Below are 137838 nucleotides of genomic sequence, written 5' to 3' on the forward strand. Positions count from 1 at the left end.
ATGCAGACTAACAATATTACGCAAACCTGCAAAAATTAAATATGTTAAATTACACAAATATACTTTATGTAGGCTATTAATCTCACTTTATTAAAGGGATAGTTCACCCAAAAAAATAATAATTCTGTCATCACTTACTTACCCTCAAGTTGTTCCAAACCTGTATGAGTTTCTTTCTTCTGTTGAACACAAAAGAAGATATTTTAAAGAATGTTGATAACCAGACAGTTGACAGTAGCCATTGACTTCCAAAGTAGGGGGAAAAAAATTATAATATGGAAGTCAATGGCTACTGTCAACTGTCTGGTTATCAACATTCTTTAAAATATCTTCTTTTGTGTTCAACAGAAGAAAGAAACTCATACAGGTTTGGAGCAACATGAGGGTTAGTAAGTGATGACAGAATTTAAATTTTTTGGGTGGACTATCCCTTTAACCAATGTCTTTGCTGCTGACCTTCAACAATCCAATTCTACCCTATTAAAGCAAAAATGACTAGATAAACATCACATTTGTTTTTCATTTGTAAAAAAAAAAAAAAAAAGTCCCATTCTTCTTTAATCCAGAATGGCAGCACAGATATTTGTTTGAGCTGCGCCCTCTACTGTATAGGTGTAAATGTGCATTTCCTTCAGCCTGAGGCTTATTCATTTCACTTTTGGTGAATTTTTTTTTTTTTTTTTTTAATTAAAAAACAAACAAGCAATCCCAGCCAAGGTGAGAAAAAGTAATGTAACATAATAATGTAACACAAATTGTTACATTTGTAGCAAATTAGTTACTTTTTTAGGGAGTAACATAATATTGTAATTTGTTGCTTTTAAAAGTAACTTTCCACAACATTGATCAATGGACCGTGCTGGGTAGATTACTTATAAATTGTAGTGGGTTAATGATTCCAAATTACATGACAAAAATTAGTAGTTAGTAACCTTATCAATTACATTACAAAATGAAGGTAATATAGTTGGACTACTTTCTGATTGCTTTTAGATTACTTTTTCCCTAAATCAACCAGGATTGGAGCTGAATTTTGCAGGAAGGTAGATCTCCAGGAACAGGATTGAGTACCCCTGATCTAGGCTATTTATTTTATGATTCGATTGAATGAACAGTTCAGTGACTCAAGCATAACACTCAAAAAGACCAACAGGAGTTTTTTTTGTTTTTGTTTTTTTTGGGCAGATTTAAAAGATTCGACTCACAGGGATGAATCAAAATCCCCAAGCACTATTGTGAAAAGCCCATACGCGTGTGAACCAGTGCACAGAGTCGCCAATCAGAATCGCTGTGGAGGGACGTAATGTCCCTTTAAGTGCAGACGGCAAGTGGAACATCTGCGTCTCCTCCTCCTCTGTGACATCGCGCAGAGGAGCGTCCTATAGACGGACTGACTCCGCCCACCAGTCAGGAAGATACAGAGCTCTCTGATCGTAAGTGGCCGTGTAGAGCGAGAGCTGATACAGACGTTTGTGTTATTAGTCCCTGTTCAGGAGAATCAACATGACTGGCGCTTGAACGGAATGTCAGATTAGCTTTCGTTTGGACACAATCCTCACTCCTTGTTGCTTATCGCGCACACAACTGGGCGAAAGCACAGTTTCCAGACTTATATTAACCATATTTTAGTAGATTCCCAAATCAGGCTTTTCTTTGTAAGACAGTTTACACATACTGAAACAAAGTGGATTTAACAGTGGCTACGTGGTTTACCCGCACTCCAAGATGCTTCTGGTCTCCCAGCGGCTAGACTCACCTCGCATGGACCCATTAGTGAGTTTCTGAGTTTCATATTATTGGATTGCTTTGAATGGTGGTTCGCAATAATGTTACGATCATTTGGTGTTTAAACCCCGCTTATTTATGTATGTCACTTTGTCAGTACGCGCACCTTGTACACATCCACACTGCCTTTTTACGCAGTAGTGCTTTTTAAACTGTAACACTCCTACTGTTATACTTGAGGTCCACAGTGAAGTTTGGAAACTTGAGTGGAGAAATCCCATGGTTTTGTGTGTGTAAGATAAGGCAGACAGAGATTAGATGACATGCTTGAAGGCTGCATCAAGATTAACTGACGCTGTCTCACGCATTTACGCACACACTCCGAGGAAGTTCCATTTAGCTATATTGATTTTGCTAGTATTTTTTGATGAATTATAAAGTAGCCATTCTGACTAGTCATGACAAGTAACATGAAAGCTATTTTAACAAAAGAGATAGCAATTGAGCTAGATAGGAGACTGTCTTTTAAATAAGTAGGCTAGTAAATATGCAATATACTAATAATAACTACTACTAATAAAACTACTATGTTTTAGACGGTGCAGTTTGCCACTGTTAGCAATGGAATGGTTATTATTTGTCACGACTGGGATAGGCTAGTGACTAGCAGAGGAAGTAGCTACTGGTGACTAATTGAATAGATTCTAGTCACTATAGGAATAAGAGGGCTACTTAGCTAATGAATAGGTCAATTTTGATTACTTTAAAAAAAATATGCACCCGTAAAATAATAGATACAAGTTAGTTGAAATGCTTTCCATAACTGCTATGAAAAACTGATTCAGAAAAATAGCAGGTTAAGAAAGACTAGAGGATCCTATCAGCGCAGTCATTTAAACGGGTAGCACCATTGCTTGCTTTATCGATGCTTGCAAGGCAACTTGACGATTGATAAAACCTTTGTTTTCATACATACGGCTGAAGGCAATGTAGAGTCAGAGAGGTAAAAGCCCCACACTGTTTAAGCAGCATGTGGTCTGCTTGTTGGAATGAAATGGCATTTATCAGACACTCAGCAGGGCTGCGCTCGCTAACAAAAGACTGAGAACTGGGGACTTGGACGAGAGCGCGGCTCCGGGGCTGCAGACTCTTTGTACTAAATCATCTCAAAATGAGCGATAATGTGAGTTTGCACTGTCGGAATTGCGGCTGCGTTTAAGCCTAGTGTTTAACAGTTCATGTGGATTGCTGAGAGATGAGAGATAAGAGAGACAGACGGTGGATGAAATGCGGGACAGGACTGCCAGTGTGTCCAGGATTAAGCCGAGCTATAGCAGAATACGTAATGGGATTATAAAGGTGGCGGATGGTTTATAAGAAATAAGAAAGACTATAAGGCAGGCAGCATATCACCGTTTATCATATAAATAACCGCAAAGTGTCTATATGTCTGTCTGTTTTAGAACACGCTTGAGATCCCTCGTAATTCCGTTTCTTGTCGATCAATAAACTATAAAGGAGATCGTTCAATGACGAGTCTGATTTACGCGCTGCTCCCTTTCGCCTTCGCTTTGTCATGGATTTGCCCAAACACATTTCCGAAAGCTATTATTGTATTTCCACAGATACAGCATGTTTACCCCCGCTGGACAGTCCCAGATTCTCAGTAGGCTATCATAAGTTTCCCTTTAGTTCAACAGGGAGTTTCCTCGGTAGTATAGGATCGTTTTCTCTAACATTTAACAAGCATGCGCCTCAATTGTCATAAAGAATAAAATTGCAAATGGTTAGGCTATTAATAAAATATTCCAATGCAGTTGTGGGTTAGGCTACAATTGGCCTATATCAATCATTTTCGGAGAATGTTTCTTGACATGAGAGTCATTTATAGCCTATACATTTTCTAGCAGGTCCCGCCCACGTAACCCCGCTGTCCTCTTTATCCCAGGTTATGGGTTTCAATATTTTGAAGTGGGTCATTGATCGTCGCCTGCTCATTAATCATTTGCCTATATAATATAATTCAATATAAATTATTAAAATAATATATAATACTTTAAAATAAAAGTATTTTATACAATAGCCTAAATATTTTTATATCATATTAAACGTGCAAGTAGCCTATTTATGCTAAAATTCTGAGCTCTTCTGAGTAAAGCTAATTTGTTTATCTGGAAACAAATATAACAGTTGTAGATTTCCCGCACCGGATCTTTCTGCTCCACTCGATTTGAACTGATCTGTGGCCAAATGAGTCAGTGCGCTTTGAAGCTGCTGTTGACGGATGAATAAAAGAGCCGGAGTGGAATGCGCGCGCTAGTCTTCAGATCTCGTGCACGCACAGAGCGGTTCACTGTAATGCGAGCAGCGCTCGTGAATACACTTGGATCTCACCTCAAAGTTAGGCGAAAGTTTAAAACAACACATCCAACTTTTATCTTACCGACGTTTCTAGGATGAGATCACTGAGTCAGGGCTTGTGCGAAGGAATTTAACTCTGAGGGTTTTTTTTCTTTGTAGAGAGATGGTGTTTGTGAGTTCAAAAGCAGTCTTCAAAGAGCGAGACTCAGCACACCCTCACACCACAAACAATCGGCTCTGTCATTTTCCCGCGCTAACTAAGAATCGTTCTCAGTGCATCACCTTGAGTGACTCGAGTCGTTTTTCCTTCGTGAGGAGACAAGGATGAAATTGTGCTGATTTGCAGAGGGAGCCATATGGTGGATCGAGGAGATAGATAAGGATGGGAGGGAGGGAGAGATAGAGATAGCAGGGTGTTGAAGTGATTCTGATCTAGACAAAGAAGAAGGGAGAAAGGTTGGACTGTCCTAGGCCAGGTGTTTTGTAGTGGTTGATGGACATTTCTTCCTCATTGTCTTGAGTGTTTATGCCCAGGATGTGCATGAGTCCTTGGAAGTTAAATCAATAATTAATCATAAAAATGCTTTAATTGTGGTTGCCCAACTCAATCTCATGAGAAAACAACTATTTTAAGAGGTGGCGATGAATTTGTATGATGTGAATTGTACGAAAACTTGCACCTTTTTAGAAAAAAAAAGTAAGCATGAAGACCGACCGATAAACTTAACTGTCAGTGTATATGAAAACGTACAATTGAAATGAATTCATACAAATTATCCACCAAATTGCCATAAGAGTTCTTTTCTCAGCTTCAAAGCATCTGATTAAAGTCTGGGAGCATCTTCTTCCAGGATGCATTTAGCCACTATATATGCACACCTAGTTTGTGGTCTATAAACATACACCTTTTCATAAGTAGATACATATCTAATCAATCAAAGTGTCCACATCATGAATAAAAGACTAACATCTTAGATTCATTCATAGAGTTTCTTTTTAGTCTGTTTACCCTTGTACATTCTATGCTTTTTTTTAGACATATTCAGAGAAACGCAGTCAGTTCCAGAGCAGTTCGTTGGTATTGACTCCTTATAAAGAAAAGGAACTGAGAAAACGAGAACGAGAGGAAAAACTCATGGGCCGTTGACCCGTGAAGGGAAACCCTCATGTGTTTCTGCTATCTCTCTGGCTTCCTGATTCAACGTCAGTTAGTGAGAAGGACAGAGAGAGAGCAAGTTAAGGTGAGGAGAGGAGAGAAAAACTGCGTCACTGTGATCAGGCAAGACCTCACCAGGAAATAACAGTGTTGCCTAGGGATGGAAAACAAACAGGAGCACTTACAGAATATTTGGTTGAGTAATTCCTTTTCCTCTCTCCAACACTTTGCACAAAAACAAAAAGTTGAAGAACACTCACCTCAGAGTTTTGCCAGCTTTAAGTGACTCTCTCCGGAAACCTCTGACACATGGAAGACAGCTTGCAAGCACCTGATTCTTGTAAGATGTGAATGCGAAATCAGTGGCACAGCTGTGAATGAGAAGATGAAGTCTTTAATGTGTAAGCCCAAATTATTGAATGAATCAGAGAAGCAGAGCTTAGCAACAAAGAAACATATGCTGCCTCTGGAGAAAATGTCAGAGGACGTGAGGGCTATAAAGATAGAGACTGCTTACTTTATCTCTGACAATCAACTACTGTAAAGCCCCCTGTGAACCCGGCATCTGTTATGGCTCGAGAGCCCAAAGCAACATCATTCATTTGGAGCTTCATTTTAGCTGCATCAGCAGCTAAATTGCTTTAAAAAGTTGCTTACTCTCCACACACCGATTTGGAAACAACTGCCGCCAAGTTTCTGTGCATGTATATGTGGGAAATTTATGACTGATTCCAGACCTCTAAGTGGAGTTGTTCTCCTTCACAAGTTATTGCTTATTCATTGAGGGTGAATTAGGCTAAAGTGTTTTAAATATTGAAAATAAAAAGTTCCCAAATTCAGTTCTTAATGCTGCTTTTACTTGGCACTAGGAAAAGGGGTTATTTGAACTTGTGCCATCTTTGGAGCAAATCAGTGACTTCTTTTCATTTGTAAGATTGAAGTTAAACTAGCATACCCTAAAAAACATCTGAAATCAACCTAAGCTGGTTTGCTGGTGTTGCATCTTAAGTTGGTATAAGTGTTTTGATCTTTTTTCTAACTGCATGTAATTGAGCTAAAATAATGCTTCACGGAAAATAAAGTGAAGATGACGAATCAACAGCAAGGAAGAAGAACAAATTAACATGGAGTACGCAAGAGTATACAAGCAAGAGTTCGTTGTTAGTCGCCAGCAGCACACCAACATTACAGAAACAGCAAAAAACAATTTTACTTGATCATACCTTATCATAAACCTTCTTTTTCCATAACCCTTTCTCTTTTGTAATGTCTCTCAGCCATCTCTCTTTCTACAGTCTTCAAATCTCCCACTTGCCCACTCTCTCTCTCCTGGACACGCCCCCTACTGCTGATTGGCTACAAGTGTGTCATGGTGCTCGGTCCGATCCACTTTCAGCAGCAGATTTCAAAAATCGCTTACTGCACTTTTAAGTTCAGTAGTGTTTTGTTTGTAGCTCATGCAATGCATTCTCAAGAGTGAAAAAGGGAAGGTCACGTGAAAAATATTGGGGAAAAAGCAAAACAAAACAATGAGAAATGGAAATCTCCACGCACCCACTAAATGACATCATGCCTACAAAACTGCTTGGATACTGTTTGTTCTGATTATTTGTATTGCTCTAGGGGAACAAGACAGTTGCCGTGGTTAGGCTGTGTTGGTGTGGATGTTTAGCATTCCGTTTTGTCTCTCTCCCTTTCTTTGTGCTTATCTCTTAGTTTCATAGACCTCAGCACATCTGATTTGCATGGCTAATTTAATAGTTAACATAGAAGATCATTCAAGACCACCTGATTCCCTCTTCTCTCCTCTCATAATTAGACTATGTTGCAACACTGTCTGTCTATAGTCTCACCACACGGAATACAGGTCTTTGTTCGGCACCAGCAGTGGCCTCCCGCTTGCATCATCATTACACACTCAGACAGTAATGAACCTGTGGCTGCTTTTGGAGAATGTAGGCATGTGCTCGGGGTAGATGAGAAACAGTTTGTTTTACCTTCCACTATAAGCCCTATAAGTCGCTAACAGTGATGAAATAAACTGCAACCGTTCTTTGATCAGATAGACAAGCGAGAATATTGAACATTCCAGAAAGCATTCTCAGAATATCATCGCAGAAAGTGTGTGTACTGTTGAAGGGCAATGAGACAGTGATTGAATGAGTGACATAAAGAGCAGATCCAATTGTCTGTAATGTGTTTGAGTATGTTCACTGCTCAGCACTTGGTTGATTAGCCTATTCTTTATAGGGATTGGTAACACAAAGCGTCCCTTCAAAGCCTGCTATACACTATATATTTCTTTTTTATATAATTCTTTGAGATAATGCAATGTCAAGATTGTTCAATGTGATCTCAAAGGGTTAGGCAATGTTTACAGTGCTTCATGCCTGTATGATAAATTGTAGCCAAGATATTTAGCCATGATTCAGCACTGACAAAGCCGGTCGAGAAACTGCAATGCAAGACAACTCATCGTATCACACACCGGGCGAGTCATTCTGTACTTGCATTCTCAGGTTCAAGATGGCAGTTCAAAACATTGAATATAATCACCAAACAGGCAAAGGCATAGACATTATTTAAGCACCAAAAAGATATTAAATGCACAACATGCAATCTTTCAGCCTAGGGTGAAAGATTTTTGCTCGCAGGTTTCTCTATAGAGCTCCCCCTACAGCTTCGGAATAGATATTTAACAACACTGTCGTCAAAACTCATTGGCGACTCACCCCCCTCCCATCTTCTCCCTCTGGTCATGTGCATTTGTTTTCAAAGAAGCCGATGAACGCACAGAGCCATGTCCACTGAGGTATGTATGATACACTGAAGGCTAGCATATAAATGTTTAGATAGTGTATGTGTGCAGTGCCGTAAAGCAATTCGTTACATCGCAAGACCTGATATGACGCGATACTTCCTGACGCTGAGGCTGGCGGCCCAAAGTTGCAAGGATGGTTTTTCCGCTCACATGTGCTGGGGGGGGTGCGAGAAGACCACCATTTAACCCGAAAAAAGTAATATAACCATTCCAATGACTCCGAAGCTGTTCAGTTAAGGTAAATTAAGCTAAAAAAAACTGCATAGTTCCCCTTTAACAATAATTTGGGACAAATATTTAGTGGAAAACTCGAAGCAGGACTTTGAACAGCCGGTGTGTATGCGTACACTAATAGAAAACTGTGCAAAATATGAATCAGCCCTATTGGTCCTTCATTGCACATGAGCTGTATGAGGGGAGCTGTAGGAGTGCAACCCAAATTTTCAGACTTTGTCAGAGGCTAAGATTCATGAAAAGACCATTAATTGGCCATTGATGAATATGTCACTCTAGGCGATCAAAGGCTATGTTCAGACAACAGGTAAATGTGACCAGAATCCGATTCTTTTTGCTATTATGTGACTCAGATCCGTTTTTGTTATGACAGTGTGAACCGCTCAAACCACATGAAATCTGATCATTTCAATTCCGATTTGGGCCACTTCCATATGTGGTCCTAAATCCGAAACAGGTCCGATGTTTTGCAATGCCACCTCAGTCCGAACAGTCATATCGGAATTCATGCGACTTACGTCACTCTAGAGCAACATTCGCCACAATTCTTCGCTCATGGGAGTCACTTCAAAGATTTTACATACCTGAAGTTATCAATGGTAGTCAGTGGAAGGACAGTGTTGCATATTTCAGTGACAGCTCTAGCAAATCCTGAGGGCTTGTATCATAAGTTTTTAAAAACTCTTTTATATTATATTAAAAACTTTTTATATTGCCTGCGCATACATTTGCTGGCTTCCCTGGCAGATCATGCTGTAAATAAGTGCATAATCGCTTACTTTAATGTCCTTTGTGTTTACTTCTGTATGACTTTGCTGTGTGTCATATTTTTATCGTTCTTTTGTGCATGCGGGTCAGTTCAGGAAGGTGATCTGTTCACACTGGAATCTGATATTGGCCACATTTAAAACAACAATGTGAACAGCTATAATCGGAATTGAGCACTAAGACTCGCAGTGTGGAAGTAGCCAAGGATACATTTTTGCCCTACGACAATAGAAATAATTTTCTCCCCTACGTCAAAATCACTGCCGATATCGTACTGTGTACATCGGGCCCAAGTCAACATGACACTACAAATGCAATCCATGTTACTTCACATAATGTGAAATATTTCTGAGTGAAACAGGATATTCAATGAGCTAAAAATGTAAGGTTGGATTTGTGCTTGAAGAAGAGGGGTAGAAAAATACGAGAGCGTGGTCATCACCTTTTCATCTGAAAAGGAAAGACCAGAAACATAAAAAAAAGAAAGGAAAAGAGATTAACAGTCCATTTTGATTCCATGCTGACTTTTAGATACATTTTAAACTTTAAAAAACTGATGGTTGTTCAAAGTTTTTCCAAGAGTGCAGCTGAACACAGATTAATCAGTACTGCAACTCACACAATACTTCAAAGAAACCATGTTGCAACAAAAGGACAAGTAAATGTTTCTCGTTTGAACGTGTCACTACGATACACCGTGATGAATGGTCCTGAAAAACAGTGCTCATGCCCACTAGAACGCACGCGAACGGCTGCGCTTTCATCTGCGGTCCAAAGTAAAAATACCCAGAATTCCTGGCACTTCACTCATTCCCAGAAGCAGTTGTCGTAGTAACCTTGGCAGTTTTACACAAGTCCGATCTTTTTCCTACGTCTTTCTAAGGGATACAAATGGAATAGGGTGTAAATTATTAATTATTGGAGATGGTAGGGGAAGGATTTTATTTATTCATACACAAAGACATTTTTATCTATGTGTGTTCTCGATGAAAGAAACAAAGTAATATATGTGGAATTAAAATGATCTATGACTGTGCGATTGTGGTAACGATCTATCTGGTAACTGCATAAATTTAGTGAGTATTATGGGCTGTCTTCTGCATTGTTTCGTTATTGTCTTGTCTGCAAGTGGTATTCTAGGTCACTCCCTCCTCCCTTGTGTCATCCATTAACAGAGCGTGTGTGTGTGTGTGTGTGTGTCTGCGCGCATGTCTACGTTTGATCACAAGTGTGTGCTTGCCACTTTCATGTACTTGCTTTCTGTGAAGATGGATAGACACCTACCTTTTCTAGGTTTTTTTCATTGTTCCTCTAGCCTTCATCAAATACTCCCACATATATTTTCTCTTTTTTATTTCATCCATCATTTTTTGTCTGTATGTGCATGTAAGTGGTGAGGTCAGTGAGAGTGCCACTATGGCAGTAATGGGCCCATTCTGAAACACAGGTGTCCATTTGCAAGCCCATAGTAACAGATTGTGGTGAAGGGTTCATTGAGTAACTTGATCCGGACATAATGTTTTACCACGGTAGGCTGTGGTTTGCCCAGTGACTCGGATTACATACACATACAAGTGTCTCCAGCCATTTCATCCACAGAGCATGATCTTTTTGACCCTGGTGGTGACCCCAGCCAGTAGAAGGGTGGACTCTCCATAATTGATATAAGTGATTAATAACAGCTCTTCATACACTCTGATCAATTTAAACATAATTGCCTTTTCATTTTAGTTTCAGCTTGAAGCCTCTCAGAAGGCTAAACTTAGGGATAAAGGCCTGTCCTTTCTGTGTCACACCTTTCCATCGCATCTCAGTGTAATTAAGTAAAGAGGTGTTTTTGAGGTTTTTGTGCATGTGTTTTGTTTTCTGCCTCCTCCATTTGTGAGGACGAGGAGTCATCGGAGGGCTGGGGCACTGGATAGACTTAAAGGAGCCGTATGTAAGATTGTGGCCAAAACTGGTACTGCAATCACTTTCAAATTACTGTAGAGCGGTGTATCCCCTCCCCCTCCCCCCTGACTCGAGGTTGAGGTTGCCAGATAGGCTGCAGGATCCAGCAGGAACGTAGGCTGCTACAAGGAGCTTTCAACTAGAGCAGAGCTGGCAACCCGGATGCCGAAACACTACTGACTTCGTGATTGGTAGATAGGTGGAGGGTGGCGCTTCAGGCCAAAACACAAGATGACAACATCAACATCAGTTGAGGGCTGCAACTTCACTTTTTAAATGACAATATCCTGGCCGTACTACTGTTGTCAGTGATATAAGTATTTGAAATGAACATGATTTCTTAATGTCTAGTGACATATCAGGGCCATTTTATGATTAATTGAAATACATTTCTTACATACAGCTCCTTTAAACATTATAAACCTGTTATCAGGAATTAGAGAAAAAACATTAGCATAGCCTCAGGAAGTGTGGGGAAAAAAAACAACAAGTGCGCCTTTATTATTATTCACAATAAACGGTCCACATTAAACCATAAAAAAATGTCAACTCTAATATAGGCCTGAATTATTTAGAAGAACATAAAATGGTTTGGGAGTATGTATGACGTCGTGAATAATGGCATTCCAATTCTGTGGAAATCTGCGCTTTCTGCAGAGTTGTGCAGTTTCCAAAAAAATTGATTGCCTGTGTCAAGAAAGACCACTAGAGTTTTGGCCACATTATACTTTGAATTAGCTTAAATTGCTACAAATGTGTCTACACAACAAATGTGCCTATACAAAGCCACTGGAAATCCTAGATATAGACAACAAAAGGATAAACTGTTTATTGTTGGAATCATTTAGAGAAACTCTACACACATCAATGTCTCTGTGGCTCTTGTGGGGTTTTTTTTGTTTCTTCTTCTTTTTTCTCCACTGTTTAGTTATTTTTAGAGAACATGGGAATTGAAAGCGTGAGATGCTCATTTTGGTGGAGGGGCAAGCTCATGTCGCACTGTGATTGCATGCCAGTGACAGTCTCTTTATGAAAGGAAATTTGAAGTGAGGTAGAGAAAGAAAGAACATGTGTGTGTGTGTGTGAGAGAGAGAGAGAGAGAGAGAGAGAGAGAGAGAGAGAGAGAGAGAGAGAGAGAGAGAGAGATAATGAATCATTCACTACAAAAACCATTTAAAAATCAGTCATACTTGTCTGACTCTCTTCCCTCTCCTGCATTCTTCAGACATTACCAGAATATTAAAACATTTGTTTCCAGAAGCAAACTGAGAATTCCTACACAGACTTATAAAAGGACTGTAAATCTGATTGCGTTTGTAGAAGTCTGTATAGGCTACTGCAGGTGGTGGTTAGAAGGGTTTTATAAGTATCTTAACCTCTTGTCCCATGAGCCCTACAAACAGATGATGATGATGTAATTGAGAGCCGGGTCATTAGGTAAAGCTGGGTTTGCCAATGCTCTGAATTTTATGTGCACAAACACATACTGCATGTTTTCTATTACATGCTTTATTGAATATGCTAGGAGTTCATCAATGTGACAATCCAAATAAACGTCTAACAAATCACCTTTTGGTTAAAGGGGTCAGACTGTTTGAGTAGAGGACAGTAAGTCATTCATGCTCTTTGTCCCTTATTTTCCCTTCCTTTACTTCATCTCATGTAATCATGCACACCCTGAAGTATTTTTGAAGGGGTTGCTCTAATGGCTTCAATCACTGTTTGGCCCAGATTTCCTAAACCCCGGAGAGCTCTGAGATGAATTAAATCGCTAAAGACCCTGCCGAAACCATAAAATAGGGCGAGACATCAAAGTGGAGGATTTCTTGTGCGTTTGTTATCGTGCTGACTTCAGAAATTAGTGTAGCCAAAAGTCAGTGGTGGTGTTTTGCACGTTTTTTAGGAATGAGGCAGCACTTGGTTTTATCTGCTATCAATTTGACGTGTTGCTCATAAAGAGTTTATTCATTTGCGTTACGGTAAACATTACCATAATTTGTGCCAAAACCGAATGCACAAAGAAAAACGCACCCGCAGACGACTTTCACTTCAGCTACTTGCTGTCAAATCAAATGTAAGATCAATATCTGTCTTGATGCAGGTGAAATTTCCTCGTTGGAAACAAAAAGCTTATCTCGCACTTATCTCCTCATAGTCGGCTTTATTCTCCGCGAGTAATTGGCTTTAAGTCGAGCCGTATCCGTGTTTACAGCGTGTCTGTGCAAACGCGACGCTCTCTGAAGTGGCATGGCGGCTGTCTCGCGGTGCGTTTCAGTGTGCCGCGCGGGGTTGTTTGCTGTTGCGACAGAGCTGTAGGTGGAAAGGACTGGAGGAACATATTTCTACCTCACTCAGACGTCCAAAACAAACAGCGCTATGAAAGCTGGAGCTACTCTCCGCTAGGACCAAAATTCCACAGCTACCACGCAGCCAGGGAATCTTATTGCTCTCTTTCTCTCTCTCACTCTCACTGAGATTTAAATAGTTTTTTCCAATGGGTTTTGAAAGGATTCTGCGGCCAACATTGTTGTTCTGCACTAGCAGTAGATATTGCTTTATCTGTTCAATAGGACAACCGCTAACAATCATCGGTCAGTGAAAGGAGAGCATAGGGAAAACATTATGGGAAAAGGTGGTAAATTATATTTGCTCTGTACAACTCCCACTACATCTGCTTGACAGGGCATCACTAATCCTAACTAAACAGCTGTCTGGACATAGGGCTTTATTGACAGCTATTTTCCAGAAATTCAGTCAAGGTAGGGAAATATTCTGAAAGAAATGGAGGGATAAAAAGTTTTAGGTGAGTTCATGAGTCAGTAAGGCCTGTCTTGTCTACCACAACCTTTTTGAGGATTCCAATTTAAATTGGCATGATAAACAAAAACAAGTGTGTATGTGACCCTGGACCACAAAACAAGTCACGAGTCATTTTTAAAAAAAATTGAAATGTATACACCATATAAAGCTGAATAAATAAGCTTTCCATTGATGTATGGGTTGTTAGAATAGGACAATGTTTGGCCGAGATACAACTATTTGAAAATCTGGAATCTGAGGGTGCAAAAAAATCTTAACATTGAGAAAATCACGTTTAAAGTTGTCCATTTATGTTTGCGATTTTGCTGCATTAAAACTGTAAATATTAATTCAGTGACTGCAAATGAGATGTATTCAAACTTGCTGAAATAAAATTCACAAAAAATGAAAACAGAAATGCTTGCTTTCTAGATACTGACAACTGCATTTATAAACCAAATCAGTTGACCTATTCAAGGTATAGCCTGTATAAGCCCGTATCAGGATTGTTTTACAAGGTGGTTACTCTGCCATTAGTTGGACAAGCCCCCTAATTTATATAATTTCTGCTGAATGCCTTAAGTATTTCCTTCTAATAGTATGTGTTGTAATAGTTTCATTTAGTTTCAGTTTGATGTGGGAACACAGGACTATAGCTGGCTGAGGTTATGGGTCTTCTCCATGTCTCTATAGGTTAGATCTTTCTGGATTTTTCTCACTCACACTGCTTTCTATTATAACAGCTGGGCTGGGCTTCTCTGTGCTGCCACATCAGGACCTAATAAATGTGCCATACGCTCATTGATTTCCCTGTGTATGTTTGTGCAGCTGCTGGTAATGACATCACTTTCTGAGTACATGTGGTTGTGTAGGAGTCAATGAGTAAGACAGCTGCACGTGTTGCTCTTCAGTAGGAACAAAACGACGCAGGGTAGATGCCTTCATTGCCTCTTCAAGCACCCAGCGAGCAGTAACAGTAGCATCATCTCTCAGTCTCTGTTATACAACAATACTAAATGCCACTCAAGCAATAGAGGCACTTTCTCCCATAATGCTCCCTGTTCTCTGACCTACTGACACAACAAAATATTGGCAGCAGCGCAGTGGTGCAGTCGTTGTGTGTGCGTTTGTGCTGATACAAAGCATTTTTGTTTTTCGCCCCCCCCCCCCCCCCCAATACATTCTTCCTCTTTTTATCTGTCAGAACTCCCCTCCTCCCTCTCTTCACCTCCTCCTTTTTCCCACTATGTTAAATTGTTGTGACACTGTAGCACTTGAGCGTCTGGTGTTAAAATATTCCTTCTTAATGACAAATGAACATGTGGATAGATTCCTCTCCCTGGCAGGTCATTAACATTTGACACATTGGAAGCGGCGCTGATGCCGTGGCGCGGGCACAGTTCTCTCTGCATTGCAATAGGGTGATTGCGACGCTAAGCGCCTGGAGTATTAATGCATTTATTCATTCCATCAAATCCCTCTTCATACAGATTATCAGACCTCTCTTTAACCAAGAAGATGATTTTGTTTTATCCCACAAGTTAACAACTGTGTGTGGCTGTCTCTAGTATGTGCTCATACTCGAGTGGTTCTTATTTCTCTTGTATTGCCTTGTGATTTCGGTGATGGTTTCAGGCTTTCAAACATAAATGTCAAACTATCATTGCTGTCAGATAAGTGCGTAGCTATCCATAAATATTCCAACATATGGAAATAAGGTCATTATAATTAGTAATGAGCTTTGATAGACAGATATATCAGCTTAGGCCGATTAAGGTCAGTATTTTGGCATTTTGAGGGTATTGACTGAAAATAGTGTCCACTATACAAATATGAACATTTTAATCAGCCTCTCTGCTGTCTAAATACTATTGATTGACCAACATTTTGGCATGCTGGTGTTTTAAAGACCATTGGTATTGGAGAAAGTCAATGGGGTGTCATCAACTTTTTGGTCACCGACATTCAAAATATCTTCTTTTGTAGAATATTTTCTTTTGTTTTATTCAGAACAAAGAAATTCATACAGGTTTGGAACAACTTGAGGATGAGTAAATAATGACAGAATTTTCATTTTTGATTGAACTATCCCTTTAATGGCTATTTTTTTTGTATTCAGATTTTTTGTTTTTGTTAATTGAGTTAATATTTTAGCATATGTGTACATCTAATTATATTAGCCTTTACCAGCTACATTGAGATAATATCCGCCATTGGTCACCTGGCTGTTGCTGTTACATCTGTCAGCTGCAGGTGCCATCATGTGCCAACTGATGGCAGCCTAGTCCCTCACCGTTTCCATAGACTAAATAGACAGGGTGATGATCAAATGAAACAAGACACAGCTGAAACAGATAAACTAATAATGAGCAGAGGCTTCTGGGAGATGAAGTCCGGGAATAACAGAGTCTATGGAAACGGTGAGGGACTAGGCTGCCATCAGTTGGCACATGGTGGCACCTGCAGCTGACAGATGTAACAATTGCTATCAGCATTGGCCTTTGAAAAAAAATCTATATTCATCACCCCATAATAGGAACCATCTTGATACCTGTTTGTCACGTGAAAATTCAGAATGCTGCATGATGAAAGCTCTTCTTTATTGCTGTTTTAATAAGCGTTGGCCCCACACTACATCTGGTGTGAGACATATGTACATCCTGGCTGGCTGCTGTAAAGGAAAAAAGTCTTTGGCAGCTTTTATTAACAAATGTTACTTCCAGTTGACATATGCGGTGCACAGTTCTTTAAACAATTTTACTTAACCTGCATTGTTACTTTACATCAGCATTGTATAACAAAATATCAAGTGCAATTTATTGGACGTCAACATGAATGATTTCGAAAATGCATGTTATAGATCTTATCCATGCATTTCTTTTACCTCATAATGTTTAATCAAAATATTAATCTAGAGAAAGCGACAGATTTCTCTGTAGTGACATAGGACTTCTCCAATTAAATCTGCGTAAACCCTGGCCCTCCACAATCATCTGCATTCATTGTTGAGTGCAATACCAACATCTCAAAATCCAATCAACAACTGATGGATAGAACCAAGTCCCCACCCTAGGTTTTTTTTTTGTTGATAATTTATTACATTCAGATGTACATCACCATATGGCAGAAAATACCTGTCACTTCTGTTTCATTGCAACTTTAAAGGCATTGTCACAAAAAGAGATTTGGTTTCGATTCAAATACTTTACTATCCCATCAGGAAAGAAGTTGTTATAATGTTATAATTGTTAATTGCTGCAAAAAGTATAGACATGACAATACATGACAGTGCTAACATGGTGGATGTAGTATTGGTAAACGTTGCTACGGAAATCGCTATTTGCTTTTATCTTTGTATCTAATGCAGTGACATTTTGACACATTTTTAAGTGTCAAAATACCAAAAGCAGGTGTGGTGTGTCCTCATGCTATTGTGAAAGTATTGACTCTAAATTACACTCAGAACTTACATAGCTGGTGCTTAGATTGGTTTTTCATGCAATCTAATGTGACTGTAGAAACAGTCACGAGTGTGTCATTCATTGTGATGGTGTAGGTGAGCACCAGTCAATAGTCCACTCTATTTGACTTTGTAGAATACTGTTTTGAGGACAAGGCAGAAGCAGTGCTCTACAAGAGAAATCAAAAGCCTATGTGTCGTACAGGGACCTCCAATCAATAACCAGCTCTTCTCTTGCCCCCCTCAAGGACGTTATCTCACACACACACACACACACAAACACAGGATCTAGGTCTATATGGCGCCGTTTTATGAGTGCTGTAATTGCTATGACGCGTTTAAGGGAGAGCTACTGAGAGAGAACCATTCATGAGATTTATTAGAAAGGGGGTCCACCAAAAGAGAGAGAGAGATGGAAAGGTTGAGGACAGAAGGCAGAAAGAACAGATGAACACATTCAGTCCAAAAGGAAGAGATAAAGAAAGGAGGAATGAAGCTTCAGAGAATGAAATTGAGCAGTGGCCTCTGTCCGTTTGGCAGACATTGATCAGAGTGATCTCTGCTCTATAGCAGACCGACCCAACTAATGCAAGTCCATTATTTAGGCTGCAGAGATAAAGAGACAGGAGGCTTCTGAGATGGCAAGTGAGGAATAGAGGGATACACCTTAACCGCAGAGGGCAAGTGTATGCTCAAGTGCGTGTGTGTAGGTTGAATGAGAAAAAAACGAGCTTTGTGCAACTGTCACTCTGTCTGGACTGTTATCCATTTAGAGACTGTTTCTGCTTTGGCTCAAAGTCTCTCTCTCTCTCACACACACACACACACACACAAGCACAGTGACCCAAGCCTGACCTAAACACACACACACACCAGTGTAGCCTGTTTGGAGTCAGGAAGATTTTGTTTAAAGACATTAATACTTTGATTCAGCAAAGAAACAGTCAACTGTCTGCATCTGCGGTCAAGTTTATCGACTGTCATTGCAAAGAGAATCTTGTTAGGTAAATTAGATCTTATAAAACATATTTAGATAAAGCCACCCCAGATAATAACATAATGGGACCAAGTCCTGTGTTTGTTTATGTTTGTCGCTTTTCACATTCAGGTTGTTTCGATTGTTTCGAAGTGGGTTTTTTGTTCTTTTTTCTCAATATCAAGTTTAAAAATGTATCACACCCACCTCATCAACCAAAACTGAGAGAGAGAGAGAGAGAGAGAGAGAGAGAGAGAGAGAGAGATCAAGGTAATCTGAATCCCTCTGTGGCTCTTTCTGAACAGCCATCTTTATCAAGGCAGATCCATTCTTGTCTGTGAGCAAAATCAAACAAGAGATTGGAGACACGCACACACACCAGCTCCAAGTCTGCATAATCAGGAAAGAAGGGGTGAAAGGGGGAGAGGTTAGGAGATGGAAAAAATTGAGGAAAAGTGTGCGTTAAGAGAAAGAAAAAGAACGAGAGAGAGAGAGAGGGAGGCCTTGAAGTCACATTCTTGTATTGGATAAGGAGAGACCCCATGGATTGGATCAAGGTCGGAGTCTTCATTTAAAACTGCCTCACTGACAGCAGCAGCCCTCGACATGAATATTAATACTGCTTTAACAACTAGCACAGGATGGCTGAGACCAGCAAGACAGCCTGCGTGTGTGTGTGTGTATGTGTGTGTTCGTTCCAGCACTAACTCTGGCAATTTGAACTGCTTTTATTCCCTTCGCTCTCTCGTTGGCTGGACTTGGAATTAGTGAACCTTGGGTGCAAAATTCCTGCTAGTTCTCTTTCTTCTCACTCACTCACACACACACACACACACATTCACTTTTCTTTGGTCAGCTCATTTGTTTGTTTATATGTGGGCAAGTTTTTTTTTTTCTGCTGAAGTCTTTAGAATAACCTCTTCCTGGTCTAAAAATGAAACCGATTTGTCTAATAAGATTGTTTCACCGCAGCAGTTTAACAGAATATGTTTTTCTTCTGATCACAAGAGGGACTCGTAACCTGAAGACTTTCTTTCTTCCATATGAACACAAGTTAGGATATTTTGCAGAAAGCTCACTACTATTCCACAGTTAAAGTAAATGGGGATAGAATCACCTACGTGGACAGAGGCACTTTATTTTATTTTATTTTACTATTATTTTATTTTTTGGGTTAGAGTTTGTGCTCCATTCTTTTATTAAAAACGCTTTTAAAAATGCACCAAATAAAAAGATGTACATCATAAAATTATCTCTATTATTTAAATTTTCTGCTTGTATTTCAGTGTGTTCCTAATACAAAGGAATCACATCATTCAGAAGAACTGGAATACAGTGAACAGGTTATTTCAGGTTGCTTTTATGTCATTTTTGAAACTTGACAGCATCTGTATACATTCACTTATATTATATGGAAGAGAGCAGAGTGAACATTCTTCAAAACATCTCCTTCTGTGTTCCACAAAAGAAAGAAAAATTTATTTGGATGTTTGCGACGAACATGTGGTTTAGTAAATGATAAAAATTTTGAATTTTAATTATTAGGTGAACTATCTCTTTAAGTGGTTTTGTTTGCTTGGACAAAAGTCATTTTCTTCAAGAAAGGGTTAAATTTGTGTAATGTACTTTGGTTACCAAACCTCACACCCACCTTCTCTTTCTCTCTCTCTTTCTCTCCTTTGTTTGACTCTGAGTGTGTTTGAGTCGTTCCATTGGGAGTTCCCTTTAGTAATGGTCTAAGGGCAGCCGGTACAACAGACACAAGCACTTCCTCTTTTTCTCTCCATCCTTCACTACTTCCCTTCATTTATCATCTCTCTATCTGTTCATCTGCTCATCTTTACATTCTATCCTCACAGTCTAAAGCTCTAAAAGGCTCTCGCACGCAGTGTGTTTTCTTCTTTGGATTATATGTGGTTACTTAGGTTAATGTTTGTAGGAATAAATATTTATGATGTTTAGCGTGCATGTGTGTGCTCACTAATGTGTTTTATGATTGTCTGTATAACCATCCTGTTGATTTATAGTTATGTGTTTGAGTTATGGGCATAAGCGTGTGCGATGGCAGACAGCAGGTTGTGTTGATGTCACAGTGAGGTGAAGCTCATTAGTGTTACTTTCCTCACAATCTGAAGACTAGCCATGCACTGGTAATTAGAGAGCTTGTGTGTTTGTGTACATTTGAATCTTGTGTTTAAACCATCACAGTGTAACTGAGATCAGAGCTGCTTCAGCGTTCAATAGTATAGAACAAAATCATTATAATTAATTAAACAGCCATTGTAAATTGTTCATTGTACATTTTTTTCTCTTTTGATGAAAATTTCTTTTAAATTGTCAATATTTTGTCATCATAATTTTGGTGTCATTTGGTCGACTAATGCAATGTCATCTAATTATAGTCAATAAAATGATCATGACAAAATTATACCAAATATTTAAAAAAAATTATATTTTATATATTCATTTCATTCCCCAACTTTATTGGATATATGATTATTTAAAATAAAAAAATCTGTGAAAATATTGTAAGTGCTTTGTTGATACCTTTCAGTTCATTATTGACAAAAAATGAAAATGGTTTAATATCATCAATGATGTAGGCTACATTTTTGTCTCGTTTTATTGATTAAAAAAAAAGATTTGTCAGTAGCTTGAATTGGCGAGATTAACACTGAACAGCCTTTAGCATGTGAAATCCATTATTTATTTGTGTGTATATGTTGGATCTGCATTTTCTTTTGAATTCTTTTGTGTAGATGGTGGAATATGCCTGTTCGTCTTTGTCTTTTCTAGCAGGGAGGTGTGTGTGTGTGTGCGTGTGTATATGTACACATGCATCTGTGTGTGTTTGAGCCCCAGGGCTCTTCTCTGCTTGAGCTGGGCCTAGTGCCACTAAACCCAGCCTAAGCTGACCTATTTCCAAAGCACCACACAAACACACACTCGCATACATATGTGCACATGGTTGCTACCTCTCGTCTCTCCTGCCTGTCGGAAACAATCAGACATGCACACACATGCGTTCACACACACACACCCACAGTGCTACTGCATGTCGCTGATCAGGACACATGTGTGTTTGTTTAGCGGTTGTGTTCTCTTTGAATATGCTCGTGTATCTGTTAATGTGTATCCAGGTTCCTGTAAGAGGCATTGAGTGGGCGCTCGTGTGTGTGTGTGTGTGTGTGTGTGTGTGTGTGTGTGTGTTTGTGTTTGATCTGTCTCCCAGTGGAAGTGCCCCCTGAGCTGTGCTTTAACCTTGTGCACCTGCATTCTAACTGTAGGGTGTGTGTGAATGTGTATCTGTGATGAATATACATATCAGAATTTATCAGTATCTGCCAATATTGGATATTTATTAGCCCGATATTGAATTGTTTCTGCCTAATTAAATTTTTAGACTCCTTTTGCAATCATCTAGCATTAATGTAAAAGAATAGCGATAGACTATGGCAAAGATTTAAGGAGCACTCTTCTTTTTTTTAATGTGTTTTAATTGTTTTTCATTATACAAACATGTATAGCTTTTAATATTGATTATTGTAGTTATTATACTTAATAACGACAATAATAATGTGATTATTGTAATATTGAAATAATTTTACTATCGATGCATCCCTAATGCAGTTATTACAAGAAGCAAATTCACAATTAGCAAAAATAAAAGCAGTTGCATGAAATAGTCGCAATTATGATATAATAAAGCCACAATTAGAAGAAGCAAAGTCGTTATTTCAAGAAATAAAGGCACAGTTGCATGAAAACTTCATTTGCAAAAAAGTAACGTTGTTTCATTGCATTGCAAATTTATTTCTCATAATTACTAGACATTTTTTATATTGGATATTTATTGGCCGATATTTAATTGTTTCTGCTTAATTTAGACTACTTTTGCCATCATCTAGCATTCATTTAAAGGGAGTGTGATTATGGCAAAGATTTAACCCTTTTAGAGCTCTTTCCATTTAAGAGTGCTTGTTTCACTTGTAGCATACAAACGTTTAAAAGTAACGATTCATCCCTACTGCAGTTATACTCATGTAGGTTTATTAGAGTAACTCAGTCCAAACGATTTGAACATAGACATGTCAGTATTTGTCAGTTTTAATACATCAATACACTCACAAATATAAACTAAGGCTGACTAAGAAGGCTTACGTTGGAGGCTGTGAGCTCTGACATCATGAATGACGAGAATCCAGTGAAGGTCAGAACAGACGGGAACATGGTGTGTGTGTGTGTGTGTGTGTCCATGTGCACTTTTGACAGTCTCTTTAAGTGAGGTCAGGACAGTGTGCCTGCTAGTACTGCAATGTTCTCTATTCCGCCACGGCCACTTTCTCTCTTTCTCTCTCTCTCGTTCTCTTTAAATACACACAGACATTTGCAGAGAACAGCATAATCCATTGAAAACAGACTCCAGGTCCTTGCACTGATGTAAAGGAGTCTGCTGATAGTCCTGGCACACTTGACGCACAAAAGCAAGCTTGCGACAGCCGCTGTCCTCAGTGTGGTCCTCGGAGACAGTAAACAGATCCAAACTTGTCAAGACGTAACCCCAGGTTACTTTTGTTTAACATTACAAATTCTATTGTAGTGTATCGATTTCTTATTCTCACAGGGATTCAGTTGCTTTTTGGAGAAGTGAATTCGGAAAAAAATATTCAATTGATTATTTAGAAAAAAGTTACTGGCTTCATTAGGCTGGCCACACACTTGAAGATTTTAAGCCAGATTTTGGGCCCGATTTGCAACCCCTAATGGTCTGGGGGATGTGGCCTGATTCGAGGCTTCTCAAAACTGACTTTCTGTCCAAAAATATCCTCAATTGTGTGATGTCATTACGATTATTTTAATGCTCCCGATCTCGTCGGAGCCTGCCCGATCGCAAATATCCAACATGTTTGATGTTTACGACTCTTGATTGGGCTGCCTCTGACGTGATACACACGATAGCCAATAAGAGATGAGCGAGCTTCACTAACCGGATGTTGCGTGCTTCTATACCTGAAACTGGGCAGCCACAAACATGCCACGAAAGTAGAGTATTGAGAAAGAAGATCACCCATATTCTTTTTTTCTCCTTTGTTTTTCTTCCTGTAAAGTGTAAAACAAAACTCACGCCAGGAGAACCAGCTGACGACGTTGATCGTCCTCCATTTATTTACTTTTTCTCTCAAGTCACGTTTGATCTCATGAGTCTCCGTGAGATTTAGTCTCACTGTAAAATATGTTACTACAATCGATAAGTGTCTGGTCTTGCGGTCCGGACGAATCTTCTTATGTGTGCATTCGGAGGATTCTAAAAATCGGTTGAAACTGCCCTTGTGTCTGTGGTCGCCCACTGTTTAAAAATCGGTTAAGGTTTTGAAAATCGTCTATTGTGTCCCAGGTCTTAGGTAACAGAAAAGTATGGAAAGCCAAAAATAGCCAGATAAAATTAAGTTAAAATTTACGAAAAATTCACAATTGCTGGAAATAAAGCCATTATTACGAGAAATAAATTTGCTGTTACAAGGAGCAACGTCGCAATTACAAGAATTTGTAATTCTTTCCCAATCGCAATTGGGATATATTTAAGGTACGTTTACATGACAACGATGTACTAAAATGAAAAAGTTTTTCCTTCGTGTTTTTTGCGTACAGACGACAACGTTGTCCAAACGATCCCCCGTTCACACGGATCTGCGAAAAACCACTAAAAACGCTGTCTTATGCTGCCAGGCCAGTAGCTGGCGATGTCACTTTGTAAAAAAAAAACACATAAAAAGTTTTTTTTTTTTATCTAAATACGGTGTTGTTTAAAAAGCCCCTTAGTTGCAATTAAGAGAAAGAAATGCGAAACTACTTCACATGAGGTTGCGTTTCCACTGTCCCGCATTCGCATGCATACGAATGGAAGTCAGTCGAACGAAAAGTGTAGTGTGACTGCCCCTTTAGGGCTACAATCCCAGAAACTGAAAATAATAAGAATAGGGAACGCAGAGGGGATCAATAAGCAGAGGAAGAGCCTGGGATGATGGACAGAAACAAAGAGAGGAAGAGGGAAAGGAGAGCAGCTGCATCTCTGTGGCCGTAATGCTGCAGGTGGGACTTCAAACAAAAGACGCTCAGTCTGAGCGTCTCTGTCTTTCTTGCTCACCCCTGGCTTTTCACTTCTTGGCAATATCGCCGTCCGTTTTCCAGCCATGCAGCAAATGAGTTTGTGCTCAAGCTTGTCTGAGTGAGAGAAAGAAAAGATTTTTGTTTAACCCTTATTTCAATGGTGTCTTTTGATCATGGTGTGATACTGGCTTCAACTGCACAGGAGATTAAGCCACAAGTACACCTGTTCTGGACACACACGCACACACTGACACATACATGCTACTGTAATTGGCTCAGTGCAGGTTAGTTCAGGTTAGTGTGTTTATGCAACAGTAGAGAGGAGTGGCTGCATTGTTCCACCTAGATGCTGTTAGCCACTAAACACGGGACACTTTCATAACACCTCTGATACGTCTCCTCCTGTCCCAGATGATTAGCAGCTTGACACCCGAGCACAATACGATCGCAGATCAAAAGACAGGTGTTTAAAATAAACGATTGAGTAAAAAAATAATAATAAAAAAAAAATAATAATAAAAATAAATAAATAAATAAATAAATATATATATATATATATATATATATATATATATATATATATATATATATATATATATATATATATATATAGGTCACCTGTCTCACTCTTCTTTTATTTGAACTTCTCATCCCCCCCTCCTTAAAAGTCCCTCAAGGTGATTAAAGTGTGAATATGCATCTGTTTTCAGTGTCTGTATGTGTACTGTTTGTGCATGTGTTGGTGTGAGCACTTTTGTTGGCTGTGAAGGATATAACACACACGCAACCACCCGGCGCTAGTGTTTCATGGACATGAATGAGGTCTTTATGAAAGGGAGTTTCCTCCAGTCAAGCCGATCCGCACTGCTAATATCCTGACATCTGGAACAAACCATATGAGTTTTCTAAACAGACTCTCACTTTTCCCCATTCTTCCAATAAGTGAGTAAATAATGGGAGTTAATAAATAAATATAGATAGATAAATATAAGGAAAATTGTTTTTTAAAAAGTCAAATATTTAAACAAATGCTTCAACACATATTATTATTGCTTGCTTAATTTTCTTTCCAAACTTCCTTTTATAATGAGGCTTTTTTCTTCAATATGATTTTTTTTGTCCCCAAAATATCAAAATAAATTTCAATTAGAAATTTAAAATGATGTTAAACATACACGGTGTATTTAACGTTGAGGTGTATTTAAGTTGTTGTACATATGAATTGCATGTGCGTGTGAATAAATTATTAGATCTGGACCAAAAAATGTTGCTGACCCCATAAGACATTATCTATGTTCCAATGTTGACCATTTGTTGACCACTTTAGAACAATGGCCCGCTTGAGTTTACTCAGTCAGTTCAGTTTGCGATTGTGACTTTTATGTTTAGAAATGATAAAGATCCACCAGGTGTTGAAGCAACTGAACTAAATATTTATGAAGCAAATCCCTGTTAGCCTATTGCAAGAATTTGAGCGTCTTTAATCAACAAGCATTTCATACTGTGTTTTTTTGTAACTTACAGAATGGTAAAGGTATATATATATATCATTCCTGAATAAATACCATATTCATATTCCATGTTTTTTTAATGGCTCTTCAAAGACCAGCACCAAAAACATAGCATACATTTTTGATATATTTTAGTGCATTTCTGGTAGCATACAGGCTGAAAATAATTGAATTTCTAAGGCTGAGAGCTGGTGGACAGTTGGTGGATTATGAAAATGGATCCGGAAGTGCAATAAGAACTGATAAATGAGACATAAAAGATATTAACAGGCCTATCCATTTGAATGAGTTTCAAAGAAAAAGAGGCATATGTGTTTGTGTGCTTATCTGCAGAGGTTTGTAGATATTGGGCAGTCCTGCAGGGATCCTCGAGACTGTCGAGTTCAGCGATGGTCTGCTCTCTGTGGGGGAAGGGCCCTTACAAAGCCATTCATTTTATTACTCTTCCATTCAGCCCTCAGAGGCTCTGTAATCTGCCATTAAACCATTACTGCAGGAAGAGAGAGAGAGAGAGAGAGAGAGAGAGGGATAGAGATAGAGACTGAGGTAGGGGTGAGTAGTCACACTCAAGGGGCCTTCCCAGAGGGCCGGGCTTACAGTAAAGCAGCTGGGCATAGGCACACACTCGCTCGCTAAAATCGCTATGTTGTGCCTGAATACACTGACTACCATTTGTGAATGAGAGCATTTGGTGTAGTAGCTCATTATGGAGTTTAAAAGGTCATGACCTTTGACCTTTTATGTTTGGTTTCGCATGCGGTTCTGTGTTCACATATTTGATGAATAAGGATAGCTGAGGGAAAATTTTCATAATGTAATGTGTTTATTTGCAATGTGATGTGCCATTTATTCAATCCCATTTCACATTCGCTGCCATTGTAAAGTTTGTGGTCATTTTGAATACTTTTATTCAGCAAGGATTAACTAAATTGATCAAAAGTGAAAGACATTTATGTTCCAAAAATATCTCCATCTCAAATAAATCCTGTTCTCTTGAACTTTCTATTCATCAAAGAATCATGACAAAAAGTCAGTTTCCACAAAAATATTAAGCATCAGTTTTCAACACAGATAATAATAATAAGAAATGTTTCTTGAACACCAAATCAGAACTGAAGACACTGAAGACTGGTGTAATGGCTGCTGATATACCAGTCTTTGCCATACCAGATTTTTTTTTTTTTTTAATACAGTAACATTGTGAAATTGTGAAATTTTGTTTATTGGGAATTTGCTTGGATCGTTGGATGGTTGTGGTTTGCTATTGATGTCATGTGAGTGACAGGTTGTCCCGCCCTCGTGCTGGTAAACGCATCATCAGAGAAGAGGAGAGATGATGATGAGAAGAGGGAAGGGAAGTCATTTTGATTAAAGATTATGAGGACAGATAAATTTAAAAATAATAATGATGTGCACAGATAAATCATTTATAATAAATATTGCGATATTCCATTTAAAAAATGGTCAAGTTTGATGTCATGAAACATTAAAGGCACAGCAGCAAAAAACAAAACCAACGGCCAAAAATGGCCCATTTAATTCTCAGGGTCAAAGAGACAAATTTTTTTTGCTTTAAAAAACACCTAAAGACCTAAAGGGAAAAAATACAATGATAAAAAATGGAAAATATTAAACTATGGCTTTGGTTACCTGCTGATTATGAATGGTAGGTTGCTTATTATTTTGGAAGAGTGTGTTCTTTTTTTCTCCAGCAGGATCAGCGGTTTCCCCTCCCTTCCCATCCTCTGTCTCTCTCTCTCTCTCTCTCTATCTCTCTCTCTCTCTCTCTCTCTCTCTCTCTCTCTCTCTCTCTCTCTCTCTCTCTCTCTCTCTCTCTCTTACTGCTTTCAGATTGTCTGTCATTCTTCATTCAGCCTTGTATTCATTTTGATTCTGCTCTCGCAGCTGACAAGTGTGAAATGAATACAGTATCTGTTCACTCCCTCTGTTCCTCCCTCTCTCTCACTCTCTCCATCTCTCTCTCTCTCTCCTTTGTGTGTTTTGGAGACTAGATTCTGAAGATTTAGCGAGTTGATTCTCTTTAAGCCTTTTCTTATCTGAGGAAGACATACAAAACTGAGTGTCTTCCTTTAAGTCTATTTGCTCTTTCTCTCCTGCTCAGGGGGATAAAGTGTAAGTGTGAGAGTGAGAGAGAGAGAGAGAGAGAGACTATGAAACTACTGTAAAGGCAAGGATGAAAGAGATTCATGAGGTCAGCATGTCAGAGGGTTAATGCCCTTACTGATAGGGTGAGGAAGAAATAGATTGATATTTTCTTAAGTATTGATTCCTTCAGATTTACTGTACATATTGTGCGCTGGTGGCACCTGTTAGGTATTTCCTTCACACATGTTCATCCAAATTTACACAAAATGCACACGATCTCATGCACACCAGTGTTCAGGAGTTAATCACTTACAAGTTGCAACACTACTAGTTTAACTAGTATGTTTTCAAAATGTCCTGTAACAACACAGACAGAAGAACCAAACACAATCCAGTGTCATATGGGAAAGGTCGTTTCATTTTAGTAAATCTATTTGCTTGAATGGTTCATGTCCAAAAAAAGACTCATTTGACTGTGATTACAGAAACACTCTCTGTGTCTGACCACCCACAATTAGGCTACACCTCAAAAACACCCATTCATTGTTCAGAACTGAGTTGTGAATGTTGCCATTTTACAGTCAATAGACGGTAAACTGACAGTATTGATGCAGTGAGCCAAATGACTCTTATGAGCGAGTTATTTTAGTGAATCAAAAACGTGCAGCATGACTAGTGTAATCCGACACTTATGAGTCAATTACTTTTTGTGAATCAAAAACATACAGTGCGACCAGTGTAGAAAATTTACAGAAATGAATGAGCTGGATCTTTAAATGAATAGTTTGAATAATCTGTTTGAATTCACACCTACTTTTATGTATTTGGCAGACGCTTTTATCCACGTGTGTGTGTGGCACACATAATAACTGAATACATAACAGAACTGATAAGACTGTAAATGTGTACCTTGAAATGCAATGTAAGTCGCTTTGGATAAAAGCGTCTGCCAAATGCATAAGTGTGTGTGTGTGTGTGTGTGTGTGTGTGTGTGTGTCGTTGCTTTGACGCAGCTGGAGTGTCCAGTGAGACTAGCAGAGCTGCTAAATTAGCCCTACCCTGCAGCTGCTCTTATATATAGCCACACACACACACTTTCTCACGCACACTCTATCTCTCTCCTGTTTTATTAATAAAAGTGCTCGGATGGACGTTAAAACGGGCTGAGGAAGACAACGGGGATCGCTGTGCGTTTGGTCAAGATGACTAACAAATGCAGCAACACAAAAAAAACAACCACACACACACACTGAATGAACACTTCCTATCTGCGTGAACACAGATGTGCCTACATGCACGCATATCCAAACAAAGACGGGTTGTCTTGCATTTCTTTTCTCTCTCGTTTCCTTTTGTCTTTGTCCTACGTTTATCTTTCACTATGAAAAGGCTGTGCATCTGTCTCTCTCCTCTCACTCGCTCGTTCCTCGCAAGTTCATTGACATTCATTGAACACAGCAATGAGCGCTCAGACCTTCCGGCACTCAGAGACTGTTTGTGTGTGTGTGTGTGTGTGTGTGTGTGTGTTTATCGCTCTAGCTCTGTGATTAGGATTGTTATTCTGTATCAATAAGTAAATTAGTAAATAAGTAAACAGTCATGCTTTTATTAGAGAAAAATAACAGATGGAACGGCTTGGTTTGGTGTCAATGTGTTTAAACTGCAAAATTTTCATTTTAATGAGTATTTTTGTCTTGTTTTTCAGTGAAAACATCTTTTTTTACACATTAAACAAGATAAATTCACCTAATAAACAAAACTGTGCAAGATATTAAGACTTTAGAGATTGCATTGCTTGAGGTGGCAGATTTTTTTTCCTATTGTTTTTCACTTTCTTACGCTTAATTTATAAAAATAAAAATAAACGAGCCTTAATATTTTATGCTGTGTTGCTTATCAGGTAGCCTAAATTTAACTTTATCTTCTAAAAAGATGATTTTCCTAAAAAGCATGCCAGAGAAATTCTAATATTTTTTGCTGGAAAACGCCACTGATATTCTTTATTATTAATATATTACAAGGTGTTGCTTATCAGGTGAATTTACCTTTTTGTATCTTCTCAAAAGATGATTTTACTGAAAAACACTTTTTTTGTTGTTGCATTTTTTTACATCTTTATGCAGTGTTAGCTTTTTTGCAGTAGTGTCGCTTATCAGGTGAATAAATCTTGTTTTATGATTGTTTCGATATTTTTACTGGAAAGCAGGACAAAGATTCTCATTACGACAGTGTAGAGAAAGTGAGCGGAAAGAGCGTTTAGGGTATTCCCTCAGTCTGATCTCTCTGTCACTTGTTGCTCGTCATTTACTGAAATCATAACCGGAAAAACATCCTAAAGGCGCACAAACAAACATTGACACGTACGAGAGTGGTTTGAGAGTGATTATCGAGAAAGGAAAGAAAAACAAGCGGTGACTCAGAGTAAAAGTGCCCCAGTTATCTAAATCTCACTCTCTCTCTCTCTCTCTCTCTCTCCCTCCTGATGAGAATTCAAGGACGACTTCTCACACATGAGCTTGTATGTGTCGCCCTACTGCTGCATGCTCATTTCAAGCCTGTAATATATAGACATCGACTTTTTATTCTGAATGGTGGGAGTGAACGAGAAATGAACCCAATGAGCAGAGTGTGATTTGGTCATATGGTCAATAAGACCTGTAGGCTGACTAGTGTCTTGACTAATCAATATCAAGGATGTGGGATTGTATTATTTTAAGGTGATATACAAGTGTAAGAGGGATGAACATGTCTTTATTTATGCCGATTAGTTCACTTGTTGGACATTTTTTGAGTGTGATCTACATGGTAGACAGAACAAAAAATAATTGAGTTTGTCTTTCTTTGTTTTAATGGGGATTTCCTCTCTTTCTCGCTCTCTGGGGTGTTGGGGAAGGGCTCACTCCCTGCTCTCCTAATCCCCTTTATCCTGTCTGAAACCTACCTCACCTGTCGTTACACATCTGGACACACACACACACATTATCAATGACTGTGTTAACATACATTTCAGCTACTGACGTACATACTACACTTGTAGACGATGTATGTACAAACCTGTTTATATAAAACAGGCTGTTATATTTATACATATAGATTCTACACTGTCATACATAGGTACGATTTAGAGATGTAATATACATAGTTGTCATATGGTAGTAGGAATAAATACAAGCTGATTGCAAATAGGCTACAAAAACATGAAATGCTTGAGACAGTTTTCCTAATATGGTGTAATATTCAATCATATGGTAAGACAGTTGCTAAATCAGTCACACTATAGTGTTTAGATTAGATTCAAGATAAATGACTGCACAGAAATTGTAATCAGTTTATCTCCTTATTCAATTATCCACACAATTATCGCTTTCTAATTAAGATTTGAACAGCATTGCAGGTTTCTGTGTGTTATGGGGGTGGTGGTAGCTTAGAGATTGAAGATCAGGGTTAGTAATCTGTCGGTTAGTGGTTCATGAACTGCAGAATTACTGGCATCCCCCATCACCAGTGTGCCCTTGAGCGAGGGCACTTAACCCTGGGCTGCTCTGGAGGGAAGAATCCCTGCAATAAATGTGCTGTTAGTCACTTTGGGTAAGAAAATGTCTGCTAAAATGATAGTATTAATAAGTGATTGTTAGGTATTTCCCTTTATATTGATGCATGATATATCGCCCACCATATTGGTATTGACCGATATTTGATCATTTTTTATGTTATCGTTATCGGCCCGATAAGAAAATTTGGCAGATATATTAAAGCCAATAAATAATGGATTGTATCCTTCAGCTGAGACACTTCAGATCTACACTGTTCTCCATTATGTTTTTGAATTGCTTGAAATATGATTCCCTTCAAAAAGAAAATACCGTTAAGTGCAACATGTGCAGCGCAAGTCTGTCATATAGGCTACATAAAATTATGTTTTGAACATTATAATTGTGCGCTTGGGACATGGATTTTAATGGTGAGACTTTTGTTTTTGTAATCAGGCTCTTACAAATTATATAAAAATTTGGATTTAGATTGATCGGCCAATATATCGGTTATCGGGTTTCAAATATAAAGAGTTATCGGTTATTGGTATCGGCCAAAATGTTCATATCGGTGCATCCTTATCCCTTTAGAAACGTACTTTGGCAATACAGAGTTTATATACATACATTTTTTAAATGCAAATTTGGCAGTTACACTACAGGTCAATAGTTTTGGGTCAGTAAGATTTATTTATTTTTTTGGAAGAAATGAAATAGCCTACTATTATACAGCAAGGATGCATTAAATTGATCAAAAGTGTCAGTAAAAACTTTTGTAACATTACAATTTATTTTATTATTTTTTTAAACGTTCTATTCATCAAAGAATCCTGCAAATAAAATTTTCTCGGTTCCATTATGATTTTCATATTATGTTTGCTGAGATTTATTTATTATTTACAGTGTAGAACAAAATGACATTTTACTAATTTTGCCCCATTTTTAAAAAGCTTCCACGAAATCAGTGTGATCCTTTTTATGTGAAATCTCCGTTTATTTGTGGAGAGTTGGATTTATTTCTCCTTGTTGAGATGAATTACTAATCAAGCTGTATTATATTTCCAGCTTCATGTGTCAAAATATAATAGAGAAACTCTACTTTTCATTACGTCTATTGTAGCTGACTAGTTTTATTGATTGGAAGATATTAGCATTTCAAGTTTATGTAGACTACTTTAACTCAGGCAGTGGCGCTAGCAATGCTAACATTACAAGTTCAGTTTTGATCAAATGTACATCTTGATTGTCGCTTTGGACAATAGCATCTGCTGAATGCATAAATGTAAACGAATGTAACGTTTAACTCTTTATTTGGCAAACCATCATTAATATAGTAACAAAAATAGTTAGTTCTAAGTTAACATTTATCTAACTAGACATGTCACATCTGAACAAATGCTTATTTGCAAGGTCATCTTGTTTGTGTGTGGACAAGATGAGTGTTTATGTTTGTGCTGCAAAAGACAAAGTTGGAGGCAGAAACCATCACCAGAGCTGAGCAGAAGACACAAACACACGCATACACACGGCGCACGCTCACACTAGCGCAGTGGCGCATGGCTGGCGGGCTATTCTTTGTTTATTAGCATATCTAGATGACAGTGGCATCGCAGAGGCAGCGGTAATTAAGGGCACAACAATGGAAACAGTAATGATGATTGGCATACCATTACATGCCACAGGGAAGGAGGGAGGGAGAAAGAGAAAAAGAGTGCAGAGGGAAAAGAGATAAATGAAGAAAGCTTGCTCTTTTAATCTCAGCAGGGCTACTACCTCTGTGTGCATGCGGGTCTGTGCGTAGGTATGCACGTGTAAGTTTGCTCTCTTGTTCGCATGTGTGTAAATATATGCACAAACTCGTTTACTTGCGCTGGGAAGTCGCTTGTTTTCCTTTCCCCTCCCTGTCACACAAGCACACTGATTTCTTTGAGATGGCTTATTCAGAAAGGAGGGGTTTTCTTTCACCCTGTTTCACCTCTCTTCCCTTTAAAACGCTTGTTAAATTGCATGCAAAAAGTCTGCTTTTGCTCCCTGAGTATTCGTGACTTTTCCTTTAAGTGCAAAACAGTGCTAGCATGAAATGTCAAAGTTCCAAATTGAAATCCTCTCATTTGAAGTGTTGTGATATAAAGGTGCAATAAGCGATTTTTGAGAAACACTGTTGATATTTGAAGTCAGCCCAAACAAACACACCCTTTCATTGCTCCGCCCTCAAAATAACCAAACACTCAATGCAAGAGTGGGTGTCTCTTTATCATAGCTGAAGCAAAGCAAAAGAATCGCGGAAAAAAGCGAAGATGACAAACAAATCTAAATGAACATACGGTACACAAGAGTATGAGTACAAGCAAGAGTTGGTTGTTAGTCGCCAGCAGCAACTTTCATTCAAGGACATATTAAAAACATAAAAATTTCTATTTTAAATAAATGCTGTTTTTGTTAAAAAGTTTTTTTTAAAAATCAACATATTGTAATGATTTCTGAAGAATCATGCGACACTGAAGACTGGAGTAATGATGTTGAAAATTCACATTTATTTTAGTTTTAAAATGTATTATTTAATAAATGTATTTATTAAATAAAACATTTTGAAATATATTTACTATATTTTACATTGTAATAATATTTCACAATATTACTGTTTTTACTGTGTTTTTGATCAAATAAATGGAACCTTTGTGAGCATAGTAAACGTCTTTTAAAAATATATTTTTTAAAAATTTTACCAACCGCAAATTTTTGAATAGTAGTGTAAATAATAGAAATGAATGAGAACTGGGGCTTTTAAGCTACAAAATGACACAAAAAAAAGAACATCAACGTTTGCTTTAAGTGATCCATATCTATGTTTCAAGTCATGTGATAGGAGTTTGGTGAGGAACATATTGAGATTTAATTCGTTTTTTTAGAATATTCACAGATAATCGTCCTCTCCATTAAGCTGTTAACCACTATGGCCGGATCATTGAGTCAGTGAGTCCAACTCAAGAACCAGATCAGTTTGGTTCATAAATGCCTCTTTCAGATCATGACTGTGATGTGAACTGCATCAAATGATTCATTGAAAATATCTGACTCAGAATAACAATTTGGTCACAAATCTGATATCACTGCTTCTCTCATGAAATCTCAATGAAGTGCAAAGATAACAAACAAGTGCAGATAACAAGATTTTCAGTGAAAAACAACTTAAAGTCTGTCTGAACCGGAAGTTGCAAATGACTTCTCTCCAGTGTTGTGACATATTTCCAAGTGAAACAGAATATTGAACAGAGGGCAGGGTTTCACTTTAGCGCTCCTCCTCTCCATTTCTCGCTCATAGCAGACTAACGGTTTGAGGGGAGTGGTTAAGCGTTTTCAACCCAAGCCGTCAAACTGACATCATCAGAAAAGGAACGCCATTCTAGACTGGAAGTAACTTTTCAGATTTTGATTAAAGATTACCACGGCAAACAATTTTTTAATTGTTCACCACAAGACTAATATGCGCTAACAAAGTAAATAGGGTCAATTTTGATTTCATGTCGACTTTAAACGTCAGTCTGTTTGAAGTCGTATGGACTACTTTTATGGGGCTTTTTTTTATCATTTTTGAGCCTTCAGCCCCAGTCCACATTCACTTTTTTATATTGAAATGAATTATCAGGATATTCATCAAAAAGTCATCTTGTGTGTTCCACAGAAGAAATAAAGTTGACTAAACAATGACATTTTGGGGTTTAATTTCCCCACGGGGATCTGTACCTCTGCCTATCTCAGCACCTCTTCAAGGGTGTTTGTCTTGGTGAGCGTATGAGAGGTTCACTGTGTTTTCCGGCACACACACACATACACACATACACACACACACATTAGGCGTGTTTATGTTGGTCTATGAGATGAAACTCTGTTCATGTGCAAAAAGTGTCTCCAGACCCCTCCCATTTTGTTTCTCTTGGCACAAACCCTCTCCTTTCCCTACTCTGTATCTCTATCTTTCTTTCTCACACACACACTCATCCTGTTTCTGTGTTCTCTAACAAGAGGGACTGTCCTTAATTACCTTTGTTGTGCAGTGAAACGTACGGGTAGCAGTAGCTTTTCTCAAAATCTTCCTCTTAATCATTGCTCAGATAACCTTCTGCACCCTCAAACTAAAAGTGGATATTTTTGGAGCCAGCAATGTTCATTGAGTCGAATACATTTTTTTCTAATTAGTCACTGCATATTCAGTAATGATGAATGTTATAAAATAACATAACATCAATTTAGAATTTCGGTCTGTGAAATCTGGTTAGTTGATTAATGGTCGTGGCTGAAGCTGTTGGTTAAACTAACTTTTTATAAATCAATCATTTTGTCTCTGTATGAATTACTGAGTGAATCATTTAAAATAATAACGTGTCAAAGATTCCATAACTTTGTCTTGGCATCTGTGAAGAGGCCAAAAGCTTCTGAATCATTGATTCGTTTCAGATGACTGCACAGACAGGGACACCATGGTTGAATAATCAGCAGTTGCAGAGGTTGATCGATAGCAGCCGTCATGGAAAGCTGTGTGTGTGGACATGACAGCCAGGTCTAGACACAAGAGGAATGAACGGTGAAGAGACAGATATCATAGTACAGCATCGAAGGACATGCAGAACTGGGTATACTGAGTAGTTGGAGTATAAGAAGATCATTAAGTAGTAGTGCCAATAATAATTTCACATAGACTTTTTAATTAGAAGCAGCATATATATACAAAATATTGTGTATGTATGAAATTTCATTCTGTCGTTAAGTTTGTCAAGAGAATGAAAGAGCCGTTTTTGAAGTGTGCGCAAGTGCTCAAGAACCCCGGGAGAATATTAGAAAGGATCCGCAATTAAATCAAAATCTGATAATAAAGCAAAACAATGGAGAACAAAATAGTGATTCTATATTATTGAATGACGGATGTGTGACAGTTACTACAGTTCTGGGAAATATTTGTGACTAGTTAATTTCTCCAAAAATTCCTTGTACTGTGGTAGTTAAGCAACGAGTTATGTTGTTTGGTTGTGCTGTATGTGTTGGATTTGCTAAAAAGAACCAACTGCTTATTAGCCATTTGTTTGGGAATCAGACTAAATTGGTTGAGCTGTATGTCATTGATTCACTACAGAACAAATTACTCTACTGAACTGATTCTTTTTGGTGAATCAAAATTAATCAATTCTTTTAAATTGAACTAAACTGGTCGTGCTGTAGGTTCTGTTGTGGTGTTGCCGTGCTTCTGAATAAGTAAATCAGGGAACTCTGTTAGAATTTGTACAGTATGCATTGACGGAAGAATGCACATGCAAGAATTGCTAACGGAACCAAATGTCATTCATATCACCTGATCTCAATCATGTTTTTGACATGGTATCATGTCCAATAAACATACCAGTGTGCATTTTTGTGTTTTTGTTGGTGTTTATTGGTTACGTGGTAGTAGTGGTGGTCCGTTGTGTCGTGTAATCCTAAAATGTAAATTCTCCTAGTTTTGGTGGTGGTAGCGGTAGTATTTGTTCTGGGCATTGTGCTAATTGACACTTTGGTCTCGGGTACTATTTGATGACTTTTATTTTAATCTCAATACCCAACAAATCCATCATCCCAATTATTGACATCTACCATTACACACACTCAGACTGCACTAATTTATTAATCCCCTCTCATCATTGTACCATTCTGTTTGTTTAGCTTCCTGTTTGAATGTATGTGTGATTGTGTATTCATTGTGTGTGTTGTGTATGCAGTGTAGCTTTAATGAGAATCAGAACAATGCAATCAGATGTGTATGCCTTACCAGCCATAATTATGAGGAATATGCACAGCAGTGTGGATGATAGGTCTGCTCCCTCTCTCTCTCTTTTGCCAGCGCTCTCTGTGCTGACAGATGGTTGTGTCAGTCATAATGGGACAAATCCGATCGCTACCGAATGAAAGGCGTCCCTCCAGCAGAGAGAGAGAGAGAGAGAGGGAGAGAGACAGTCGATGTGTCTGTATTGATGTGTTTACTCAGGGTGAAATTGGCATCCATTAGAGAGAGGATTGTGTGTGCGTGTGTGTCAGTGAGAATACAGGCTCTAAAATGAAGGCTGCATTAATTCATATTCTGTTACACATGCACAGACACTCTTCCTTTACGTCACGTGTTCACACTGTCTCTTTTTCAAACACAGACACACATACGCATGGCAGGGTGGACTGCGCAGACAGCTTGGCGATGCCGGGGAAGGTGTGTCTCCAGAGTTCCATTGTTCTAGATGGAGAGGAATCTATGTGGGAAAACCTCCTAGATAAAAGGGGGGTGGGGAATGGGGGGATGAAGGAAGAGAAAGGAGGAAAGGGTGCTTTTGTAGGAAGTGGACTAGCAGTGTCCACAAGCCAGCTTCTTGGGAAGGGCGTGAGGTGTAGTGTTTATTTATTCTTGCATCGTATCTAAGCGGATACAATGTAGGGAGCTGTCAAGAATGTTTTTTCTATATATGATATGTACAAGACAATATTCTGTAATGGTTTTTCCAATGGCTTTTACAAGTCTAAAAAAGAGCTTTAAAATGGATAATGGTGTCAAAATCCACATAAAATAGAGAGAATGCAGAAGTTCTGCACAAAAAATACTGCACATTCTTCTGCAGCTGGAATGTTACAGTAAATTATTCATCCCGTCAAGAATCTGTTTCTTAGGAGGTCTCTCTTTATTCGTCTCTCTCTCTTTCTCAATCTTCTATAAGGTTAAAAGTAGCATGGAACACACAGGATTTCTAGCTGCACTGGGACTAAAATCCACTACACTCATTCCAGCTACCCAACCCAACTCTCTCTCTCTTTCTAAGTCTTTTTGTCCCTCTATTGTGGTAGTCTACTAGTCTCTTAGACAATAAAGTGGTTTTCTTTAAAAAAAAATCAAAAAATGTGTTGCTCTCATGAACTGAAACAGCTATTACCTGCGTTTTCTGGTTTATTTTGTAAGACCAGAATGAACACTCTTTATTTGAGCTTACCAGCATTCTATTTTTAGTTTTATTCAATGCTTTGCTTTGATAATAGGAATTTCTTGGAGGCCACACTCCTAAAAAAAAAATTCTGATTCTGTCTCTTTTATATTATGTGATTTGCGAGTTTGCAGACATCTTCATTCTGAATGTGAATGAGGTGCTTTTGATTGGTGGCTCTTTAGTCTTAATCTGCTAAGAGGCCTCTCCAGAGGGCATTGGAATTGGGAGGATGGGGTAAGAGAGAAGGCGTTCAGGGTTTTGACCCACGCACTAATGGAAACGGTCTGCTGAATGATCCCACTTCTGGCACCATAGGACAACAGCTGGGCCCTTGGAAGGCTCAGACCCAAAAAAGCCAATTTTGGAAACAGGCATTCATACTGGTAATGTTTGAAAGATAGAGCCCTGAGATCCCTACAGACCATTTGTGGGCAGTAACAGACCAGTCAGCTCATAGTAACATCATTAAGTTGTTGCCAAAAAACCTAAATATATACTTGAGAAATATGAGCGAATGTCCAGATTTAGACTATTAGTATATGTTGTCACATACCATCAGCCGATGTTACACAATTCTGGTTGATTGGCAATCCTTTGTTGATGTTTTTTTATTATGACGTTCATCATTCTGTTCTCCTTGAAGCAACTTGCAGTGATAACAAGCCTGTGTCTTTCTGTTTCTCCACAGCTGCCAGGATCCCTGAAGAGGAAATTGACTGGGGCCGTCGAGAGTTCTGCATCGCTAAACGGGGTCTCTGACACGTCTATGACCCAGGGAGGTGGCAAACGACTATGTCTGGAGGATGTCACCCTGGCAATGGGACCCAGCTACCCTCAGCCCCCGTTCCCCTCTGGGATGGGCAACCAGGGGGGTGTTCTGGAAGCTAACCGACTGAACAGTAACAACAACAATTTGGGCTCTCCGTATTCTGTACCCCCGAACACTAGTCCTGGATCAACTCCGGGGACTGGGGGAGGCTCAGGGGGCTTCAACCCAAATGGGAGTTCTGCCACACCTTCAGTGGAACAGGAACTGCAGGAGATTTTAGATGAACTAACAAAGAATCCTGATCCCTCTTTACCAGAGCTTGACATTGACAAGATCTTAGGAAAAGAAAGTGATGACCAGGCAAGTAGTGCTGGAGGTTTTGTCCACCCGGAAGGTAACGGCACCCCTAAACGATCCCCACAGAGACAGTCGCACCTGGAGGCCCACCTCACTCAATCCCCTGGTTTCTCTCAAGCTGGTTCCCCTCAAGTGGGTCCAAGTCCTGCTGGGGCACCATATACGCTACCACACCCTTCCAAACCAGTTCCGTCTCCACTCTCAGCATCACCCCTATCGTCGTCCTCCTCACAAGGGCAAAATCAAGCACGATCACCCATGCTTTCTGCCGCCCTATCAAGCCGTGCTGGGTCCAACTGGCATGAGATGTCCCGGGCCCAACAGCTTCAGCAGATGGCGTCAAATAGTAAGCACCATTCTAACAACAGTGCTGGTCCCCCACCTACACAGTCAGGGTTGTCTGGATTGGGCCCACAGAGTACTTCCTGGGCTGGTCCCTCTCCACCCTACCGACCAGGGGATAAACTGCCTAACTCATCACCTCATCAGCAGCCCTTCAGCCCAGCAGGTAATATTCAGAGCCCCCAGAGCTCTCTAATCTCTAGCATGGCTCCAGCCCCATCCACCGGACCTTCGCCACCCTACAGGCCAGAAAAGCTTGCCAGCCCAGCAATTGCTCAGCCCCCTTTTAGCCCGCAGAACAGCCTTCTGTCTGGAAATGCCCCACCAGGAGTTTCAGGCACTGCAATCCAAGGTTCTCAGGCAAGTTATCTTCCTGGCGTGGCCCCAACATCAAACAACACTCGACCATCACCTCCTTACAGACCAGATAAACATCCGAGCCCAGCTGGGCAATGTCAACCAGGAACACAACCTCCCACACAAGGACATCTTTTCAACTCACAAAATAATCAAGCACCTGCAATGTCTAGTCAGCTGTTCAAGGCCATCACATCCAACCAGCCACCACCCAGTAGCCTCAAGCTCCTCATGCAGGCGCAGGGTAAACCCTCACAGCTGCAACTAAACAAGACCTCCACAGCCGGTATGGGTACAGAACCCTACTCCTTCAATAACACCAAGCCATTACGACATTTTGACCCCGATCCCTCTGTGGGCAAACTGGGTCCTCTAGCTGTGGGAGGATACCGCAATGCTAGCATGCAACCCACAACGGCCACATCGGCCACAGGACATGGACATCTTCTGCCACAGCGCATGCAAAGGGGGATGCCGACTGGTGGTATCGTGCCTCACTGCAGAGATGTGAGTACCATCACTTGCTTGTTAAAATGATGTGTGGACTGTCATATATTTCAAAACATATTTCGCAAATAATATCAGACAGGTTGTATTAAAGTCAACTCTTAGTATGAGCTTTAGGAGTTTTGTAACCTTGAGGATTAGTGTTTTCCCAATGTGTAATTTAAGGTGTTTTTAAAAATTGGGGGAAAAACATTGAATAAAGAACAGTCTCTGGTAGTTTATACAAGTTGCAGTATAGTGTATAGGTGGGGCAGGTACATTTTTCACTGTTAAAATATCTTCTCTTTCTATCCCAGGTTAATGTACAGAAACAAATGAAATTAAGTTGTTCTTGAGTTGACCTTCCAAACTGTAACCTTTTAGCTCTTAGATGATTTCAAAACATTACTCTTTTTGTACGAGTTATCCACCATGTCATTTTCTGGCTGTTGTGTCAGTTTAGGGCAAAATTACAGGAGCAGACAGGAGCAAGGGTGTAAGGAGACTATTTTTGCGCCTCTAACAGTGCAGAACTGACACACTTTACCTTTAAGTGCAGGCAATAGATGACTTCTGTAGTTGTTATTTTCACAGACTGCAATGTGTCTAAAATTTTCAATAGATGATTTAGAGACAAAAGTTGTTTTAGTCAGGGCTTCTAGAATTACATTATTAAAAATCCCAAGATATAAGATGGGGGATGTACAGTCCTGTGTTTTTCCATTAGCTTGTGGAGCTTTGGGTATGCTCACTTTATAGACTGTTTCTAAAAGGTGGAGTGGAGTGGGCACCCTGTGGTGTGTACCATGGGAAGGGAGGGGAGTGGGTGTTCCAATTCTGATGTGTGTATAAGGGGGCAGTTAGGAAGCTCCAAAGGTTAATTGAATGGACAGCTGAACATAGAGTGAAGGAATGTGAGTCTTTGTATACGAGTAGCATTCATGCTAAGAGGCTGAACATGCTCAGCCCATCTCTGTTAATTAGGATAGGGCTGAAATTACTGTTTTTATACTTGTCTTGTTAGTGTTTGATGTCTGATGATTTCAGTTTTTGTATTTTGGTGGAAAGAAAGAAGAAAAAGAGGCACACTTTAAGTTTTGTTTTGTGCTAACTGAGAGAAAACTATTTGTTTGCTCTGAAGTGAGAGTTTGTGTGAGTTTGTTTACGCAGTGAAGAGAAAAGACTTTGGGACTGTGTGTGTGTGTGTGTGTGTGTGTGTGTGTGTGTGTGTGTGTGTGTGTGTGTGTGTGTGTGTGTGTGTGTGTGTGTGTGTGTGTGTGTGTGTGTGTGTGTGTGTGTGTGTCCACGCTAAAGAGAAAACTATAGAGTTTCAAAGTACTGCTGTGCATTCTGTCTCCCTGCGTGGCGGTCTGTTTGAAGACAGAGTTCCCCTCTTTGAGCCCAGTAGTCCTCTTTCATCACACCAATAAAAGATAATGAATTTTAGAGGAGAGGGAGATTTGAGGAAGAAAGAGAAAAGGGGGCCAGTTTCTTTAGTGTCTTGGCATGCATGGTTGCAAACTAAAGAGGGACTCAAACCATTCTATCCCCCAAACTGACTAGCTCTTTCTCTCTCTCACACACACACAGGTTGGGTTTTTATGTTTTATGGGGACATTTTATAGACATGATTTTTAAACTGTACAAACTGTACATTATATCCCCTAAACCTACCTTTCACAAAAAACTTTCAGCAAAAAACATCACTTATATAATTTATAAGCGGTTTTCCTCATGGGGACCCAAAAATGTCCCACAAGTTCAAGGATTTTATATATTGCTGTCTTTGTGGTGACATTTTGTCCCCATAGCGTAGGGTTTACCAGGACCACACACACACTCTCACACAGTTTGATTCAAACTACTCAACTCACAGTCTTTTTTGTTTATTAGATTAGATTTGTGTACATACTTTAGTCATTTTTAATAGTGGGCATTCTGAATTAAATGTTGTATAGTTTGCTTTTATAATTGATTTAATTTCATTTATTTATATAACTGTAACATTTGAGACAGGCAAAGAAGCAGGCTGGGAAGCGGATCCACGTGCAGGTTAGATTTATTAAAGTGTGAACACAAAGTAACTGGTGAAAACAAATGAAAACACGGAACAGGAGGAAACACACTAAACCAGGGAATGTCCATTCAACGACTGACAGAACAAGAGAAAACAAAGGGCTATATAACACAGGCAGACAAGCTTAACAAGATAACAAGGGGGCGTGGCTAATAAGAAACACCTGGGGAGACTGATCAACATTAAACGTAACAAGGAACTGCAAAACATGGAGCAAGACAGGTAATAACATAAGTCCAGGAACACACAAGACAGGAGAACACAAGTTGGAATCATAACAATAACAAATATTCAATTATTTGTTTATTTAGCTTATTTTATGTGGGTGTATATATTGATATAATGTAATAAACGAGTTATATATATATATATATAGAGAGAGAGAGAGAGAGAGAGAGAGAGAGAGAGAGAGAGAGAGAGAGAGAGAGAGAGAGAGAGAGAGAGAGAGAGAGAGAGAGAGAGAGAGAGAGAGAGAGAGAGAATATTAAGAAATGCTTAATAGGAAAGTGTTGGGTAATGGTTTGGTTTGGTAAAACTTTGTGACGCTTCTTATTATGAACTGAACACGTACCTCTATTTCCTTTAGGAGCACAAACAAGTAGAAAACAAAAGTTTGATTATTATCAAGACTCATGATTCACAAGAACCCAACAGCAACACAGGTATTTTCCCAGCAGGAGTAGCTTTCTCATATAGTCATTGACTCAAGTGGGGATTCCCTCCTCCTACGGAACATCTCTCTCTCTCTCTCTCTCTCTCTCTCTCTCTCTCTCTCTCTCTCTCTCTCTCTCTCTCTCTCTCTCTCTCTCTCTCTCTCTCTCTCTCTCTCTCTCTCTCTCTCTCTCTCTATGTTTACAGTTTGTGGAGGAAGTCTGTTTGCCTGTGTGTTCAAAAGCAGAAGTGAGATTGTCTTTTTTATCTTTGTAACCTCACTGACACTCCTCAATTAGAGAAAGTAAGAAAGAAACTTCAGAGCGATTAGTTTATTGTAAAAAGCCCAGAAATAATAATTGTAAACCAGGAAGAAGCGATAGAGAGAGTGGAGAGTGGCAGGGGCGGTTAAATATCGAGAAATTACATATCTGTGTGAGATTACAGAACAAACATTTTCTCCTCATCTTAACGTCTGTTTGTAGTCAGTTCCAGTTATCTAGACGTAGAAAAAAAACTCTTATCCCTCTCTCTACTTGCCTTTTTGACATCAGTGACAAATTCTTTGTTTCAGTCTATCTCTTTGTGCTTCTTTTCTCCCCCCTTTTTGCTCTCCTCTGTGACTTGGTGTGACAGATTGGATAACCCTAGAGGTGTGTGTGTGTGCGTGTGCGCGTGCGCGTGTGTGTGCGTGTGTGCGCGTGTGCGTGTGTGTGTGTGTGCGTGTGCATATGATTTATGAGGACACAAATTTGTATAATAACATGGGTATTACACTGGTGTTACAACGTAAACGTTGTTTATGAGGACATTTACTGTGTCCTTGTAATGAAAAAGGCTTTAAAGACATGCTAAACATTCGAAAGTTTTCTGTGATGTGTAGGTTTAGGGGTAGGGTTAGTATAGGGGGATAGAATATTCAGTTTGTACAGTTTAAAAACCATTACAACTATGGAGAATCCTCTTAATGATGAAGTGTGTGTGTGTGTGTCTGATTTGTGTCTGTGGTGTGTGCTGTCATGTCATCGGCCTCTCTGGGTGTTTAAGTGTTTCTGGAGAAGCCCAGGTGTAGCTTTGAGCTGAATGGTTCATATGACTTGAGACTTTTGATGCCATTTCCCTAGTGCCAGATTGATGTTGAAGTGACTCAGTAAATCTGAGGTCAGATGGAGGCGCGGTGGAGACGTGGTTTTCTGAAGAGTTGAATTAATGAGGGTTCAGTTAGGAACTGTGCTGTCTACACTGTTACTGTATCAACTTTGATGTATCCTAAAAGTCCTTAGGAGAAATTAAAAATAGAAACAAATGAGGTAGTTGTTGACAGTCAGATTATTTGGTTTTTGAAGAATTTAATGTTGAATGTTGAGACTTTTTGTTTATGAAAAGTTCATGTTGAGACTTTTGATTGCGGACTTTGGTATCTGACCACAAATAAGTACTTTTACATGCATAATGGCACTACAGCAGGGTTTTGCATGCTTAAGCTAAAGTGTTTATCTCTCTGTGCAAGTACATGGCGTAATGCATAATTAAAGTTTATAAGAATAAATATACATCTTTCAGAGCAAGCGCACAGCACTGAAGTCAGTTGTGGTCTGATTAACGTGTAAACATGCTGCAAAGCAGTGGTACAATTGTGTTATCTAGGTCTGTTAGTTCGACAAGTCTTTAGTTAGTTCATAAAAACCAGGCTGGTATGATTTCAGTCGGGCTAGAGTGTTTGTATGACAAATTGCTATTTTAGTCTGACCAAAAGTGTGTTTAAATGCACATATTGTTGGTATGAAATGCCTTGCAAAAACAAGCATTTGCTCTCCATTTAATCTCATTGTTATGTGAGAAACAATTGAGAAGATGAGTGCATGGGGCAGTTTTTAAGGGTTATGTTAGGACTGGGTATTGATTGTAACCTCTTTATAGCATGTATTCATGAACATAGACAGCTTCTCTTCCATCATTACAACAGTCAATTATTCAATTAATTCATTAATTTGATCTCAACTTTATTTCAGTTAGCGAAAATGAATTTTAATATTTTTAGTTTCAGTAAACAATAACAACACTGCTCGCCACTCAGCCCTGTTGGTATGTAAGAATCGCTGTCTTCACTCTCTTGTTTGTCTGTGTGTTCATGTCCTTCCTTCAAGGCTGAAGTGGTGGGGGGGTTGGCTACATACACAGGAGAGAATATTTCATGCCAGTACCACACACACACACACACACACACACATCCACAGCGATCTTCCCAGCAGGGTGTGGAGAGTCTAACCTTGTTTTGCGCCTCTCTTCTGCTTGGGCACGTTCACTGATTTTAACCATTTTTAAAAGCTCTAAGTGGGTCAGCTGTACATAAATGTGTCTGAGAGAAATACGAGACAGATAGACAAAGGGAGAACAGGTCACTGCTGCCACAAGAACACATTTACCCACATTTTATCAATAGGAGGTCGTGCCATGCTTGTGTTTGTGTTTGTTCTTAGGTAGTTTACATTTAACTACTTTTAGAAAGTTGTCATTCGGTGTGATGTAGTAGTCCATGTAAAACTACGATTTGTGAACTAATGACTCTTCTGAACCAATTCTTTTAAAAAAGTTGGTCAAAAAGATTAATGAAAATTCTCACTCTCCCTCACTAAACCATGAGTATTTTAGTTTTTTTACTCTGATTCGAAATGAACCAGGAAACATTTATGTGCTAGGTAGTTTCATACACTTTAGAGTTTTGGTGGTGTATAAATGAATTATTATGTTTTATTATAAACAATAGTGTTCTAAAGGAATAGTGAAATGATTTACTAAAACATTAGGCCTGTTGGTTATTGTTTAACAATAAGGTGGTAATAAGCTATAATGACATTTTTTTCGAGTTATATTTAAATGGTACAAAAACACAATCAGGATGACTAGAGTGACAACATCAAATTGGAGCTAATTTATACTAAATGCAACTAGAAAACCACGCTATAGTTAATAACTTAAAACATGTAGTTTATACCAAAGCATCACCTCATCATCATAGTACTCCGTAGTGACTGTTGTTAAAAGCTAAAGTAAGAAAATGTGAGCTGACTGAAGCAAAAGTTTAATTTTTGGATCTAATGGCTCACATTTTATTTTATTTTATTTTATTTTAGACTAGTCTCCTGATGCATCAACTACCGTTATGTCTTACAGCCCAGCCCTTACTGAAGAGTTCATATTAAGGACACAAATGATATCTTGATTTATTGTAATGAAACTGACAAGGAGGTCTTAGACTAAATGCCTCCTTTAATTTTATTCAGTGTGTGCAAGAAAGAAGCCTTGTTGTGTCAGCTTCTGTGCTTTGTGCCCAGAGGAGACAGAAAAGAGAGACAGAGATAGAGAGGACATTCAGCAATCCAACCCCTCATCAGTATTTTATTAAGAGAACGAAAGGGTTTTGCAGCCGAGACCTGCTTTCCACACATACAAATGCATATTCCTGCTTTTCATACTCACATTTCCAGCTGCCAGAATCTACAGACGTACACTCAGTCAATGTCAAACACATTTACCTATCCTCTCTGATTCTGTTTTTTGCGTGTGTGTGTGTGTGTGTGTGTGTGTGTGTGTGTGTGTGTGTGTGTGTGTTCATGTTGTGTTGCTGTTTTAGCAAGAACAGCAACGATTAAATCCATCTGCACCAAATGCTCACTCTCTGTCTGTTCAAAGGCAGCTCATGTTTAATTCTCTCATTTTTTCAACTTACTGTGGAGGGAGGGGGGGATGCTAGAGAGAGAGAGAGAGAGAGAGAGAGAGAGGAGATTGTCAGCATAGAGACACTGAGAGAGTCTGACTCCAGACAGGAGAATGAGGCAGACGTACAGAAAAAGCATAGTGAGTGAGCGTCGCTGGGAAAGAGAGTGTATGCGAGTTTAGTGGTGAGGGAAGAAGAGAGAGAGAGAAAGAAGGAGGGAGGGAGAAAGTGGAGGCGGAAAGGGAGAGACAGACAGGAGGCAGACAGAGTGAGACAGACTTGGCGACTGAATTCTGGGAGCTGCTCTGCACACACACAAACACACACACACACACGCTCTAAAAGTATCTAAATAATATACACACTCTCTAAATAAATCCACCTACACAAGAACTCTTGATTGTTTAATATCAATGGACTAGCTCAGATTTATTCAGGACTGAGGCAAAAACAGCGTCTCTGTTCTTGTTAGTAATTTTCTTCCATTTAGGATGTGTTCAGTTACAGTATGAAGGTTTGTCCAAGCAAATTACGTTTATCTTAAAGAAAGCCAGCATGAGCACACTTTTCAAGCGTTTAGTAAATTAAGTCTTAAATGTAAAGACAATAGACACATACTGTATACTATCTGGTGGTCAGTCTGTGCTAGGATTAAAAGCCAAAATGAGAGCATGTAATGTATGGTAGCCTGTTTCTACCACATATGATCATCAATTATGACATAAAAAGATGAAATTCTGAGATACTAAGTCATAATTCTGAGATAAAAAGTCATAATTATGACATACATAATTGACATAATTGTCGAAATTGAGATAAAAATCATAATTGACAAGCCGAAATTGACCAGAAAATTACCTTTTTTGTCTTTTTACTTAATTTAGAATTTTAAGTGTCATACTTTTTATTCCTTAATTGACTGTGTATGTTATAATTTCAGCTTGTCATAATTATGACTTTTTTGAGTTATAATTATGACTTTTCATGTCATGATTTACCAAAGCAAAAAAATGTTTTTACAGTATGTGGTGGAAATGAGCTTCCATAGTAATGCAATGCCATTCACTAAAAAAATTAGTTTAGGTGCCCTTTCTTGCAAGTTACATGATTGTACCAGTAGGTGGCGACGACAAGTGTCTGTTTGAGTGCTTTTAGCCAGTGAAACATTTTCTCATTGATACAAGTCAATCATTGTTCACTACCGAAAACAAGTATTATTATCCTTTGTATCATTTGCGTTGCAAATCTACTAGGAGTCATCTCCTCGTTCATGAATGAGATGCTCCATTCGGCCCTGATTCGAGTCTGTAAATTCACATTTAAAAAATGACTCGTTCAGTGAAGGGTGTGTTCATTCAGTATTTCCAACCAATGAAATGCTGGTTCAAATCCCATGCTCAAATGCTATTGACTTCAAACGGGAAAGACCGTTTTACTCTGTATCGTTATACTGTAAATTCCTGTTTAGTCTATAATTCCGGGCTGAAGTTGCTACACTGCTTTCTTTGTATATTTAGCATCAGTTTATACAAACTAGGCTACATGACCAGCCGCGTGTGTGATGACTTTTGGATTTGGTTAGACACTGTGTTTGTGTTAAAGCGGGTTATATAAATGTCAGATTGAGTCTAACGCGGCCTTGTGCTGACAGTGATGAAGCCATGTGCTGACAGTGATGACTGGCTGTTTGACAGCTCTAGTGTATCTGCTTGCCAGATATGGCACACGTATATAGCCTAGATGGTGCTTTTTGTTTGTTCACGTGTTTGTTCATATCTCCGTAATGTCAAACCTATGTAACTTTAATAGTGACCATGTTAGCTCTGTTTCATGTCAGTGCCTCTGTATGTGATGGTACAAATGTGTATTTGTATCTTGAAAGACAAAACAGCATTCAAAAATGCATCTAACTAGAGATAATGTGATATATCTATAATTGGAACAGGACAGAACTTGATTTGACCCATTGGGATTTGCTTGGATCATTAAAAGTTATGCTTTGATATTGTAAACTACCAACTGGTGGCAACGTTTGCAGAAAAGAAACATCGTTTTATGAGGCACTGAAAGTACATTCTGAGTAGCAAAACCTTTAGTTTATGTCTGTTCTTTTTTTATTTCCATGTTCAAATATTTTTTATCATAGATGGATGTTGAAGGATCTTGAGTCCATATTTAAATAGACTGACATCCTCATCCTCATCCTCAGAAATCATAAACAAAACCACACAAGCTAAAAGAAAATATGACCCAGACAACGTTAAATACTGGTACGGGTTCACTTTCAGTGAGGATGTGCTTTGTTTAGGGAATTATTGTCTGCTGAGAGCATGAAAGTCAAAAGTTTAGAGTGCCATCAAAGTTCAAGAGACATTTAGAAACCAAACACTCAAAACTATAAAGACAAGCCTGTTTGTATATTAGAATGCTAATCTGAATATATTACGGCAAATTATCCATTTGTAGTTAAGATTAATACCAGTTAATGTTGTATTTCAGGACATTTTTGTTTACTTGTGCGCAATTTTGGTTCTGTGTTGGGTCACCACTTCTGTGTTCGAATATAAAATCTGAGCCTGAAGCCAAAGCAGTTGAGAAGCAGTGATCTAGACAGCAGCTCTTGCTGTGGTGGATGCTGATTCAGTCTTTTCTCCTCTCAGCGCCTTCCTGCTCCTGTTTGGGTGTTTCTCTCTCTCTCTCTTTCTCTTCTACCATTCATTCTGTCTGACATGCAGTCATTTGTTGTTGTCTTTTCCTCGCCCTCTTCCAGACACCCTGTGGAGAGAGTGATGAAGGAGAATACAGGAGAATACAGAAGAGGGAGAAAATGACGAGGAGGGAGAGGAAAAAAAAGAGAGTGATGGCGTAAAACTAGCGTTGAGCGTTTGAGCCTTTGTTCTACTTTTATGTTAAGCAGGAATGAAAAATGCTGCGGTGCGGTTAGAGAATTACCAGATCTGAGTCTGATTTGTGCATTTAAATGTGTGCTGTAGCTTTAATAAGGACGTGTTGTCTTGAGCAGGTTAAAGATATCAGTCAAGTTGAAGTGTGTCACTGTTTCCACATAATTGATTCTCTCGCTCTCTCTTTTTTTCTCTCGTCCTCTTCTCTCAGCCTTCCCCATCCATCTCATCTGCCCCAGTAATGCACTCCCAGCTATAAATATATTATTATAAGCGTGTAGAATACAACAATCACAAAGCATCTATAAAATTGAGAACATTTACTGGTGGTAGTACGAAACAAATGTTTGAGTGGCTAATATCAGAGCATCATATCATGGTGGAGCATTGTGAATGTCAACGTATATCCTTCTTTTAGATCGAAAAAGCAATTTCAGGCTATTTTGGAGGTAGCTGGGAATTTAAAATAGTTTTTTCAACCATGCAAAAGAGTAAAAAGCAATGGAATGTCATGGAAATTTCTGTAGTGAAGATGCATTTTGTAGTTGCGCTCTGCTCTAAATATTTAATCAGCTAGATATTAGTCTTCTGTAGAGTAAAACGTGTTTGCATAGTGATGTCTGAACATTACAAACCATTGCTTTGAGTAATTCTTTTGAACGAATCAGTCAAAGTGGTTCACAGTTTGATCATGATGATTCATTAACAAATGTATCTAAATTAAAATGATTTTTTATTATTTTTTATATCTTCTAACCACAGATAACTGAAAAGGTCATTGTAAATCCACTGGTCGTTAACATAAGCAGACTGTCACCGTCTAAAAGATTTGCATAGCTGATTTATTGCATCTTTTCAAACAATCCAACCTATCAACACCCACATTATATACAAACATCCTCACAACTAGAATTTATTCTAACATGCATACTGTTGAGCACAAAGTGAATTCTTTCAGATTGTGCCATGCTTAAGGTTCTGTCATAACACTGGTTTATTTTGTGAAATCTTCTCTATTCATGCCACAAACTGTAGACACACCCAATCCTTTACTCCCATTGGCTGAGGAACACACTGAGGGGTGTGGCTAGGGTCAACTAAGCTAACAAGTCGACCACTTGTAGACATTACGCCCACATATGTGTTTGTTCCTGTCTGTGACGTGTGTGTGTGTGTGTGTGTGTGTGTGTGTGTGTGTGTGTGTGTGTGTGTGTGTGTGTGTGTGTGTGTGTGTGTGTGTGTTTATATGATTTATGAGGACACATTTGTATAATGACATGGGTATTACACTGGTGTGTGTGTGTGTGTGTGTGTGTGTGTGAGTGAGAGAGAGAGAGAGAGAGAGAGAGAGAGAGAGAGTATCAGTAGTTAGACTGACGTTACTTAACAACCTCTCTCGGCTTGACTTATGTAAAATAAATATTCATTATACAGTATGTGGGTAAAAAAAAAAAAAAAAACCTGTGTAGTTGTAGATACTTAGACTTTCTTAAAGATACACCAACCAGCAATAGATTATTTTAAATAGTTAGTTTATACACTACCATTCAAAAGTTTGAAAGAAGTCTCTAGGCTGCATTTATTTGATCAAAATACAGTAATAACAGCAATATTGTGAAATATTATTACAATTTAAAATAACTTTTTCAATTTAAATTTAATAAGCCATCACTCCAGTCTTCAGTGTCACATGATCCTTCAGAAATCATTCTAATATGCGGATTTGCTGCTCAAAAAAACATTTCTGATTATTATCAATATTGAAAACAGTTGTTCAGTTGTTTTGGTGGAAACCATGATACTGGTTTTATTTTCAGTATTCTTTGATATATAGAAAGTTAAAAACAACAGCATTTCTATGAAATAACGTTTTGTAACATTGCGAAAGTAATTTTGATCAATTTAATTCATCCTTGCTATATTAATTACTAATTAATAAATTAATTACTGACTCCAAACTTTTAAATGGTAGTGTATGTCTATTTTTTTCTAAAACTGGTATGGTGGATGAATCTACATGTCAAATATTACAGTGTAACACTAACATTTTGCAATAACATACTTTACAGAATAATTTAGACAAGATTAAAACCCGGATTAAAGTTGGCAGTCCAGCAAATGTTCCGAAAGTGAATCCATCTCCTACATTCTATCCCTTTTTATTCCCTCCCAACAGGGGATCATCACACACGTTCTTCATTCCTGTCTCCTCTGTCGCACTCTTGCAGAGGAACATATGGGCGAGAATGTGGCATGCATAATTAAACAGATCCACCGATAACATGTTGACACCGATTTGTTTAAAAAAAAACTCATTTATTTTTTCCAGCATGATTTGTTCTCATAACTTTAAGAAATGCTCATCGAGAGTTTCCCTTGAATCATTAAATTGTTGTACATGAGTCAAGTACTCTGTATAATGCCTTTTAAATTGCACATGAGATACTTGGCTGTGTTTCGGCTCTTAATACAAGTAGCTAATGACGGAGTAAGAGGTTGAATAAAGAAGCTTCGTTCAAGTTTCCTTCTTTAAAAAGCAATAAATAAACGTAATGCTATGCCACTGTGGCCCCTTAGCGTGTGATTGGTGTTTGCGTGTTTGACATCTGTCAGTTTTAATAGTGGCGGCTCCTCCACTCATCCCATGGGGCTTTATCTTCCACTCAGCACACAAATCTCCCAATCAATTTACCAAATGAAACCGGGTGTGCAGTGCTTAAAAGAACAGTCCATGCTTACTGAGCATGAGAGTGAGATGGAGAGAGAGAGAGAGAGAGAGAATATTGTTTATGTGACCTGTTCCCCAGCATTAACCTAATTCATTCATCCAGGATTAGGATGCTTTATTAAAGGAACAACGGAGGGTAAAAGAGAGTGAAAACAAGAGAAGAGGCTCAAGAAACCAAGACAGAATAAGAGATTGAGAATGAGTTGAAGAGAGGTGGGCAGATCGATCTTGAAACATCTGTACATCTGCGGTTGATTCTGCATTTAAAATGTGGTTTAACACAATAACCTACTATTTATTAAGTAAGAACGTTAATGTATATTATAAGCTTTAAAGTGAAAAAATGAACTTGGCAAGAAAGGCTTCATTTTATTTCATATACATCAATAAAAACCAAGCTAAATATTCATATTTATTAGGTTATTAGGTTTTTGCAGCATTTACAATAGCAACTCTACACTATAGAATTTGTTAAAGGATTGATATTTAATGTTAAAGTTTTTGTTTTATTGTTAAACAACTGAGTACCCGTTTTATCCTCAGAAATCACAAAGATGTAAATGTATCGCTATTGATATTGATATCTGATTGATCAAAAATATCATACTATTATACTAACCACTATTATAGTTTTTGATGTTTTGATTGTTTAGTGGATTTAGGGTCGGTTCACACATAGTGCATTTTACCATTCCACCGTGCTACTTTTCCATTGATTTCACAGACACTAGATGGACGTGTTTGACCTTTCACGTCTCACATCTTTTGCAGCGTCTCAAACATGACACTGCATTCGAAAAATGCGGCGCACAAGTTAAAAGAAGTTCAACTTGTAAAAAATATCCCCATTCCACTATCTGCGTTTTCAAAGCAAAAGCTCATTCTGTGTGAATGGCCCCTTGAAGGATCTCCACATTTTTCGGGTGACTCCTCCCCTTCCTGATCAAACTGAAGCTCTGGTTGTCATAAGAGGAAAAAGGAGTAGAAAGAGCAGCCACATAAAAACACGTTTTATATATAGAAAGAAAGTGCTCAAGGACATGTTGTGTGTGTGTGTCTTTTTTTGCACATGTTATCAGTGGATTTAAATTGCTAAGCTTGCACAAGGAAAGCCAAGAATCGGTGGATCCCAAGGTCTCTCTCCAGTAAGGATGACAGAATACCTTGAACTGGCTGCAGGCGTCATGAAACACACACACACACACCTCACATATTATTATTATTATTATTATTATTATTATGATTACACATATCTTTGAAATACTTGATTCTGATCGATCAATCTTAACATGCTAGTGTCAGTTTCCATGTAATGATAAACTGGAATTGTGTATTTGAAAGGTTCTTCAAAGTAATAATATGTTTATTATTGTCATACAGTACTATTCAAAAGTTTCGGGTCAGTAAGATTTTTTTAAAGATTGTTATAAAGAAATTAATACTTTTATATAGGATTCATTATGATTCATTAAATTGACATTCAAAAGTGACAGTAAAGACATTAATAATGTTACAAAATGTTTATTTTTATCCTGAATTCTGAATAAAAATAAAAGTATCATGATTTCCACAAACAAATTTGCAGAACATTTTCAACACTGATAATAATAAGAAATGTTAGTTAAGCACCAAATCAGAATATTAGAAAGATCTGAAGGATCATGTGACACTGAAGACTGGAGTAATGATGTTGAAAATTCAACTTTACCATTACAGGAATAAAATACACTTTAAAACATATTCAAAGTGAAAACAGTTATTTTAAGTTATACATTTTTGCAGCCTTGGTGAATTTCGTTATCTTTTTTATTCATGAAAAGATAAAGTAAACAGTCCTGACCACCCTGTCAGGGTTTGTACCATGTTTCATGAGGTTTTAGCCAAAATACAGGGTTTATGGTTCAGCTTTATGCTAAATCAACTCAAAGATTGTTACTTTCTATTACAGAATTTCTTGCATGCGTGTTTCACCATTCTGTTCTGAAATGGAAACCAAAGCTTAAGTACATTACAAAAACATTTGTGTGCTTAGAAGAAGATAAAGCCCTACAGAATGAGTGTTATTTTTGGGGCGACAACCTGTCATGGTAGCTTTGTGGAGTGTCTTAGAGGCTAATAAGCTACGATTACAGGTTTAGAAAGAGTGTCTGAGGTGTTTATAAAGTGTTTGTAAGGGATTGCCTGTTTCATGTAGCTTCTACCACTCTGATTTAGACAAGGTTGAGTGGTCTAAGCAGCTGATCTATCCTGACAGCAGTAATCCCCCCACGATCCCTCTCAGACTGTGTGTGCTAGCATAACAGCGGAATGGAGCAGATTGAATGGGGATGGAGTGAGAGAGAGTTAAATTATAAAAGAGTCTCATAATGACCGGGGTATGAAGGAAGTGTGTGTGTCTGCGTGAATAACCTCTAGGGAAGGTGTTATTCTGGTGCTCAGAGAGAAATAGCACTGCCTGATATTCATCCCTCTTTGCACACACACACACTTGTGGTCTACAGGAAGGAAGTTCTGGTGTGCTGTTGACTGTTCTTGCAAAGTGAAAGCCAGAGGAGAAGCAGCATGTTCGCTGAGATCTCTCAGACCACTGTGATATTGCAAACAACTCTCTTTCGGCCTCTAAACTGGGGATGAATTATTAAAAACTCAGCTAAGTTCACTAATAAATGCACATATACGCTGTTTGATGTGCTGCTGAAGAAGTGCTCGTTTAAAACGTGTTTTTGTGCTTCAGTGCTTTTTAAACTAAAATGTGGAGATTTAGCATTATCATGTATATCCCAGAGGATACGGACTGAACCTGCTGGAAAGTTTTGTTGCTTAATATTGTGTATTTTTTGATGTGGGGAAGGCTCATAGGGAGATTGCATCCTCACATATCTGTTTTATCGAGCGAGTTAACAACTGTTCCCAATTAATTTCTTACTTGCTTTTTGCAGTCTAGCCAGCAGTTCATATGAGTTAACAGCTGAAGAAATATACAAAATAAAGCGTTAAAGGGTTAGCTCAGCCAAAAATCTGTCGTATCTGTCAGATATTTTGAACAATGCTGTAGCAGTTTTGGTTACCATTGAGTTTCATTGTAGATTCTCAGAAAAGATGGGCAAAATGTGTACCTTTAAGCTGTTGTACCCAAAAATGTACAATTTTTACACGCTTTTTTCCTTAGAGTGTATGGACAAAAAATATATTTCACAAAATATCTTATTTTATGTTCCACAGAAGAAAGAAAGGCATTCAGGTTTAGAAAGACGTGAGGGTGTGTAAAAGATGACAGAATATACATTTTTTGATTTTGGGTAACATTTTACTAACAAGGTTTCGTTTGTTAACATTAGTTACAAAAAACCTTTATTAATCTCAGTTAATGTTAATTTCAATGTTTATTAATGCATTGTTAAAATCAATAGTATTTAATTGAAATAAAATGAACTAACAGTGAACAACAAACTAATAATAAAGAATAATAATTACTGTAGCAAATGTATTGCTCATTGTTACTCTATAATAGTTGATGCATCAGATAATGTTCACTAATGGGACCTTATTGTAAAACGATACTGATCATTAAAGAAAATCTAAAAATCAGAAAGGTTTTTGTGAGAGTTATTTTTAGTGGTAGGGCATTGAAAATATAATTAGCTCAGTTTAAAACAATAGAAGTCAATGAAAAGTCTATGATATAAAAATAACATGTGTGTGTTTTAATTGAAGAAAATGTCTTCAAATAGGTGAGGGATAATGGTACATTGTAGCAACACACACTGCTCTTCATTTCTTTGTTTCCAATAATCTCTCCCTCATTATTAGATATGAGCCGGCAGACCTGTGTGTGCTTGGTATTCTGCACCGCACTCATACATATACACCTGCAAGGTATCGGGATCTCAGGAGAACTACATGGGAATCAAACTTTCTCTCCCCCTGTAAACAGTTCACATCGGAAACAAAGCCCTACTGTCTGTGTAGTCAAACAGACAGTGTGTTTGCCCAGTAGATGAGAAACGCAAAGGCAGAACATGTGAGCAGATCAAAAAAGAAGAAATGCCAGAGGTCTGTCCGCCATCAGGGACCGTAAGACATCAGGGCAGCGAGCAGACAGTTACGGGAGCCTGTGTTTTTCATGGAGCAGAGAAAGTGGAAGACACTTTGTAAATGCATCATGTGAACAAGTAGTCAACCATTGTTACATTTTCAGCTCACTTACCGATAACTAGAGAGGTGGGTGGCCTGCTTTCTGGTGTAATGCAGATGCTTTTTTTATTTCTTTGTTTTGCTATTTATATATATAGGCTATACTGTACATTTTCATTACATTGTACTAACCTCTATTATCTTTAAAAAATATATTAATAATAATTATACTTCTATTTAAATATTTTTTAAATGCAATAATTATTAAACGTATCTAAATTAATAATTTATTACTTTAATTTAAAAATATTCAAATAGAATTTCACACAAAATACACGATTAGTTAGTATAATAATATGCAAATATATATAAGTAGTTAAATAAGCAATTTATTTTACTTGTCTGTATTTTTGTAATGTTGAATTAAATTGTTCTAACCTCTATCATTTGTTTTATATATTAATTTAAATTATATTTAAATATTTGTCATTAAATGAATGAACTTAGTGTAGTATTTAAAAATGTTTAAATTGAATCTTAAATAAATGAATTAATATAGATAAGACATTTGAAAATATGCATTATCCATTGAGCAAATACATAAGTTGGCCAACCAATATAAAAATGATTAGATTATGATTCATCCTCCTGGTTGATATATTGGTCTATAACTCATGCATTGAGAATTTTGATTGATTATGTTTATAGAGCTGCTTTTTGTGCTAGATGTCAATAATTAGAATAATTGTCTATTCAGTTAACATTATTATTCAGCGTTCGGTAAGAGATTTAAACAGTGTGGAGGGTATTCACGCTAACAGTGTAAGACACAATAACAGTAAAATGGCTTAATAAAACAGTCAGATGCAGTTGAACCGCGTTGTCAAACGCCGACCGCGTTGTCTTTGTGTTGTAGTGTATCGGCTAAGCAGAGCCCGTCCCGAGTGACCTTGCCCTGAGGTGGAATGGATGGAGGAGGGTGGACAGAAGTGGGGTTGGGTGGGGGGTGTACACAGATGGTGGAGTATATGGTTCCAGGGTATTTCGGAGGGGCCTAGCTTGGACAAACGCAAATAAATAAGCCTCTTCACCCAGCACAGAGAAAGAGAGCCGCATTGTTACAGAACTGCTGAGATGGATCTTTGAAGACAGCCAAGGTAAAGTAAAGCAATTCAAGAATTTACTAAGTAATAATTAGAACGGTCCGCCAGGGCCAAAGGTGTGGAGAGCTGTGCAGACGATATCGGATGGGAAGGTTTTGACGTAGCCCCATGCGGTTCTGTGGTTCTGCGTTCTGCAAGGTTGAGGACACAGAGCCCAGCTGCGGCAGGAATGAATGCTGAATAAATTAAGCATTCTGCCAAGTTAACACTAGCCTGGCAGAGGCTCTTTCCCTCCAAGCCCAGGTGTGTGTGAATGTGTGCACTGTACGTGTGAGAACATTTTTATTGTGTAAATATGTTTTGTGCGAATGCAGTATGTGTGCATGCTTTATCACACAAGTGTGTGTGTGTGTGTGCACATCTTACTCTTTCCAGTGTCTGGCACTGGTAGGGGGATGGGTGAGTGTGTGTGTGTGTGCGTGTGCGTGTGTGTGTGCAGAAGTGCGTGCCAGGAACAGTTCGGGAATTTGAGGCGGTGTTTCAAAGGGTCCCAGGATAGTTAGCAGGCTTCAAAGCAGCAAGACTGGAGCTTGTTCTCTCCTTCACATCCATCCACCCACACACCTACAATCTTTATTCGCTTTCCCCCCTCAGTAACAGGATTTATTTATTTTTTTTACCTAAAATTTACATGTCTGAACAAAACGTGGATATCCTCAGCGCCCCAAGGATTTTTTTGTGATGGGGTGTATATGGTAGGCATGGCACAATGTGGTTAACCAGGCTGGCATGAAGGCTGGCTCTTGTCTCCGAGCCACACAAATAGAGAGGGAGAGACAGAAAGAGAGAGCTGATATGTGTTGTTGTGGAAGTAGGTCAGGCGTCACATTCATTAACATCCTCCTCTCATGCCCAATGATGTGAGCCGCTCCCACTATCACACACACATGTACATGTACATCTCGCTGTGTGTGCACGCGCATAAATCAGGGCACGCATAACTTGCATATTAAATATTATCAGAGCTTATCAATTCAATGCAGACGCTTATATTAAGCATGAATTTGTAAAAAAATAAAATAAATGTTGGGACATTGTTTCGGTCATCATTTCATAGCGCTTTAACCCCACCATCAAGGCAATAGACGTAAACAAACTTGGTTACCGTGGAGATAAAAGCAGTACTTAGTGTCTGCCTGCTCTCTGGACGACTGGACTTCTGCCAGAACGGCACAGCGGAGCGCTCTACACAACTCTGTCCCACTTTCTTTCGCACGCTTTCCTCGCATGCACTCTCTATCTCGCTCCCTCTTCCATTATCCACTCCACTTTCTAATTCTACCTGCTTTGCAAAAGTTGTGTGCCTGAGTCAGTCCCTTTCTCTCCTCTCATGTCGTCTCCTTCCTTCCTTTCTGCCCACTCCATTCATCCTTGTCTCATTCTTTCCTAACTCTTGCAGTCATCATAAGCTTTCCCTTTTTCTCTGTCCCTCCCCCTCTCTACTCTTAGCAAGGTCACTTGGAGTTGCATGACAAAGCGACTTCACTGACATTCAGCAACAACCTCTCTCTCTCTCTCTCTCTCTCTCTCTCCCTCTCTCTCTCCCTTCCTGTAGTCCTGCACTGCTGCTTCTCAGTCATTTTCCCATGACAATTAGCTAAAGCCTGGAAAATGGACCTAAATATAGATATATTTGACTTTTCACTTGTTTTTTGGCAAATAAAACCTTACTTGGTCTTTAATATGGGATCTCAATCTAAGGATGTAACCAGAAGTCCAAGACTGGTGGAACAGTATATGAATGAGTATCAATGGTAAATTGCTTCAACCCAACACTACATCACAACTTCTCCATTTGAGTTAGGTTTGTAAACCATAACTCCGTCCAGGACAGCCAGGAACCTTGGAGTTGTGATTGATGACCAGTTAAACTTCACAGAACTGCCCGGTCCTGCAGATTTGCCCGTTTACACAACATTAGGAAGATCAGGCCCTTCCTATTGGAGCATGCTACGCAACTCCTTGCCCAAGCTGTTGTTACATCCAGTCTGGACTATTGTAATGCTCTCTTGGCAAGCCTTCCAGCATCAACTGTCAAACCTCTGCAACTGATCCAGAATACGGCAGCAATAGTGGTCTTTAATGAGCCAAAGAGAGCGCATGTCACACCTCTCCTCATAAAATTGCTCTGGTTGCCAATTGCCACTCGCATCAAATTCAAGGCACTGATAATTGCCTGCAGAACAACCACTGGCTCTGTACCCCTGTACCTTAACTGTTGTGTTCTGCAAGTGAACGGCGCCTTGTGGTGCCATCCCATAAAATCACTTTCACAAGCCTTTACCTTGTACTGTTCCAGAATGACCTGCTTATCTCAACCCGAGCTGTTGAGTCTTTAGCTCTTTTCAAGAAACGGCTGAAACGGCTGTTGATCTTTATCGTCAACACTTGACCCACTAACACTTACTATTCTATATATCTAGGCTATTTAAAAAAAAAACTGTGCTAGACAAACTGGGGACTAGTGACAGCACTTATATTGTTGCCCTATTGTTGGTTTGATTGATTGGCTCTCCTAATTTGTAAGTCACTTTGGATAAAAGTCTGCTAAATGATTAAATGTAAAATGGCAAAACAACCAACCATAGTTCACTTTATGTGAGGTTTTGGAGCAGGTATGAAATTGGAACACCTATATATTATATATTTAAAAATAGTTAAGTTTTAACTATAATAACCCTTGTTTAGAAGACAAAAACAAGGTCAAACATGCATGCTCTGGGTTAAGTGATAGAACACCCTTTCATGCTCTGCCGCACGCAAATGCATAATTGGTTTTTATTTCTCTTGTTAGTTTGATATGGGTAATTATGTCTCTTTTATGCGGTTTAGGGCATATTTAGTGCTGTTTTTCATTGGCATCCTTTAAAATACCTTGTAATTAATGCCTTCATCTTTTTGCCTACATTTACACGGCCTAAATTATATTTAGCATTTCTAATTATATTCTTCTGTTTTATTTGATACTTTTGCTTAATTTTATTTATCAATTCTATTACTTCACTCTATGCTATTGTACTTATTTTGCAATGCGAATTGGCTACAATACTGCAAAACCGAGAGAGAGAGAGAGAGAGAGAGAGTCCAAATTTACATCTTTCTTTCCACCCCGATGGATTTGACAGGGTTAAACATATCTCTCTTTCTTTGTTACCGTCTTGTACGCACAGGAACGGTTGCATTCTGTTCGACAACAAAGGCAGCGGATTGCTTTGATAACCTCTGCTGCTGTGATATCTAATCTATTAAATGCACGCTTAAATGCGAGTTGCATGAAAAGCTGAGTGAGCGCCAGCGCGCGGAACGGAAAGGGGAAGCGGCTTGATGGACTGCTTTACTTGAAACGTGTGTGTGTGTGGCTGGATGCTCTGGAAAGCTTGTGAGGTGCTGGGGTGTAGATCAGGACATTAGAAAAAAAGAAAGAAAGACTTATCGAGGGCACAATCGGAAACGCTGTTTAACTTGGCGAGCTCTGCCGGATAGAGCGCAAGCTGCGTCCTGACAGACTAAAACGTGTCGTCACTACTTCTAATGAGCACACTAATAATTTATATGTATCAATACACTAGGCTGATTGGATAGAGAGCAGACTGGTTTGTTTTTTCAATAAGGGAATCGATAAAGACAGGCGACAGAGAAGCTCAGCGTAAACTCTTGAGGAGGATCAGACAAGCGGTTAAACGCACCGAGCTGTTTTTGTTTAGGACTGTGAGAGTGCGCATGCGCCATCTAGCGTTGGCTTAGTGAAAAATCCATTTGTGAAAGAGTCGCTGATTATCATAGTAATCAACTTACTGTTTTCTTGCCTTGTTTTTTGCAGGTATTTGAGCGGCTGATGAAACAGAAATTGTTTAAATCATGTTTAACCATTACTCATAAGATTTTAAGGAACAGCTCGTCCAGAAAGAACATTCTGGCATCATTTACTCACCTTTTATTGTTCCAAACCCATATATGAACTTGAGTGAATGGTGAACAAAGCTGAGTAAATGATAAGAATGTTCATTTTTGGGTGAACTGTCACTTTAAGAAGTAACAGATGCGAGTGTTCTTAATAATCATTAGACGTTTTAGCTCTTAATGGCAAACAGAATCATGCATGGACAATTCAGAGGCACATCCCTAACACAGCCCAACCTACAAAAGCATCTAAACCAGCTTTTAATTCCTGCTGCACATACCCAAGTGCTGGATCAATATCCATTACCAGCACTAGTGCTGCAGACAAGCCATTCATTTCCACTGCAAAGCACCACGATATTCCCCTTGGGAAGCCGTTTCATCACTCTGCCTGCTACAAGCAAAGATGATTACACCAGATTCATGCTAGGCGTGTCTGTTAGTGCCTCAGATTACCTCTGCTTGTTCTCCAGCTTGATATTAGCTATGTGTGATGCTAAGCATATGTAGTTTAAGATTTAATTTAATTCACACAACATAATAAACCCAGTAATTTCATTTTGTGTTTATGTGTGTGTCTTTATGACGTGAAGCAGATCATTTTGTTCTGTCATGGACGGTTTGTAGTTATCTCTCAACGTCTTCATAATAGTCTATGATTAATGTTCTACTCCGGTTACGCATGAGTGCGAGGTGTTTTCAGGATTCGGATGGGAGTAGGGAGGGAAAAGGGTGGGGAGCATTTCTTCTGTGGGAATAGGAATATGGGAATGCCTAGCTGAACTGTTCGGGCGGAGGGGTGCATTTAGACAAAGCCAACAAAAACAAACGTCCATGGCTCTGGGAAGGCAGGGTCTGGTCTGAATTCTCTGTGGTTATTTACAGATGTTTACGACTTTGCTAAGGAAAGAAGCCCTGTTAGAACATGTGGGCTTGGTTGAGATGACCTTTTTAGTGGTGTTGAGTTACGCTGAATGGCTTCATGTCTTTGATCACGGTGAGATTATGTGTAGTTAGTTACAGTTGTTTGTGTGGGTCAAGTGAAGGTGAGATCATGTCTGTGTGGATATGATGGCCATTGTTTTGAGACGTTTTCATTTGAAAAGTTTTCATTTCATTTCATTCATTCGTTTTCATTTGAAACTGAATGCAGGTTTAATAGTGATTAAATAGATTAAAGTGTTAATAGTGATCTTTCTTTATCTGTCTGTCTTAGGATCAAGGTGCAGGAATGGTGCCTCATCTTCAGGACGCCCCGTCAGCAGTGCCACGGCAGCCCCAGAGCAGCAGTTACAACATGATGCTTAAGAATCAGCTAATAAACAAACAGCTTCAACAAGTCAGTGTTCAAACTCCTTGTTAAATGTATCATTCTCTTAGAGTGCATTTTTGGTTTCTGAATACCTTTTCATTTGCACTACTTTAGAGGTAGAATTTATTTGCTTTAAAAATGTTCATAAATGATTGTCTATTTATTCAAGGAAAAGCAAAGGCAAATGGAGCAAATGAATGGAGGGCATATCACAGACTGCCATCAGGTGGCACCATTTCAAGGTACAGTAACATCACCACACCACCTACAAGAAGTCATTTTCCATTAATATCGGTAAACATCGGGTCTCATTCAGTTTTGAATGCATACATATATTTTCATAGAGAAATCATAATTTATCAGTAAGTTTGCACAAAAATTTGAGTCTAAATTTATGATAGAATTTACAACCAATGGAAATCACTCATTCAAAAATCACATACTCCCAGGGGCAAAAATGATTGTTGGTTTAACAAAAAAAAGTAAGTTACCTGGTTGCCTTAACATTTTGAGTTCATTGAAATTAAACAATTGAGTTAATTTCAATGAAGGAGATTGGTTTAATCAATATAAACTCAAAATATTATGTTATCTGAACCACGTTGATTTGACAAAAGATAAAAAGTTGTGATTACAAATAGTCTAGAAACAACTAATTTATTTATAAGACAGTTTATTTAATATATATTATTAGAAATTAACTAATTGACTCTAGAAATAAATAACATATAATATATATATTTTTAAATACAGAAGCCCTTATGTGGATTAAGTTTGGGCATGTTTTATGCAAATTACTAGCTGTGTTCCCACTTATTAGTGGAAAATGTGGTGCATTTTATTGATACAAAAGGCCCATTGTTTACTCAGTGACAAATTTTTGCTATATCCAGTATCATTCAAAAGTTTGGGGTTAGCAAGATTTTTTATTTTTTTTAAAGAAAATTATATTTTTATTGAGAAACGATGTATTAAAATGATTAAAAGTAACAGTAATGTTTTTTTACATTGTTACAAAATATTTCTATGAACTTTCAATTTATTAAAAATCCTGAAAATAACATATCATGGTTTCCACAAAAATATTAAGCAGCACAACTGTTTTTTTAGCAATGATATAAGTATATGTTAAGCATAAGATATATGTTTGTTTTTTTTGAGCAGCAAATCAGCATAATAAAATGATAGAAGGATCATGTGACACTGTAAGTGAGTAATGGCTGCTAAAAAAAATCAGTTTTACCATCACAAGAATAAATGATATTTTAAAATATATTAAAATAGAAAACAGTTATTTTAAATTGTAATAATATTTAGCTTTTTTTAACAAATAAATGCAGCCTTGGTGAGCATAAGAGACTTCGTACCCACCACAAACTTTTGAACAGTAGAATGCCCAAAGGCGTGCTCAAAGTCACTTTATTTTTGCTTTCTGTCTTGCAGGTCCAGGTCGACCTCTCCCTCCGGAGTGTGGTGGTTATCCTATGGGGGCTTCTCAACAGTCGAATTCCACAATGCTCTCTCATAGCAGCCCTTTACCCACAAACCGAATGGGTCTTTCCTCCAGCTCGGTCTCTCAGATGGGCCCGTCGGTCGGAGGATACATGTGCAACAAAGGTTCTAAACAAACACTCTGCCACCCATCGCAAGACTTCGGAATGGCGATGCAGCCGGGCCAGAGCATGATGGGAATGGGCGGCCCTCCACGTCAACCGCTACACCCGGCTCATGGTGTGACGCGACCAGGAATGCCGTGTCCCAACCTAACCGGTGTTCCCGTGCCGACCCACCACCTGCGGCAGGCGCTGCACCAAGCCGGAGCTCTTCCGTCACGTATGATGTTCCCTTCCCAGCAGCAGCCCACGTCACAGTCCCAGCTCTGGCAGCACCAGCAAGGGGTGCAACCGCATATGGACCCTGCGAACCACCAACATCCCTTCCCCGCCGGAGGAGCCCCACCTGGATGCGGGGGTCCTCAGTTTCCGCAGCGAATGACCGGTATGCCAGCTAACTTCCCTGGTTCCCGTCCACCTCCTAATCAAATACCCCCTGTTTTGGTTGGCAGACCGGACCAGAAGATTCCCACCGCCCAGCCTCTCTCCTCCATGCCCCAACAGAGCCTCAGAATGCGAGGTCCACTTTCCGCTCTAGCTGTTATGAAACCAGGAGGTCCATCCATGATGCACCCAGCTCATGGCATGGCTCCTCCTAGCTACCAGACTGCTTCCGCAGGGAAACACTGTTCACCACAGGGCTACAACCCCGGACATAAGCTGCCCTCCTATGACTACACGTCACAGCATCAGAGCAATGGGGCAATAACTGGAGGGCTGCAAGGACCAGGTGGAGGTGGCGGTGCGGAGGTGGACTTCATTGACACTCTGGTGGGAAACAACGAAGACTGGCTGAACAATCTCACCATGATTGATGAATACCTTGAGCAAAACTCATAGGGACTGACTGAAAGCTTCCTAGGTTTGAAAATCACTACACACAGCACCAGAACGAGGGCGTGGGTCCATCATTCTGGAAAGGCGCGTTCACACCAAGAACGATAACTGTAACGACAAATATATTGTCCACACCAATGGAAGATAACATTCTGTTTTTATAAATGTGCACGCAGGAAACAACGCTCCAAGAGTGATTCCAACCATATTGCTCTTCTGTGTCGTTATCGTTATAGTTGTGGTGTGGACTTCCCTATGCTCAAATAATTCGAACAATTATTTAAACTTCATAGTTATGGTCTTTGGTGTGAACAGGCCTTAAGGTCATAAAGCATTTTTCCGTGGCTAGCTTAAGTGAGAATGTATCGCACTGCTGAAATGATGCACTGCTGAGCCCCCTGAAATGGCTTTTGGCGGCCAATAAAACGTGCTTATATTATAAGATGCCCCATCCTTTTCTCAAAGGTTGCTCTTCCAGTGCTCTTGCACTGTATTTCAATATGGAGTGAAACACTGCTTTATGAAAACATGGGCTTTCCCCAGCAGTGTCAAAAAAGTTCTCATTCAGTTAAAGGGAAAGTTCACCCAAAAATGACAATTCTGTCTTTCCAAATCTTCTGTTAAACAAAATATATATATATATTTTAAGACTATTTTTGTCCCTGCAATGAAAGTGAATGGGGTCTAAAACAACACCAACAATTATTGTATTGAATACTTTACATGGGGTTTGAATAAAATGATGACAGAATTGTAATTTTTGGTTGAACCATCCCTTTAAATGCAGCGTGATAACAGTATTGTTGGCAGTCTCATGCCAGATCAAGCAAATATGCGCAGCTTTTCATTCTCGCTATTTGAAAAGTATATGAAATCATTTCTGTGACGAACTATTTGAGGGTATTTCAAAAGGGGCTTGTCCTGTACATAAAGTATTTTGTAAAATATGGTTTCTTAAACTGTAACATACAAAAGAGAAGTACACATATTTATGCTTCTTTTCTGCTGATGAATTCTTCAGAATTTCTTTGTAAATAATTATCAAAAGAATAAATAAAACGAAAATGCAATGATGTAAAGAAATGAGTGTCACATTAAAATTGCAAATGAAATATTTTACACTAGGAAACTCTATTGTAATTTGTATTATGCAAGACGGTATGGTTAGTTTTGGAGTAATACTATGTATTACAATGGTGAAAAATTTGTTATGTTTTTGACATAACTGGACTTCTGGTACTCCAGTCTGGCTTAAGAGGGTTATTTGTTTTGTGTTTTTAAATTGTGAGGTTTGGAGTATAATGTTTCTCACAGCATTTCATTCTGACATCAATTGCACAGTCTAGAGGTTCTCTAAATTGTGTCATATTGCCATAGCATAATACATTTTACACTAGACACTAGTGTCTTTGTAATAATCTGTTCCAGCTAATAAAATGAGGATGTTGACGTTTTCAAGGACACTTTTCAGCATTTCTAGGAATGTCTTTTTGTAAGTGCACACCAGCTACACTGAAACAGCAGCCTCAGAGTAGCAGAGGGACAACAATATATGATCACACCACCTATTATCTAATACAACAGCAACACCTGTCACAGTAAGTGCATAAAACCCACAGTCCTTTGTGCCAGAGTCTTGGGTTTCCAGTAGTTCATGACCATGTAGTTAATGCCATGAACTTTAAGACATTCTGATTTGTGATTAATTGTGATTTATTATATTTTGTCTTCATATTTTTAGATTGGAAAATAAACTGTATAAAATCAAACACGTCTCCTTTTTTTCTGTTCTCCTTACAGTCCTACTTCCATTTCCACTTGTGGTGTGACTCAAATGTATGACTACAGAAAAAATATTAGCACCACACCTCATGTCCAGATGCCTGATAACTACTGTTCTAGACTGATCTATGGGTACACAAGAACAACAGGGCTTATAAAAACAAGGCATGAATAAAGTAAAAAATATTTGGGACATTGATTCAAGCAAGGAAGAATTGCTCTTAAACTTTCACTACTGCTCACTTCCATTTCTGTTTTGAACAATCATTAAAAAAAAAGTCTTTATTGGGGCTGAAGTTATTATTATTTATTTATGTTTTGATTATTATGGTAAAGAGGTTCATTTACATCTTTGGCTTAAGCTTAGAAGAAAGAGAATTATTTCACTCTCCTGTCGTGATTTTATGATTCCTCGTATGGTGGTGTTTTCCACAACACAGCTGAACTGATTTCTGTATCATTTTCTTCAGTGTTGGTCTCTAGTGTAGGACATGAAATCACTATTTTCTTATCTAGAGAAAGTTCATATAAAAAAATGACAATAAATTTGCTCCAAAATTTTGGAAAGCATAATTTTCTTACAGTTATCGTCTTGTTAAAACTTTATCTTTTTCACACTTGTATTAGAGGTATACAAAACAGATATATTTACCATGCAGGGAGAAGACACACATTAATGTTCTCTATATAAAACACTTGTTTCAAATATTTGATTTCTGGTAGGTTAAAGATACATATATGTTTCTGTTGTTTTGAATTCCTTACAAATAGGTAAATTGGCATTTGCTTTGGTACAGTTCCTCTTAATGGTCTGTTATGGTTGTGCCTGTTTCATTTTTAGATCAGCAGTTTTGCTTCTGCATATAAAAAGGATGTTTTTGCACCAGCAGCTGGTGGTTTAACAAATTTACCTCCACTACTGCAGGTTCATGTATCATGTTATGGATCAGAGCTATTGCTACACAACAGAAGTCTAAGTAAAATCAAACTTGATAATCCAACGCTCTAAAAGTCACAACTTGAGTAATGCGAAATAATACAAAAAAACCTTGTGTGTAACTGTGTGTTCCATCCCAGAGCCATTAATTCCCACAAAATGCTGTGTGTACAGGCTCTAATGAAGTACAGACAGTTAACTGTTATCTGTAAGAACTGGTGGAATCATTGGTATGACTATGACACTGCAGAAAGCAGATTGCACGGCATTCAGCTATAGACCTCTCTAGGCAAGACTCTTTAATTTGCATTTTTATGATAGGCACTACCAGTTTAGTGCCGTTAATGAATACAGAGAGATTAATATGCAAAAGAATGACTTCATTAATTATGTGTCAAATATTAATGACTGGTAATAGAAAAGAAAATTTGTGAAAAGAGTAAAACACTTGTGGGTGATCTGGCATTATTTAGGAAAATAAAATCTCTAGGCCTGCGTTTTTCTGCGCTGTTTTTTTAAGAGATAAACTGAAGTGATGGTGTGGGGCAGCACTGTTAGGCAGCTTTGACAGAAATGGGCAACAAGATTGAACACACTAAAAAAAGTTGTTTGTTCATCAGGCAGCAATGGAAACAGACGTAGGCTGTTTGACCAAATACCCTATTTCTGGTTCTTTCCAAGCAATGTTGACTGACAACATAGCTGAGACACTAGTGTATTTTTCTAGCTGCTTTACAGCAGAATTGGAATTGGTCTCATATTTGAGATTAGATAGATAGATAGATAGATAGATAGATAGATAGATAGATAGATAGATAGATAGATAGATAGATAGATAGATAGATAGATAGATAGATAGATAGATAGATAGATAGATAGATAGATAGATAGATAGATAGATAGATAGACAGATATTTGTGAATCTCACAGTAATCACTTCTTTCTCTAAACTTTGACATAGAAGAACTTTTCCTCAACTTTACCCAAGGCATTGAAAATTCTAATAACATAAAATAAAGGGACACATTTAATATATATATATATATATATAAATTAACTTAGGCTACATTTTTAAAACTTTTTAAATTATTTATAATATGAATTATTCATTTTGTTTTGCTTTTACACTATGTAGATCCTGGACAAATACATAAAATGTACTGTGACCAGTGATTATCAGGCAAATTCAAACAATAATAAAAAAATATTCAAAAGTAATAGCCTATTTAATAGGCCTGTTAGCCTATTTACATTTAGAATCAAAATGTAATATAAAAATACATTTTGTGTAATGAAATAATCAAGAAAGAAGCTTTGTTTCTTCAATATTTAAAATCAATATTTAACATTTTCATGACAAAATCGTCAAGGAAAATGTTTGACAGTATGTTTTCAGAATGGCCCTCTTTTCTTACGGCTCTTGTCAAAAATACAACTCCCCAAATTCCTTGCAGTAGCTACATGATTTGACAAGTAGCCAATGAGCGCCGTGACCGCTGTCACGTGAGTCGGGCTGAGCGCTTCCTGCGGCGGTGCAAAACAGACTGGCGATCTGAGGAACGGAGAATTGCTAGTTTCTGGGTAAGTAAACACATTTGCAAACCCAATATTGCTCGGGTTGCACGTTATGACTTTTCGACGAGGGTCTGGTCTGTATTTAGGGCTGCTTGGAGCGGACTCCGGGGTAAATGTAGCACTTGAGAGCTGCCGTAGAGATAGGCCCGAGCTGTTTCCTGGTCACAGTCCTGTGCTGGAATACATTCACAGAGTAAGTGCTCACTCGAAAGCGCTAGAAGTTATGAAAGTGCAGTTTTTAGACACTTGCGAACCTTATGTCGATGTGTATGTCCTTATCTGACACTGTTTTGACACTATGAATGGAAGTGGATATGTATACATATGGGCCAGATTAATACTGATCATGATTTTCCATCACATCATCACACAAGTTAGTGAAAGTGTGTAGCTACTTGTTTCATGTTTGATCCGGGCACGAAACGCCGCAGGCTGAGTTTATGTAGGTGTAAGTGAAACTGCCTTGGACAGATTGTTTTCATTATCTCTTATCTCGAAGTTCAAATTTATAGGCTAATCAACTTTGTCTACGACTTTAAGGCTATGGGATTTTGTGTTATGTGTGCTGAATATTGAAGTGCATGATGAATGAAGGGTGTAAATGTGTCCCGTCATGTCAGAGCCACATCAGTCCTTCCTGTCATCGTTATAAATATCTCTCTCTCTTTCTCTCTTTATCTCTCTCTCTTTCTCTCTCTCTCTCTCTCTCTCTCTCTCTCTCTCTCTCTCTCTCTCTCTCTCTCTTTCTCTCTCTCTCTCTCTCTCTCTCTCTCTCTCTCCCTCTCCCTCTCCATACTGGTGCTATAATCATTTACATCGCTATCTCTGACCGCTAACCTCATGTGTCATGCCCTCAGGTGTTCATTTGAACCTCCGAGCTTGATTTTTGCCCCACAAATGACTCAAAGATCTGGTTTGTTCTGTTTTCTACATCATTGTTCATTGCAAATGTGTAAATTTAGCCCAAATAGTGACTTCATGCTCTGAGGTCCGGATGTGGTCAGATATTGTTGAAGGGTTTTTGATGTGAACACTAAAAAGCTTGCGGCATGATTGTGTTTTTGGGTTGCTTTTATAAAACAAAAATGTTTTGTATTTGTATTTTAAAAACGTCTATTAAACAAATAATTCACATTATTTAATTTATATTAATATAACTTACATTTCAGACAAAAAAGGCCAATTGAAAGAATTTATGCCCAAAGGATCGTGGTTCAAAATGTTCAAAAATCAATTTAATCAAGTAAACTCTTTGTCAACATATCTGTCCCTCAATGCATCAAATGACAGGATGTTCTTGCTCTCTGAGTGAATTAATAGCTCATTTTAATGCTGTCGATCAAATGTGTTTCATGTTTTCTCTCACTTCCGCTTGCTGACACGTCTGTGGTAGTTTCTGCTAAAAATATAAGAAGACGACTGTAGAAACAGCAACTGTGCTTCTTGAGAACATCAGGGTTCATAAAAAAATACAAGGTTTTATTGACGTTTAGTTGATTGATTTATTTAGTTTCCAGCCATATTCCCCTTCTCTCTCCCTTTTCTTTGCTGCCTTTCGTACTGATTCATCATTTCAACAAGTCAAAAAGTCTATACAAAGCTCAACAATACAGCTCTCTTACTTTATTTGATCATACATGTGTTTTTAGACTTTTTTTTTTAGACTTAAATATTTGGATGTCTGTGATGTAGGGCTGTGACAGTGTCAAGTATTGTTAAATTCGTGGAAAATCGGGTGATCAGACTGGAAAACCGGAAACAAAAATGACAAGTGGCTTAAATTTACCTCTCTCATTTGACATGAATCCAAATGTTTCCATGGTTGAGATGTAACATTTAATTGCTAATCTATTATTTCTTTTGTATGTAAACAAAGCTTTGTTCTTCCCTTTTGTCGTAAAATTCATGTAAAACAGCATTCACATACAACAACAACAACAAAAAAAAAACGTGTTTTTTGCGTGCCACTGCCAGTGGGGGAGTAGTCAAGTTGACAAGCACAGCCTTACTGTGATGGATTGAACATTGGTGTTGTGAATTATGCTATTTTAATTGTTGCCATGGTAAAGTTATTCATTGGCTTACACACACTACTGTTCAAAAGTTTAGGGTCATAGATTTGTTTTTGATAGAAATCAAGTCTTTGACTTGGCAAGGACGCATTAAATTGTTCTTAAGTGACAGTAAAGACATTTATAATGTTAAATTATAATTTTCAAATAAATGCTGTTCTTTTGAACTTTATATTCATTAAAGAATCTGAAGTAACATAAAGTTTTCCACAAAAATATTAAGCAGCACAACTGTTTTCAACATTGATAATAATAAGAAATATTTCTTGAGCATCAAATCAGCATATTAGAATGATTTCTGGAGGATCATGTGACACTGAAGACTGGAGTAATGATGCTGAAAATTCAGATTTGACATCACAGGGACATTTTAAAATATATTAAAATAGGGAAATTATTTTATATTGTCAAATTATTTTACAGTATTACTGTTTCTATTGTATATCTGATCAAATAAATGCAGTCTTGGTGAGCATAAGAGACTTCTTTAAAAAAAAACATTTTTAAATTTGAATTGAAGAGAAAAAAAATGATTTGTGATAGTCTTTGAAGCACTGTATACCATTATTTGTTTCATTATTGCTGTGTAATTTCAAGTCATAATTAAAAACCTAATACAAATTGTTTAATCTATTTATTTATTTATTTATTTTTAAGAAAATTTGAAAATGAATTTAAAATATATGTGTATTTATTATATTTATTTACATCTAAACTTTGGAAAATGTTTAGGCTAAATATTGTTTTTTTTAGGGTGAGTCTAGTGTAGACGTAGACACAACAAGAGTCTACACATCTGAACTACCAGCCAGCAGAAAAAAGTCCTGATTGTTGAGCTGAAAAGAAAAATGACATTTCTCTTGTGTCTTTCAGTAGTGGTGGAAGAAGCAAACCCAGTGATGGCCTCGGCTCCTTACAACTCCAGTCCCCTGGGGAACAGCTCCAGCCAAAACGTGAGTGAAGCCTGTGTGCAGATGTGCTATAATTGCGCTGTCCTCATGTCCTACGACTGTAACAGAATGTTTCTCATTTTCCCCTCTTTGCTTTCAAACTACAAGTGTGCAATGCTGTTGTAGGAGGGTTAGACTTTCAGCTTCTGCATGAATAAATAATACATTTCACTGGTGTCAATAGAGCTGCCCTTTGCTCTGCTCTCCTATAGAATTAAGCAACCATATAGATGCTATAGAGAACATAGAGACATTGATGGCATTCATATGCTTTATTAATAGCTTTATCTTTGTAAAGCGACCTTGGGTGTTGGAAAGGCGCTATATAAATACAATTATTATTATTATTATATGCTGCCTTATTCTTTTTTATTTACATCTCTCATTTTACATTTAAACTCTGCATTTATATACACTAATATTAGCATTTAAAAATAATAATTTGTCAAACACAAGACTATTTCCGTGAACTGCAAAAAAGAAAATTGTGGGGGGATAAAAAAATATGTGTATATTATATGTATGTATATTGTGTGTGTGTGTGTGTATATATATGTATATGTATATATTTATATATGTATGGAAAATATGTAATTAAAAAATTATATATATATATATATATATATATATATAATTTTTTATATAAAATGTCAAAAAAGAAAGTTGATGTCGAAGTTAGGTATCCAACTGAACTATTTTAAGATCAGAAAGTGCATTCAGTCCAGCATAGCTATTAAGTACATTTATAGAGTGATAATAATACGCATATTGCATAGGGCTATGACAGAGGCAGTTTTTATTTCTTTATTTTTATACCATGGACCAACTACCAGCGGTGGAGCAGTGGTTTGGGATGTGGTCCGTGGTTTAAATAAAACACCATACCTTACCAAGTCTTAACAAGCACAAACAGTGTTAAATAGAATTTGATAAGTGAAGTAAAAAGGTATCTGTCCTGCAGCTTTTTTCTTTTTTTACCACAGTAAAGGATGCGAATATAGGAATTAAAAGCAAATTAAAGGAAAAAACATGTATAATACCCTGTGAAAATGGCTGAGACAAGAGTGAAGGTATGAGAAAAGAAACGAGATTCCAGGTCCAGTGGAATAACTCGTGTAATATTGTTAAATTCGTGGAAAATCTGGTGACCTGATCGCCAAATGGAATTCAAAGACTTTATATGTATATATGAATTTAAATGTATGGGCTCATGTACCCGTCTCATTCACTCTCATTTTGTAAACAAAGCTTTGTGCTTCATCACTCTTGTCGTAATATTCACATAAAACAGCATTCACAAGCAAACCACCGCGGTGGGGCGGCGGGGCGGCTGTCAAGTTGACAAGCACAGCTCAAATATTGCATGCTGCTATGTGTAAAAACCTTGTAATTCAAATGGGAACTTGTAATAGTGGTTTAAACAAAATAGATTGTTTCCTTTAAAAGCAGAGTGCCCCTCCCTACATGAACACATGCATATGCAGTGTCTGGTTTGGCACATGTAACCTCTCTGGGCAGGGGGGATTCCAGGCAGACAGGGAGTTGGCACTTCGCTGGGGCTTAAGCCAGGAGACTGCTGCTCCATACATATGTTAACGGAGCTGTAACACCTGGCAGGTGATAGGCAGCAGAACCCGACTCTCCGGTTTTTTCCAGGGTCCCTGAGGACAGCTAGAGAGATTTTGTACAAAGGACCGTCCATCTGTCTCTGTGATTGCCTCTGTTTGTCTCTTTTATCTTAGTCTTTCTTTCTTTCTTTCTTTCTTTCCTTCTTTCCTTCTTTCCTTCTTTCTTTCCTTCCTTCCTTCCTTCCTTCCCAGAAAATAACTATAACTAATTCATTTGGGCTTGATTTACCAGAAGACTGTGAACAATTGCTGATGAATGTTTGGCGAAAATAAACACTGTACCTTTAAGATGTCTTTAACAGTGTTTCTTTTAATCCTCTTACTAGTTGGTTGTTTTCATCTCTCCCCCTTCCTCGTCTGTCATCTCTGTTTACCCAACTACCACTTATTTGTGTAAACCAGGTTAGTTTCCCAGCTAGGATCACTGTATTTGTGTGTGTTTTGGCTGCTCCATTTGTCATCTCGAGAACACGGACTAGACCATTACCCAGAAGCCCTTGCTTCAATTTGCCCGTAGGTGTTGCGACGTGCAAAACACTGAACAGCAGCAAAAGGCCGACTGAATAAACGACTACACGCAGCGAATGGCACTCTTAGCTCGCATTCCAGTTCACTAACCTTCAACTGGCAGCAGGAAAATAGCCCAGGGAAAGACAATCTGGATCCCTGATCTCACACACACACACACACACACACACATAAAGCATCAGACTGGTGTTCACAGGCAGAGGGTGAAAGAGGACAGTGACTCTTTATTTTCCTCTCTTCACTACTTCCTCTTCCATTACTTCCTGTCACTTTCAGATTTTTCTCTGCAGTTATTTTTTCCTCCTATCAGATGCCACAGAGTACAGTTCTGTCTGCTCAGACATGTAGTGTATTAATGTTGAAGCAGTTGTGATCATCCTTATATGAGAGCGTTTGTGTATGTGTGAGGGATGCACCCGTGTCAACTCAATGTTCCTGCATGTGTTGACAGGCGTCCAGAGAGAGCCTGAAGATGGAGCCGTTGGCAGATGTTGCCGTGCTGCCGGGAGAAGAGCGAGTGATCGGTGAGTGAGAGCGTGTGTGTGTGATTGTGTGTGTTTGTGGGCTCTCACTGACTAAAAATGAATATGATTCATATCTTCATAAGCCTTTTGGTCATCTTTTTGTGTTGTAAAATGCACTATTTTAATATTGGCACTTTAAAATGTAATGTTGCCAGAACTCGATTCAGTATGGCTGTTAAAGTAGTATATCTATTTTTTAATATAGTAAAGTTGTTACATTGCAGATTTGTTTCTCATTGCTTTGTTGTTCATTTGGGAAACATCCATTGCTTCACACTCCAGACCAGTAAGTGGCGGAAATGTGGCCAACATATTGGCAATAATGCCGCATCACACAGTTGTATTTAATAATAATAGATAATAGGGAGCTATAAAATTAAAGTACTATGCTGGTCATGTGATCTGAAAATGGCAGCCCCCATGAGGGAGGACCACTCTTTTGTTATATAGCTTTGACTTGTCCACTGATATTACTGTCTGCATCTCATGTGAGTTTACAACATTTTGTCTTTCCCTCTCTATTTTACTCTTCAGATAAAGAGATCATCTATATCTGCCCCTTTAATTCTGCAGTCAAAGGAAAGGTGTCCATCACCAACTACAGACTCTACTTCAAGAACACTGACTCAGTAAGAGAAACCTTCATTTTCATTTTTCAAAAGCAACGCATTAGTTCTCTAAGTGTTCAGGCACAGTAATTCTGAGACCATGCCAGGAGCTCCTCTGTTTAAAACCTCATTTTGTCCTTTTTAAAGGCTTGTTTCTGCTTTCATTATTTTGAATACAATTTTAGTGTGTACCTTAGTTATAGCACATATCTATTAGTCTGTGTTACCAGAGAGAAGAGTGGGATATGAGAGGACAGGAAGGAGGGATTTTGTATCACATCATATCAGAGAAAGGCTTTCATCTGGTTTCTGGCTCTGTTCTTGTTTGGCACATGGTAGCGGGCACCTGCAGCCCTGTTTTGTGGACGTTTTGACCGTTGCTGGGGTCCGTTGCCATGATCTGTCAGCTTGGCAAAGTGAGGGCAAGGAAGATATAAGATATGTTGATATAATTTGCATATTCATGGATCCACATACTAAATGAAGCAAGAGTGTAGTTACATTCAAGCTATTTTAAGGCATGAATTAAAAAAAATCACAGGAAAAAACGTTTAAATATGTCATTTTGGTGATCAAAGAGCTTTAAGGGATAAAGTTATTGACTACAAGGGTACCTTGCTATTCTTGTTATGGTGGAGCCGTTGCTTACACATTACATCAGCACTTTACTAGAGCACCCTCATCAAATTCAGACTCAGTGATTTGATTCTTTTACTATAATTGTGTGGAATGGAAAGCGTTATTTCTGAGGTGTTTATAGTACATACATGTGTGTAAGATTGTTGATATTTTGTCTTTCTGTCACTTCCTGTCTTAAGGAGACACCAGTTACCCTGAACGTGCCCTTAGGTGTTATAAGTCGCGTAGAGAAGATGGGCGGAGCCTCCAGTCGAGGAGAGAACTCTTATGGGTTAGAAATCACCTGCAAGGTAACTCTCACACAAGGCCTAAGAAATCCACATTCATAACAGCTAATGTTAAAGTAAACATTTAAAAGGTTTAAGGTTTATTACCACACTACTGCTTAAAAGTTTGGGGTCAGTAAGATTGTTTTTTAAAGAAATAAGTTTTATTCAGCAAGGATGCATTAAATTGATCAAAAGTTAAAGACATTTCGGTAACACTTTACAATGAGGTTCATTAACATTAGTTAACTACATTAGTTAGCATGAACTAATAATGAACTGCACTTATACTGCATTTATTAATGTTAATTTCAGCATTTACTAATACTTTATTAAAATCTTGTATTAAAAAATGCACTGTGAACTAACACGAACAAACAATGAACAGCTTTATTTTTATTAACAAAGATTAACGAATACGGTAACAAATGTATTGCTCATAGTTCATGTTAGTTAATAAGTTCATGTTAGTTAATTAGTTAAACTAATGTTAACTAATGAACCTTATTGTAAAGTGTTACCGACATTTCTAATGAAATAAAGATTTATATAGTTAAAAGTAAATGCTGTTCTTTTGAACTTTCTATTTATCAAAGAATCCTGAAAAAAAACATGTATCTGGGTTTCCACAAAAATATTAAAATGAATATGAAATGTGACCGGTTTGCCTAGAGCAGGACAAGCACCCCCTTTTTGAAAGTATGACATTTGACATTCTCAAATCATTTTGTGTGTGTGTTTATCAGGACATGAGGAACCTGCGATTTGCACTGAAGCAAGAAGGCCACAGTCGAAGAGACATATTTGAGATTCTTTTCAAATATGCTTTCCCACTGTCTCATGGAATGGTCAGTGTTTAACTTGATTCTCAAATGCTACATTTCACACTCATTTAAAATGATTTGAAACAACATTAATCTTTGCATTTTATACAGTGCTATTAAGTGTTGTGTCAATGTTTCAGCATTTCACAACTGGCTTTCATCAGTAGCTGAATGTATGAAATACTGGTGTAACTGACTCTTTCACTTTTCTTCTGTTTCTTTGACTCTCACAGCAACTCTTTGCCTTTCTGAGTCAGGAAAAGTATGAGGAGAATGGCTGGAACGTTTATGTGCCTTTGGAAGAGTACAGGAGGCAGGTGAGGACCAGATGCCAGGACTTGTGCTGGTTTAGAAAGGGTTGTGCTGCCCTTGTGCATCCCGCTCACACTCACCATTCACTTACAATTGCGATTGATATGATATTATATGATATATGTTGCTAAGGTAATTGCATAAGACAATACATGGTGCACAATCTACTTGCATTAAAGATTATGTGTTGTTGCTGTTGTTCTGTTTGTCAGGGTCTACCCAATAGTGAGTGGAGGGTCACTTTCATCAATAAGAACTACGAGCTGTGTGACACTTATCCCACAATTCTTGTTGTTCCATACAAGGCCACAGACGAAGATCTTAGAAGAGTCGCTACCTTCCGTTCCCGCTGCCGCATTCCGGTGAGCTCTTTTACAGATGAGCAGTATGAAAGGTCAGAATAATGGTGTGATTTTTGTTGGAAGGTCAAATTCAAGCTTCTGTTGCATAAGGAAAAGGCTGTATAGTGGAGAATGTTAGCTTTTTGCGCGTAAAAAATAAAGCAGGGCTTTTCAGATTTATACATTTGAAGGCAAATACATTTACCTTCATGTACAGTATGTGGTTGGATATTTATATATCTCCGTATGATGAACATCATAGATGCACTAATATTACACGTCTGGCTGATACAATAAGCCAATAATTATTTTCATGTTATGACTGATAACCAATAAATGGCCGATATTAAAATTCTATGCTATTTTGTCTAAATAAATCTAAAAATAAAACACTAAAAGCTGCAGTCAGTAATTTTAAATGCTACAAGTGAATTTACGCATTACAACATTTACATGAAAAATGTTAAATATATAAATTCAATGTTAAAATTGCGAAGTAAGCATACACAATTAAATATTAAATATGGACATTATACAATATTGACAGATACCAATAAGTAAAATGTTTTATATTGGCAAATAAACCGATATGGTTGTTAACGTTCTTTTTAGAGATTCTTACAAAAAAAAATGTATTATGTTCGATGATGACCTTACCATCTGTGATGATGATGATGATGATGGGTTTCCTTTCACTCTCAGGTGTTGTCGTGGTTCCATAAAGAGAACCATGCTGTGATCACGCGGTGTAGCCAGCCTTTGGTGGGCATGAGCGGCAAGCGCAACAAAGATGATGAAAGATATTTGGACATCATCCGTGAGGCCAATGGCACTATTAAACTCACCATCTATGACGCCAGGCCTAACGTCAACGCTGTGGCAAACAAGGTTAGGTTCCAGAAGGTCACTAATAAATGGGGATCATTGGCAGACCTAAGATATTCAAATTCATCTCCAAGAAGTTCTTGAGAGTTTTTGAATATGAAAAAACACTTTTTGTTTACCTCATTTCTAACATATGCCCTTATCCACTGAAGGTATGGGCTGGTTACTGTTTCCCAGTCAGACTTGGACCCTTGGTTTGTATTAAATAAACAAAACGGTGTGCTTGCATGAGTATGTTTTCAGTTTTTGTGTGTTGCCAGACTAATTAAAATCAAAAAGTGGACCACTACAGAGGTGCTTTGCCAAGCTGAACACCGCTTACAGAGCATTTTGAAATGGCATTATTGATCCAATAATTTCTCTTGCAGAATGTGTTTTGGTACATGAAGTGTGAATGCAAGTGTGCAGAATTTCTCGTTTACGTGATCACATATCATAACCGGTAGACCTCTCTACCTTTACCCTCCAGGCCACGGGTGGGGGTTACGAGGGCGACGATGCCTATCAGAACGCTGAGCTGGTCTTTCTAGACATCCATAATATCCATGTCATGAGAGAGTCACTGAAGAAGCTAAAGGACATTGTCTACCCCAATGTGGAGGAATCTCATTGGCTCTCCAGCCTGGAGTCCACCCATTGGCTAGAACACATTAAGGTTTGTTTTTTCATGCATACCAATATATATTATAAAACTTAATATCATCTAATGTAGCTATCTACCTTCCTGCTCTAGTTGGTGCTATCAGGGGCCATCCAGGTGGCTGATAAGGTGTCTTCTGGGAGCTCTGTGGTGGTGCACTGCAGTGATGGCTGGGACCGCACAGCTCAGCTCACCTCTTTGTCCATGCTGATGCTGGACTCCTACTACAGGACTCTCGGTGGCTTCCAGGTGCTGCTGGAGAAGGAATGGATCGGCTTCGGACACAAGTTCGCCTCAGTGAGTTTTACTGAGTTTACAACGTCTTGCATCTGCAAAACCACACAATTTAGTGATGGAGTTTGAGTTCTATCAGCCATGTTATCAGGGTGATTGCTTTGATAGAGTTGATAGAGTGTAATTAAGGGTGAACTACAACCTCTGTGTTAGATTTTGTATTGTGTAAAAGAAAGAAAGAATCATTATCAGTTGGTATTTATGTCATACTTTGTGTGTTTGTGTGTGTGTAGAGAATCGGCCATGGAGACAAAAACCATGCAGATCAGGACAGGTCACCTATCTTTTTGCAATTCATCGACTGCGTGTGGCAAATGACTAAACAGGTATGGATCTAATTGTCTAACCATGTCATGTCATGTCATATGCTGCTGCGAACCTTGTTTTTCTTTTCTTTTCTGTGGAACACAAAACGAGGTATTTTTCATAATGTCTGAGCTGCTGTTTTTCATCTAACCAATGTGGATACTGATGCTAAGACCCCAATATATGCACAGCAACGTGTTTTTTTTGTTCTTCAAACATATGTGCCTATTAAAATGACTAGATTTCACCCCTGCAAAAATCCTTGAAAACAATGGTAAATGTGACCGCACTTTAACACATGAGAACCTGCGGCAGTCAGCATCATTGACATCAAGCCTGGTGCAATCCATTTTTATGCGGCATAGTTTAATATATGTAACATTTAATGAGATTTAACTGAGTAATTACTTTAATTTCACACAAAGCTATTATATGTCGCCAGCAGTAAGATTAAGTACTTGTATGGCACTGTTTTTTCATTCATGGAAAACAGCATCTTAAGTGACAGCTATTCTATTCTAAATATCTCTTTTTGTGTACAGCAAAAGAAACCAAATCATACAGATTTGGAATAGATTTTCTATGTGTTTTGTTCTTCAGAGTTTACAGCTATTTAGAGTTTAATGCAAGTAAATCTGTTTAACTTTTATCCCTCTCCCACATCTGCAGTTCCCAACAGCGTTTGAGTTTAATGAACGTCTCCTGGTAGTAATCTTGGATCACCTGTACAGCTGCCGCTTTGGCACATTCCTCTACAACTGTGAGAGCGCTCGTGAAAGCAATGTAAGAAATAACAAACACACATCGATATACAAGCCCTGAACTTCCCTTATCTTTAATACAAACTAGACCATAATGTGTAGAGCTGCACGATTAATCGTTAAAAGATCGCAATCTTGATTCAAACACACTTCTGATCTCATTCCTAAATGACAGTGATTCGCCTGTCTGTTAAACCTTTGAAAAATCACACCAGAACATTCATATCTATGTTGGCGCTGCCTCTGACCCAGACAAAGCATTTATCATGTGTAGGTATGAAACTATGGAAAGCTATGGGTCTATGGAAGCTATAAAAATAGAGCAAATAAAACATTTATTTGTCATTGAATCATCATTCAAGAGATTCGTTCAAAAATGCTGATTCATCCAGTAATGAAAGAAGGGAAGTATTTTTGAGTGAGTTGTTGAATCAATCATTCAAACCAAGGATTCGCAAACCGCTTGCTCTTGAAAGATGGTGTTCAAAATCCTTAGTTTTAAGTTTTATATTGTGTAGGTCTCCTGCTAACTGGTTAACTCACATTATTACTGTCTTATTGAAATACTTGTGCTGATCAGTTGTGGGCCACTATTACCTAAAACTGTGTCTATTAATGCAGATTTTCTGTCGTTGTTACTACTTTGAGGAAAGATTAAGCATGGAGCAAGATTTGTTTTACCAACGTTTACCAACGAGCTCGGCTAATATATGCACTGTTATTGATACAGTTTCCACATGTTCATCGCCATAAATTAGAAAAATACTCCGTAAATAAATTAGTACAAGTAAAATAATCGGTTTGTTTGATGTTTTTTTTACCTTTGATTCATGCAAACCTGTTGTAGGAGACTCCAAAACCACATTAAGAAACTTTAAAATAGCATAATAGGGGCACTTTAAATAAACTGCAGCAATTAACATTTTGTCAGAACCTCTAGTTGTCTGTTCAGAATTGTGGGAGAATCTTGATCTCTGTTTGAAAACAAAAACAAATTTATCTAGTCATGCAGCTCTAATCTGTCGTAGACAAAAAACAAAACAAAATATATAATATTTATTTTTTACTGATCATATATAGTGCCTAGTGAATGATGTATCAGACGATGTTAGCAAAATACTGATTAATCGGCCATGAAGATACAGTAGCATCTAAAGATGTAAGACCACTTGTGAAAATGCTTTCATTTTTATATACATAAAAGTACATAAAAAGTGAGTGAAAAGTCAGATTTAAGAAGTTAAAGGCACACTGTGAAGGAATTGTGTTTTTGTCAAACAGCGACCCCTAGAGTCGCTATGGAATACTTGCACTGTCGTAAATACCCCTCCATCCCCCCACCTCCCACCCTGTACACCGGTACCTGCATCGGGCATGGAATAGGCACAGATAGACTCTGAAGACATGATTATTGCAATTTATCATAATAGTTTGCAAATTGTACTTGTTTACACTATTTACAACCTCTACGTTAGGCTTATTTATGTCCTGATAATTATGTGAGATATTAAAAACTGTTCTCATGATAATCGCAAGAATCAAAGTCAACAGCGTCGTCTGATATCCCTCAGGACTACGTGATAAATACACCTCACAACACCTGAGTTCAGCTGGCAAACTAGTTCGTGAGGCAAGCTATAAAACATAACGCAAAAAACACGTAAGAGAAACGAGTGTTTTTTTAGCAAGTCTGTTAACAGTTCTGATAATCGAAAGCTAGCTAGACATATGTGGAAATTATTGGACTGGTCTAATTATCAGCAATAAATGAATGAACAGCATATAAAAAAACATACTACAAGCAAGCGCAACAACATACAACATAGAATGCAAACAAGTTTACAAATAAGAGATTTATTTACTGGCCACTTCATGCGTTTTCTCAGATCGGATAGCTATCAGATTTATCAAAACAATTCCATTTACACCTGGTCACATAAATGTGTTTTTGCGAAACGGATTTAAATCCGATCTTCAATTCCCGCGCTATATGCAGATTTAATGGAGTGCACGTCACCGAAAGCAACAGATATGAACAGCATTTTATTGATCATCAGTTAAAATTTCAAAATCAAAGACCGCAATAAGAGAGAGCAGTAACAGCCCTGGTAAGATCATTTCATTTCTTTACTTTTAATGATGATGATTGTGTGTTAAGCGTCTGTGACTTACTTTCACTTTGATTTGCGATAGTTTGCACGTTCTCTTGATGACTATGCTCAGTTGCTCATCTGCGGTGATGTGTGTTCCAGTAGCGTCGTCATATCTGGCTATAACATATAGCCTATAACACGCTCTCACACGTTTTTATTTTTAGCATTTTTGAGAGGAGTACAATTTACATGTGGTTTCAACAACCAGATGCATTTACACTTGTCCAGTTTCGTCAGGAATGCGCCCCAGACCTCCTCCTGAAGTGGTTTGAGTGATCGGATTCAAATCCGCCTCGAATGCGTTTCGGAGGGCATTTACACCTGGTCTTTTCACGATCAGATAGCTATCCCATCTGAGAAAACGCATGAAGTGGCCAGGTGTAAACAGCCCCCATGACAAAAACATACGCACGAAAGCCGAAAACAAACGCTGGTTGGCCTCTCACGTCCAAATTTGAGGAAGTGGTGGGGGAAGTGACGTATGCCGTAAAGCAGTCGAATTTTGTAGTTCTTTTTGTACTTGGGTTACTACCCGAACCCCGAAGTTACATAGTGCCAGTAAAAGCGATACAGACCCCGTCAGGCTATGGCAGACGTGTCATTCAACCTATTGTAAGTCGATGTACCATCACAAGGGTCTTGGAAATATATTTTGAAGGTTGAAAAGTTTCACAGTGTGCCTTTAATATATTTGACTATTTAATATCATGATATAGACTTTTTTTTTTTTCTGGTTTAAATTATATTTTCAATGTGGTCTCACTTTTGAACCTCACTCTATATTGATCCATCACTGATACATACATTGTGGAAATATAGCCTAGATCTATTAAATTGTGCTTCATTGTACTATTCTTTCTTAAACTTAATCACACCTTTGTCTGTTAATCTCTAAAATGCCTATTGGAGGCCACTTGTCATCAGTAGGATAGTATTGGCCTTTGCTTTCTTTCTCCTGCATGCACACATTGCCTTTTATTTCTCCCAGTGCTCATTGTGTGAAGTAGAGCATGAGTAAAAGGGATGCTTGACTGACTCTCAGTCGGAGTAGGACACACTTTGGGGAGATGAAGCGTTCATTCTGGTGGCCATCTAGAGCCGTCCACCGCAACAACAATGTTAGGGTGCACAGTCCCACTTTACTGCTAACCAAAGGATTTGACACCTTACCATTGGTATTACTAATATATTCAACAGCTTAACAGCTGATCCTTAGTTACCAGTGTATTAAATCACCTGTACTTTAATGTGGGTATGTGTATATATTATATATAATCCTTAAGATTTACTTTAAATAATAGAATAGTGTTTATTCAAAATACCAACTTTCTGATTTTTCTTTTGTCTGTATTGTTTCACTAGAATGTTCGGGTGAAGACGGTGTCTCTGTGGTCTTTGATCAACAGTGACACATCCTTGTATATAAACCCCTTCTACACACCAGAGTCAAGTCGCGTGCTTTACCCTGTAGCCAGCATGCGCCACCTAGAGCTGTGGGTGACCTATTACATCCGGTGGAACCCTCGCATACAGCACCAGGTATGGACATACATTTCACAATCAGGTTGTAGTTTCTTTAGCTTTTGTATGATGGTAAGCATTATTTAAGCTGACATATTTGGAGTATATATATTTATACAAGCTGATCTTGGAAAGGGGAAAAAAGCATGTGCATATTTTTTATAGTGGGTGTTTTTGCCTCTGGGTGGGATTGAGTGTTTATCTGTGTGTGCGCGCACCCGATTCAGCGGTGCAGAAAATCCTCTCTCTCCAGTTTAATTACGTTCTGGCACTGCAGTGAACTGTCACTCAAACTGTCCTTATCACCACACACACACACACGCATTCTATCACAGTGGTTTTGCAGAAGCCACTTCAGCATTGGCATGCATAAGAATTTTGCCACATTAGTCATAACATTGATAAATGCTGTTTACCAGTATACAAATTAAATGCGACCAATGAAAACGTACAAATGTTATGTGTACAGACCAAAGTGCCTTTTTTGCATATTTTTATCATAATTATTATCCAGCAAATTATAGATTAATACAAAAATGCTTGTCTGAGAACTAGTATTCCAACATCTTGTTAGCATCAAAAATGTTTTGTGATGCAGATGTGATTCCTTATTTGAAGTCAAAGAGTGTTTTTGCTGCCCTCTGGTGGATGTCACTTCACATGTATGAATGTTTGTGTTTATTTGTGCCTGTCAGCAACAGAGTCCAGTGGAGCAGCGCTATAAGGAGCTACTGGCGTTGAGGGATCAGTACCTGAAGAAACTGGAGGAGCTACAGCTCTCAGACTCCGCCCCTTCCTCCACCCACTTGTCAAACAGCTCCACCCCCAATGCTGCCACGCCCAATCAGCACATCACACACTTACAGACACCGTTTTGATCACACTCGCAACCTGTTACAGACATTGGACATTTGTACATAGCAATAGTGATAATTATGGTAACACGATTAGTAGTGATGTCGACGATAACGAGTAACAAACCAATTATGCAATAAACCACAGTACGGCCTTCATTGCGAAAAAAAAAAAAAAAGTTAAACGAAAAGAGAAGCCTTAAAGTGACAGTGCTGTTTTTTCGTGCCGCATGGACAAAAGTGAGTCAAATAGTGTGTGTGTGTGTGTGTGTGTGTGCCAGAAACCACTTGGATACTGTTTGGAATGGTTATGTGACGAATGAAAGCGATCAAGTCAGACGGACGTATGTGATTTATGTGTTGCATTATGTGTGTTATTAGGGTTCTAAAGTGTCTAGATCTGAGTGGAGAACATTTCTGAATGTTGAGCAGTGGTAAGATTCTGTTTAAAAGATATTCAAAGAGTGCTAGTCTTGTTTACGGAGTTGTAAACTTTAGTCTACATTGTGTCCAGTCAATCTAGTATCAAGCAGGGTCTTCAACCTTTGGTAGAGCAATCATTTCATTAGTCACTATGCGAGGTTTAACTGCTTGACTCAAATGGCTGACCTCATAAGGTAAAGGAAGCAAGCATGTTGTCTAAACGTCTCATTTTTGCTCTCCGTAAAGGTCATTCGCTGCTGATGTGAGTGCATTACATTGAACTGAAGTGATTAACATTAGTTTAACATTAATAACAGAACCAGGGTTTTTTTAAGCGAGCGACACAGATACCTTTTCGGTGCCTTTACTCATATTTGAGGTTTTCAGGTGTATATTTTATAGAGAAACCTTGTTTTTTTTCCTTTATGGCAGCATCATCCACTGTGCGTTCGAGCGACCGGTTGTTTCCTCCCCTGCTGAGGTTTGGGAGTTAAACAGTTTTAGGCCCTACATGTTAGTGGCTTTGGGTTATACCCCTTAAAACGGCATGCAGTTGCCACGGAAAGCTAATATTTTGTTTCTGATGGAGCTGACAGTATTGCTCCCAACGAGACGTAGCGTAGTCTGCGAAGTCTTTCGGGAAAGACGGAGTGGCTGTGATATAAATGAGTGTGTTTGTGCTGTTCCAAATTCAGTCTTTTCTTGAGGAAGAGAGTTGTGACTGACATGGGGGGAATAGAGGAGAGTCGTTGATTATGCTGCCTCGGAAAACTGAACTTCTAAAGACTTTGACCTCAATGAGGATATGAAGTTTAAACCATAGTGTGCAAAGAAGACAAAAGTTCAATAAACAAACAAACCATTTGCGGTTGGTTGTTTTTAGGGGGGGAATAAGACAGAAATCTATTTTTTATTTTGTACAAGTACCAGAACTATGTAATTACCTCAAACAAAAACCTATTTTACTGTTGAAAGTTCTATTGTTGTAAAATATAATTATTTTATTCAGTGTAAAATTTGACAGTTTTATAAAAAGGAAAGTAATTAGAAGAAAAAAAAAACGTTTTGGTTGGTTTTGGTAATTGTAGGTAATTTGTTGAACATCCTCTCATATATATATTTTCTTTTTTTAATGGGCATTTAATTTTGCTTTGTAACATTTTAAAGATCTGAAAACGATCTGATTCTGTAGTAGGGAAATCTTTTTTTCTCAGTCGTATTGCTCAGTGCATGTGATTGGGTGAAGGAAAGCTGCACTCTGATTTTTTTGTCCTGACATTATCTTAAGTTAGACATAATAGTTTAAAGGGATCTATTTGTGTTTTGTATTCCCACATGTATCCTTTATTTGTTGCCCAGCTATTGTTCTGTACATAATGCTGATTAAATTAATTTAAAGAGTTCACATGGAAAAGACTGTATGCTGATTATTGTACTCCCAGGCATTCTGATTGTGACACAGCGGCCTGTTTAAAGGTTGCTTACAGTGCTATAAAACGCAATACTTCATTTGTATAAACCACCCCTTGCTATTTATTTATTTTTCCTAGTGTGAATCTGATAACATTTAAAAAGGTTATTCAAGACCTGCAAGCGTGCAGTGACTGCAATGAAAATGCAATCATCATATCTACTATGGCAGTGATCTGAATACAGTATAGTTATAAAGATGGTTTTATAAAGACGAGCCTGAGCTAAAAAGTAAACGGATGTTTACTGGGTTATATTAATGACGTACATGCCACAAATCATCTGTTCCAATGTTCTTTTTTTAATTTAAAATCACAGAAATGCACAAGAAGTGAGTTGTCTGTGTTTTTAACCGACGATGCAATACCATATCAGCAAGGAAATGTTCTTCAGTAGTTTTTGTGTTTCAAACTCACACCAGTTTAATAGCTAATATCAGTTTTCATAAAAAAAAAGTTCAGGCCTTTCCTCAAGACCTCAAGTCATATCAGTCCAGAATATAGATAGATAGATAGATAGATAGATAGATAGATAGATAGATAGATAGATCCATATTCCAGGATGACGATGTCAAGATTCATCAGGCTCAAGTTGTAAAAGAATGGTTGGGAGGGAATTCTTTGGGATGTGTTAGAGAAGACTACAGAGAACAGAGTGCTCAATCAATACAAGATCTTGACCAAAAATTGATGCACCTCTTGATGGAAATAACATCACAACATATTGCCATCAAGAGGTGCATATATTTTTGCCTATTCAAATGCACACACACACTTGTTACTTATGTCCATTACCCTTAGGCCTACTTACGTCATGTTTTCCAGACTAGGGTTCGTGAGTTTAATAAAAAGCTATTAATTCAATCACACGCGCACACATTTTTTTTAAATAATTTTGAAATAAAAACAATCAAAATAAACCACTTAGCCTACTAAAAAAGATAATAATAATAAAAAAAATTGTTTACCTGCATGTGACCATTAACCGACATCAGAGAACTGTGAACTAATTTTTATTGACATAACTTGTTAAAATAAAATCTCAGGGGGTAACGTTACTTCAAGTATATATTAGGCAAAGAGTTTCAGATGAAAAAAGTTGGAGAATTCCTGCTTTGCATGTAAATATAAAATGATGTGAATTTGTACATTTTAATGTGTTTAAAAGACAAAAGCCTTCCAAAGACAGTAGGCTAATACATGGTATGACTCACTGAGTGATCATTAAAATAATAATGAATGTGTTTGTCTGGAGTTGATTAAATATGAAATGTTGAGAAAACACTTCCTAAAAGTGAATGTTTTCGGTAAATGCAGTGATCCAATGCTGTGGCTCGTGGCTGTTCTGAATGTAGGCATACAATGCTTTTTTAGAAAGAAATTTTAAATTGACTGCCATTGTGAGAATAACATTAATTATGTAATCAATAAAAAGTAACTGCGATTACGAGTATTTTAAAAATGTAATATCTAATGAAGATATGTTAATTTTTGGAATCTGATTACGTAATCCATTCCAGATTACAAGTAATCCGTTCCTACCCAGCAGCAGCAGCACATACAGTGTATATGCGCCGATATGCTTGCGATCTAATTATGGGTTATGGCGGGAGGGGGTTTTCGTCATGGCTGCTTCCTTGACATAAATAAAGAGAAACGCTATTTGTCAGCGAGCGGCAGCAGAGACAGAGCAGGAAGCAGAGAGACAACCACAGACTTCTGCACACGTACAGCCACATAGAGATGACTTCCTAAACACAGAAATTCAGCTCTCGGACCGGAGGAAGCTTAAAGACCGTCACATCTTACTAGACGGAGCTCGGGAAGCTGGGAAATGGAGAAACAGCAGCATTCGTCGGGTTCGGACAGTCCGGTGCTGCCGCCGGTGCCGAGAAAACCTCAAATGCTCGGAGGAGGAATCCCTGCATCTCGACAAGACAGCGAGGATTCATTAGACAGGTGCATGTCGTCCTTTTATCCCCAAATGTGCGATTTTATGTGAACTTCTAGTTAAAAAAGCGATTTACGGTGTCCACGCGCGTTATACAGGCACGCCTGTTGTGATGGGCAGATTATGCCATTATGCCTATTGTTAAAATATTGCCCTATATACTGTAGTACATTATAGTTTATTTCTGCTCAAATAATACTAGAATCAAAACAATATATTCATTAAAACTGAATGCTTTATATTCATCCGAAACAGCCTGCATCTTCCCATCATCGTTGCTTTTGCTACCAAGAAGTGATACATTAACTAAAACACATAGGAAGCAAAAAAATAAATAAAAATGTAAGGCTTGGATGGAAGAAGTGCAATATATGTTGTTTAATTATTCAGCTTTAAAAGATCAGACTGTTTCTCTGACCTCATATCACCATCTGTCATCTTTAGTCTACAGACCACAGGATGTCAGCACTGCACATTAATGCATCTAACTATGCCAGTATGGAGTCAGTAGTTTCTCATCATCAGTCAGATAATGACAGATGCATTGACTGAAGTGCTTGCTTAAGTGTGTTATGTGTTACTTGTTTTTCTCATACAGTCCATCTGGATCTCATGTGGAATGGTGTAAACAGCTGATAGCGGCCACTATCTCCAGCCAGATCTCTGGCGGTGTCCCTCCAGAAGCCATTACCCGTGAATGCAAGGTGTGTTTTTCACTTTAGGGTGTTTTAATGAAGTTTCTCACTTTAAATTTCAAACTGGGTTCCCCCAGGGGGGCCACAAGGAAGTGTTGGGGGAAAACAGTGTAAAATTAAATAAATAATAAGAGTGTTTCAATTCATTTTTTGACTGTTTTTATGACAGGCGATACAACCAAATAGATGTATGTATATATACTGTAGTTGTACCACCTGACATGGAAAATGTACAAACCTACCCACACTTAAAATTACCAGTATCTGAGAGAGCTCTACAAACCTTTTCACTCTGTTTACTGTAATTACCTTGTCAATTCATAATGAAAGAGCCATGTTTGCCACCCTGCCATTTGAGAATATACAAATTGCTGGACAAAAGTTTTTCAGTTATCTCAACAGCTTTAAAACTACTGATATTTATTAAAATATATGAAATTATAAACTTATATGAAAAGTTTCAAACCTAAACTGATGCCATAGTAGTTAGTTTTTAATTTCTTATTATTAAGACACCATTTTAAATAGTTTTCTTAGTCTGCACATTTGTTTGGACAGTTGCACCACCTGACATTTTGGGGGTTTAAAATAACAAAACAAAACAATATGTATTATTTAAATGTACTTAAAATGAATTCAAACTAAATAGGTTTTATAGAATAAAGTGACATACTGTATGTCATGATTTTATCAAATTATTTTAAAAGGAAATAATGCACTCGGACACAAAAATATGCATGTCATGTCATTTATATATATATATATATATATATATATATATATATATTTTTTTTTTTTTTTTTTTTTTTAATAAATAAAATAAATAATACAAAATAGATAAAAATTAATAAGAGTTAAATTAAAATATTGAAATAAAATTATATAATAAATATAATTTTGTTAAATGATATCAACATTTACTAATACATTTTTAAGATCAAAGGTTGTATCTGTTAACAGTAGTCAATGCACTGTGAACTAACAACAAAGGTTAAACAAAGGTTAACAAATGCTGTAAGAATATTTGCTCATTGTTAGTTCATGTTAACTAATGTTAACAAATGAGACATTATTGTAAAGTTAAATAAACAAATAATAAACAAATAAATAATGCTCTATAGTAAGTAGAAAAAACATAAACTAAATATTTTCCAAATAATATTTTACACATAATTTATAATTATTATTTTTCACAGTATAATTGAGTCTTAAGTTATATATACATAAGTTATATAGCTGCCTTTTAAATGTTCTTATCACACAGTAGAGGTTTATTTTGTGTTAATAAGGAACCATGAATGGGTTTGTGATAATGACCAGCTGACTACATGATCTCACTTATTACACTGTTGCTTACTAAATAAACGTATGGATTGGAAGTGAAATTTTGAGTTGCGTTAAAATGAAAAAGATTCGATTTTATTGTCTTACTGTGTAGTAGATTAATTTTCAGATTGGAAACATGGTATTCAGAATGAATGTGGACCAGTTGTATTAAGTGTTTTGTCTCAGAGTGAGCCATTATGATATTGTGTTTTTGATTGACAGGTTGGGAAGAAGATAGATTTCAGGGTAAGGGTGATGGTAGTGGGGTGTTTGTCCGTTTGCTTTAACAGGACCACTGCTCTGCCCTGCTTTGAATTACAAATTCGAGATTATACATAACACCACAAATATATAACTACTGTTTGTGCGCACTTGCTGTAGTTTTAGTATGTTTGCCTTATCATGTTTTGCACACTGTCTTTTTGTACAGTTACGTGTTTGTCCTCTGTTCATAAGCCCTTGTTTATGCTTCATCCAGCTGTTAAATGAAGAAATGTCTCGGTCATATTTCACACCATATTCAAAAGAAAAAAAACGAATAATTTGCATACAAAATGAAGCCTGTTTTTAGGATACAACTGTTGCCGCCTCCATAGACAAGCTTTTGCTCTTTTCTAATTTAAATCTGTTTTTATCAAATGTAAGACTAATATGCATGCAATTAATATTGCTGCTCACAAAAAATAGCTGCTCACATTTTGTAACAATGTAAAAGTCTTTACTGTCACTTTTGAATCAATTTAATGCATCATTGAATAAAAGTATTATTCTTTTAAAAAGTTCAATGCTTTTATACAGTAATACATGTATAGCTACTTAACATTGTTCTTTACAAATGCACTTGACAATTAAAAAATATATGATTTTTAACACATTACTTTGATTTTTTTACATTATATATATATATATAGGTTACTCAATACATATTAATGGTCCTAAAAATAAGTTTAATTTTCTTTTTCTTGCAAAATCACATTTTTTACTTCTGATTTTGGAGTAAAATATGACATTTTCGCTAAGATTAAGTCTAATGTGTGTTAAGTCTGCGTGCTTTTGTGCTTACATGTTCATGAAAGTGCGTGAGTTTGTAACTCATTTTTGTCTGATGTCTATGTGTGATCTCCAGGTGTCAAGGAGGACAAACTTAAGGGTAAGGCTCAAGATCAAGAGTCTGAGATCTGCACAGAAACACATCAGAACATACATTTGAATTATTTAGTTTGCATTAGCACAGATGTACTAGTGTAGCAGTGATGGCTGAGCAGCTGTATTTCTTTCTGTGTTCTCTGTCTCCTCAAATCACACTTCCTGTCTCTGTGTGAGGATGTGACCTATCAACCCTAAAGAGCAACTATTATCTCTGCTGCATTCTTTCTCTTTCTGTTTCTCATATTCTTTATAAACTGCAGGAACTTTTAAACAAACTTTTTTCTCTTCGTCACATATTCTGTATTTCTCCTGCGGCCATTGCTCAGTCTCAGGACTCTGGTGAAGATGGCTGTCAGTTTGACAGCGACATTGAACTGCCGTCTCACACTACGGCAAGTTTCTCTCGCTTCAGCTCTACTTGCTTACTCTCACCCTCCTCCTTCTCTCTTCTGTCAAGCCCTTACTTCAGCCTAGACTTTATGGTATCAGCTATTTTAATGTGATAAAACACATTAAAACACTACCGTTCAAAAATTAATTAAATAAGGATGTATTAAATTGATCAAAAGTCGCATTATTTGTAACCATGTAAAAATATTGACTATTTCAAATAAATACTGTTTGTTTGAAGTTTTTCCACAAAAATATTAAGCAGTACAACCGTTTTCAACTGTGATAATAATGTTTCATGAGTACCAAATCAGCATATTGGAATGATATCTGAAGGATCATGTGACACTAAAGACTGATGTTATTAACGGAGGTTTGCCAACACAGTTATAAATGACATTTTGAAGTATTTTAAAATAGAAAAACAGTTATTTTAAATTGTAATAATATTTCACAATTTTACTGTTGAACTGTATTTTTGACATTTTTTTTTTTACATTTAAAAAATCTTGCTAACCACAACCTTTTGATTGGTTATGTATGAACCTAATATTTAGCGTGATAAAATGAGGGCTATTTGTGTTTTGAGACGTTTTGGTGTCATTTTACCCTGTAGCAAGTATTCATGGATGTACGAAAACAAGCGCCCATGGATGAAGTCCCACTTGTCCCTGGAGAGACAATCAAAACCACTGGTATGTCGGATCATTCATGTTGACTCTTGTTTCCTGTATCTGCTCGTGTCGGGTAACATTTGTTTTCTTCTGTCTCTGCAGTTAAAGACGTGATGTATATCTGTCCTTTTACTGGAGCTGTGACCGGCACACTCACAGTCACAGACTACAAACTCTACTTTGCCAGTCTAGAACGGGTGCGTTTCAAAAGAGTGGAACAGAATTTTTTTTGTCCATTTCAAGATCGATGTAGTGTCTTGATATTTTGTAATATGGCCACACAATGAAATTAAACATTCAAGTTAAGCAGATGTCTTGTTCCATTCATGCAGAACGCTCCTTTCATATTGGATGTGAACCTGGGTGCCATCAGCAGGTTGGAGAATATCGGTGTACAGAGTCATGGGGAGAATAGTGGCATGGAGATCGTCTGTAAGGTCAGATGCACCACCATCCACCCAAATGCTGGTCTGTTCCATAGTAAACATCCACCCACAGTGTTTGGATTAAACACAGAGACGGTCTATAGGGGTAATTATTGTCTTAGCTGATTCATGGTAGGGCTGTCGCAATAACCTCAGTATTGTAATTCCGCGATACTGACAAGCCAACAGCAGAGGAATACAAGCCGTAACCACCAAAAATAGATCTGATTTGTAATTTAGTCTGATTTCACTCTCCAAAACTGTAATTTCTCCATGCTAATGATCTGTGATCTGTCTTAATAGGATATGAGGAATCCCAGGTTTGCTTATAAAAAGGAGGAACAGAATAATGTGGAGATTTTAGAAGCGTTGACCAAGCATGCCTTCCCCCTGACCAATGAGCTGGTACGTCATGGCTCCTGTCGAAGCAGTGATTGGTTCCAGTGCTGTTGGTTCATGTCTCCACAAATCTATTTGCTCCTTTTTCTCTTCCAGTCCCTATTCGCCTTCCAATACAAAGAGCAATTTCCAGAGGATGGATGGAAGGTTTATGATCCAGTGGCAGAGTATAAAAGAATGGTGAGATTTGCACATTGTTTAAAAAAAAAGTAGAGTGGTTTGACTGAAAACTTGAAGTCAGAATAATACTGCTTCATTCAGCCTTAGTGTAGTTCTTTTTTCTCATTTTTCTGTCCCCACACTGTCTGCAGGGTTTGCCTAATGAGAGCTGGACGATCAGTAAGATCAACAGTAATTATGAAGTGTGTGACACTTACCCTGCTCTGCTTGTTACCCCAACCAGTATTAAAGAGGATGAAATCAAACGAGTGGCCTCTTTCAGAATGAAACATCGTATACCGGTAAGTGAGCGTGTGTGTCTGTGGGCTGTGTCAGCAAGACATTTAAAGACATTTATAATGTTACAAAATATTTTAACTTCAAATAAATGCTGTTCTTTTGAGCTTTCTATTCATTAAATCCTGAAAATATACTGTACATATAACTGTTTTCAAAAAAATTAGAATAAGCACAAGAAGAAATGTTTCTTGAGCATCAAATCAACATATTAGAATGATTTCTGAAGGATCATGTGACACTGAAGACTGGAGTGATGATGCTGAAAACTCAGCTTTGCCATCACAGGAATAAATTACATTTTAAAATATATTAAAATTGAAAAAAAGTTATTTTAAACTGTAATAATATTTCAATATTAATGATTTACTGTATTTTTGATCAAATAAATGTAGCCTTGGAGAGCATAAGAGACTTCTTTAAAAAACATTTTTTTTAAATCTTACCGATTACCAATCTTACCGGTCACTGTGGCAGTATGAGGACCTGTGGGGCATTTTTCTTCACTTTCGTAGCATTTTTGCCCTGAGCCCTGGTTAATTTCTGATGCCGGTCGATATTAATACAGGTGAAATTTTCTCAGCAATTATTCAAGTGGTCAATAGTAACATGAAGAACAAAGAAGCTAAGTGCAAGCAGAAAAACAAACAACAGTAGAACAAAGACCTAAATGAAGTCAACAATGCTGGTAGTTTCTTCAGATATCTTAACTGGGGAGAAAAAACACCAAAATAGAAGAAGAAGCCTAAAAACGATTTAAATTATCGGCACTTGAGCATTTATAAGCATTCTGGACTTCTGTACCTCATGTCCTCTTTCAGGTCCTGTCATGGATCCACCCAGAAACCCAGGCCACGATAGTGCGCTGTAGTCAGCCCATGGTGGGCCCGACAGACCGCCGGTGTAAGGAGGATGAGCATTACCTCCAGACCATTATGGATGCCAATGCACAGTCCCATAAACTCACCATATTTGATGCTCGGCAGAACACCGTGGCTGATAATCACAAGGTAAAAGTGATTTCCTTGACTGATGTTTTTTCAGTTCAGTTCATCAATGTTGCAGAGGGAAGGGAAATGCAGGAAAACGATTTTTAAGTGTCTCTATCACACATAACGCACATGTTGTTTTCCACAAATGTAATTTGAATTATTCAGTAGCCATCTGTGCTAGTCAGGAGATGAAAATGGAAGCCAGGAATCTTCTCTACCTACAGTATTTTCTGCTCTTTTATTCCTCAGGCTAAAGATGGAGGTTATGAGAATAAAAATTTCTACCCCAGCATGGAGCTGATTTTCCTGGAGATCCCAAACATTCATGTTATGAGAGAGTCTCTGCGTAAGCTGAAGGAGGTGGTCTACCCCACCATCGATGAACTTCGCTGGCATTCGGCCATAGATTCTACACACTGGCTGGAGTACATACGGGTAAACAGCATATCTGATATTTAGCAAACAAATGATGCAAGACCTTTCTGACACAGTTTCTACACCACAATTCTCGCCACAACAGCTAGAAAATGTCCACACTGAACACGACAAAGCGACCGTTGCAAATCCATTTGTTCTTTGTGTCAGAAGAAGCACAAGCACTTGAAGTACATCAGAAATAGAACCGGGCGCATCCAGTGTAGACAGCATTACTGATTATAATGAATTCTGTTCGCTTTTGTCGTAGCCGCTCGCATCTGGTGTAGACACAGTGTGAGAACTTTTCTGAGCCCTTCCATTTTTACAGAGTGGATTTAGCAGATGTATAGAGTCAGAATCAGAAAGCAAGACAATTAGATGCTTTTAAAGCAGTTGACTCTCTCTCTCTCTCTCTGTAGCTTTTGCTTGCGGGTGCAGTGCGGATTGCGGATAAGCTTGAGTCGAGTAAGAGCTCTGTGGTGGTGCACTGCAGTGATGGCTGGGACCGCACAGCTCAGCTCACCTCTTTATCCATGCTGATGCTGGACTCCTACTACAGGACTCTCAGGGGCTTCCAGGTGCTGCTGGAGAAGGAATGGATCAGCTTCGGACACAAGTTTGCTGCGGTGAGGGATGCTGAGTGTGTAGTGAAATAGAACTTAATGTATGGGGCAAAAAATAAAATTTTGCTAATCAGATCTGTGATATGTAAACTGTGTCTGAGTGTGTAAGGATTTCTAGGCCTGATATAAAATATTGTATTTATATAATATAATGTAATTGAAAGATTTTTTAATGTTCTTGACATAAGTATCTTATGCTTACTCATTTATTCATTTATTCAACTCATTTATTTGATCAAAAATACAGTAAAAACAGTAATATTGTGAAATATTATTACTACTAAAAATAACTGTTTTCTGTTTTAATATTTTTTAAAATGTAATTTATTCCTGTGATGGCAAAGCTGAGTTTTCATCATCATTACTCCAGTCTTGGTGTCACGTGATCCTTCAGAAATAATTGTAATATGCTGATTTGGTGTTCAATAACATTATTATTATCAATGATGAAAGCCTTGCACTACTTAATATTTTGTGGAAACCTTGATACACTAAATAGAAAGTTCAAAAGAACAACATTAATTTGAAATAGAAATATTTAGTTACAAATGTTTTTACTGGCACTTATGATCAATTTAATATGTCCTTGCTGAATAGAAATACTGATTTCTTAAAAAATAAAAATCTTACTCTCATCTCTATATCACAGCGTGTTGGACATGGAGATGAAAATCATGCAAACTCTGAGCGCTCGCCTCTATTTGTGCAGTTCATAGACTGTGTTTGGCAAATTATGAGACAGGTAAGCTGTACCTTTATTGCTATCTAATCACTATCTATTTTAATTTATAATGAAATATTATTTACAATGTTATGTGTGTGATTTATCATTGAGCCAAATTCCTATGAACTCACATGAAATGGATATGGATGTTTTTGAACTGACCGTGGCTGTCTTTATGATATGTTCTCAGTTTCCCACTGCCTTTGAGTTTAATGAGCTCTTCCTCGTCACCATCCTGGATCACCTCTACAGCTGCCTTTTTGGTACATTCCTTTACAACAGTGAACAGGAGCGAGTGGAAAAGGCATGTACCATTGTGCCAATCCAGGGGGAGGGTGTTTTGGTGACGTACAGGTTTCATAGCTGAATTTTTTTTAATTGTTCTATATTTTTTCAGGAAGTGAACAGTAAGACGGTGTCTTTGTGGTCCTACATCAATAGCCAGCCAGAGGACTTCACCAACCCCTTCTATGTGGACTATGAAAACCATGTGCTGTACCCCTTGGCGAGTCTAAGACATTTGGAGCTGTGGGCTGGATACTACGTTCGCTGGAACCCCCGCATGAGACCACAGGTGCAAAACACTTTAGCAAATATAAGGGTTACTTTGAGTGTATGTTTATACTAAAAACGGAAAAGTTTTTCCTTTGCGTTTTTCGCATACAGAAGACAACGTTGTCAAAACAATCTCCGTTCATACAGAACCACGGAAATATTAAAAACGCTGTATTATGACAGCCAGGCCACTAGTTGGCGACGTCACTTTGTAAAGAAACACTATGCGCCTATAGACCTTATGCGCCAGAGAAACGAGGGTGCAGCCATCTTTAGAATGTTGTCTTTTAACTTCCGTTTTTGCGGTCACTCTGTATATTTCTATGGCGCTGCTGTCCAGGAGTAATTAGCTTTTGAAGTGGATTTACTTAATGTAAAGTTAACGAAAGTTATCATGAGGACTGTAATGTTTAAAGCAGATGTCTTAACAAATGTCAGTCGACCGGGAAGATTTTAAAACGAGCCGTTCATTCATAAATACGCAAGATCGCTGTTAAAATACAGACCGGAAGACAAAAGACAACGAGCGCAGCGTTGAAAAGGGGCGGGGCTACATAAGGTCTATAGACTGAACACGTAATACGCATGAACAAATATCAACAATTGGATATAAAATAATCAAATTAGAATCATCAATACAAATATGCAGCTGGTTCTAACTGAACTGTAATTTGTGTGACCAGTATGGAACATGAATCAGTCTGTGTCTGTGGCTCAGCCCCCAATGAGGGTATGATAAAAAAATAAAATAAAAAAGGTAACACTTTAGTTTAGGGTCTAATGCTCACTATTAACTAGTTTCATTAACATGCAGATGACAGGGTTTTATCATCACTGAGGTCCCGAATGTGAGGTAGGCTAGTTAGGGGGGTTCGGGGAAAATTTTGATTTCTCTGATCTACATATGTGCATTTTAAGATGTTTTAAAGGCCAAAAAATTTTGATAACAATAGCTTTAAAACCATGTCACACAGCTGATTATTTTTCTCTCCTCGTCAGCATCACACTATTTTTCTCTCCTCGTCAGCATCACACTCTTTTTCTCTTTGTTTTTCTCTTGCTCTGTCTCTTCCCCTCCTAAAGCTGAGCTTTGACTGATATAGGCTTTTCATTTTTGTGTGTCAGTGAAGAAAGTAAACATAGGGTCAACTGATTGGTTGATTTATGAATCATTTTCTCAGACGCGTTCATTTACTGAAAGCTGCTAGGAAAGCTAGGTAGCCTAACTAAGTTTATTAAATTCATTCACAATATGTACACATTCATTATTGATCTTATTCCTAATACAGGGCCGTAGACAGGGCTTTATAGTCAAAGAGGTCCTAAATTTAAGGTTGTTAGGGAGTTCAATTTTTTTATTTCTCTGATATGTGCATTCCAAGACGTTTAAAGGCCAAAAAAAGGATAAGAAATAGCTTTAAAACCATGTCAGCGGGCAGTAGATTATTTGTCAATACCTCCTCATCTTGCCCTGTCTCTTCCCCTCCTAAAGCTGAACTTTTTTAATTTACTGAAGGCTACAAATTGTATTATATTAATTCTCAACATGCACACATTAATTATTAATCTTGTGCCTAACATGATGAAAACGTGATGAAAATGTTTCTTGTCCCCTCACAATGACAGTAAACTCTACAGATAATTCATTAGACACTAGGCTACATCAAGAAATGGAGAACACAGCATCCTGATTGTTAAAATTATATTGTATACAGTAAAAAAAATTGCAATTACATAAAAAAGAATAGTAATTGCAACTGAGTAAGGTGAATATATTGTAAGTATAGTATTGTACTGAATATTGAATAGTAGGCCTATTGAATGTATGTACAGTGAGCTATTTTGCAAGTTCTCCCACTTAGAGAGGGGTCTGAAATTGTCATCGTAGGTGCATGTCCACTGTGAGAGACATAATCTAAAAAAAAAAATCCAGAAATCACAATGTATGATTTTTTAACTATTTATTTGTATGATACAGCTGCAAATAAGTATTTGAACACCTGAGAAAATCAATGTTAATATTTGGTACAGTAGCCTTTGTTTGCAATTACAGAGGTCAAACGTTTCCTGTAGTTTTTCACCAGGTTTGCACACACTGCAGGAGGGATTTTGGCCCAGTCCTCCACACAGATCTTCTCTAGATCAGTCAGGTTTCTGGGCTGTCGCTGAGAAACACAGAGTTTGAGCTCCCTCCAAAGATTCTCTATTGGGTTTAGGTCTGGAGACTGGCTAGGCCACGCCAGAACCTTGATATGCTTCTTACAGAGCCACTCCTTGGTTATCCTGGCTGTGTGCTTCGGGTCATTGTCATGTTGGAAGACCCAGCCTCGACCCATCTTCAATGCTCTAACTGAGGGAAGGAGGTTGTTCCCCAAAATCTCGCAATACATGGCCCCGGTCATCCTCATCCTCTCCCATGTGCAGAAAAACACCCCCAAAGCATGGTGCTACCACCCCCATGCTTCACAGTAGGGATGGTGTTCTTGGGATGGTACTCATCATTCTTCTTCCTCCAAACACGTTTAGTGGAATTATGACCAAAAAGTTCTATTTTGGTCTCATCTGACCACATGACTTTCTCCCATGACTCCTCTGGATCATCCAAATGGTCATTGGCAAACTTAAGACGGGCCTTGACATGTGCTGGTTTAAGCAGGGGAACCTTCCGTGCCATGCATGATTTCAAACCATGACGTCTTAGTGTATTACCAACAGTAACCTTGGAAACGGTGGTCCCAGCTCTTTTCAGGTCATTGACCAGCTCCTCCCGTGGGGTTCTGGGCTGATTTCTCACCTTTCTTAGGATCATTGAGACCCCACGAGGTGAGATCTTGCATGGAGCCCCAGTCCGAGGGAGATTGACAGTCATGTTTAGCTTCTTCCATTTTCTAATGATTGCTCCAACAGTGGACCTTTTTTCACCAAGCTGCTTGGCAATTTCCCCGTAGCCCTTTCCAGCCTTGTGGAGGTGTACCATTTTGTCTCTAGTGTCTTTGGACAGCTCTTTGGTCTTGGCCATGTTAGTAGTTGGATTCTTACTGATTGTATGGGGTGGACAGGTGTCTTTATGCAGCTAACAACCTCAAACAGGTGCATCTAATTTAGGATAATAAATGGAGTGGAGGTGGACATTTTAAAGGCAGACTAACAGGTCTTTGAGGGTCAGAATTCTAGCTGATAGACAGGTGTTCAAATACTTATTTGCAGCTGTATCATACAAATAAATAGTTAAAAAATCATACATTGTGATTTCTGGATTTTTTTTTTTAGATTATGTCTCTCACAGTGGACATGCACCTACGATGACAATTTCAGACCCCTCCATGATTTCCAAGTGGGAGAACTTGCAAAATAGCAGGGTGTTCAAATACTTATTTTCCTCACTGTACATTACGAGTCACGTTACATAGGCCTATTCTCAGTTCGAAATTCGACAAAAGTATATTCGTTTGCCTGATTATTTTTGTCATTCGTTTCACATTTATGACCTAAAAAAACTGTCAAATGTGAAATGTTTAGTTTAGCTACTTACATCTTATCTCGCACTTGACCGTAAACTGAAGCGTCAGTCGCAGTGCTCAAATTCGCGGGCAGGCCGGTTATGCATTTTGGTAGCCCGACTGGAAAACACATTAGCCCCGGGACGTCGGGCTATCGATTTTGCGAGCCCTGAATGAAATGGCTTCTTTTCAACCACACAGTATCATTATTTCTGTCTTACAGTAATTCAAATTGTCACAGAAGTACTGGGATAAAAGTTTATAGTTCGTATATAAACATGTCTACAGTAGCGATCAAAATTGAGCAAATCACCATTTGAAAGTAACATTGCGCTTAAAATAACGATTGTACCGATTACATTGTTGCACAGGTGGTGAAAAGTGACTTGATTATTATTTGTCATTGAATTATTCACTCAAGAGATTCATTCAAAAAACATTGATTCATCCAGTAATGAAACAATGAAGTACCCTATTTATGAGTCATTGAATCATCAAACATTTTAAATAGACTGCACCGATTAACATTTGTCAGAACCTCTAGTAAATTACAAGTTATTTTGTCTGTTCAGAATCATGATCTATTTTAAACAAAAAATCATAATTCTGTTTATCCAGAATCGTGCAGCTCTATATTGTCAGGTTTTTGTTCTGTCATCTGGACCCTTATTTTGACATTCTGTTCTGTTTCCTTTAGTTCCTGTTTCCCTATTGTGTTTAGTTTCGGTGTCATTGTTTACTCGTTTGTTGCAATAGTTGTCTTTTAGTTTCACTTCTAGTTTACTTTCCTTTTGTTCTACCCGTTTATATAACCATGTGTTTCAGTTGTTTTTGGTCAGTTCTCATTTATGCATTGTGTGGTTTGTGTTATTCTCCTGCATTTTCATTCAGAGTAGTATTTAGATTATTAATAAAACCTGTTTTGTTTTGGAATCTCCTTTGTCCTTGTGCCTGCTGACCACATCATAACACTTATTTATATAGCAAAATAATAATAATAATAATAAATTAAAAAAAGGCAGTAAAATCACCACAAGGAAAATTCCTTCACCGCAACAGCCGTATTTTGCATTTTCAAACCCCCAAAATGCTGTTGTCGTGTAAATGAATGGCCAAAACTTCAGTTTTCAATTTTTAGTTGAAAACGGTGTCATGTAAACACCCCCTAAGATTGGGTTCCTTGCCATTGTTGCCTTTGGCTTGCTTAGTTGGGGTTTAAAAGTCTTAATATTCAGCGATATTATTGATTTGACTGCACTGACACTATATGATGAGAACAAAACATCAACTGAATTGAGCTGGATGATGACATCACTGTTTTCTGTAGAGCTGCTTTATAGCTGATTCAACTTTTTTATATAATTGACGAGTTTTGCGGCATCAACACTTATTGAACTGAATTAAATCAACACTAAACTGACTTGAACTGAATAAAGACACTATTGTCTTCAGTAGAGCTGATGTACAGCAGAATTGGTTTCATTTTTGATTACGTTTGCATCATTGACCGTTACTTTCCTGTCTATTACCATGAAGCTGCTATGAAAACAACCTGGACTGTATAAAGCGCTAAATAAATAATAAATAAAGGTCATTTGACTTATTCTTTCTGAACCAAAATTTTTGGCCCTCAATTATTTATTCTGTTCCAAGTAATAGCCAGAAAACAAACTTAATATGGGCAACCACTACATAAATCAGGCATTTAAACAATAAGTACGGTCATGTGATGCCTGTTGACTAAAAACCAACTAGAGCTTTTATAACTGACACTGAGGGAACTGAAAGGTTGTGTGTTGACTTGTGTTCAGGTGCCTGTACACCAGAACCTGAAGGAGTTGCTGTATCTGCGTGCAGAGCTACAGAAGAAGGTGGACGAGTTACAGAAAGAAGCATCTTCATCACGCTCAATCTCCTCTTCATCAGAGCATGCGTATTCTCCCACACATGGCGGTACACCACTACACTCCTCCGTGTAACATACATGCAATGCTCAAATTAGAGAAGATTCATTATTAACAGAATGTGTGGCAGGAATCTATAGGTTACAGTAAACATGATAATGTGATATTTAAATCTATCTGTCATTTCTCACTGGATAATGCTTTTAGCAGGATGTATAGAGAGCCAGCGTATATACATGTGAAAATTAGCATGAACATCTAAAAGGAGGACAGTCTCCCACACAATTTAGTTTCATTTCGGTTGTGTTTTATAAAGTGTAGACTTCCTTCAAAACAGAGAACCTTTTGATTGTGATTCAGTTTCTGGAAAAAAAAAAAAATAGGCCAGTATTTTAACTTTTGTTTAACTTGACTTGTAAATATACTTTTTAATAATTTATAATCAGTGTTTTTTTCTATTTTAATCGATGTTTCTTTGTGACTGTACTTTTTCTGTTTTTGTCAAATAGTTTTTCTTTACTGCCTCAGCTTTGCCTGCCTTTGTGCCAATACCTCTGCAACCTTTAACATCACTTTAGTTATTTAAAAAAATCTTACATAACATTTATTTCCCTGCCTATGAACTCATTTTATGTCTTGTGTTCATGTTTTAATATTATTTTATTAGGTTTTACTAATTCATTTTGGGTTCTTGAATTCTGCTGTTGTGATACTGCCATTTTGGAACCACATATTGCATTGGTCTTTGTTTTCCATTACTATGAAAGTTTTTATGTGCACATCCTAATATTGCACTACTATTGTACTTCCTGTACTACTGAAATGTACGTTTACAAGGTAAATAAGGACCATCTGATATTAACCCACTGTTGATTCTTTGTAATATACTCATGTTTGGTGATATGAGTGCAAAAAATGTTTTTGTCTGTGAGTAGATCATTTCCACCAATGGTCTTTAAACAGCCCTGATCATTTGAACAGATGATGCCATATAATGTTTAAAAAGCCAATTACATGTAATATTTAAAAAACTGAATTTATTATGTATTTTTGTATTTGTGCAGCCCTGGTTATTCTTTCTACACGTAAAAAACGACTCCAAAAAACTTGCAACCTGAATTTAAAAAAAATAAATAACCAAAGGAATCAAAGACGAGATAAACTGTTTATTATTGGGTTTCTTTATGCTGATCTTTTACCACCAAGTATAACCAGTGAAATACAGAGTGAATTATTATTAAATTTGAATATTACAATGTTTAGAATAGGATTGCCAGTTGATATCTGTGTAATTTGTGTTTTCATCAGATTCTGTACTTAAGTAGGCACTGATGAAAACTGTGACGAAGGTCAATATTTCTGGTTCACATTAAAGCCGAGCATTACAATCTGATCAGTGGCAGTATCGCGGTGCAAGAACTAAACTGGCAGTGCAAATCAAGACACTTCAGAAACTTCATTTCCAATTTCTCCAATTTCACATTTCTCAAGTTCATAAATAAACCCAGTACACAAGAAAAAACCTTTAATATCTACAGCTAGAATCCAAAACATGCATATCTGTACAGTTCAGCACATACACCCTTGTTTTGACAAAATTGCAACTATACTGGCCAAACGACACCAGAGAGCCCAGAGATCCTTACAAACTAAACATCCACCATATAGTACCCAGAAATGTAGATTCAATAGATTTAGGTCAATTGAAAGAATCAGGGAGGTTTTAACAGTCACACCATGTGTCCAAGCAACAAATCTGGTAGCAGTTCAACACAAATGAATGTTGACGAAAATGTTCAAGACACTTGTGAATTTCTTGCCTTAACGAGACTGTTGCATCTTTTACTCCGCTGTTTCAAATTCATTCCACAAGACTCACACCAAAGTCAAAGAACATGCAAAAAGGCAAAACCATCACATTTCATCTTTGGTGTTCTTCATTTCTGACAAGTGTAGCACCAAAAAAGCTACATTGTTCTGGTAGCCAAAGCAGTAAAAAGTTACATTCAGCTAACATTCTGTTTTCACCCTAGATACTGTACAAAAGCCTTAAAGGAAAGTACCAGGGAACATTCTGCGCAGCTGGGTTTCTGACATCACCATTTGCAAGACTTGTTAATCTACTTCATTTTGGGCATGTGAGTTAACAATATTTCAGATGTGTTCAAACTGCAGTAGTGTTAAGGTACGGTCACATTTACCGCTGTTCGGCAAATTTTTGTGGGCGAAATCCGGCCATTGTAATAGGAATCAAAAGATTTCTGTCACACAAATACACCATGTTGACCAACAGAAAGCCATGTGGTTTCTCACTGACTTCAATGTGAGCAGTGCTTCATGCTTCTTTCGGAGCTCAGCAAATGTGACCACACCTTTGAATTAGAAACAACGTACTTAACCTGGTACGTCTGGTTTGTAGACATTCAAGTGAGGCAGCCCTTCTAATGGTCGTGACTGTTAGTGCCGTGTAAGTAAGCTAGCGTGTCTTCCCTAATGTTAGTGTGGTAAGGCATTGGGAAGGAAAGCACTATTGGCGAGGGCTTAGGTTGGGAGTAACAAAGGTGCACCTGAATTCACAGTGTAAAACAACAGCTACAGGAAAATCTGGAGGATCTCGAGTTGGGATGGTAAGGACTGAGCTGCTTTCCAATCCAGTTTTGCTAACTCTGCTTGCTAGTTCCAGATGGTGGCCTTCCAAATGAGAAGAAATTAAGGGTCTGGTCAAGCTCTGTGCCACAAACGCCAGACCCAAACTGGGTGGGAAAATTTGCAAAACGGGAAAGCAGCTATAGGGACTCATTAAGGCAATAGCAAAACTAGGAAGGGTGCAACAATTCTCTAAAAAGTCTCAAAGCTAACGCTCAAACATGCTAGAAACGATACAAACACTAAGCTTGGGCGAAAAACTACTCCCCATAATTCAAAAGACTGGGGGGCACAAACATTTATGTACATTTACTGCTACAAGTGTAAATAGAGATACACTGACACAACGGTTTGAGTACAAACTTGGAAACAGTACGTGATTTACAAGCACATTAATCCCTTAAAATCCCCAAAAAAGGCAATCGATCAGAATTAACGATGCGAGAGTTACTACACTGCTTAAGTATTGCGCTAACATAAAAACACTACTTTTTGGTTACTTTGACCCACAAGTTACTTCACGCTAATGTATCTAGTCATTTTGATCATGCCGAAATGATCTATTCCTCAAAAGGAATCGCAACCACTGACAACCAACTAACACGCACAAAAGCAGTTTCTTCATCAACACACGTCACATCTTCACAGTTATACCCATTTTAGTCATTACAAAAAAAAAAGAAGAAGCAATTTAGAAGGAAGCAGCTGTCGGTTAGTTTCTGACTTAAGCGTCAATTCTTTTCCTCAAAAAGTCACTCTAGTAAAAAGTTAGCTAAGACACAAAAACCTGCATATATATGTGTAACAATCTTTTCACATTGCTTTGTGAAAGCAAGGCAAATATATACAGATCATGTTAAAACAAACAAAAGAACCCTTCACAAATCCTTCATCGTCTTGCAGATTCCATAACAACCAATCTGATAAGCCTGTCTTGCTGTGAAAACAAAAGAAAAACACATTATGACCTATAAAAGCATAATTCTATGATTATCCAATCAGCCGTTTTTGTAAACCTTGGATTAATCAGTTGTCTCACTGTTTAATATGCATTTCTGCACAATAGGAATTATGAGCTGATTTGACAAACAATAAGACTGTAGCGCAGTATGTGTGGGACTTTTTGTATGGGCTCCATAAAAAGACCCAAGTTTGATTTCTCGGGTCTCAGCAGATCATGCTAAAAAAATCATTTTTGGGTGTTTTCCATTTCATAGCAATATTATTGCAAACAGGCTTACTAGCATTGTTGCACGTGAACAGATGGAATATACTTAATTAAAAGACATTACACTATGTTTAAGGTTGATTTCAACAGTCACATTGGTACTTAAAAAAGGGCGTTGTGGTGCAAATGTGCTCTGCTGGGAAATACAGTGGCATTCAAATAGGAGAACAACGATTTAGAACTGCGCCCTCTTCGGTTTGGACAGATTACACCACATTTTCCTCTGTCGGCGGCTCAGCGTTGGGAGGCTGGAGAAGAGTTTGTTGAACTGGAGTAGGAAGAAAAAATAACAAATATAATTTTTGCATGTAATAGAATATAGAATAGAATAGAATAAAATAGAATAGAAGTATTTTCCAACAATTAATTATGCAGACTAGAAAAAAAAGTTACTAATAAACTGATAAAACACCTTTAAAGCTAATTAAAGCCATTTGGGTACCATCAAATAATTTATTATTATTATGCATTATGTTATTTTCTTCTACACTCATCATGTATTTGATAAAGAGAGTATTCACCAATAGTAAGTTTTAAAGTAAAGTGACTGAATTTTTATTAACACGCATGCTCCTACAAGTCTTGTCCTTATCCTTTAAAAAGAAAAGAAAAGTAAAATAAAAACATTAGCCTTACAAACAAGAGTCAGTACCTTGTGGCTCCTGTGCGACAACAGCATCTGGGGCATCTGCCTTCACCATATCTGCATTCAGACTCTCTGTGGACAGATCGAGCACATGATAAATGTGCAAAAGCTGTGTGGTACAGTTAAGAAGGAAAAGTGTTTCCTTACGCTGTATGCTGAAGCAAAACTTCTTCTTCTGGTAGGAGATGTAGCCGCTCACTGCACCAACCAGAGCCATTCCAACAGCGCTCACAATACCAGCGATGGTTCCGGTCTCAGCCATGGTGTCTAGGGATTAATACATAGGCCTCTATTAAAAGATCCATGTAAAATGTTCTTCTAATATCCTTAAATACTATTTAACTCAATCATACCATAGTTATTTTCATCAGCAGGATCCACATCACCAGCAATACTGGCACTTCCACCTTTTCCACCTGTAGAAATGGCACTTCTGTAGTTGGCCAGTCATTGTTTCTTATATTATATGTGAGGATCTGTCAGGAGGTTTAAGTTACCTTTGCCTTTTTCGGGGTTGTAGGTTTTATCGTTGGCCACATCAATAAGGTCATCGTCTGATAATTGACTACCTGAGATATTAGAAAAGACCATTAGCTTGGGAACAACACGATGAGTACTCGTGCATGGGTCCGTCTTGAGGTTTACAAATTCTATTAGTTTTCCATTACAGACCCAAAGATCTAAAGGTGAAGCTTTTGTTACCCCAAAAGAGGAAAAGCCCAGCACCCTGCATGAAACAGAAAGCTGAGCTGTCGATTAGGGCTGGGCAAAAAAATAAAAAAATAAATGCTAGATTAAAAATTTGCTAGATTCAGTATCGATCATCAAAATGGATCAATCATTTTCTGTTTAATATTCAATCCTATTATTTCCAGTCTTCTCCTCTAGATGGCGATCTCTTATACCTTGTGCGAAGCGAACGCTTTTTTTTAATGCAGTTCGACGGCAGCAGCACGAGCGAAACCGATCGTCTCTTCCTCTTTAAACTACTAAGTTATAGCACAAAGGTATGTTGAAAGATACAGTACAACATACTGAAATATATCATGTCTCATGTAATTGCTTAATCAGTGTTTCAAGACGTCAGTGAAACAGCTTGACAAAGTCACGGAACAGTCATTTACATCAAGGAAAGCCATTCAAGGCCCATAGCACGTTAATTATCTTAAAATAAAACTCTAATGAGGAGCATTTTGCTAAATATATACAAGTCAAGATATTACATATTCATTTTATTTTTACATTCATGATGTCATTTTACATTCATGATGTCATTACATTCATTTTATTTTTTACATTCATGATGTCGCAAAAATGTATAGTATGTTTGAATAATTTTTTTAAATTGTACAATTTCGACAACGAAATTTAAAAACAGAGACATTTCTTTTTTGACCCAATAAAACAAACAAAAAAAATCAAGGCAAAGTCAAAATAATAAAGCAGGGTTTTTTTTTTTTTTTTTTTTTGTCATCTAAAATCATCTAAAAATAAATAGCAATTGAATAATAATTTAGGCTCTGTTGTTAAATGTAACCTTAAATTTTATGGTAAGTAACTAACAGGGTTCCCCTTGTAGTTCACAGCATAAGTTGAGATGTACCTAAAATATTTCTGAATGAATCAAATTGAATCAAGATTGGAATCAAGTGTTATCCAATTTGTGAAATCTGTATCAATATACCCCAGCCCTACTGCCACATACAATCCAGAGAAAGCAAAGGAACTAGCAATCTGATTGATTGAACTCAAAATCCATGCAAAGTTAAGATGCAAGAGATAAAGAAGCCATGGTGGTCACTAGGTTAATGCTTCAATCCCTAAAAGCTCGTGCTGAAATCAGAAAGCCGATTAGATTTTAATAATGGTGAGATCAGCTTTGATTTGTGGGTACAAAATGTGATTCTTCCAGCCAAGAAGATAAAGATAGGAAGCGGGTGGTAGAAGTATGTTACTCTATTTCTTACCACCTCTGCTATTGGGTTTGCCGTCATCACGGCCCCTTTCTCCGAGGTCTTTATCTGCCAGGGATAGGAGATGACATCAAGCCTGGCTAGCTTGGGTTAATCCACGCTGACTAGCAACATGGTAGCCTGAGTTTCACAGTGATATGATAGATTATGAGATTATCCGTCATAAAAATATGGCCGCCATTTTTAATTTTCCGAAAAAGCTACTTTTTCGAACTCGTCCTAGACGGTTTGTCCGATTTGCACGAAAATTGAACCAGATCATCTTCAGGCAGTGGTGACAAAAAGTTATGGAATTCAAATTGATTCGTCAAACCGTTTTCGATAAACGCTCGGACAATTTTTACGTAGCGCTTGCAAAAACAGTCGTAAGGCTGTATCTCCTCAACGGTTTATCGTATTCAGACCAAACTTGGTACATGTCATCACAAGCATGACCTGAGGCTACATGCTGTGTTTCGGCGCAACGCATTAACGGAATGTTACAAAACTTGGTATGGGTCATCAGCATGATGCCCTGAAGGAGCGTGAGAAGTTTCGAACCAGCGCTACCTAGTGGTCAAAAGTTATAACAAAATTTCCAAAAAGGCTAATAAGTTTTGAATAAATCTGGCTATTGAAATGCCACTGGTCTTAATAGATTCCTTGGGTCAAGCCGAGAACATAGATACCAAGTTTTCCTTATTTGACCGAACTTCCTGTCCGCCATCTTGATTTTCAGTCAAAACCTACTTTTTCGAACTCCTCCTAGACCGTTTGTCCGATTTTCACCAAAATCGAATCGTATCATCTCCAGACCGTGCCGAGTAAAAGTTATGGATTTCGTGTCGATAGACAAAACCGTTTTCGTATAGCGCAGCAGCAAAATTGAGGCATGATGCCAAAAGGACTATTCAGGCTTTATCTCTGCAATGCCTTGACATATTGACACCAAACTTTGTATGTGTCATTGTCACTTTACTCTGACCACATCACATCAGTTTTGTAACTGCGCCACCTATTGGTCGAAAGTGATAATCAATTAAATCATATTTTTTATTACTGTTTATATGTTTTTTCAGCCATTTCGCCTAAAATCCTCTTTAAATGTATTTAATTGCTCATTGTTGCTGTTGGTCTGACACTTTCAGCCATGTCTTGTCGTCTTATTCTGCTTGGCCCCGATAATTGCTGCTTGCAGCTATATTTTACTTTTGTATCTCTTTTTGGAGAAACAGCCTTTTGAGAGGAAAATTTTCTTTTCAGCTCACCATTTCCTTCTCTCTTCAGAATGTAGAAAAACAAGTCTGCTCTAATGAAACAGTTTATGTTGGCCTAAACCATTCATCAAAATGAGTTGTTATATCATTCACAACTCAGTTTTGCAGGCTAGTTCTATCTGAAGGATCCACGTTTTAGATTCTTCTTTGTGACAGATTTGTGTTGAAACCTTAAAGTTAGCATTATGCTTAATACATTACTTTTTTCTTATTAAAGATGAAAGAAATAAACTAAATTGCAAAAATGAAATATGGAGAAAGGTAAACATGAGTAAACAGAAAAATACATACCGCCTTTGCCAGAGTCTTTTCCCTTTCCTCTGATGTCATTGTTGGGATCCAGGGCATCTTCAAGATCAAAGTCGTCAAGACCTGTCAGCCAAAATAATTACTCACGACATTACAAATGGAATATGCACAGAACTAATTGTAATTTTAATACAGCTAAGTGACAATGGAAAACAAATGTTTCTGTGTAATATTATGTTTAAAACAAACTAAAACGTTTAAATGCTTCATATGCGGTGAAGATGGAACCCACACAAAGTCACAAGACAAGATGATAATGAAGACAAATGCAAAAGATGCCCATGTGATCATAATGTGCTGTGCTATTAGGGTATAAGACACAGAGGATAATTTGACAGAAATATCTGAGTTATAAAAAAATCAAAAAAGACATCCACCAGCAAATCAGTGATTGTGGCCATGACTTATTTTAGCTGCTGCAATTCTATTATAATTTTTATCGCATGAGTACAAGATAAATTACTACAGCAGAGCGGCTTAAGAAAGTCATGGATTTATTTGATGTAAACTGTATGAGAGGCATGCATTATTTTAATAATATAAAAAATTTAGGGAGGGACTTTCTCTTTTTTCTGAATATGGAAGAACATTAGAGCATTATAGAAAATTATGCTAAACAATCCATGATCACATTATTTACTAGACTCAATCAAATCTAACGTTATTTTTGCCCATTTTTTTTTAATTAGCTTTGAATACACAAATATTCATGCAAACACGCACAGACACAAACACGACGAACAGTTCTACAGGGGAACTTTCAGCACGGTACACACCAGACTGGACTTTCCGAGGGGCAACCGAGGTTCGGAGAGGATTATAGGTTGTTCGGGGCAACAGGGCAGGCCGAATGGTGGCATCAAAAAAATCAGTGTATGTCTCTTCTGTTAGTGGAGGTTAATATGTTAGTATTGTAAAGCAATTCACATTCAGAGGGTGTTGGTATTCAAACCTATGACGAAGAGTGATTAGTGAGCACCAAAATTAATAGCAAAAAAGCATTTGTGAGATTTTTCTTTAACGGCATGCATCATTCAGTGTTAAAAATATACTACTCCCCAACATAAACTGTCCCATACAATGTTTTTTTACCACAGATAAATCTCTGTGATCTATCAGGATAAATGTCCTGCTGACTCAGCATAACACATGATATAAAAAACTACTTGTTTTAGCACTCAAAGATGTTAACAGCTCCAGTGTTTATTGAAGAAGGTCAGTATAGGGGATTTGCTTTGTGTCCATCTCACCTGTTTGTTTGGGTTTGGCCTTTGCTGGTTCCTTGACTGTGGGCTTAGCAGGTTTTGGACTGGGTTTCACTGTTGAACAAATGAACATCTTTCTTTCAGACTTTTTAAATCAGGTTTTAAATTCCATTAATTAAAAGTCATAAAAGGTGATGAACTATCACATAATTTAAAGGTGAATTATGTAGATTCTGCAGAATTACAAAAATACCCAAGAAAATAATATAAATGACCCAAGTGCTGCTCACTGCAGCGCCAAATGATGTCCAGCTCCCCCTCTCTGGACGTAATGGGTGGAGTTATGTTTAGAGGTAGGGTTAGGGCAGTGGTTCTCAAACTTTTTCGGTAATTCCCCACTTTGGACAAGGGGGAATTTTTAAGCCCCACCTGCCCCCATCGCCCCAACATGCTAAAGAAATAAAATGTTCAAATTTATTGAATTAACAAGTAGTATCAGTATAGTAACAAGTTATATCTAAATACAAACTAACTATCTACATCAAATAACAGCAAGTTCAAAAATAAATAAAATAGAAGTGCAGCTGTGTCATAATTTGCATGAAATTAAAAAATAGAGAAAATAAAAGTGCAGCTGTGTCATAATTTGCATGAAATTCAAAAATAGAGAAAATAAAAGTGCAGCTGTGTCAAAATTTGTATCAAGCTCAAAAATAGAAAAGCAATAAAAGTGCCACTTTGCAGTCTGTTAAAAAAGAAAAGAAGATAAATCCATTTGGCAAGACAGGTCTATTTATCCCTGCATTAGTGGCTGCAATGAGCCTGTTTTGCATTGCACAATTTATTTATTGCCCACACTAGCCTGCTACCCATCGGCACGAAACATAGATATAGCTACCCATATATCTATGGGCACGAAAGTTTGTTCCGCTAATATTAATATGCCTTTATAGTCACACAAACACACACACACACACACACACACACACGCGCATGCAGTCACTCTCTAGTGCTCGATTCCGTGAGACTGGATCTCATTTGCGGGCGTCAAGGAGCCGCTATCAATATGTGGGAGACTCCCGGAACTTCCGGGACAGTTGGGATGTCTGGATAAAGATATAAAGGCATAAAAAGGAAAATTTCCTCCCGTTTGGCGCGCCCTACCTGTCACGTCTCTATTCCCCACCAGTGGGGCGCGCCCCACACTTTGAGAACCACTGGGTTAGGGTGTGTTTGGACTGTCTAGCTCCCCCATCTCGTCCAGTGAGGAGGGCTGGACGTCAAGCACCACTCATTGGTTCTGCAGTGAGAAGCCACTCCTTTCGTGCGTAGTGCCTCCATCAACTCAAACATCACAAACACAGCTCTTATGAGTGCTTGTGCATGTCTCAATAGGTAAAAGTAGGCTACTTTTGACATATTACACCACGTCTACACCGGACGCAACTGTTGAAGCATCGCATCGTGCCACAACAGCTAGAAGCTGTCTACACTGGACGCGACAAAGCGACCGTTGCAAATCCATTTGTCCTTCCTATGAGAAGTATTGTGAGTGCTTGGAGTACATCATAAATAGAAAGAGTCATAAGTTTACTGTCAGGGATTTGTTGTGTCACATCACACCCCTTTCAGTGAAGACAACATCACTGAGTATAATGGGTTCTGTTGGTGTAGACAAGGTGTTAAGAAAATGCATTGAAACTGCAATTTGGACCTTCCACCCATTGGTTCCCGTTAAAGTCCACTATATGGAGAAAAATCCTGGAATGTTTTCCTCAAAAACCTTAATTTCTATTCGACTGAAGAAAGAAAGACATGAACATCTTGGATGACATGGGGGTGAGTAAATTATCAGGAAATGTTCATTCTGAAGTGAACTAATCCTTTGTAGCGCGTTCACTTTGATGAGTTCATGACCAGTTTAATCTTTGAAGGTCAACATACAGTGAAATTTGGCTTGCACTTCTGTATCCGAAGCTGAATATCAGTCACGCTCCCAAACCAGATAAACACCCTCTGGCTCCGACTGCTACAGTAGCCATGCCCCAAACTCTCCCTTTGGGTTGAGCTGGAAAGAGATTGACGGATCTGAGCCGATTCGCTCTCAATGTTTAAATGGTGCCTGGGGAGCTAAATGTTTACACTTTTGGTGGAGATAAACCCATGAATGGCATACTAATAGCACTCAGTGAACAATAAACTGGGTTATGATGAGAATGTATTTTAAAATAAAAAAATCTTACATACCTCACCTTTAAGCTTGAAAGGCTCATTTAACAGCAATGATTGCTTATCACAGTGCTATTAATTACATCAAACAATTATTACTCTCACCTGCTCCTCCTGCACCACCTGCTGGGTCCACTTTAGGTGGTTGGGTAGCTATGGGATTTTAAAAAATTTAAATACATTTAATGTACAAAATAAAATCAGCCTGGCAATACGGCAATGCCGTTTATACAAATCGCCAATACTGCTGTATACTCCTCCTTACATGGTTACATCATCATAATTTTCATACTTACGTGGTGCGTCATCTTCAATTGCATCTCCCAAGTCAAATTCCTGACTTATGCCTGTAAAACACAACAAAATAAGATATATTTGTGCAGCTCATGCATAAACACACTAAATGAGTATTCAGATCATGAACAAGAATGCAATTTGTATTTATGTAAATCATGCATGCACACACACTACAAATGCACATAAAATTAATAAAAATGCATAATTTTGTTTCCCCAGATCATCCAAGCCCTGTAATATTCTTATTTGCCAGCAATACTGGCAGTAAAAGGTCCTGTAATAAAATCTCAGATGATAGATGGAGGCTAATGCTAAAACTGGATCTGATGTTAAAACTGGATCTGATATTAAAAACTATATCTGGTGTCCAGCTTTATTAAAGACTTGGTAACACTTTAGTTTAAGGTCTAGATTTCACTATTAACTAGTTGCTTATTAGCATAACTAGGATATTAGTACTTATAAAGCACATATTAATGCCTTATTCTGTATGACCATATTCGACATCTCTTAATCCTACCCAATACCTAAACTTAACAACTACCCTCCTAACTATTAATAAGCAGTAATTAGGACTGCTCATTCTAAGGAAATAAAATATATAACGTTTCATTAAGTAAGGTCTTTATACACAACTGAAAACATAGTTATGTATATGATATTGCATTTCTGTCAACAGATCTTCCTAAATATTACACAATCCACCTTTAATAGTGAGAATTGGACCCTAATCTAAAGTGTGACCAAAGACTCTTTATGATACAAATTCCACAGTAGTTCCGTCACATTACTGGATTTTAACAAAAACAAGAAAATGACAGCTCAGCAATGCATTCTTCAAGTACAAAGGGACAAAGGATATTTTGTGTTCATGCAATGACATTTCTGCAAAGATTCCTTTCCCATGTGTCATTTTTGCTAGTATATTTCTATAATAGTTTCTTCTGTAATAAGCCTCTCTTAACTCTCCATGTCTTATGAAATGATGTCTACCATATATTTTTAGCACTGGGTCACAGATAATGTGGTGCAACACTCCACTGAGTCTTATCCTTCTCTCTTTCTTTATCTATATCTATCCAATTGTCTCTACTTCTTTCTGTCTGCCTCTTCTTCTTTTTTGTCTTCTTTTTTTTAATTATAGGTTGTCTTAGTGCACACTTGGTATAGCTAAAAGCTAAAAGCTGCCCCTCACGCAGCAGTGCCAAAGCCAGCTCAGCATTGGCACACTGTTATGTGATCAATATGTCATGTGACAGCAGTAATCTATCAAATGTGATACCTGTGGGTTTAAATACAGTATATTAGTTTATAATATACTTTATAATTTATAATATTTTAATACATTTTATACGTTTATTATATACTTAATATATATATATATATATATATATATATATATATATATATATTAATTTTGGGGTTTGATTTATTCAGATAGTCTGGTGATGATAGATAATTGACAAACATATTGGAATTAAAAAAAATCAAAACATGAACCTAACACCTAAAACAGTGGTAAAACTATATGCTCATAAATAAACAATGGTTTTCAGGTAGCGAGTGGAAATGTATCTAATTCCATATACAACAGAGGGGTGTGGCTGACAGGAAAAGAGGGAGGGGCCGTTTACCTCTGCCAGAACTGCAGACGGTGGCTTTCCTCATTCATTTCACTGATGGGTATTTTACAAAACAGAGCGTGGAATGCACACCATCTGTGCTTCTAAACAATATGCAAAGTAGTCTTTCTCTGAAAAAGATGCTAGCCTATTCCTTTCATTCTCCAACATGGTTTTGCTTGAACAAGCTTGGACTCTTTGACATTAAACTCGTGTGTCTCATATCAACAGAGGTGACCGTTACCCCCTGTATAAAATGATGGTATCTTCCTATCTTCCGCAGTCTCCAAAAAATTCCAAACTCCTATCCTGTACCTGGGCGCATTGTGGCTTCGTATGCGCATGCGCTCTGACTCTGAGCCTCCCAGAGTACCTGTACCGTGCTACAGGATGAGGAGACTATGTGGAAATGACATTTATGGTGCAGAACACCATAAATTATAACAATATTACAAGTTACATTTTTTTCTTTTTTAAATTACGATGTTAATTCATGAAATACGCGAAACATAATCAAAAGACAGCTGATTGATTGATGTTTAAATATGTGAATTATACATTGTTTAATAATTAACAAAATCTATTAATAGTAATAACTTAAATTGTCCTAACTACATCTTTGCGCAAGGTGAAACAAAAATGACATTCAAGAAATTGATATTAGGTGCACTTTTAATATCGTCATTAATATGCTTAACGCATAGACTCAAATGGTCTCACCACGCAATAAACCACAAAATAATAAAAAACATACATTTTATTTTTTGTATAGGCTAACGTTACTGTTGAAAATGATTTGTTGAGCCTCAACATGTCATGCAGCGCCGTAGCAATGGCTAACGTTAGACCCAGACAGATGATCGAGACCCAGACAGATGTTAAAACGCAACTCAAAAGACGGTGATTTATGTGATTCGTGCACCCAGTGCTTTAAATAAACGCAGGGTCTACATAAAAGTAAAAGTCTAAATGCTTTAAATCAATGCTTGCCTACGGCGCCGACAAAAACTGATGAAGTAGGCATGGCACCGGGTTCAACAAAGAGGGGCGCAGCGCTTACCTTTCACTATCAGCAGAGAAAAGACCGCTAGAAGCGTCCATGTCGAGAGCTTCTTCCACATGTTAAAAGTCCGAAATGGTATAAAATATTGGCAGTAGATGATTTATGACTGTTTGCCCTTGAGGCCTAACGGGAATTTTAAGAGTAGGTCCTCGGTTAGACCAGGAAAGCCTGCGCGACAGTCTGCAGTGCGAATGAGCGAGAGGAGAGCGAGCACTCAGCACAAGATTCACAGAGCCGTATGGCAAGCCGTTTTAACTTTTATTCATTTCCGGGATATGAATTGTTGATATCAAGAATAACATTTTTGATATCAACAATTACATTTTTTGATATCAAAAATGTAATTCTTGATATCAAAAATGTAATTCTTGATATCAACAATTGAATTCTTGATATCAACAATTTAATTCTTGATATCAAAAATATAATTCTTGATATCAACAATTGAATTCTTGATATCAACAATTGTATTTTCACTAGTGAAATGTCACCATAGGCTGCCATTCAAAATCAATTGTTGATATCAAGAATTGATTTCTTACTAGTAGAAATATAATTGTTGATATCAAGAATTACATTGTTACTAGTAAAAATGGCAATTACTGATATCAATAATTCAATTGTCACTAGTTGAAATGTCTATTCTTGATATCAACAATTTAATTGCTACTAGTAACAATGTTAATTTTTGATATCTGAAAATGTATTTCTGACATCAATATTATTTCAGATATCTAAAATGGCTTTCTTACTAGTAACAATCACATTCATGATATCAGAAATTAACATTGTCACTAGTGAAAATGGAATTATTGATATCAAAAATGAACATTGTTACTAGTAGCAATTCAATTGTTGATATCAAGAATAGACATTTCAACTAGTGACAATTGAATTCTTGATATCAAAAATAAAGGTTTTTACTAGTAAGAATTGTATTTCTGATATGTGTATTCAGAATTTTAACCAGTAAGAAATCAATTTTTGATATCTGTAATAGTTTTGTCGCCCTTTTAACATTTAAAACACATGTAGGATATGAATTCTTGATATCAAGAATTTAATTCTTGATATCAACAATTCAATTCTTGATATCAACAATTAAATTGTTGATATCAACAATTCAATTCTTGATATCAACAATTTAATTCTTGATATCAACAATTCAATTCTTGATATCAACAATATAATTCTTGATATCAAAAATGTAATTGTTGATATCAACAATTTAATTCTTGATATCAAAAATGTAATTGTTGATATCAAGAATTATATTTTCACTAGTGAAATGTCACCATAGGCTGCCATTCAAAATCAATTGTTGATATCAAGAATTGAATTGTTGATATCAAGAATTGAATTGTTGATATCAAGAATTGAATTGTTGATATCAAGAATTTAATTGTTGATATCAAGAATTACATTGTTACTAGTAAAAATGCAAATTCCTGATATCAAGAACTCAATTGTCACTATTTGAAAGGTCTATTCTTGATATCAACAATTGAATTGCTACTAGTAACAATGTTAATTTTTGATATCTGAAAATGTATTTCTGATATCAATATAATTTCAGATCTCTAAAATGGCTTTCTTACTAGTAACAATCACATTCATGATATCAGAAATTAACAGTCACTAGTGAAAATGGAATTATTGATATCAAAAATGAACATTGTTACTAGTAGCAATTCAATTGTTGATATCAAGAATAGACATTTCAACTAGTGACAATTGAATTCTTGATATCAAAAATAAAGGTTTTTACTAGTAAGAATTGTATTTCTGATATGTGAAACTGGAATTTTAACTAGTAAGAAATCAATTCTTGATATCAACAATTGATTTTGAATGGCAGCCTATGGTGACATTTCACTAGTGAAAATACAATTACAGATATCAACAATTATAGTTTTTACTAGTTGAAATTCAGTTGTTGATATCAAGAATTATCATTTTAACTAGTGAAAATGTAAATTCTGATATCAAGAATTAGCATTGTTACTAGTGGAAATGTAATTCCTGATATCAAAAATAGCCATTGTTACTAGTAGAAATCTAATTCCTGATATCAATAAAAATCATTTTAACTAGTGAAAATTTAGTTGTTGATATCAAGAATTCATATCCTGCGAATGATTAAAAGTCAAATCGGCTTGCCTATTGCCATTCCCAGGATATAAATTGTTAATATCAAGAATTATAGTTTTTACTAGTTGAAATTCAATTGTTAATATCAAGAATTATCATTTTAACTAGTGAAAATGTAAATTCTGATATCAAGAATTAGCATTGTTACTAGTTGAAATGTAATTCCTGATGTCAAAAATTGCCATTGTTACTAGTAGAAACATTATTCCTGATATCAAGAATTATAATTTTAACTAGTGAAAATGTAATTGTTGATATCAAGGATTCATATCCTGGAAATGAATAAAAGTTAAAACGGCTTGCCATAGAGCCGCGTGTTGATCACGTTACAGCACCGGCTTTAGGGCGGTTCCTTAAGCTCAGCTCTGCTTTTTACTTAGAGCACGCTGGAATACACTGTTTCAAAACAATAAGCGAACCTACCGATGTTCCTTGTTTTTAGCTTTTTTTAGGCTACTAGTGAACTTTGTGACCGGCTGAATGTAGAATACGCGTGATAAGAATGTGTTTACAGTAATGAAGGGCTGCACGAGGAGATAAGATGACCTTCTCTCGTGCAATTGGCTATTCACTTGGAATGACTGAATTACGATAATTGTGCATCTCTGAATAATTAAATGTCTTGCCCAATTTACTTCAGTTAATAATTTATGTGTTTGTTGGGATGACACATGGATCTCTGGTAGGTTGTAGGCCTATCTGTTTATGTGCACTCAGTAATAGTTTGCTAATAAAGTTTTACCATAAAGAAATTAGTTTCACTTTAAATATATATATATATGTATATATATATATATATATATATATATATATATATATATATATATATATATATATATATATATATTATAAAACAATAGCAATTCAGACGTGGAGCGCCAACAGTTAGTAAACAAACAGTAGGCTATAAAGTAAAAAAACAAAAAAACACACTTCTTGGACAAAAATAAAAGCCAGTTAAAATCCTGCAGATTCTTAAATGTAGAGAGTAATTTCAGATCTATATCTATATTGCTATTACCAGACACTTAGTTTAAAGTTATATTTTGAATTGTTAATTGTGACTATTGTTGTTAGCAGCATATGTAGCCTAATTGTCAGTCACTAACTCAGAATCATATGGTCATTTGCGGGTTTGAGTCTACGAGTTTTTAAACTACCTTTTTAAGTGGTTTTTATGAACCACTATGGTAAAGGAAGGCATTTTTGCATTTACTCTTGAGTTTTGATGTTCTCATTGACTTTTGAAACCTAAGATTATACCAAGTCAACTTCATTAATGAGAGTTGAAATTACTTATGTTATATCTGTGTAGTACAGCAAGTCAATAAAACATAAATGTTATGCAAATTAAAAGAGCCACTGCGACTCATCCAGTGTGTTCATTGTGTAATGCTCACAGAAACAACATCCCATTTAAAATGGGTGCATACTAAGTGGTCTATTAGAGATCATATACAGTACATCACATTTTTCCATGGTTCTCTTGTTTTACATTTACTTAAAATTTACAACATTTTATGCAAACAAGCAATAATTACAAAGCAAACATAGAAATAAAATAAAAAATTTTGTTGGGATTTGAAAGAGTTTAAGGAAGTCGTATCACAATGGAGAACAATCAAAATTTTGGAACAGTCAGAAAAACAGAACGTTTTTTGCCAACCCAATACGTTATCTGTAATAGAATGCTGCAGGGATGAGAAAATTTTGTTGGCCAAAACCCAGAAACAAGTTAGTATTTTTGCTAACAAGTAAATATTATTATTATTATTTTTTATGTTAACAACCTCAAGTTATTTTCATTTTTTTGTATATGATTCATTATATACCCCTGATTTTACATGTCTTGTTAAAGACAGTTACTAACTGTTGTCTAAATGAGATTACTTGGCTGGGACTGTTAAATGTTGAATGTTAAATGAAGACTGAAAATATTATTGGAAGCTTAGCGATGATTAAATTCATGCTACCGTGTTCATATATGTTTAGCTTTTTACTTTTTAATGTATTTAGGCTTCAAAATTCATAAATTGTGTTCATATTTGAAATTTACCATGATGAACAAAACATGTAATAATCATAAACTTTTGTTGATCACAGAGCTTATTTTCTGCAATAATCCAAAAGCCAATGGAAAAATAATACTTGTTTTTTGTCAAGGGAACCAGGGTGATGATATATAGGGTATGATTTTACCCCTAAATACAGCATATTGACACAAAATGATAATTGCAAATCCACCATTCACTGCCTGGAGTCAGAATTAGATTCTGCTGTAAAGCAGCTCTAAAAAGACAATAGTAAACAGTGATTATTCAGTTGAAATCAGTTCAGTGTTGATTAATTTCAGTACATAAATTGTGAAATGTGTTCAATTTTAGCTATAAAGCAGCTCTGCAGACAGCAGTGATGTCATTATCCAGTTAAGTTGAGTTCTCATCCAATAGTGTCAGTGTAGTCAAATCAGTAACATTGCTGAATATATGCCTTAACTAAGCAAGCCAGAGGTGACAGTGGCAAGGAACCCAAACTCCATCAGGTGACAGAAATGAAGAAACAAAACTTGGGAGAAACCAGGTTTAGTAGGGAGGCCAGTTCTACTCTGGCCAACAAACGAACACAGTGTTAACACTGAATACATTTATTATAGTAATGTAGAATAATATAAAACAAAATGTGATTATTACAGGCTGTAAACAGTGCTGGGTAACTGATTAAATCAGGGATGTGATTTTTCCGGATTAATTCGGAATTCCGGATTTTCCGACCTGAAAATGTGACCTACGTGAATCATGCAGATCTGTAAAAAAAAAATCTCACAGCCGTCACCATGGTAACCCGGGACGGAACCACAATCGCCGTCCCCGCGCAACAGGGCCACACCGGGCGGTTTTTTCACGTCAGTTTGGGTGACAAATTCATCTGAAGCCTATTTCATAGCTTAATGTGAGGGACAGAAGTCTATTTACATCAATAAAGTATACGGAAACTCGTTTCCCTCTTCTGCGGCTGTCATTCTCCATTCAGTATTCAAACAGCGCGCGCGCCTCTTCCGGTTACAGCAGGATGCACGGTAAAACTCTCTCCAATATGATATTCACATTATAATGCTTGATCTGTAGAGAAAAGGCTGTGGATTTGCATACAATGACTTTATTTTGTTGGAGTTTGTTGCTGTTTTTAAACGACTCGCTACCGTGTGCCTGTTAGATCACACACACATCACAATGACTATGAATCGGCATCAAACGCACAATAACTGGAATTTAAAACTGTGAAGAAACAAATTATCAATAAACTGTTGGACAGATATACACTAGGATTTGTGCGATCTACATTTCTTCGCTTTGTGCCGTGAACTTTTAAATGCGCACTGTGACTCCATGTTGCTTTGAGCACATCATTCTGCGCCCGCGATGCGCACACGCGCTTTGTGCGCTCTGTTTTAAAGCGTTTCATATTATCATGGTTTCGCGCACTGAAATATTATTAAAAGCCTATATTTTTGTATACCTAGCCTGCACAATACATTTAAAATAAGCATAATTTAATTCTATGTTATTTCTGTGTAGTAGTGTAGGCTATATAAAGAGAGAGGTGGTGATGGAGCAGTGTACAAGACACTTGCTTTTGATTCCCACTGTTACACATCCACCAAATAAGTTGTTATGTGTCATACTCATGACATAATAAGTTGGATGTTGCTCATTAAGCAGTTTAAGTTTGGTTTAAAAAAAAAATGTAAAAAGATATTTAATTTTTTTACATTTAAATAAGTTGTTGTCGTGTCATAAAAAGTTGGATATTGCACATTTAGCAGTATAGGTTTGGTAAAAAGATAATATTTTTTAAAATTCAAATAAGTTATTGTCATTGTTGTTATAATTATTATTACTACTATTATTATAGAATGGTGTTGATGGCGCAGTGGATTAGACACTTGGCTTTGATTTCCACTGCGGGTTGGGGGGGTTCGGGGTCAGTATATTTTCCTGCTTTTTTGTCCTTAGCCAATCACATGCCTGTTAAATGTAATCTGCTTACGTAATCAGATTCCAAACAGTAAGTACTTTAGTAATTAGATTGTTACATTTTAAAATACTCATAATCAGACTACAGTTAATTTTCTATTGATTACTTGTTATTCTCACAATGGCAGTAAATTATTCACAATTCACTGATTCTACTTCTTTGTTATATTTTAAATGTTTCTTTCTATGAAAGTCTACATTCAGAAGGTCTTCCAGGTTTGTGTAATCGCACACACAAACCAGCCACCAGTCATGAGTCGATCACTGAAAACTGAGAGCCACAGCATTTGATCACTGCATTTATAGAAATGCTCCTAACAAACACAATTATTATTATTTTAATTATCACTCAGTGAGTCATTTAGCACTGTATTAGTGTCTCTCAAAGGCTTATGTCTTTCAAGCACATTAAAATGTACAAATTAACGTCATTTCATTTTTACATTCTCAAACTTTTTTTGACAGCTGAACATCTGCCCTAATATATTTACTTGAAGTAAGTTAGGTCAATAATACAATTAAGTCAATAATAATAAAATTAAGTTCCCGGTTCTCTGATGTCAGTAAGATGTTTTTTTATTAAATGTTTTATTTTGATTGATTTCATTTTAAAACTAGATGAGTTTGTCACGGAAGAGTGAGAGAGGACTTAAGCGCAGAACTAGTCTAAACAGTTTGAAAAGCAGGCAGGACAAGAGATGGTGGGAGAGGAGGTGAACACAATCCAACAGAAGGCAAGGAACGAAACACAAAGACCGGCTTGCCTGACTTGACCCACACAACAGGAAACAAAGACAGGAAAAACAAATGACGAAATCCACAACTGAAACAAAGGGCAATAAGTAACAGGTATCACAACACACTCAATTACAAGAGTGTGACCAGGAAGGTGCCGGCTTAGGGAAGCCATAACCAGGAAACATAGAGGGTGGGATGGGAACTTGAGGCACCTTTTTAAACTATTATCTACTATTATTTTAAAGGCACCCTTAGGTACAGGAACCGGCCAAAGTGGTTTGGACTTCCAATTGGGCTTGACAGATTCAGGGGCGATGACTGAACTGGCAGGAAAGGTGAAGGTTTTGGAACTAGGTTCAGAGACAGAGTCTGGGGTGCCCTCTAGGGTAGCAGGATAAGGCTTAAACATTGATTCAGAAATGTCCACAGGGGCTGGAGCCGACACTGCAACTGCTCTCTCTCTCTGCAGCAGACTCGGGAACATCTTCCTCTGAAGCGGGCTCAGGAACTGCTCTCTCAGGAGCAGGCACGGGAACAGCTTCCTCTGAAGTGGGCTCAGGAACTGCTCTCTCAGGAGCAGGCTCGGGAACAGCTTCCTCTGATGCAGGCTCAGGAACTGCTCTCTCAGGAGCAGGCACGGGAACAGCTTCCTCTGAAGTGGGCTCAGGAACTGCTCTCTCAGGAGCAGGCTCAGGAACAGCTTCCTCTGATGCGGGCTCAGGAACTGCTCTCAGGAGCAGGCTCGGGAACAGCTTCCTCTGAAGCGGGCTCAGAAACTGCTCTCTAAGGAGCGGACTTGGGAACAGCTTCCTCTGAAGCGGGCTCAGAAACTGCTCTCACAGGAGCAGGCTCGGGAACACCTTCCTCTGATGCGGGCTCAGGAACTGCTCTCTCAGGAGCAGGCTCGGGAACACCTTCCTCTGATGCGGGCTCAGGAACTGCTCTCACAGGAGCAGGCTCGGGAACAGCTTCCTCTGATGCGGGCTCAGGAACTGCTCTCTCAGGAGCAGGCTCGGGAACAGCTTCCTCTGATGCGGGCTCAGGAACTGCTCTCTCAGGAGCAGGCTCGGGAAAAGCTTCCTCTGATGCGGGCTCAGGAACTGCTCTCTCAGGAGCAGGCTCGGGAACACCTTCCTCTGATGCGGGCTCAGGAACTGCTCTCACAGGAGCAGGCTCGGGAACAGCTTCCTCTGATGCGGGCTCAGGAACTGCTCTCTCAGGAGCAGGCTCGGGAACAGCTTCCTCTGATGCGGGCTCAGGAACTGCTCTCTCAGGAGCAGGCTCGGGAAAAGCTTCCTCTGATGCGGGCTCAGGAACTGCTCTCTCAGGAGCAGGCTCGGGAACAGCTCCCTCTGAAGTGGGCTCAGAAACTGCTCTCACAGGAGCGGGCTTGGGAACACCTTCCTCTGATGCGGGCTCAGGAACTGCTCTCAGGAGCAGGCTCGGAAACAGCTTCCTCTGAAGCGGGCTCAGAAACTGCTCTCTCAGGAGCAGGCACGGGAACAGCTTCCTCTGAAGCGGGCTCAGGAACTGCTCTCTCAGGAGCGGGCTCGGGAACACCTTCCTCTGATGCGGGCTCAGGAACTGCTCTCACAGGAGCGGGCTCGGGAACAGCTTCCTCTGATACGGGCTCAGGAACTGCTCTCTCAGGAGCAAGCTCGGGAACAGCTCCCTCTGAAGCGGGCTCAGAAACTGCTCTCACAGGAGCGGGCTTGGGAACACCTTCCTCTGATGCGGGCTCAGGAACTGCTCTCAGGAGCAGGCTCGGGAACAGCTTCCTCTGAAGCGGGCTCAGAAACTGCTCTCTCAGGAGCAGGCACGGGAACAGCTTCCTCTGAAGCGGGCTCAGGAACTGCTCTCTCAGGAGCGGGCTCGGGAACACCTTCCTCTGATGCGGGCTCAGGAACTGCTCTCACAGGAGCGGGCTGGGGAACAGCTTCCTCTGATACGGGCTCAGGAACTGCTCTCTCAGGAGCAAGCTCGGGAACAGCTTCCTCTGATGCGGACTCAGGAACTGCTCTCTCAGGAGCGGGCTCGGGAACAGCTTCCTCTGAAGCGGGCTCAGGAACTGCTCTCTCAGGAGCGGGCTTGGGAACAGCTTCCTCTGAAGTGGGCTCAGGAACTGCTCTCTCAGGAGCGGACTTGGGAACAGCTTCCACTGAAGCGTGCTCGGGAACTGCTTTCTCAGGAGCGGGCTCTGGAAATTTACTTTCAGGATTTTCACACTCTGTGGCCATGACAGGTTTGGCAGGAACAATTTCTGTGGACATGACAAGACTTACAAGACATTCAGAGAAGACCTCCGCAGCAATGACAACGAGTCACTTGGGAATGGCCTCCGTGGCCACGACAACAGGCTGCTCGGGAATGGCCTCCCTGATCATGACAGGACTGGCTAGTACACCTATATCTGACTTGACAGGAACAGCAAGTGGCTTAGAAGATCATTTCACTGGACTAGAAGCTTCGGGAACCATTGAACTTGGAGCTTGAGAAGGAAGGGAATTGGACTGCACATCACAGGCCTTTCTTTTCCTCCGCTTTCGACGGGTCAATACTGTGTGCTTGACCGTCTCCGTAGTACCTGCAACACTCTCCGCTGACTCTGAGGTGGCTGGAATAGACTGGGGAATTTTCCTTTCTGGAACAGATTGTGCTGAGGTTGGCGGGCGTTAAAGATGTCCTTAAGAGCAGCATCATTATAATCTAGCCCCACAGCCATGGTAAAAAAAAAACTGGGCAAAAGCCCCCACATCCAAGCCCATGATGACGGGCCTGTCTCTCCCGAATGTTAGCAGGTGCCAGGATTCTGATTCTCATTCTGCTGAGTTCAATGTTGGCAAATTTGTTCTGTCATGGAACAGTGAGAGAGGACTCAAGCGCAGAATGAGTTTAAACTGTTTGAGACACACAGCAGGCAGGACAAGAGATGGTGGGAGAGGAGGTGAACACAATCCAACAGAAGGCAAGGAACGAAACACAAAGACTGACTTGACTGACTTGACCCACACAACAGGAAACAACAGAGACAGGAACAACATACGACAAAATCCACAACTGGAACAATGGGCAATAAGTAACAGGTCGCACAACACACTCAGTTACAACAAACTGGCAAAACATGAGGGAAACAGAACACATTATAAAGGGAGCTGAGAGCATGTGGAACAAGTGAGCACACTTAGACAAAGATGGCTGAAGCAACCTCAGTGAGCACACTCAGTGAGCACACTCAGACCAACAAGCACACTCAGACCAACGAGGACTCATCAACGACTAAACAAGAGGGCGTGGTAATTGAAAACAAGGAGGCAGGAACAGAGGAGCACATGGCCAACACAAACAAAGACAGAGCCATGTGCTCAAGCACAACACAAACAAAGACACATTGAACAAACAGAGTTGGCTTGAGAAAGCTAGACCTGAAAGTTTGAAGTTTTAACAGCTTTAAGTTTTAAGTTTACAGGTTTTAAGATTTAAATAGTTTAAAGTTTTAGTTCAGTAATTTTAAAAGTTTGAATTTTTGACAGACAGATATACAGAAAAAAAGATTAAAAATATTAGATAGACAAGGTGTTGTTATGCGATTGCTAATGTATTTGGGGTGGTTGCTAGGATGTTGCTATGTGGTTGCTAAGGTATTTGGGGTGGTTGCTAAGGTGATGCTATGTGGTTGATAGGGTACTCTGGGTGGTTGGTAGGGTGGTGCTATGCGGTTGCTAAGGTACTCTGGGTGGTTGCTAGGGTACTTGGGCTGGTTGCTAGGGTGTTGCTGTGCGGATGCTAGGGTACTTGGGCTGGTTACTAGGGTATTCTGGGTGGTTGCTAGGGTGTTGCTATATGGTTACTAAGATACGCAGGGTGGTTGCTATACGGTTGCTAGGGTATTCGGGTTGGTTGCTTTGTGGTTGCTAAGGTACATACACAGGGTGGTTGCTTTTGGTGTTGCTATGGTATTCTAAGGGGTTGCTAGGCTGTTGCTATGCAGTTGCTAGGGTACTCGGGGTGGTTGCTAGGGTGTTGCTGTACAGTTGCTACGGTACTCAGGGTGGTTGCTAGGGTGTTGCTATGTTGTTGCTAGGGTATTTGGGGTGGTCGCTAGGGTGTTGCTTTGTGGTTGTTAGGGTACTCAGGGTGGTTGCTAGGGTGCTGCTATGCAGTTGCTAGGGTACTTGGATGGTTGATAGGGTGTTGCTATGCTGTTGCTAGTACGTGTCATCACATTGCCAGCATGTTTCAGATAAATAGATAGACAGACAGACAGACAGACAGACAGACAGAGATAGATAGATAGATAGATAGATAGATAGATAGATAGATAGATAGATAGATAGATGGCAGCCTTGATTAAACACAAATCCAAATTTTCAAAACTAAACTCACAAAACCATTGACTCTTCTGGCAAAGTCAAACAATTGCTTCAAAACCATTTCCCCGGCCTGTACTCAAAATCAAACAATGCTTTCAGATCATACACACACATGTAAGAAAAAATTATGTGGATGTTGAAGATCTCAAAGATTAAGTTTAGATTAAGATTAAGTATGAAGTACCTTGGGTTTAGCGGCGTCAGAATGAACCTAGAACATCCAAATACCAAACTTTTTATCCTGTTACAGTTTGCTACTCTAATGTAAATGAAGTTGCTCTTGTTGTAACAGCTGTGGTCTGTATGTTAATGAAGTTGAGACACTCCATTGTCTGGGGTGGTTCTCTGTCCCACACCCATTCCATTCTACAATTGATGGCCATTTGCTCAGGATGTGATCAACCCAAATGGTGCAGAAACAATAAAACTGTTGATTTTATTCATCTCTATGATAATTAAGCCATTTTGGGGATGAAGTCATTCTAAAATATACACTGGAGAGGAATCTGGATCGAGGCAGACTATTTCTTACACATGAGTCAATAATATAAGCTCTACAGATAATTCATTAGACACTAGGCTACATCAAGAAATGGAGAACACAGCATCCTGAATGTTAAAATTATATTGTATACAGTAAAAAAAATTGCAATTGCATAAAAAAGAATAGTAATTGCAACTGAGTAAGGTGAATATATTGTAAGTATAGTATTGTACTGAATATTGAATAGTAGGCCTATTGAATGTATGTATATTCAGCACTTGTAAAAATACTTCAGTCCAACTGCAAAAGCCAAAAAGGTCAAATAAAACTCTAAATGAAAAGCATGTTACATTACACTCAAATACTTGAAGTTGTGCAACTACATAATCAAGGTCAATGAGAGATTGATTCTGCTTCAGCATCATGTCTTACCGCTAGCTCTGGCCTGAGGACTTTGTCCACACCACGGGCAATGTTGTCTCTTGTTATATTTCATACAGTTGGTTTGATGATATCATTAGAAATAAGTGTGAACAATTTGGAATCGTTGTGTGTAAACGATGACAAAGTGTTGTAGTTGTGCTTAACTTTTGCATCTTGTGCTTAGTGCTTTGCGACACAAATGTATCACAGTGATATATGTGTTTTAATGAGTGTGTCAAACTGCCTGAACTTGTTTAGAGTTTTGCAGAAATAGTGATTTATTCAACAAATTGGTTTAGGCTATTGAGAATTTGGTTCAGAGAATGGAGTTTAGTGTTGTAGCAATTCAGAAAAACTGTAAACTCACAAACCCCAGTTTGGGAAACCCTGATGTAATGTAATATTTAATACACTTTATGTTGTTGATAACAAATAATGGACTTTATTTTCTGTCTCTTTGTATTTCTGTATCAAAATGGTACAAGATTACCCTATTCAAATCAATGTGATAAACAATTTAGGTTAAAAGTATAGTCTAAAAAGTAATCAAAAAGTAGTCAGAATATATTAGCCTACCTAAAATGAGTAGATTACCTTACTAACTACAATTTTTGTAATGTAATTGGAATCAGTAACTGGTTCGTAAGTCATTTTTAAGTAATCTACCCAGCACTGCCTATAAATATAGCAAAGAAAGTACACATGGACCCTGGATGGTATATCATGATTCTTAACAGGACAAGCTTCTCCCTGGTGCATCCCAAAATGCTTTGCACTTGCAGGCTGCCTTATGTATAATAGTTCCTATTCTCACTATTAACTTACTTATTAGCATACATATTACTAGGATATTGGCAGTTTATTAGCACTTAAAAAACTATACAAATATATTAATGCCTTATTCTGCATGACCATATTCAACATCCCTTAATCCGATACCTAAACCTAATACCTAAACTTACCTTACTAACTAACTAGTTTATTGAGGCAAAAGTCGTAGTTAATAGTTAGTTAATAGTGAGAATTGGACCCTAATCTAAAGTGTGACCAAATATGAGTTCAAGCACTCCCCCAAAATATCTTTATTTATAAAAAACACTTTAAATGCATACAAAATATTAAAACCATCTATACCTGTCAGGGGCCTCCAGCTAAGAAGCCTGCAGTGTCCCCACATCTGCCACAGCAGATGTAAAATTGATAGGCTATAGAACAGTGCTTGAATGTGTGAAATATACAAAGATATAAGAAATATGTGTATTTGGTTCTCTCGTGGCACTTACAGTACCACACCTGATTTCAGGCTGGTTTTGTACTACTTAAAGTAGGCCTATATGTTTGTCGCTTTTATGCACATGATGTGTTCGTTTTCATAATGATTAATGATGTAATTATTAAGAAATGTATTGTTATTTTGACATTGTATCTTACAGCTGTGCAAAGCCTTTTGGTCCATATCCTTGCCGGACTATAATCCATTATTTTTCGGTAGACTAATATGATGATATTTTGGTGGAAACCAGAATGACTAGATTTTAAAGCATAGATGTACTAAAATAATAATAATAATAAATAAATACAAGAGCGAAAGATGTTAAGTACGAGAATGGCAACCTGATGTTTATTCATTTGCAGGCTCACTAAGCATCCTCTAAATACATGTCGATAAAGTATAAGCACTAACCTTAATATAACATGAAAATGTAGAAACTAAAGCCCAGAGTTTTTCTATGTAAGCTCTCTATATGGAAGCATCCTCAAAAGTAAAGAGGCTGGGCATACGAAAACACACGACAGGACCAATCTGGGAGAAGAGCCGCTAGATGTGCATGTAGCGCTGCCCAATGGCGAGGAATGGAGGTTGTTTTGAATCGGCGAGACTGCCTAGCCAATCAGGCCGGTCTCGTGTTGAGCTAGCGCGAGGCTGAGTGCATGGGGTTTAAAGAGGAGAGAGAAGGGAAGACAGTGGCGAGATTTCAATCAACTCAACAACACAGGTACGGAAAACTGTCTAATTTTTAACACAACTTATTTCTTTCATATTTAGCTAAAATATTTCATTTTATGCACATTTATAGATTTATAAAAATAAAATGCGAAACTAACATTTATTTCTCCAAAGCAGAAGAAATGTGATTTAAAAAAATATAAATTCGTTCATATGTGAAGGTCAAGAATGAGTTGTGTATATTTGCAGTTTGTTTGTCAATCTTTGTCTGTCTAATTTCTAATAAATCACAGAAATGTGTGGAAATAAATTAAAAATGTTTTTAATAGAGGTCAAACCTAATTTATCAGATTTACTGTTAACAGCACTGATGGTGTTTTCTTTTCTTTTAACAGTAAGCTTAAAAGTTATTAAACTGATTTTTTCTCGGACTGTTTTCTTCACGCGCATCGCTGCTGAATATGGCTCGCTCTGTCCTGTCTATGAACCACCCTGCCTTCTTCTATACAGACCGATTTCGATGACATCTCCACGTAATGTTATATTTTGTCCGCGAGATCCTTCGCTTATGCAATGATTCTTTACTCTCTATCTTATGATGTGAAATATGAAATTTATGCGTGCTGGAAACACTTTTTTGCATTTTTCCCTTTCCAACTTAAACAAACGCGCTTGCCGTGTATTAAAATGGCTGGCGATTGAGACCATTGACGAGCAGCTATTCCTTCACGAAGCAAGGACGGGATAATTTTTTAGACAGAAAACGTATATTTTAGGTTTAAACTGCCCATTCCTTTCGCTTTCGCTCTCAAATGGCTATCTCTAACTCTCTGTATTGAAATAAAGACAGTATATTGTGATTTATCATCTTTTCCAGCTTGACAGTTGCGCTGGATATAATCGCATAGGCAATGGCTGGCTGTGGTCTTTGTTAAGGCAGCACTGCGCCAAGCGACAGCTAGGGCTCAACTTAGAAAAACAGTTAAATACAATAAAATACGATCTGACAGCCTTTTACAGCAATTTGAAACTAAAAGTACAACATCTGTTTTAGTTGATGAATATGTTTTTCTCTTAATTAAAGCCATTGAATCGCTAGAATCGTCTTTTAAACCCGAGGGGGTGTGTATTGCTTTGTTGCACGGTGAACCCATCTGTTTGCTCGCTCCGCAAAGAAGCCATTTTAATGAATGAAGAACAGCAGCGCAAGGCAGGGCTTATACCAGTTACTATATATACCGCTCTATATGCTTGTACACAGGCAGAACGCTGGAATGCATAGTTTTAAACCAAGAATAGTACTCGAGTTCAAAATAAAATATTAATAAGGTATGCAAGATTTACCAAAATAAAGAACACTTTCTGTCATGAGGATGCATTCACGTGAAGGATGTTGAATAATTTTAGCTGATGGTCTTTCTGTTTTTAGTAGCCACTTTTATAGGCTACCACCACATCACATGTGCTTATATATAACATTAGACTGTGGAAGAAGGTAATTCATGTCTGTGCATTAGACTAGAGTAGTCCAAACTTTTGCTTGTAATAAAAACAATCAATAAAATGTGTGTTGCTAATTATTATTGCAATATAACCACAAAAGAATATGGTGCAGGCACATTATATTTCCCAAAAACGGGCAGTGAACACCAATCAGTCTCATTAATAATCAGTTCACATCCCCCACGAAAGAAGGACGGGTCTGGAATTCCCTTTGTGTATCATCTTAGTTTAATAAGCCCTGCACCCCACTGGGTTTAGAAATGTTGTACCATCTAAAATACAAAAGCACAATGAGTGGGATTGGGTCGTGTTGTGTTTTGACTAGTTTTTAATAGCCACACCTGGCAGAAAAGGTAATATTCTTCTTTTCTGTTGAGTTAATACTCTTTATTCCTATTATTTTAGATTAAAATATACAGCAGAAGAGAAGACTTCAGTGGAATTAAGCCCCTCTCCTTTAACGAAAATGGCAAAAGGGGACCCCAGGAAGCCCAAGGGCAAGATGTCTTCTTATGCCTACTTCGTCCAGACATGCCGAGAGGAGCACAAGAAGAAAAGCCCTGAGATTCCAGTCAGCTTTTCAGAATTCTCCAAAAGATGCTCTGGAAGATGGAAGGTTAGATTTGCAATGATATTTTCTAATATTATTTTCTAATATTACCAAAGCAGAGGTAAATTTATCTTGATTTGTTGCGTAGGCAATGTCCGATAAAGAGAAATCCAGATTCGACGACATGGCCAAACAGGATAAGGTGCGTTATGATCAAGAGATGATGCACTACATGCCTGGAGGAAAGAGAGGCAAAAAGAAGGATCCCAATGCACCCAAGAGACCACCGTGAGTAGACATCCCACACACTGAATTACCTCAACATTTCGAAAATTGTCTATATGTAGTTATTATGAAGGGTATTTTGTTGATTTGATGCTGTAAATGGCTATCATTGCTATCCTGTCAAATTCTTATATTCTGGTGTTTAATTATTAAGTAGGGGTTTAAAAGGATAGATTGCTGGTGATTAAATTATTATTTTTAAATTAAAATGTAACAAATGAATTGAAAAATAAATATTATTTTAATAAATCAGTGTTATCACTGCTCATGAATCATTATCTTTCAATTTTTGATGACTAATTTTATGGTGCCCCCTTTTATGATCATCAGCTCTGGGTTTTTCTTATTCTGCTCGGATCATCGTCCACAAATCAAGGCTCAGTATCCCAGCCTGGGTATTGGAGATGTGGCCAAAAAACTAGGCGAACAGTGGAACAGCCTCACAGATTCCAACAAACAACCCTACCTGATAAAGGCCAACAAGCTGAAGGACAAGTATCAAAAGGCATGTCTCGATCTAGTTGCTTCAATAGTTTTTCATCATGCAACATATCCCAATTCCAGTGTTTTACAATATAACAATATTTACTTTTTGTGCAGGATGTTGCGGACTACAAGACAAAGGGCAAGGTTGGAGCTGTGTCCATGCCCATGCCCATGGCCATGGGAATGATGGGGAATTGTATGGCTCCAAAACCAATGGCGAAGAGCAATATGGATGATGAAGACGATGATGAGGAGGAAGACGAGGAAGAGGATGATGATGAATATGATGATGATGAATAGACTGTCATTTTCGTGTGTTTGATCAATTATGACTATAATAACTATTTCTCCCCCATTGAAGTACAGTAGATACGGAATACACTGGTGGTCTTTCATAGCCAGATGTTGTTTTAATAGAGGTGGACTTTTTTTGTACTGTTGGCGAGAGACTAAGGGGTATGTACATGACACCGTTTTCAACTAAAAACGGAAAACTTTTTATGCGTTTTGCCCATTCATCTACACTACAACGCCGTTTTTAAACTTTTGAAAACGATACGTTATTGCCTCCATGTAAACTACAAAATCACGAATTTGTGAAAACGTTGACACCATGCGCATGCGTATTACGTGTTCAGTCTATAGGTGCGTGCGTAGTGTTTCTTTACAAAGTGACATCGCCAACTACTGGCCTGGCATGTATAATACAGTGTTTTTGGTCGTTTTAGCAGATCCATGTGAACGGGGATGTGTTTTTCGCCTGTCCGCAAAAAAAACACAAAGGAAAAACTTTTCCGTGTTTAGTACTTCGTTGTCGTGTAAACGTACCCTAACTACCGCAGTTTCTTACCTCCAGCTTTGTGTGTGTGTGTGAGTGCATGTGCACATGTGAAGCTCTCACTTCATCATGGTAGCCCAGTGTCTTCTTAGCCTATGTTTTATCCTTTTATCAATTGTATAACAAAAGGCCTTTAAACAAGTAATACCATTTCTGTATATGTAAATCCCTGTCCTATATTTTTCTTTTCGTTTAAGAGGTTCCTGAGTGTGTAGCTCTGTATATGGTTGACACTGAGTAGATATTGTTTATGATTGTAATATGTTGCATGTGGAAACGTGTCACAGTTTTGTATACTGTGCACCGATATCAGACATTTCATGCTGAACCCGTTCAAGCTTCCTCTTCCTTGTCCAGTTTAGGAAAAAAATCAGTGCAAAAGAGCATTTGCCACCAGCACGTCAGTTAGTCCTGTTGCAGGGGTGTGTGCTATATGTTGTTTACTATACTATATGATATTAGCACATACAAGATCAATATAGGAAAGATATTTATATTATCTTTCCTATATATTATTGTGTGATCTAGGAATGTACCAATATAGAAATACTGAATTGTGTAAAATGTGGTCAAAATGTTACAATATGAAGCAGACGAGAACTATTAGCACTATTGAAATATGGCATAAAAAGTATAATGTTAGCATTGGGGGGAAACAATTATAATATTGTCCAAAATGGTCACAATATGGTGCATTCCTAGTTTGATCCTTATTTTTGTTGAATATAAAGTAAGAAACAATGCTGATGATAAATCTGTACTTATCTGTATCTATGATTTTCATTTTATATGTTTGAGGTTTGCAATTAAATTGAAACATTTGTATTTGTTTTGTATGACTGTATTTAGACCAAGAACATGAGATAGAAACCGGACCTTAATGAATGTGGATTACTAAACAATATCTAGAATGTTGTATTAAAAAATGGGTGTAGGAATGATTTGGGACACCATAAGCCACAGATCCTTAACTAAAACTATCTAAAGGTTGAAAGGTAAGGTTTAATGATTGCTTTTGTCCTGGCACCCAGTGATACTGAAATCTCAGCACATACATGTACATGTTTTAAGCAAACGTGTTCGAAGCTTATATGCAGTTCTTTATTCAAAATAAGAAATGGTTTTTAAATTAAAAATGGCCAAATAATAAATAAAACAAATAATGGCCTCAGGTGCAATATGTCTAAGCTTAGAAAGGCATTCAGAAGTTTAGTTCAGGGCAAACGGGCAGTGTAATA

At 37.9% G+C, this 137838-nt stretch overlaps 5 protein-coding genes across 18 annotated transcripts; 4 read left to right on the plus strand and 1 right to left on the minus strand.

Annotated features, from left to right (window-relative positions):
• Positions 1-1427: 1427 nt before the first annotated feature.
• LOC311080035 (uncharacterized protein) lies at positions 1428-67613 on the plus strand. Of its 2 annotated transcripts, XM_084109798.1 has the most exons (6): positions 1428-1773; positions 37679-37734; positions 39186-40829; positions 63299-63421; positions 63564-63636; positions 64838-67613. In XM_084109798.1, the coding sequence occupies exons 2-6, from the start codon at positions 37723-37725 to the stop codon at positions 65845-65847; spliced, it is 2862 nt and encodes a 953-aa protein (XP_083965924.1). In that variant the 5' UTR covers positions 1428-1773; positions 37679-37722; the 3' UTR covers positions 65848-67613. The 2 variants fall into 2 exon arrangements, with proteins under 2 accessions (XP_083965924.1, XP_083965923.1); XM_084109797.1 differs by lacking the exon at positions 37679-37734.
• A 2448-nt stretch (positions 67614-70061) lies between these two features.
• Positions 70062-88072, plus strand: mtm1 (myotubularin 1). 7 transcript variants are annotated; one of them, XM_084109099.1, is made up of 16 exons: positions 70065-70144; positions 70225-70331; positions 73084-73163; positions 75768-75840; positions 76375-76469; positions 77267-77377; positions 78100-78201; positions 78411-78494; positions 78702-78851; positions 79533-79718; positions 80185-80370; positions 80449-80652; positions 80883-80975; positions 81625-81738; positions 85232-85408; positions 86086-88072. In XM_084109099.1, the coding sequence occupies exons 3-16, from the start codon at positions 73110-73112 to the stop codon at positions 86266-86268; spliced, it is 1812 nt and encodes a 603-aa protein (XP_083965225.1). In that variant the 5' UTR covers positions 70065-70144; positions 70225-70331; positions 73084-73109; the 3' UTR covers positions 86269-88072. The 7 variants fall into 7 exon arrangements, with proteins under 7 accessions (XP_083965223.1, XP_083965226.1, XP_083965224.1 ...); XM_084109096.1 differs by having other exon boundaries at positions 70072-70144; positions 73087-73163; positions 86092-88072; XM_084109095.1 differs by having other exon boundaries at positions 70081-70144; positions 73087-73163.
• A 1729-nt stretch (positions 88073-89801) lies between these two features.
• mtmr1a (myotubularin related protein 1a) lies at positions 89802-105467 on the plus strand. Of its 2 annotated transcripts, none has more exons than XM_084109093.1 (17): positions 89802-90095; positions 90686-90791; positions 92331-92354; positions 93235-93258; positions 94264-94342; positions 94424-94518; positions 94654-94758; positions 95050-95151; positions 95242-95325; positions 95457-95606; positions 96423-96611; positions 96843-97028; positions 97430-97636; positions 98283-98375; positions 98548-98665; positions 98759-98931; positions 104224-105467. In XM_084109093.1, exons 1-17 carry the CDS (start codon positions 89971-89973, stop codon positions 104389-104391), a joined length of 2028 nt encoding a protein of 675 aa, XP_083965219.1. In that variant the 5' UTR covers positions 89802-89970; the 3' UTR covers positions 104392-105467. The 2 variants fall into 2 exon arrangements, with proteins under 2 accessions (XP_083965219.1, XP_083965220.1); XM_084109094.1 differs by having other exon boundaries at positions 98548-98661; positions 98755-98931.
• Positions 105463-119027, minus strand: cd99l2 (CD99 molecule-like 2). Of its 6 annotated transcripts, none has more exons than XM_084109103.1 (12): positions 118788-118982; positions 116105-116155; positions 115914-115961; positions 113625-113693; positions 113151-113258; positions 112357-112437; positions 110807-110857; positions 109334-109405; positions 109190-109252; positions 108984-109103; positions 108843-108908; positions 105463-108458 (listed from the first exon to the last, which is right to left on the minus strand). In XM_084109103.1, the coding sequence occupies exons 1-12, from the start codon at positions 118846-118848 to the stop codon at positions 108397-108399; spliced, it is 852 nt and encodes a 283-aa protein (XP_083965229.1). In that variant the 5' UTR covers positions 118849-118982; the 3' UTR covers positions 105463-108396. The 6 variants fall into 6 exon arrangements, with proteins under 6 accessions (XP_083965229.1, XP_083965228.1, XP_083965231.1 ...); XM_084109102.1 differs by having other exon boundaries at positions 110804-110857; XM_084109105.1 differs by lacking the exon at positions 113151-113258 and having other exon boundaries at positions 110804-110857; positions 118788-119027.
• A 13867-nt stretch (positions 119028-132894) lies between these two features.
• On the plus strand, positions 132895-137425 carry hmgb3a (high mobility group box 3a). Its single transcript, XM_084110438.1, has 5 exons — positions 132895-132987; positions 134847-135057; positions 135140-135279; positions 135607-135781; positions 135877-137425. The coding sequence occupies exons 1-5, from the start codon at positions 132923-132925 to the stop codon at positions 136060-136062; spliced, it is 777 nt and encodes a 258-aa protein (XP_083966564.1). The 5' UTR covers positions 132895-132922; the 3' UTR covers positions 136063-137425.
• The last annotated feature ends 413 nt before the right edge of the window (positions 137426-137838 follow it).

The sequence above is a fragment of the Abramis brama genome (assembly GCF_963993115.1).
Source record: "Abramis brama genome assembly, chromosome: 3".
NCBI lineage: Eukaryota > Metazoa > Chordata > Actinopteri > Cypriniformes > Leuciscidae > Abramis > Abramis brama.

What these genes read in the sequence shown, in the direction of transcription:
- LOC311080035 (XM_084109797.1), top strand. Translation starts at nt 1,726, where the DNA reads ATGCTTCTGGTCTCCCAGCGGCTAGACTCACCTCGCATGGACCCATTA. An exon ending in TCGTGCCTCACTGCAGAGAT is followed by an intron (nt 40,830 to 63,298) that starts GTGAGTACCATC and finishes TGTCTGTCTTAG; the next exon opens with GATCAAGGTGCAGGAATGGT. An exon ending in TCAGGTGGCACCATTTCAAG is followed by an intron (nt 63,637 to 64,837) that starts GTACAGTAACAT and finishes TCTGTCTTGCAG; the next exon opens with GTCCAGGTCGACCTCTCCCT.
- mtm1 (XM_084109095.1), top strand. An exon ending in ACTTCAAGAACACTGACTCA is followed by an intron (nt 76,470 to 77,266) that starts GTAAGAGAAACC and finishes TCCTGTCTTAAG; the next exon opens with GAGACACCAGTTACCCTGAA. An exon ending in TCCCACTGTCTCATGGAATG is followed by an intron (nt 78,202 to 78,410) that starts GTCAGTGTTTAA and finishes TGACTCTCACAG; the next exon opens with CAACTCTTTGCCTTTCTGAG.
- mtmr1a (XM_084109093.1), top strand. Translation starts at nt 89,971, where the DNA reads ATGGAGAAACAGCAGCATTCGTCGGGTTCGGACAGTCCGGTGCTGCCG. An exon ending in AGAGACAATCAAAACCACTG is followed by an intron (nt 94,343 to 94,423) that starts GTATGTCGGATC and finishes CTGTCTCTGCAG; the next exon opens with TTAAAGACGTGATGTATATC. An exon ending in CCGTGGCTGATAATCACAAG is followed by an intron (nt 96,612 to 96,842) that starts GTAAAAGTGATT and finishes TTTATTCCTCAG; the next exon opens with GCTAAAGATGGAGGTTATGA.
- cd99l2 (XM_084109102.1), bottom strand. Translation starts at nt 118,848, where the DNA reads ATGTGGAAGAAGCTCTCGACATGGACGCTTCTAGCGGTCTTTTCTCTG. An exon ending in CCCTCGGAAAGTCCAGTCTG is followed by an intron (nt 112,438 to 113,150) that starts GTGTGTACCGTG and finishes TTTGGCTGACAG; the next exon opens with GTCTTGACGACTTTGATCTT. An exon ending in GTTTTGCTTCAGCATACAGC is followed by an intron (nt 108,909 to 108,983) that starts GTAAGGAAACAC and finishes ATCTGTCCACAG; the next exon opens with AGAGTCTGAATGCAGATATG.
- hmgb3a (XM_084110438.1), top strand. Translation starts at nt 132,923, where the DNA reads ATGGGGTTTAAAGAGGAGAGAGAAGGGAAGACAGTGGCGAGATTTCAA. An exon ending in CAATCAACTCAACAACACAG is followed by an intron (nt 132,988 to 134,846) that starts GTACGGAAAACT and finishes CTATTATTTTAG; the next exon opens with ATTAAAATATACAGCAGAAG. An exon ending in TGAAGGACAAGTATCAAAAG is followed by an intron (nt 135,782 to 135,876) that starts GCATGTCTCGAT and finishes CTTTTTGTGCAG; the next exon opens with GATGTTGCGGACTACAAGAC.